At 37.6% G+C, this 144179-nt stretch overlaps 1 protein-coding gene across 3 annotated transcripts; it reads right to left on the bottom strand.

Moving 5' to 3' along the window:
• Positions 1–26048: 26048 nt before the first annotated feature.
• LOC134535320 (uncharacterized) lies at positions 26049–119940 on the bottom strand. Of its 3 annotated transcripts, none has more exons than XM_063374390.1 (8): positions 119559–119940; positions 88386–88618; positions 74253–75212; positions 62462–62533; positions 61788–61873; positions 41091–41508; positions 33815–34002; positions 26049–27769 (listed from the first exon to the last, which is right to left on the bottom strand). In XM_063374390.1, exons 1-8 carry the CDS (start codon positions 119617–119619, stop codon positions 27580–27582), a joined length of 2208 nt encoding a protein of 735 aa, XP_063230460.1. In that variant the 5' UTR covers positions 119620–119940; the 3' UTR covers positions 26049–27579. The 3 variants fall into 3 exon arrangements, 2 of the variants coding, with proteins under 2 accessions (XP_063230460.1, XP_063230468.1); XR_010075609.1 differs by lacking the exon at positions 26049–27769 and adding an exon at positions 38973–39070 and having other exon boundaries at positions 33915–34002; positions 119559–119938; XM_063374398.1 differs by lacking the exons at positions 26049–27769; positions 33815–34002 and adding an exon at positions 37998–39070 and having other exon boundaries at positions 119559–119938.
• Between the last annotated feature and the right edge of the window lie 24239 nt (positions 119941–144179).

Genomic DNA, 144179 nt, shown 5'->3' with positions numbered 1-144179 from the left:
ATGTTCATAATTGAAGTCAAACCTTCCCCCATCCCACAATTTGGACACAAAAAACTTTTTTTGTTGTACAGAAGTTTAACGCAAATTCTTCAACATATTAAACAATATTCACCTTTATATGTAAGCTTTACGATTCTTCTTAGCAAGTTCCATTCAAGTTACTTCTATCATTAGCATTTATACGGCCACGACTGATTTAGCTAAACAGTTGACTTCAAATTCAGAACAGACACCAACTCCACGGTCTAATACCTCCATGGCGGTACATACGTGAGGGGGAGACAGAACGCAACCAGACAAGCTCAACTCACCGTGCAAAGCGTGTTCGGAACTCGAACCGGAGAAGAGCTAGAGGTCGCTTGCCAGCACGCGACGTGAACGTGCAGTTGTCACCTGCGCCGTGGATCTCCGGCGAGGCGGATGCGCGCGTAGAGCAAGCACGGGCTTGCGGACACGAGGGACGCACGGAGACTGAACCAAGGTTTCACAACAGGACGCGTGTTGGCTGCCGCAATTCAAAGCAGCTGTGTGGTTGGAAGTTGTTGAATAATATATTCTTTTTTCCCTTAAATTTTACAGTGGTGTCATTCCGTTCCTTTCCGTCAGTCTTGTTTCTCATCATTCCAAAGCTCAGCATGTACCGCCCTCTAGTTGAGTACCGAGCATACACTTTATGGTGATTCGTGCTTGTATATTTGTGTTCCATCACCCCCTAACATAAGTCCTACGCTGTTATTTGTTGCCAGTTCGGTGGCCACTACGTAAAGGCAATTTTTTTTGTTGATAATTTTTGACTATGAATTAGTTTCCTGACTTTTACAAATACGATATAAGATGTTTTCCAGTACATCTACAAGTTTCCTGCTATTTAACATAAAACAATCATGTGTTTATAGTTACAATCTTTATTTTTAAACAGGGCCAATCACTGAAGTCCAATTTTTCTATTTTTTTTTTCTACAGGTAAGTAATGCCTAATTTTCCAGATCGTTTCTCATTAAAATCCAGGATTAGCGAAATACTAAAATTCCCATTCGTCAGGTATAACGTTTAGTGCTACACTGGTTGGTGTATGTACAGCGGTATCGTCTCTAAGGGCAAGGCTGTGTGATGTCACGCAGTCTTCCCGTCATGCCGTAACTATGACTTTTATCAACAAGTGGTGGTCCTTACATTTCATGTCGTAAAAATTAAAACAAAGATAATGCATATTACTGTGGTGTTTTAAAGATTTAGCAACATAAATTTTGTATCTAAACATTATTTTGAAAAACAACCGATTTCAGTCACTTCCGCTCTACTATAATACAGCTTATATTTTACAGAAACGAACAGCAAGATAATAACTTCCATGCCGACCTCAACAATTTTACTAAATGCCAATAAGACGTCTTTAGTCATATTGAACCGGTTTTTAAAATCGCGTGTGTTCTGAGAAAAAAGTCTGATTACGAATAGCATTTAAGAGCCATAACACTAGCTCACACTAGTTTCGTTTCATTTTAAACATTAATTTTTGGGACAGTGAAAAGGCAAAAACCTGTAATTTTTTTATGACGTTCTTAGATATGAAACGTTTGGTGGACAGTATTGCAAGTGGTATAGGGACGTTTATGGAGCATTTAACTTCACTACTCCATGATAAAATTACAACGGCGCCTTACTGTCGAGAATACTGCACGCCAGTTCGGTGGCTAGCACGTAAAGGCAAATTTTGTTAATTTGGGAGTATCGAAATCGCGGCATTTGCCATGCCCAGCTTTTGAAATGGAGAAGACGAACTTCCAGCAAGTGACCGTGACGTGATTTGCAAAAAAAAAAAAAAATGTTTTGACTATGAATTACGGTCCTGACTTGTACAAATACAAGAATATAAGACAGGGTGCGCAGCACATCTCGTAAGGAAACATGGCGGGCGGTACTCACTCATCATCTGCTCCGTGCCCAAGTAGCCCAGCTAAGCCCAGGTAAGCCCGCGCGCGGCGAGGTGTCTCGACGACTGCGTTGCCGCACTTGAACCCCCCTTACAGGCGCGCGAGTCCGTCCCCGCTGTGTCAATGGGAGACCCTGCCCGCTTGCTTGCGTCCGTCCGTCCCTCCACGCCTCCAATTACAGGCGATTTAACAATCACTCGCGGCCCGGGCAGGGCTCTTCACTCGGAGCTGTCAGTCGTCCAGCCCGCGGGGCCTGTCGGGTACCCTTCTCCCCCCCACCCCCCCTCCGCTAAACGGCCGGGCCACTACTTCATTTCACCTTACAGACAACATTTATAAACATGCCAGCCATGTGTGCCCGATCCGGCAACACCTCAGGAACCGTCCAAATTTTCTCAAATGTTAGATAGAGATTTTTGGTAAGCTGCTCTGCCAATGACCTCTTAATTTCAGTCAAAATGTGTTTTTTTTTTTAAATTAGGTACTTACCTAAGAAGTTCTTCAGAAGCCTAAATACTAAATTCCTCGTTTCTAACTTTAAAAATGACGTACTTTCCATACAAACTTTCGTCCCTTATTTTACCTTTTACCCCCTTAGGGGATGAAATTGCAAAAAAAAAATAAAAAATAAAAAAAAAACAAAAAAAAAACGCTGATACAACTTACTTATTTATAAACAGAAGCCCTAACACCTTGTATGTCTAACTTCAAATATGACGAACTTCCATAAAAAATTCTATACTCTATTTAACCACCTTAGGGGATAAATTTTAAGACTTTCTTAGTAGGTACTCGTCTGCGTTACATATGTAACTCTTGTGCAAAATCTCATTGTTCTAGACACCCCCCTCCCCCCCTCTCCCGGTTTAAACTGTGCATTATCTGTCTGTCAGTCAGTGTTAGAGATTTATATGTTCGGAATATACAGGCTGGGTCAGAACTCGATTGACAGACTTCAGCTGCACGTTCATCAAGGAAAAATAACTTCAAAACAAATATGTACCTATATGATTTATGGTCTAAAGTGCATCCCAAAGCTGGTACACATCTTTGAAGTTGGAGTCTACCGATTCTTTTTTACTATTGCAAATCATAAAGTATTTAAAATGGAACGAAACACTTATGTGTCTGGGTAATGTTTGATTAAGCAACTACAACCACCATTTGGTGTCGTAAAATGATTTCATTGAAATAGAATTATCCTCCGCATCATTTCTTAACTTTTTCACATGAATAATTTTACAACAGTGACAAAGTTTGCAGTGGTTGTAGGTCTTTGCCTAATCAAACATTATGTAGATACTTTAATGTTCCATCTTAAATGTTCTTTCTATTATTTGCAACAAAAAAAAGTTGTTCGTTTCCAAATCCAAAGGCATAGTAGTACCAGCCTTGGGAATCACTTTAGACCAAGAGTCGTTTTAACGTCCTAACTTATTTTTTTCTTGATAAACCTGTGGTCGAATTCTGACTCAGAACTGCATGTATTAAAAAACATCGCATATCTTCAAACTGCCTATACTTGGAAGACTGGCCGAAGTCAGTTTAGTTGCTGCCCGATTAACGGCTCTATAAGCCCATGCCATTGATTCTTTTAAAACTGTTAGATGCTGCTGTTAAGGAGATCCAAGAATGTTTTAAACACTGCAATGGGCACATATTGGGCACATAATTGGGCCCGGAAGAGACAGCCCCCACTTCACTTCCCCCCATAACCCTTCCAGCGGCCTGCCCCGAATGTTCTAGTGAACACTCGTCCCTGACCATGTCTCAGTTCATGAGCGCCGAGTCGGTACCGAGAGGTTCGAAACAAGCGCAGCTCCAGAGGAGACACGAGGGGTGATAGCCCCTCCCGAGCCCAAATTTATTTTATTTTATTTTGTATGGCATCTTTATGTTAGCTGAAATACTTTAATTCACGTGTTCACCTCTTTATCATTAAAAGTTGTTCGAAACTGTAAAATATTTGAGATTAAACTAGTGCATTATATGTGTTGTTGATTCCGCGAAAGAAAGGTCTAAAAACGTAAGGTATTGGATTTATCCGATTCCTCATTCAGCACTAACATAACGATTTCTAACAAACGCTTTTGTGATTCGCTCAGAGTATTCCTTTTCAGGCATGATTGTGATCCTCTCCTGCACTTCTAAAATAAACCTTTCTGTGTGTAAACTATACTCCGCCATCACTCGAAGAAACAGCTGTATCGCGGGAAGTAACTTGGTGACGCCGACCGCCAATGCTCCTCTGTCGCATAGACCGCTATGCCTCATCAACGTCTCGCAAAAGCGTGTGCACCGAACGCGCCCGTGCGCGCAGCAAAGTGCAGTTCGTGCGACGAGGCGAACGCCATACAACGAGTGCTACACCGGCGCAAGGATCCGGCCGGGTGTGGCATATCCTTCCGCCGCACTACAACAAATTGTTATAATTATGTTTTTCCACAGGATTTTATTAAACATTATTTTTTATTAATTAATAATTAAGTCTTTGCAAAATCATGTTTCAATGTGCGATTTGTCCCGAACCTGGCCGGTTCAGTTTCCCGCGAAATTCACACGTTTCCGCGGGAGGGCTGGCGGGGGAGGGGGGTCGCGCGCGGCGACACCGCTAGTGTCCTTCGAGAGCTCAACCAGGCCGGCAGCCTGCGCGCAACGCGGAACCTTCAACCTTTGCATTCACCGACATGTAGTTTTCCATAGTGTAATTTCTTTTCTACCTTTTGTACAGTTCCGCGGTCGGCCTAAATTTACCATGAGGTACTTAACTTAATTCAATCAGTGCTCCGAGATGAGTGTTTACGTCATACGTAAGTACTGTGGGGAGAGTATGTGTTTTTACGTCGGCGCTTCACGCCCAACCTAGCCTACAGGCTACTTAGTTTTGGCCCGCACGGGGCAGCCAGCAGGCGACACGTGCCATCCAACTTAATAACGATTCAGTCCCTGGGACACACCTAGACACCACGTAGAGTCGCCGGAGACACGGGCCTACGTGTTGCTAGCCCAGTTTATCAAGTGTAATGTGTTAGCGGAATAGTTGTTCGCCTAAGTGTAATTCGTCATGTCAGGGCTTATGTATCACCGTCGTACTGCAGTGCGCCACCAAACTTAATAACGATTCAGTCCCTGGGACACACCTAGTCACCACGTAGAGTCGCCGGAGACACGGGCCTACGTGTTGCTAGCCCAGTTTATCCAGAGCTAGGTATTAGTGTAGTGTATTGTGCTTCAAAATATCGTGTGCCATGTCAGAGTGTCTTTTGTAACTTTCGCGTCACGTATACGAGTCTGCCCCTCACGCGCATAAGAATCGTGAGCCGCCACTGAGGAAGTGAGCTGCGCGTGTGACTAGTCGCGTCGGGCAAACCGTTACGGCCAGAACGGGCAGCACCATGTATTGGGCTGTGCTGTATTAAATTCACCAACTATCTGAAGAGGTTTTGTGTTATTATTCAGGCGTCCCGAGTGGCCTCAACAGCTCGGGGGGCCCTACTGCGTTGACCCCTACCTCTAGCCACAAGGCCGAACCTTCCCTGAGATCACGAACTGAACAAAATCACGTCTAAATACTCAGAGGTAGCGGGGACGGCGTCAAATTGGCGCCCGACTAGTGTGGCTTTAATTTTCTAAAAATTAATTTCCAAATTTTGTTTCAAATTTTTCAAATTTTTTCTCAAATTTTTCAAATTTTATACTTCAAATTAGTGTACCAGTAAGGGCTCGCGTAGGAAGTCGGGAATCGCGCGGAAACGGACGCGACGCGCAGACAGCCAAAGGAGCGGGCACCTGGCGATAGGCGCGCGTCAAGTTACACGCCAGACGCGCATCAAGTTACGCGTCAGGCGAGATAACGGCTGTGGGAGCGGAAGTCCGCGCGCCTCGCACACGGATCAGGTGGCGCAGCTGCGCAGCTGCTACGCGCCGAACAGGAGCACGAACATGAGCCGTGACGGAGCGGTAAAGATAGACATGGAAGGGGTATGCCACGCATGCCTTCTGCCAGGGTTGCCAATAAATCATGCCGCGGCAGGGGTTTTCGCCACCTGTACCTGCGACACAGATAGGAAGCACAAAACAGACTTTGACGACAGAAAATCAGGGCCGACGTCTACAATTCAGTGCGGCGCGAGGGGATGTCATCGGCGGCCCGATGAGGTGGCGTTCTGCCACCAGTGCGGCACCGTGAGGCACCGCTCGTGCACCGAGGCCCGGGAGTTCCTTAACTTCCGGAATGGGCTATTCATGTGCCGCGCGTGCGAGCTCGCGCTGGACAGACCGTCAGCGACGCCGGCGGCCCCTGTCGCACCGCGCCCCGGCGGCACCCTCAAGCTGCCGGAGTTCGGAGGGCAGGAGCACGAGGACCCCGCAAAGTTCCTGCGGACATGCCGAGACAGGCTGGCACGATACGCGGTGCCTACAGATGAGTGGACGGAGAAGGCGTGCGATCAGCTGAGGGGGTGTGCCCTTGACTGGTGGACCACAGCCGGAGAATACGGCATGGAGTGGGGTGACTTCGCCAACGGACTGGAGGAGCGTTTCAACGACGCCCGTGCCCGGGCCCGGTGTCAACAGTCACTGTTCTGCCGGCCTCAGGAGGCGGGGGAGAGCGCGGAGGCCTTCATCAGGTCTAAGGCGCGGCTCCACCGACGGCTGGCGGAAGGGGAGGACGACAGCAGCATGCTAGGGGTAGTCGTCCAGCTGATGCTGCCCGAACTGCGGCCATTCCTTAGGGCCGCCACCGACAAGGGACTGGAGACGTTCGTGCGGTAGGCGAACGAGGTGGAGCGCGACGTGCAAGCTGTCCGTCGCAGCCGCGAGCCGCCCACCCGACGGCCAGGTGCGTCGCCACCGATGTTGGCGGCCCCCGAGGTCTCCAGGGCTCTGGTACCGTACGTGGAGCCAGTGCCGAGGCAACAGGGGGAGCAGCCGTCCCGACGTACCGCACCCAGGGAGAACACCGGGGCACCAAACCAGGGGGCTCCGCGCTGCAAGTACTGCCGTGAGGAGCGGTACCACTGGCACGACGTCTGTCCCACGCGGGCAGCTGTCTGGCAAGCCCGTGGGGCGGGCGGCCTTACGTCGGGAAACGCCCGCTAGGGGGTAGTGCCATGGCTGGCCACTGTCCCTGGAACCCTAGCCCGGCCTCCACTGTCACCCCGGCGCGCCCCGTCAGGACGGACGGGCGCGGCGCACTCGACTCGTCAGCGGCCTGCACCGGGTCGTCGGCGAGCCGCACCGGACACCAGGTGGCCCCGGCGACACCGGCAGCACCTGCGGTGTCCGCTGACACACCGGCACGCCCCGTCAGGACGGACGGGCGCGGCGCACCCGACTCGTCAGCGGCCTGCACCGGGTCGTCGGCGAGCCGCACCGGACACCAGGTGGCCCCGGCGACACCGGCAGCACCTGCGGTGTCCGCTGACACACCGGCACGCCCCGTCAGGACGGACGGGCGCGGCGCACCCGACTCGTCAGCGGCCTGCACCGGGTCGTCGGCGAGCCGCACCGGACACCAGGTGGCCCCGGCGACACCGGCAGCACCTGAGGTGTCCGCTGACACACCGGCACGCCCCGTCAGGACGGACGGGCGCGGCGCACCCGACTCGTCAGCGGCCTGCACCAGGTCGTCGGCGAGCCGCACCGGACACCAGGTGGCCCCGGCGACACCGGCAGCACCTGCGGTGTCCGCTGACACACCGGCACGCCCCGTCAGGACGGACGGGCGCGGCGCACCCGACTCGTCAGCGGCCTGCACCGGGTCGTCGGCGAGCCGCACCGGACACCAGGTGGCCCCGGCGACACCGGCAGCACCTGCGGTGTCCGCTGACACACCGGCACGCCCCGTCAGGACGGACGGGCGCGGCGCACCCGACTCGTCAGCGGCCTGCACCGGGTCGTCGGCGAGCCGCACCGGACACCAGGTGGCCCCGGCGACACCGGCAGCACCTGCGGTGTCCGCTGATACACCGGCATGCCCCGTCAGGACGGACGGGCGCGGCGCACCCGACTCGTCAGCGGCCTGCACCGGGTCGTCGGCGAGCAGTACCGGACACCAGGTGACCCCGGCGACACCGGCAGCACCTGCGGACCGCCTGACGGCAGCGGCAGCGCCCCGGGAGCAGTGTGGTGAGTCGTTCCAATTAGGGCAGTTGGGACCTGGGGCGGGGCATTTACTCCGGATTCCCGTCAGGATGGATGGACAGCCGGTGCATGCTCTTGTCGACACGGCCGCCAGCCACACGTATGTGTCGGCTCAATGCTCGAGCGTACGGGACATTGTCTCAGATGTGGAGGAGGTACAGTTAGCGACGCAGGGGGCGACAGCGCGTATTGTTGGCCGCTCGAACATCACCCTCTCCATCAGGGACCATGTTAGTCACACAACAGCACTAGTAGTAGAGGGACTACGGGAGATGCTGATCCTAGGTCTGCCTTGGCTGGCGCAGGAGGACGCCACTGTGGAAGTCAGGGAGGGGAGGTTGCACGTTGGCCACCACGAGCGGCGCACAGTTTACAGCCTGGGCTATCGGCCACCCGCCGAGCAGGGGACACCCATCACGCTCGCGGACTTGAGGAACGGTGTGCCCGCTGCCCATGTAGAGCTCATAAACAATGTCTTGTCTCAACAGCCACAGGTGTTTGCGGCCACAGATATGCTCCGCCGTACCACAACCACGGAACACACCATCCCCACCCGACCTCACCAACCCCAGTTCGTAAAACCATACGGGTTCGGACCCACTGAAAGGCACGTCATCCAGACCCAGATCACGGAAATGTTACGCGATGGAGTCATCGAACCCAGTGAGTCGCCATACAACTGCCAGATTGTCATGGCGAACAAGAAAGATGGCTCCATGCGTTTTTGTGTGAATTTCAAACCAGTCAATTCAGTAACCATACCCGCCCCACCACCGCTCATCAACATAACAGACGCTTTGGCGGGGCTGGGCGACGCCCGCATCTTCACGTCCCTGGACCTCAAGTCCGGGTACTGGCAGGTGCCGGTACGTCCAGAGGACCGCCCGAAGACCGCGTTCACTGCCCCTGACGGCCGGCGTTTCCAGTTCTGTGCCATGCCGTTCGGGCTGATGGACGCCCCCGCGACCTTCCAGGCCATGATGGTGCGTGTGTTAGACGGGTACGCGGGCGAGTTCGCCGCCGCGTACCTGGATGACGTCATCATCTGGTCACGGTCGTGGGAGGACCACGCCCGGCACCTCGGCCTGGTCCTTGAGCGGCTGGCCAGACACGGCCTCACGTGTGCCCCCCAGAAATGCCACGTGGGCGCGGCTGAACTGGAGTACCTAGGGCACATGGTGGACGCGGAGGGTTGCCGCCCTCTGCCAAAGCACCTGAACCTTATTGAGTCCAAACCCGCCCCTCGAACCCGCAAGCAGCTGCAGAAGTTGATGGGCCTTCTCAACTGGCTGCGCTCGTTCATTCCGCATTTTGCCAGCGTCACCGCCCCGATGACGGACTTGCTGTCACCTAAGCTCCGGTTTCAGTGGACCAGCGAAGCGGACGCCGCCCTGGATGCGGTGAAACGGCAGTTCCGCGAGTGCCACCAGCTCGCCCGTCTGCAGCCTGACCTTCCCCTGTTCCTTCAGACAGACGCCAGTCAGGAGGGGATGGGGGCCGTCCTATACCAGGTGGGGGACAAAGGCGTGCGCCGGGTGGTGGAGTACGCCAGCGCCAAGTTCGGCCAGCCCGAACGGCGGTACCATGTGAACGAGCAGGAGTGCATGGCCGTCGTTTGGGCTATGCGCCGCTACCGCCACCACCTGGAGGGCCGCCGGTTCACGCTGCGGACGGACAGCCAGTGTCTCCGCTGGCTGGACTCCGCCCAGGGCCGCAAGTCGAAGTTCACGAGGTGGGCGTTGATGCTCCAGAACTTCGACTTCGCGGTCGAGCACGTCCCTGGACGGGACAACCAGTTCGCCGACGAGTTGTCGCGCCATCCCGACCCACACAACACGTTTCAGGATGACCAGGACTGGGAGGGGCTGTTGCCGCCAGGGGGAGTCGCGCCGCCGGTCACTCCAGGGGAGGCGCCCGCAACTTTATTCCACATCCCAAGGGCCCCCGATTATCCCGCCGTCTTGCCTGTGGAGACCCTGAGCGGATTAGTGGAATTCGTGAAACAGGCCCAGCGGACAGACGACCCCACACAGGCCGAGGTGCGGTCATGTGGGGAGCAGGTTCACCCCTACCACAGGTGCGTGGACGGGGTGTTGGAGACCCGGGTACCAGGGGACATGGACGCCTGGCGCCTTCATGTGCCGCTCGGTGCCCGCGAGCAGGTCATGGGCTTCCACCACACGCACGAGCTGGCGGGACACCCAGGTGCGCACCAAACCCAGTTAGACATCCGTAAGACCTTCCATTGGCCGGGGGTGACGCGGGACGTACGGGACCTGGTGCGGCGCTGCCAGCAGTGCCAGCAGAGGAAGACGAGGCGGTCTGACGGGGTGGAGCAGCAGCGCCCCCGACGGCCCCGCGACCCGTTTCACACCCTGGCCCTGGACATAATGGGGCCCTACCCGCGGACCACCCGGGGAAGGAGGTTCTTGGTCGTCATCACAGACATTTTCACCCGGTGGGTCGAGGCCTTCCCGGTGTCCAACGTGCGCGCCGGAACCATAGCCGCCCTGCTGGACCACGAGATATTCCCGCGGTATGGTTTCGCGCGCGTGCTGTTGACGGACAACGGCTGTCAGTTCAGCGGGAGGCGCTGGAGAGCTGACTGTCGCCGTTGGGGTCTCGACCACCACACCACCCCCATTTACCATCCCCAGGCCAACCCCACTGAGAGGCGGAACCAGGAGGTCAAGGCGCAGCTGCGGCTGAGGTTGGGGGACGACCACTCCAAATGGGACGTCCACCTGCCGAAGCTGTTGTATTGCCTCCGGCGCCGCACCAACGCTGTCACCGGTCATTCCCCTGCCGAGCTTCTGTACGGGAAGAACTTGGCTTTGCCCGGGGAAAGCAGGGTGGCCGATGTTGCCATGGGCACGGTGGCGCGCCCCAATCATGAGGAGGGGAGGGAGCATGCCAGACAACGGCAGGCCCAATTCCTGGCGGCCCACACGCCCATGACTAGTCACCCCCCACCCCCCATCCAGCCAGGTCAGCTGGTATATGTCAGGCAGCACCTCTTGTCGTCCGGGGCGCGTAACTTTTGTGCGGGGTTGGCGCCTCGATGGTCGGAGCCGCGGGAGGTCCTGTGGAGGACGGGCCCCTCATCCTATGCGGTCCGGACGCCAAGGGGACGGCCCGCTAAAGTGCACCGGGACGACCTGCGCGTAGTCGCGCACGGGGTCAGAGTTGGCCCAACGACCCCCTCTTCACCATCCCCCACACTCCAGGAAGCCACAGATACGCCGCGGGAAGGAGCAGCACCTGAACCCACCACCCGGGGGGACATGCACACGGGCGACACAGACGTGGGTAGCCCTGATCAGGCACATGAGTGCAACCAACCCGACCTCCGGGACACCCCGAGCAGGTCCCCGGTGCCGCTGGCCACAGTTCCGCACGTCCCCGAGGAGGTGGGGAATCCGTTGGTCTGGTTTCCTGACGAGGAGGGGGAGGAGGTCTGTGAGGAGGAGGACGTCGAGCCACTGTGGCCGCTGGACCTCAGCCTGGCGGACGCCACGTTCCGGGTATCCGTGGACGAGCCCGAGGAGGGGGAGGAGGAGCCGGACAGTAGGGATAGGCGCCCCACCCGCAGACGTCGGGCCCCGGTCAGGACGTACTGCGCGGACGACAGCGAGCCGGTAGAGTTCGCTCCTGTCCCCGCCGTGGAGGCGAGCTGCCCGACCACCCAACCGGACACGAGGGGACCTACCACACTCTGCACAGTGGAGACCCCTACCAGCACAGTCCCCACCACACGACCACAGAGGGCCCGCCGACCCCCGGCCTACCTGGCGGATTACGAGTGGTCCAGGTCCCCGTCGAGCTACTCCACCCGGGCGCGGCCCGTAAGGGGCGATCCAGGTGTGCCAACACTCGTGGCCGGACCCCTATCATTCCCCCCGCCCACGTCATCCATTCCACCACCCTGCCACACCCCGACCACACTGACCCCCCCACCCACTTGTCACCATATTGAGCTAGAAGAGGCGCACGTCGCTGCCCAGTCCCAGGGGGGGAAAGGACACGGGTCAGGGCGTAACCCCTTATCATTCATTGAGTGGGAGAGGTATTCAGGGCAGAATGTTTACATCACAACACACCACCACTCCGCCGCGTAGTGTAGGGCTCGCAGTGCGGCGAACGTCAGTGAAGTGCTCAGCGTGTGAAGCGAGGCGTTGATGCACATAGCGGTCTCAGAGAAGGGGGGGCATTTGACGCCGACCGCCAATGCTCCTCTGTCGCATAGACCGCTATGCCTCATCAACGTCTCGCAAAAGCGTGTGCACCGAACGCGCCCGTGCGCGCAGCAAAGTGCAGTTCGTGCGACGAGGCGAACGCCATACAACGAGTGCTACACCGGCGCAAGGATCCGGCCGGGTGTGGCATATCCTTCCGCCGCACTACAACAAATTGTTATAATTATGTTTTTCCACAGGATTTTATTAAACATTATTTTTTATTAATTAATAATTAAGTCTTTGCAAAATCATGTTTCAATGTGCGATTTGTCCCGAACCTGGCCGGTTCAGTTTCCCGCGAAATTCACACGTTTCCGCGGGAGGGCTGGCGGGGGAGGGGGGTCGCGCGCGGCGACACCGCTAGTGTCCTTCGAGAGCTCAACCAGGCCGGCAGCCTGCGCGCAACGCGGAACCTTCAACCTTTGCATTCACCGACATGTAGTTTTCCATAGTGTAATTTCTTTTCTACCTTTTGTACAGTTCCGCGGTCGGCCTAAATTTACCATGAGGTACTTAACTTAATTCAATCAGTGCTCCGAGATGAGTGTTTACGTCATACGTAAGTACTGTGGGGAGAGTATGTGTTTTTACGTCGGCGCTTCACGCCCAACCTAGCCTACAGGCTACTTAGTTTTGGCCCGCACGGGGCAGCCAGCAGGCGACACGTGCCATCCAACTTAATAACGATTCAGTCCCTGGGACACACCTAGACACCACGTAGAGTCGCCGGAGACACGGGCCTACGTGTTGCTAGCCCAGTTTATCAAGTGTAATGTGTTAGCGGAATAGTTGTTCGCCTAAGTGTAATTCGTCATGTCAGGGCTTATGTATCACCGTCGTACTGCAGTGCGCCACCAAACTTAATAACGATTCAGTCCCTGGGACACACCTAGTCACCACGTAGAGTCGCCGGAGACACGGGCCTACGTGTTGCTAGCCCAGTTTATCCAGAGCTAGGTATTAGTGTAGTGTATTGTGCTTCAAAATATCGTGTGCCATGTCAGAGTGTCTTTTGTAACTTTCGCGTCACGTATACGAGTCTGCCCCTCACGCGCATAAGAATCGTGAGCCGCCACTGAGGAAGTGAGCTGCGCGTGTGACTAGTCGCGTCGGGCAAACCGTTACGGCCAGAACGGGCAGCACCATGTATTGGGCTGTGCTGTATTAAATTCACCAACTATCTGAAGAGGTTTTGTGTTATTATTCAGGCGTCCCGAGTGGCCTCAACAGCTCGGGGGGCCCTACTGCGTTGACCCCTACCTCTAGCCACAAGGCCGAACCTTCCCTGAGATCACGAACTGAACAAAATCACGTCTAAATACTCAGAGGTAGCGGGGACGGCGTCATTGGTTATAAACGCGCCAGAGCGTATGACCCCTGGCCTCTGCTGGCGTGAATGCGCCACTCAGTATGAATAGTTATGTTTGTTTCATGTTACCACAGTAAGGCGCTTTCCCATTGGCGCGCTCACGAGAAGTCTTCTTGGAGCCGCCTCTGGTTTGGAACTCAAAACAATCTTGAAATGTTTCAATGTCTTTGCATAATCATGCCTCGTAATTTTTTTTTTCCATGTGGCACGACATCGTAATTCTGGAATACCGGAGAAGGAATTGGCAATGACATACGAAGAGGAACCATCGATTTTGGGAAACCCTGAAATAGTGGGATCAGAATGGTTGGTCCAGGACTAGGAACACATGCCCTCCCACATGCAAGTTGTACTGATTCATCACTACTGTGGCACGGCCCCACCGTTGGTCGACAATTCTTCTGTGAGCATGTGCGCGCCTGTGCCTACGCCTAGCTATTACAACTGTGTTTGACACAGCTAACACGTAACAGTTACTTATATTTGAGTAATTACAGATGATATTACGGTGTAGTGTATGTTAAGGGTAAAGTACCTATATTAACTGGCTGGCAAAGTATGGTGGTTGGCTGTATTCGTGTATGGTTAGTACCAAAACTAATAATATCAAATAATTAAATCAATATCAGAATATTACTATACATTATTTATATTTAATTTTTAGCACATAGGTAGGTACAACACTTGAAATGAAGACTCATGATCTGAAGAAGTTTGCATAGAAAGATTATGTTCAGATACCCTAACGTCGTACCAGCTTAGAAATAAGCTACCAAATACAGAGAACTCAGGCCAAGTTTTGATACTACACCATCATTACTGAATTCTCAATGGTTAAAACTACCGGTAATAGCTCTATTTGTAGTAGATCATGTTCTTCGGCCACTCAAGACTTCTGGGTAGATCGGTGGATGGTCGCAGGAACTTGTAGAAAGGGACGCTGTAAGAGAGTTCTAATCGACTACGACTGCCGTAGGCTATGATTCAGTGACTGGATCGGCGATACAAAATGGTCCTGAAAACGTGGTACAAGGAAAGTTCTCACCACGAGATGACAGGAATCAGATGTAGAAGTCATGAAACGCCTCGTATGTCATGGTAAGGCGTATACCCTGTATTCTGAGGTAGATGAACACAGAATTCTCCTATCTGAATACTCTGCTAACACTGTAGTAGGCCTATTTAACTATCGTGGTTGCCACTAACTTCTTGTTTCCATTGCGGGCACCAGGTTTTTGGCGACACATCGCAAGGAAACACATCCAACTACGTAAGGATGGAAAGTCACAACTAAAGATTTCTGAAACTCCAGGAACACCACGAACAACAGTAGCTAGTATTACCCAGAAATATAAAACTAGTTCGTCTGCAATTATTAAACCATGAAGCATTCAACCAAGGAAGCTAACACCATGAGAAGAAAAAATAATTGTGCGATGGTGCAGCAAAACCCTAATGTTTTTGGTACTGCACTTTGATCTGATGGTATGGGGAAGAACATTCAACAGTCTAAGATGGGCGCTGTACATACCGAGATGGACTAGTGGGATGCAAATGCTGTAAGAAACCCTTTATAAGGAAAAAAAAAAATTTAAAACAGTACGCTATAAGTCACTGCAATTTTGGAGGCTGGTGTCATTTACTGATAAATGCAAATTCTTTTTATCTGATTCATCGGGCAAACAAAGAACATGGAAAAAGAACAACAAGCTCCAGTGAAAGATCCTGCAGACTATAGTCAAGTAGGTATAGGGATGTATGTCAGCAGCTGGATCAGGTAGTTATCATCAATAAGATGGAGCATCTAAATATATTAAAGCAGTATCTGAGGCATACCTACAGAATGACAGTAGAAGAATAATTTTGTAACCACCAGTATATTGTCCTATATCTTAACTCCAGACAATCTTACTGAACATCTGAATTCATCAGCCATTCTAGCACTTTTGTTTCTAGTGTTCCTTTTTTTAACATTGCAAATTGTTGTGCAGAAGATAATCTGTCACATGGAAACTTTGTACCAGCAATTAAGATTATACTTAATTTACTCTCTGGCTGCTATCACATGTGAGGAAGGTAGGGCACATCCAATGTGTTGGTTTCAATTAGGAGGGTTCAGGTGATGTGAGGTCAACTGACTGATGGAAGTTAGTGATGGACACGTCACGTTATTCCTCCCCACCTTCAATATTTTTCTCTGCAGATCCTAATGTTCTTACTCATGGCATATCTGCACATGTTATCACCTTCAACCTTCAGCTAGACAAAAACAAAAACCTTGAATGGAGCAAATATGGTTGAGGGAATAATTTGTGTCAAGAAAACACACACCATCAGCAAAACCCACATATGAAAATAGAATCACAAACCCACTTAAAATTGAACATGTATCACATCGTGGTAGGCAAATATAAACTACTAATATCACGGCCACAAAGACCTGAAAATTGAAAGCTAAATTATCAAACACGTTAATGATTATGCCAGCCACTGTTAGTTCAAACAGATCTGTATTCTTTCTATAGGCAAATTACCTGGAATATCACACTGTTAGAATGATAAAACACTACAATTACTACTGGGTACATGAATGTTGAAGAATAAAATCTGTAGGTTTAAAAATTAGTTACTAGCAATCTTGTATTGCCTGCCCCAACATCTCTTATTGTCAAATTTATTTTTAATTATCACATCAGATTTCTTTCACTCAAGTTTCCTTAAGATGTTTCAGCAAAACCATGTTGTATATAGTATGGATGAGGATATTTGGTGACTCAGGTTGGCAACATAGACCGATGCGTCACTCAGTCAGTCGAGCATCAGCCGCCGCCATGTCCGCGTGGTCTATACATAACAGTTGGCGACGAGGTTAAAACGGATAACAATTTCGTGTACAATATGGCCTTAATCGGAGCCATCGGAGAGTTCGCGCCCGAGAAAGAATCGTGGAATTCTTATCGCGAACGGTTACAGTTTTATTTTATCGCGAACACTATCACGGAGGATGAGGCCAAGCGGGCAGTGTTTTATACCGTGTGCGGCGCCGATTTGTACGGGCTGGTGACGTCGCTAGTATCACCAAAGTCGACCGCGTCGGTTTCCTTGATGGACGTCTTCACCATATTAAATAATCACTTTCACCCGAAGCCTAGTGAAATTGTGGAAACTTTTAAGTTTTTGAAGCGCGATCAGAAAGATGGGGAGACGATCGCCGTGTACATAGCAGAGCTTCGAAGGCTGAGTACACACTGCAATTTCTCGGACCTCGACCGAATGCTTCGTGACCGGCTCGTTTGCGGCGTAAGGGATAAATCAGTGCAACAGGCTCTCCTCGTTAAAGAGAAACTAACCTTGAAAGAAGCAGTGGATATTGCGATGGCAACAGAGGCGACTGGACAGAACATGGCGGACTTGAGAGACAGTACAATAGTGGAAGAGAGTGTACACAAAGTGAACAATGGCGTGTCAAGATATTCAAAACCGGCGGGTTCGGTTAAGTCGAACACTATATCACTGGGAAGACAAAGGGAAGCGATAAGGAAGGGAAGAGACAACGAGAACCAGCTATGTTGGCGCTGTAATGGGCAGCACGCAGCAGACACGTGCCGACATTGGAACACTGTATGCCGGTTCTGTAAAAAGAGGGGACACATTGAGCGGGCTTGTATCACAAAAAAAAAGCATGAGGGAGTTTCGAAAACAAACGACCTAGCGCAACGAGAAGTGGCACAGGAAGTACAGCATTTTGAAGAGGATTGTTCGGAAGGTGCTGCCACGCAATATACGCTGTACAATATGCGGGAACAACAGCCCAGGAAACCGTGGTGTGTGGAAGTGTTGCTGGATGGGAAATCAGCGATGATGGAAGTTGACACGGGGGCAGGTCGATCGATTATCAGCGGGAGAACTTACAAGGCCCTGTGGCCTCAGGAACCTCCACTGACAAGGAAGGACATGTTATTACGCACCTGGTCCAGCGAATATCTACAGGTGATGGGGGTTATGGAAGTTGCTGTACAACTGAAGGGGCGTGAGTCAGCGGTACTCCTAGAGTTGGTAGTGGTGGAAGGACAAGGGCCGAATTTGCTGGGACGAGATTGGTTTGCACCTCTGGGAATTAAGTTAGTGGGGGTGAACAAGGTTAGGGAAGACTTGGCAGCAGGGATTGTTAGGGAGTTTCCGGATGTGTTTAAGGCAGATAAGCTGGGAAAATATGTAGGACCACAAGTGACAATAACAGTTCCACCAGAATGTGACCCTGTGTTTAAAAAGAGCCGGCCAATACCATTTGCTTTGAGAGACAAGGTGAGCCAGGAAATAGATAGGTTAGTGCAGCGTGGAGTGTATGAACCAGTGGACTTTTCGGGTTGGGCGACTCCAGTCATACCCATTTTGAAGAAAGACGGGTCCATTCGGCTTTGCGGGAACTATAAGGGCACTGTAAACAGCGTGTGTGACACTAGTGTGTACCCATTGCCCACTGTCAGTGAAGCACTAGCAGTACTAGAGGGAGGACAGCTGTTCTCAAAACTGGATCTGGAGGAAGCATATTTGCAGGTAACTGTAGATGAGGGCACAGCAAAATTGCTTACGGTAAATACCATGAAGGGGTTGTTCAAGGTTAAGAGATTACCATTTGGCATAAGTAGTGGTCCAGCGATATTCCAGCGGTTGATGGACACCTTGCTTGCTGGCATACCTGGTACAGTAGTATTACTTGATGATATATTAATATCCGGAGGAGGTGACAATGAGCACTGGAGTCGTGTCCGTGAAGTCCTGGGATGGTTGCAAAGTGCAGGGCTTAGGTTAAAGAGTGAAAAATGTGTTTGGGGGGTGGATTCAGTTGTTTTCCTGGGACACAGAATTGACAAGATGGGTATCCATCCACTTTCAAGTAAGGTTGAAGCAGTTCACGATGCGCCAGAACCTAGTAACAAAAAAGAGCTCCAGGCATTTTTGGGTCTCTTGAATTTTTATGAGAGATTTCTTTGTCACAAAGCAGATGTATTAGAGCCTCTTCACAGACTGCTGGATGCCAACACTCCATGGTGCTGGACAGATGCACACGCAAGGGCGTTTGAAGAGGCCAAGCAGCTTTTACGATCGGAGCAAGTCTTGATACACTATGACCTAAACAAACCCTTAGTTTTAACATGTGATGCATCTGAGTATGGGGTAGGGGCGGTGCTGGCCCATGATCTGGGTAATGGGACGGAAGCTCCAATCGCATTTGGGTCTAGGACACTACAAAAGAGCAAACGAAACTACGCGCAGGTGGACAAAGAGGCCTTGGCTGTCATTTTTGGGGTGTCCAAATTTAAACAATATTTGATCGGAAGACAGTTCAAGATTGTGACTGACCATAAGCCACTCTTGCGCCTTCTCCATCCCAAGCAGCCCGTTCCAGATACCATTTCACCGCGATTGTTGAGATGGAGTTTGATGTTAGGAATGTATGATTTTGAACTAGAATTCAGACCAGGGACCCAAATACAGCATGCTGATGCCCTTAGCAGATTGCCTCTGCAGTCACCTGCATTCCCAGTTCCAGGTCCCAGTGAAATTCTCATGCTGGAAGAAGCGGGGGAAGTGTTTGTCGATCCACAGACAATAGCAAGAGAGACTGGGAAGGATCATTTACTGTGCAAGGTGTTGACATATACACAAAATGGATGGCCAGATCAAGTGACAGAGGAGATGCAGCCCTATGTTCGACGGAAGCTGGAACTGTCTGTTCACAAGGAGTGTTTGTTGTGGGGATCCAGGGTAGTAATCCCACCACAGTTACGGACAGAGGTGATGAGCATGCTTCATGCAAACCATGATGGGGTGGTGCATATGAAAGCGTTGGCAAGGAGTTACTTTTGGTGGCCAAAACTAGATGCTGCAATTGAACAGGTTGTGAAGGAATGCAAAAGTTGTCAGCAGTGTCAAAATAATCCACCTAAGGTTAAAGCAGTAGCCTGGCCCACAGCTGACAAACCATGGTCTCGATTGCACATAGATTTTGCGGGACCATTTCAAGGAGCTAATTTTCTCATTGTAGTCGATGCGTATTCCAAGTGGCCAGAGGTCAGGCAAGTGGGAAGTATGACTGCAACAGCCGTAATTCAAGAATTACGAGACATATTCAGTTATCATGGACTGCCAGACACTGTGGTGGCAGATAATGGGACAGCCTTCCGATCCCAAGAGATGGCACAGTTTTTAAAAAATAATGGCATTGACATGGTTTTCGCACCACCCTATCATCCTTCGAGTAATGGGTTGGCGGAGAGGACGGTGCAAACTTTCAAGGTGAAACTCCGTAAACTGGTATTGGGTGACTGGCGAACTCGAATAGCACGGACGCTGTTGGCATGGCGCACTACGCCAAGACAAGGGGAAAATAACACTTGGAAAACTCCCGCGGAGTTGTTGATGGGGCGATCATTACAGACAGCTTTGACAAAACTCCATCCAGCAACAGGTACAGTTCAGAGAAGTCAGGCGGACAATACGGTAGCAACGCGGGTTCGACACTTCAGAGAAGGTGAGGCAGTGTGGCTGCGGAATTATAGAAGAGTCCCAAAGTGGATACCAGGCTGGATCTCTGGGGTAGAAGGGTTGCTGATATATGGGGTCAACGATGAGCAAGGAGGCTTACACAGGAGGCACGTCGATCAGTTACGTCGAAGAAGTAGCCAGCCAGACAGGGGACAGTGTCCTGGGGAGGCAGTGTCCTGTAGGGAGCAGACGTTTTTGCAGCGGACACACCAGTTTGCATCCGGAGTTCGCCCCAGCAGTGAAGGTACGCAGCAGCCAGCAGCGGCGGCCATAACAGCAGCAGAACCAACTGGCGAACGGGGTCGGACGACTGCAGATGAGTCCACAGCGGCAGCAGGGACACCCGTAAAATCAGCTTCCGAGATGCCTGGATATGGAAACAGCCCGGGGATCTCCCAAGGATCTCCTCCATTCAGGGGTTTTCCTTCCAGTTCTGTACTAGGCCGTACTCAGGACAGGTCCTCGAGGAGACATCGAGTGCCACCAAGAAAGTTAGATGATTACGTGACAAATTAAATGGGGGGAAGTGTTGTATATAGTATGGATGAGGATATTTGGTGACTCAGGTTGGCAACATAGACCGATGCGTCACTCAGTCAGTCGAGCATCAGCCGCCGCCATGTCCGCGTGGTCTATACATAACAACCATCCTTCAGAGAAGGGTAGGGTAATACCAACACTTTCAAGTTAAATTTAACTGGAAAAGTTAGCTTACACCTCAAACCTGCATCCACATCCATTACTTAATATTTAACACAGCATTAAACATTGTGGAAAAAAAAAACAATACATCATTAGAGACATGCAGTTTTGGGGTTTATTTTATAGCAAAATTCGTTGTTATTTACACTTAAAAGTGGTGTTATTTTTTAAATAGTTTTAGCACTATAAATTTAAAAAATTAAGCTAAGCATACCTTGAAATTTTGGACACATTCTTGCATTGTACAGTTGCACTAGCAGCAGTAATTTACAATCTAATTTACACATCACTTTCTACATACAGTAATTGAAAATATTTTAGTACTTAAACCAGCAAGAATAAAAATGAAGTCTCTAAAATAGTGACATAAACGCATGGGACAAAATCCTCAAACTTTAGCTCTCGAAAGCAAAAATAGCCATGATACACTAATTAGCCTCACTTAAATTTGTCCTGCGGTCTGTTAGGACTGTTATAGAGGACAAAAATTGTTCACAGTCAATGTTTGCAGAAGACATCCAGATGGCTTCAAGGCAGCTGGAAGCAAACAATGGTTGTGACAGCTTTACTACATTCAATGACTTCACTACGTCCACTGAATTGTCTGTTTCCATTTGTTTTGTAACAATGTCCTGAAGCTGACCAAAACCAGGTGTTAATTCGTCAGTGCTTATGGAGAAGAGACTGTGGACAGTTTTCAGTTTCTGCACCATTTCTGGGTTTAATTTAGCAACAAACTTTCCTGACCAAAAATTTCAATTGCTTCAAATCTCTTTCTACTTGGGTCAGTTGTCATGAGAGAGTTCAGTTTGGAAAGGGCTTGTGTTGCTGTTCTTGTGATGGACACTTTAGCTCCAGCAGCTTTAGCAGGGGGCATGTTAGACAAGGCTCTACTGGTTGCCTCAAAATAAATGCCACGAGTGATGTTTTCACATTTTTTTTTTATATCTTGCAGGTCTCCATATAGTGAATGGGCAGTTGGATACAAGGAACTTCAAGTTTCTTTATTAGCTCTACAAGGCTTTTGGCATGCTCTTTCAGAAAGACAGCTTGACAAAGAATGAGAGAAATGTCATTTTCTGTGAGTGGACACAGAAACTCAACCCCTGAATTTTGTGTTGCCTTTAGTTCATCAGTTTTGCAGAAATCAACAATGTCATGTATGTAGTCTGCTACATAAAAAATGCTGTTGAACCAGGAATTCCATCTAGTGACAACAGGAAGTGGGAACAATGGACGTTTCTCTCCATGCTTTTCTTCAAGAAAGTTAGCATACAAGTGCCTTCTTTTCCTGGTGTTGTTGAACACATTTTTTATTTTGCTCATAGCATTGTTCAACTCAGGCAACTCTTTCACCCAGACATTGCCAACAAGGTTTAACTTATGTGCCCAGCACTGCACATGCGTTAACTGGTCTCCAAGGATTACTTCAGGAGTACTAACAGCCTTGGTCATAACGAGCAGCATCGGTTACTACTGAGAGCACATCACCATACTGTACATCAGACCTGCCAACATTCAAATTTAAAAAATCGTGAGGTCCTCGATAAAAATTTTCAGGCCCATAAATACAGGTTAAATATAAAAAACAACAAATGAGAATCTTTAAATTTAAGTGATATACCTGTACACATGTTACATGGTCTCTGCTTCCAAATTTATTTCAACAATTTATAAGTTGTAGATTTAATTTAGTTGAACATAATTTAGTGCTGTCGTGTAGTGATCATGCAGGGCCGCAACTAAAAAAAGATGTAAAATAAAATTCTGCTCGTGTAACACTATTATCACTGTTCACAGCAAAATTAATTTTTTTATTGGAAGCAATACACTTCACGTGTTAGTTGTGTATTTTTGTAGCGACATGTTTCACAATGTCTCCTCCTCTTCCACTATGCAAGATAGAAAAATCATCACGGCACACGCTACAAAACGCAAAATTGCTTCCTTTACGTGACTCGAGTATTGATGGAAACTCGTTACTGTAAGCTTTCGTAAAACTTGTTTTGTAACTTTTACAAACAAAATCTTGGGGCCCCGAAAAATCGTGAGGAAACACTATTTTGGCGTGAGGGCATGAGACGGACCTTAAAATCGTGAGCCTCACACCAAAATCGTGAGAGTTGGCAGGTCTGTGTACATTGTACATTTTGAGTGAATCTAAAATTGTCCTCACAGTTTTTGTGGCACTAGCAGCTTCAAGAAAGTGAACTCCTGCAACAAATATTTCGGGTTTATCCTGTTGAAGATTCAGAATTCTAAATAAAACAACAAATACACACCTAACAATTTTATCTTTTGTTTCGTTGCCAACTACAAAGTATGTCAATTTTTTTGTCCTTTTAATGCAGTTTTGGAATCTTCAATTCTGCATTTGGCTATGTCGCCAACATATTTCTCACGGACTGTTCTCGCAAGTGGCAGGTCTCCAGCACCTTCGATGTATTTGTTCAGCCATGCCCTGATATCAGGATCATCAAGCTTTCAAGGGGTATATTTGCCTTTATAAAGGACTCTGTTGTTTCCTTTATAAATTCCAACTTTTTGTCTTTTTTTACATTATTTTTTGCTGTCTGAAATGCTGAATATATTGACTGGCGTTCAGTCGTACTAGATGAGCCTTGCAATGAAGAGACACGCTTCCTGTGTTTTTCACTGCCTACATGTTTTTCACATGAATCTTTCCTATTCCAAGAGACGGTGACATTGCAGTGACGACAAAAAAGTGTGGTTGAATCACTAGCAAAAAGTCAGTGTTGAGAAAATTCAGAGGCTCGCTGTTTTGCAGTTACCGGCACTTTAGGCATTTTAATAGGCCTAATGTTTTAGCGGAAGTTTAAATTGTACACCTTTAATTTGTTTCACAGACATTGAAAACTATCTGTAACAAAATTCAACCCGTTAAACTTTAACTTGCACACAACAGAATGTTACGAATTGTCACCGTGTTTGCATTTTAAATTTGGTATTTGGTTAATAAACATGGACACAATGAACAAACAACGCTTCGAGAAACAACCTGCTGTAAACTCCGTGATAATCAACTGTCCAGGCGAGCCGAATATCAAAATATATCGAACATACACACGACTGCTTGCTCGCGAGCGCGATCACACCATTTTGTTCAAGATCGATACTATATGTGCCATCAAACGACTTATTTCCGCAACGGAAAACTTGTGTACTGTGTATTGTTCGTCAACTTGCTATACACTGTGTGAGTAGTTAGCTTTGGTTTTTTTGTTGTTGTTACACGTTTGTTACTGTATTTACAAATTGAATTGCCGTGTTCGAATAAGAAAAATGTTCTGACTGTTCGCGCTATAATTCAAGGATTGCGCGTTATTATCCAAAATGTGAGCAATTCGCATTTATCTTAAAAATGTACTCAAATTCGCGTAAAAATTTGTTTTATCGCAATTGCAAAATATGCATGTCTCTATACATCATACACGATAACAATTATTCATTCCAACCAGATGCACAGCTTGAATTTTGTTTTCCAAAAGATAAAACACAATAATAAAGTATTTTGTTGTAATAGAAGTTTATATAGCTCATAAAAGCTTAAAGAAAATGGATGTAAATTTAATAATTGACTTTAAACCACTTTGTTGCTGATTCAGTCTTCTGCTAACAGTCATGCTCTGATCATATTTTTCGGCCAAGCCATATCTATGTTACCACTGCGACTACATTACATAGTCGCAAAGGAAAATTATTTTAAGTTGGACTATGATTAACTTAACTTAGGGGCTTCGAAAGTGCAATGATCAGAACTTTAATAACTTCTTCATAAGGTGCTAGAATGAAAACTATAGCAATACATAGTTTATTAAAATTTTCTCTAGAATGCAAATATTCTTGTGAAACCAGAAAAAAATTATTCAGATAGTTTTATTCAAATTACACATCAACATAACCTTTTAATTACCAAAAATTCTTGACCAGCGATAACCCCAAAGTCTCACTGACTATTACATTTTCCTTACCCCTTCACTTGCAGGCTTAGTCAGTGTCACATCGGTTGCTCTTGAAACAGCAGTGAGCTTTGATTCACACCAACCCTCCCCAACTAGTAAACGTTGACTCAACTAGTGTACCCATGAATTCATTTTTCTCTCTGTTAAAAGACAAATGTGTTGTTAAATCAAGAGAAGACACATCGAAATCAGTCAATTCCGTTCTTTCACCCTCAATCATTGTGTGCAAGAGCTGTGCAGTCAGGCAGCTGTAAGTATCAGTTTCCTCGTCAATTTCTGTGATTATATTCATTGAAATTATTGTACATGTGATCCCAGACAGTACATAAAATACAATGGCGTAGGATGACCTTTTGTGCGACTTATGTCTCTAATAAAATTAATTTTCACAATTTCTTATTTAATATTACATGTCAATAAGTAACCGACACTACTTTGCTTTCAAATCTGAAAACAAATTTTTAAGAGAATTATTGTTAGTAAGAATGCCATTTTGAAAACGTAGTCTGGATTTGCAATTAGCAGCTGGAATTGTTTGTACCACTTAGTCAACTTGTTTCAAAACTACGTATTTTGTTCATCTTCGTGCACTCCATAAGCACATATTCCTCTCTCTTTATTGTAGAGATGATTTGAATTAAATATGTCAAACCAATTATAGTAGTGATTGAGACATCCGTACAATTTAGCATTGTACCTACATAAAGCACTCACGATTATGCACCAACAATAGCAAAGGTTCGCGTGAGACATAAATGAAATGGTTAACGCTTGGAAAAAGAGCATTAGTTACAACCAAAACATAATAAGGAAGAGCGTGGAGGGGCAAAACCTGCTCTTCTTTCCACCATGGATGGGACAGGCCATAGGCGGGTATTTTTTTTACTGGTTCAGGTAAATTGGTACCCGATCCAGTAGATGTCCGATGATAACGGATCCAGTTTTCTGGATTGCAATCACTAGACACATGATTCAGTAAACAAACAACCAAACACAGCATTTATACATTGTACAATATGATTAACAATTATGTACTATTAATTTCCTGGCCACAAGTAAAAGTACATAAATTGTATGTACAAATTTAAGCCATTACATAAAGAGTCCAGGTAAAATAACTAACAACAAATTAACTGAAGTTGGGAGCTGCTATATTTCAGTAAAGATTATATTTTCAAACATGAACTCATTACATCACACAGAACGTTTGTTCATCTTCAAAGGTAAGTCTTACAAGCAATTAGCACTTCCAGATGTAAATATATTAATTATTCCTTCGAAAAATCCACTTAATTATATAAAAAGAGAATAAAAATACAATTCCAACTAAATTTCAATTAAATAATGCAGACAATTTTTCTTGCACTATTTTGCAGTCTAATTAAGTTTACAGTAAATGCTAATAATCTTGTATAACAAATACAATCATGCTGGAATTCTCTGTAACTCAGCATTACATGAAATGACAACCATAACAGAAGTGTTGAATTTTGTTCAGCAAATGACTGAAAATACTCAACAAAGTTACTTTGGAATAAGCATTATAACAACATGGTTCCACACAAATTTGTCAAGGAATTTCAATGGCATGAATTCGGGAAAATGTGTAATGTAAAATGTTTGCAAGCAGGGCCTACACTATAAAATTATCTAATAATTTACATTACTTCTATACCAAAGAAAGACCACCAATTTAATGTACATTGCATTCACAATCAGTTAATGCTTTAGACTCAGCACATGAAACAATTACAAGGAAACATTTATAGCAAAACATTAAAAATGTAAAGTAAGAAAACTGAAAACAGTATGTGTCTTTTTTAAAAATAAATATTCAAGATGTTTGGCTAAGAATGTTTCAAAGCAACTTTTTCACCTGTTGAGTTAGAAAAGTCAGACTTATTGTAAATGCACTTGCTTTACCGGCAATTCAGTCTGCAATAGTTCAGTGCCGCAGATTGAGGCTTATATACTGATTGAAAACCAGATCTACATAGAAAATCACATAGCAATAATCACATAAATTCTTGTACTTGAAAAAAACTAATGGTATTTCCCAACTCTAAAAGGAACTTTTAATTTTAAATAGGTAAGTAATAAATTCAGCTCCATTAAAGTAATATTTGGTCAGTACCTTATGTGGATTGGAAAAATCATGAAGCATGGAAAAACCTAATCCAAAAAACTTTAAAATAAGACTTACACATAAATAAATACTTATATACAGAAAATTTATACACTCTTAAATACAAACATCAGAGTACAAAAAAATGAAGAAACTAAAAATGTGTGTCAAGTGCCAAAGCGTTGTATTTATATAAATGCTGATAACTACAGCAACGAGATCTAAAAAATACGAAACCAAATCACAAAGAAACAGATACTGTGTACGTGTTCATTGAAAATGCATTTTTTTTCCTGTCACTTCTTAACTAAAGAGATGAGTGTTAAGTTTTTCGCGATTACACTGCACGACGGGATGAAGTAATGTAACAATCACTCGGCAAAGTCTTGATTAGAGCAGGCTCAAACGCACAGGGCCAGTCCAGTCTTTGCGATGGAAACAACAGTCACAGAGGAACGATATCGTCTCACAGTCCGTAGTGCTGGGGCCAGCCGAAGCCCCACGACCCGTGGCTGGTCGCCCAGCAGGCCGGATCCTAGCTGGTGCGTTGTCGCTTGGGCGCGCCGCCCCCGTCGTCACCGCCCCCTCCTGCCGACGGCGTGATGCTGTTGAAGATGTACTTCATCTGGCTCATGTACTGCATCACATCACGCACTTGTATCAGGGGCAGAACCTCGCTCGCGGACTGACACTTGCCCGCATCTTGCAGCACCTGCATCTGCTGCCTGCAACACACACACACACACCCACACTCGAATCACAACCAGGCAGAACAAGGATACTGGCCAGGGCCTAGTGTAAGGAACCAGCCCAGCATTAGCCTCTAGTGTTTTCAAGACACCATCACCACAATTCAAACCCACGTCCTCTCATCAATGTAAATCTGGTGGCCTACTACAGCACAACCTCAATCCACCACACTCCTACCAGCAACTGTGGGCAGCAAAGTACAGAGTGCAGGTATGGCCGTTAAGTGAGGCAGCCTGTGTTGCCTGACACAGGCAGAGTCTGCAGACCGCCAGGCAGCAGTCAAAGAATAGCCAACAATCGCCCCAACTCCTTTCCCTGTGCACGTCTGCAATATTTCAGTGCCAGCCTGGGAGCAAGTCAAGGAGATTAGGCATCATGTGGCTCTCTCTACAGAGAAGACTGATCTCAAAAACATTTTTGTCATTTTCAATGTGTTATGACCTACCGGACTCCAGGAGAACATTATACACATGGCCTCCTGGCCCTATAATACCCAGACTAAGACTAACACATATTTCATAAGTTGTACTAATTTCTTCAATTAGGTATTAAGAGTAGAAGAAATTTAGAATCAAATATTTTTTTTATTAAGACTTCCATTCCAAAGGACCCACATACATAATTTCAATTTATTTACCTCTTCACTTTACACGTAGTGCAAACAAGCAAATATCGCAAGATGTGTCCTCGGTGATGCCTTACCATCCTCCTTGTGTGGTGCCACTGATGCTACTGCTGAGGTGAGTCATGGCAGTTTCGTAATTTGTTGTTTCTTTGTATGGTATGAGGTGGATATACCATTAACGTAAATGTAAACATTATTTAACTTCTGTTTTCCAAATTATAGTTTTGACTCTCCACATTACATGTTAACTGCTTACTCCTTTTCTTTTGCCAAGACCAGGTTACCTTTTCCCTTGTAACCATATTCAGCTCTCGTTTTTATCAATATTTTTGAATGTGTTACTTTGTGTTTGTAACACTATAGCACAATTTTTGAATTCCTTGCTATTTTTTTTTTTTAGAAAGTTGATGATATTTGCTAGTTCTAGTCAATTGTTTATGTAATTTTTCTCATGCTGTTGTATCATAACTACGTGAATAAAACTGTAGAGTTTTTGTGGTTTATGATAGCTAATGTCGTTAATAATTTTCTTCATTTCACAGGGTTTATACTTCTCTGCTACCATGCTACCAGAGCACGGGCCCCTCTGCACTGTATTTACCAATATTTTGAATTTTTGCCACAATATTTTAATAGTCAGAATTGATATTAAAACTTTAATAAAAACATTTATTACAAAAGCTGTGGGGAACAAAGTACTGAGAATAATGACACAATTCCTTTTACATGGGTATCTACCAAAATTGAATTAATTAAAGGATTAGGATTTCACATCTCATCTACACTGATTGAAACTTAAGAGGAGATGAGATCAGAATGAAGCATTGACAATGAATGGATGAAGGAGGAAACATGATACTAAATGAAAACTCACCAGATCATGACAATTTCCACCATATGTCCCACATAAAATTCTGCTTCGTTTCTAATTCAAGCACCCCCTCCCCACCCCCCTTACAGCCTAAATTAGCATACATTAACAGTTCTTCATCCAGAATCACGAAGTAACTTGTTTTACCATAATTAATTTGTATGCAGGAACTAGGTATTAACCTAATTAAAATGTCATGTATTAGCTCCTCATTATACTTAACATGCAGAAATTCCAGCAACATATGTAAGCAATTAGCACCAACGAGGTAAAATATTATAGTGAAACAAAATTCATCCATGTATTGACCATTTTTTTGAGCATTAAAGGTATTTCCACTTTCATAAAAAAAAATAACTGTTTTAAACAAATGTAGATACTGGAAATTTTTTGTTGTCTTGAAATGTCAATAGTGAAACTTTGTAACTTGAAAAAAAAAAAATTAATAAAAGTGTTTCTTATGATTTGCTTTATGGTGAATAATCCACTTGGAAGTTATTTACAACTGTTTGTTTATTTGAGTAGTTATATTTGTATGTGTGCTTTCATATTTTTTATTTTATTTGTAAATGCATGATTACATAATTTTCTTTAGTATTTATATTATTGCAATGGTTCTTTATTTGAAAACGAGCGTGAAAAATACTCTGGATTTAGACGACGCACTGTTTTCATGTACCATAATTGGCTGGTTTTTTCTGTGTAATGTTGTTATTGGGTGGAGGTTTACATCACATGAAGCACCCTTTGTCCTTCCTCAGGAGGAAGGTGTTCAGGTCATGTGTCGTGTTGTGCAGTAGCTCATAAATGATATATTGTGGTGAATGGAGAATTCTGCGGCTGTGGTCCGGGCTATGCCAAACCTTAAACCTTTTTGAACTTTTAATTATAATTCATTGACCACAGTCATCGGTAATAGCCCAAAACAATGCTCAAGTAACTTTGTCTTTATTACGAGGACTAAGTCCATCTGCTTGTAACGTGAGTTGCAAGCAACCACAGGTTTACTTGTGTACAGTCATTTTTATTTGCCTATGAAAAGTAAATTTATGTTTTAGAGTAAAGCTATTCATAAAAACAAAAACCCATTCATGCAAAGTACGTTTATTTTAAAGTAGAGTATGCAAAAGCACGCCAAACTATTTAAATTAATGCGTATTGCAACAAAAACCTTTCTTCAACTTTAAATAGAAAAACATAATCTGTGACCCAAATGCAAGCCTGAACTAACGCATAACTATCGTCGCAGTACACACTTACCATGAGAAAGAGTGCGGGCCATTAAATGTAGTTAACTCGGCAGTCGACAGACAAGCGCGCGTTGCATGCAATTGGCGAGATATCAATATTCAACTACTTGTGCGTGCTCAATACGGGAAGCAACATAACCAAACATGAATGATGCCAACGAGCACTGGCTACATTTTTATAAGCAGTACACCGCGGCGACGCAGACGAACAGATAAAAGGTTAAAACGTTTAAAACATCTTCAAAGAAAATTTACACATCAGACCAATTCGTATTTCCGTTAATTAAATAAATGGTCATGTCCGAATAAATATTAGATTTATACTTTAAAATACATTTTATATGGAAAAAATACAGACACAAAGTGCTCGGAATCTAATAGCGGGACCAAAAACATCATGTGACGTTAACGCGAGAGGTTTTTCAATCCAAATTTTGACACCCTAAAATATTGGTGCAATGATTATGCGCATGCGATGATTATGCAATAAAACAGGGTATTCATGTAATTACAGTATTTACCAATGAATAATTTTACACCTTGGTCCTACTTCTCATGCACAGTCTGAAACTGTCTACAACATAACATTTAGCAGGAATGAAAAATCTAAAATAAAAAAGTCCCACTTTATTATCAACATATGAATCTAATCTGCATATTTGATAGAAAAAAAAACTGTAAATAAAATCAGTGGCTATATTATTGAATGAAATAATTTGTTTTGTATAGAAATCAATGTCAGAGATGAGTTTTTAAAAAAAATAAAACTCTTCTCTCCCTTTCATCAAAACTTTCCACTTCTAGTTTACTATACATAAAAAATTAAGTTTTAGAAAGTATGTCTTACGTTCAATTAATGTGATGTTCCCAAAAAGTTGTGAAAGGTCATTATTCAGTTTTTACAATTAAATGTTTCTTCAAGATTTTCTACCATTTTTGTTGCAAAACATCACAAGGAAAACAATTTTTATGGACTGCTAAATTGAACTTTCTCCCTTAATTGCTGTCAATTAACTCCATATGCTTCCCCACAATTAACTGTTTTGCAATGTACCTTTTCACCCCCATGTTACAATAGGCTAGTATTAAAACTAGTTCATCATAACTGTCACCACAGTGTGTAGCACATGCCATGGAGGTAGGAACAAGCACAAATGATTGCTTCACTCGAAAAAAACTAAATACATACACACTAGTGCTAAAACAAGGCTGTAGAGGTTAGGATCTAGGTTTGTATGTATGATCTTGGATTGTGTATATTAATCAACTGGCATGTTTTTTTGTTGGTGTCCATGATGATTACCTTCTTCATTACACCAACAACAAACATAACTAAAAAATAAGCAATTACTTACTTATAAAATAAAAACAAGTTTAAAATTTAATTAGGTTTTCTGTGTTTTATATTTAAATCAGTTTTCCACAAAAACATGTATTTTTCATGGATCTGACCTGATTTCACATCAATTCACAAATAGTTCCAGTACAATTCCACTTGGAAAAATTAGTCAAACACTAAATTTAAAGAACCTTCATAGTTCCCAGAAACAGAATCATTTTGAAGGATCATTATTCTATTGGAAGTTGGGCCGATTTTGACCAATCCCTTCTACTTCCTCACCACTAATCCATAAATTGATGAAGTCTGTTCAACATTTTCTAGCTACTAAAAAAAATTTTTTTTAATGTGCAAATGTCTTATGAGAAAAATTATACTCTATACTGCAAGTGCATGCAAAAACTTTCTAAACACTTGATGCCACGCATGTTTTAACAAGTGTACGCCAGTCCATTTTCAGTGGCTTCCTGCTGTAAAAACAGCTGCATTATGTAAATGTTAACGTATCATTTAAGGTTCATTACCCAGTCCTCACGGCCTTATACACATGTGACTTAGTAGTAAGGGTGGGTGTTGAGATGTAGGTCACGATGTTATGGGAAAGTTCTTTATTAGACCGCAAGTACTATAACGTGCCCAGCTGGCGGCTAGCCACAACAGAAAGTATATCAGCTTTTGTTATTGTAGAGCAGAGAACCAAAAAACTCTTCAAATTATGTGGTGCATATTTCAGATCATGTTATTTTATGTACCATGCATGTGATAATTACACAAAAGCACTAGTAAATAACAAAGCTGCACTAACAGATAAAATAAGGCACTATTGTAACTACCAACCCTCGTGTGTACGTGTGCTAATTAGCATACAATTAAAAAAAAATAGAATTTTTTTTTGGAATAAAGTTTATACTTCTGTTAAAGAAATACAAATAAAATCTTGGGAAAAAATTAAATAAAAAAGGGATAAAAATTGTTTTTCAATATTGTATGCACTACTTTACAAAATAATACGTACTAGTTTCCTATACGCACAGTTCAGCATAAATTAACAAGCATAGGCATATCTCTCCCATTGTGAAGACACCTTCAAGAGTGCGGGCCGGCTTGCACTTCCAAATCTTAACTGTGAAATAGGACTGAAAAAATTAAATCCCTCTAGCAAAAGAGCAGATTTTCACCCGTCTACTACAAGACAGGAACTGCCAACGCTCTGATTTGTGCTTACGACCAAAACAGCGCAGCACCATTCTTTAGAAAAGTCAGCTTTGTCAAGTTGTAGCATTTTTTGATGTGTAAACACTCTTAGTTCTTGGTACATGGCATTTAGTAGGAGTAATTTTGTGAAGGGAACGGAAGTTGATTGGAACGGAAATGTGTGGAAGTCTCAGAAATATCTAAAAGGTGACGTACATAGTGTATTAAAGGATACTTGTACTATTATAAAGTTTATTTTAGCACACCAATACACTAAGTACATCCATCTAAGTTGGCAAAAGTAAATATATATGGATGCATGTTGCCACACGTGGGTCCATCATCTTGATAACTTCGGCTAGTAGCTATAGCAGTTTCTTTATACATGCGCATTGGACTTACAACCTGTTCTGTTCTGGAATGAATGCTTATGTCATTGTATTTCTGGTGCATATTAAAATTTCACACTCAACATGCCTTATGAAGTATAACCTCAAAAATAGAGGCAATGATTTTTTTTTGTTTGCATGTGCGCACATGTGTGTGTGTACACATACACCAGTAACTGTTATATTTACAAATTCCATAATGATTCACAGGTATTTACATCACCTTAAAGATGTCAGATTCTCCAGTAAAAATAACGGCTTAAATCTTCTAAAAATATTTAAGGTAAAATCTCTCTGATCAGTGATACTAACACAAAATTTTTAAAACTTCTCACACAAAAAAAATTCTTACCGATTTCCACGATAAAGGTCCACTCCCAAAACATTTTGCAGGATATCCCGACAAGTTGTGGGAGGTACATTGGGGAAGAAATGGCCTGTGAAGTCTGGTAGAGTCATGAGCAGCTGGTCTGAATAGATGAATGGTTTCTGGTTGATGCAAGGCACTAGTTCGTTCTCCGCTACTAATGCCTTCTGGACCTGTTAGGATAATAACACTTAGTTACATAACATAAACCACACTAACTAGGCACTGAATTAGGACCACCAGCTCGTATGTTTGTAGTTGCAATCCAAGAAGCCATCACATGCTGATAAAGCAGGCAGAATAAGATAAATTTAATACATACACATAACCAAATTTAAGAGACTGAAAGTTGGTGTGTTTGTTGTAAAGTATTTTTTTTAATGACGTGGAACAAAACAAGACTGGAAAAAAAAAAGTGTTTTGCAACAGTGCAATGAAAAATCTTACTGTTCAACTAGACAGCTTGCACTATATGTATGTTGAAGATATTGGAAACTCCATGTGTGTTTTAATTTTTTTTTGTTTCTGTGGAAAATTTGAGGATCGCAACCTTGTCCACAAGGAGTAAGATGATTATGTATTTTTTTTTTGTTAATATTGCCATTACTTTAGTAGTAATCACCAATATTTGTGGGAGTTTTGCAATGTTCTTTCTATTTTGCTATAATTTTTTTGTAAATAGATATTTTCTTAATTTATGTTTTTATATCAATAAAAAATGGCAAATTTTAGGAAAAATATTAGGAATTGATACTTTTGTAACATTTATATTTTTCAAACAAATTAAAATTGTTTGTTACACAGATGTGCAAATCTGAAACAAACTGTTGTTGCAAGAGGCACACAGCACAATTAGTATTGCATACCAACCACAACAGCAATTTAAATGTTGTGCTTGGAGACCATATATTAACACAGACATTTCACTCGTATCTTCTAGCTCTGATCTGCATGGTTAAACCACAGATCCAGTTTCACAGTGCTGAATACAAAAAGCACTGGCAACAGCACTGAAAACCACCAAATTACAAAGGGTTACAGTTTCAAGTATGTTTCCCAAATCTCATTTTTTTATTAAATCAATACTAGATGATATTTAGAACATTTAGACCATTAAATGTAAAACTCTGAAGACAATTTTTCGACAGAAACAAGGATGTACGAGTCATGCAAGCCTCCAATGCAAATAATTAGACTTTATATTAAATATTAATTTATGAAACATTGTTATTTAATACATTATGTGTATAAACTGTTAGCCAACTATGCAAATAAAGTCTTTGCATAAGCCAAAATTATTAAATAATCAGAATAAAACTTAGGCTAACAATGGTGCCCAAGACATGTTCTAAATTATAACACAGTAACAAAACACTAATATCTTAACATTATTACTTTTCACATTTTAAATAATATCCAAATGTACCTAGAAGCACTTATTTACCAAAAAAAATAAACATAAACATGATTGTGATTCAGCAGTGTTTTGTTACATCTGCCAAAAATGTTTACCTTGTATAAGAAAATTAAATTTTTGCTAAAATATTTATATTTTAACATACAGGCTTGTTAAAGTTACTTGTTATTCTGCAGATATGAATGAAGACTGTGAATAATAAAAAGGCTGACACACTGTTCCCAAGCATAATATTCACACTTCACTCACTCAATACATCCCATTTTGCAGTGTACCCAAATAAAGACATTTTCTATGGTTTACATATCATCCTAGAAGGGCAGATATATGTATTAATTAACAAAAACATCATTAGAAACATTATATTTCCTATGTGATGTGTTTAACATTGTTTAGTAATAAATAAGTAATATGTACTTTAAAAGAGGTATAATTAAAATTATACGTAAAAAGTGCAATACTTCATAACCAGCATCAAAAAACTTGGCCACAGAATTCGGCATAGGCCTAATAGCCTACATATGCGCAAAAAAAAATCCTAATTTTGACCTTGTGACTAATGCACAATTTAAACATTTTTTTAAAATGAAAAACTGAATTGTAACCCGTAGGAGTATATAGTTTTAAATAACACCATCCGAGTTCAAATATAAGTTCAAAATCGCAAAAACATTAGCTTCAATTAGCATAACTACCATGCCAGAGAAATTTTTTTACTGTTTAGCAATAGTAAAAGTTTAAATTTCAACAGGTATAAAAGTTACAGCAGAAATGAAAAAGTATCTATTAAAAACATCAAAATCAGTTAAAAGCAACCCTATGGATAACTAAAATGTGTATTGACTAGGTACATAATTTATCATTTGTGACAAGGCAAGTTTTTAAGCTTTTTCAGTGTTTTTAGGCAAACATGTGCATTTTTCACTTTTTAAAAATACTGTGAATCCACTCCCTACTCTCAGAATATTGCAAAATTTATGTTTAAAAATGAATTGCATACAGGTTGATCAATATATTCAAGAAACAAAATTCTAGGTTTTTGTCCAGGGGTTTTCTCTTATCCAAAAGATTTTTCCAGGTTTTAAATAAAAGCATTAAAAAACTTTTTGTAGTCTATGCAGATACAAAGTGCAAATTTGAACATACTCGGCACTCCGAGGACTTCATCTTTGTATTTTAACTGATGATCATCCTGGTTTCTATAGTAATCCGGTTGCCAGAGTTCGGTCTCTAACGCAAAGACTTCATCCTACCACAAGGTGGCTCCGGACGTCGTATTTTAACAGTTTTATCTTTTATAAATTATTTGTAGAGACGTGGCGCAGTGGCATGCAATAAATCTTGGCTCTGTGACATGCAATAAATCTCAGTACAGAATATCTTATGTTCTTTCTGCATCATCCACGTGTGCACGAGTTACTGTATGACCGGCGTGTGGGACGCCAATAACAGCCCACTTCATTAAAATCTAATAGCTTGCCTGACTCTAGAGCAGATCAGGTTGGGTAATTGTGGTATGGGGGATTCGAGTCACACTTCCACACGGATGACATTGCGCCCAGAGAACAGTGTCTCCACATCAGGTCCCTGTCCCTTAAAATATGGTAGTGCCTGCCCATTAATTGTTTTAGCTCTGAAATTAAATATTTCAATATCATCAACCAGAAATAGTATTCTTCAATACAAAAATACGAAAATGTAAGCAGCCAGATGCTGAAAAGTTACTCATCTGATAGTTTAGTAGATTTTTTTTTTAATGTTTGTTACATGCCCACCAACAGTTAGAAAACTTTTAAGGTGGGCACAACATATAAACAGATACAAAGAATAGTAAACATTGCAGATAGGCCAATCTGCTATCAGGAAGGCACTATTTGCAGGCAGACACCAACAGCAGGGAAAGCACTACAACAGGCAGACACAACCAGCAAGTAGGCACCTCACACAATCACGCACTACATACCTGCAGGGACTACAACAGACAGAATAAACTCTATGCTGAGTTTTTTTATATTACCAGCTACTGTTCGAGTGAGAAGAGCTGCTTCTGTATGTACAGTCCTATTGAACTGTTATTCTTGTTTTATGTACTTTATTTATTATAATTTTTTTTTTAGATATTTAAGATTTTTGTGACTTCTCAACAATTGCAATTAAGTGACATATTGTAACCAGCAATTTTACAGAAAATCAACCTGATATATTATTGCTGATGTTCATTAGTCTTTAGGTACAACTTGGCCTTTGCAGGTAGTGAGGACTTGGACTGAAATTAAATTAAAGAAATGGAAGGAAAAAAATTACCTTTGGCACAGCCTACAGTCATAGGTAGATTTTGAAGTATCTATTTATGTATTCTGGAAATATTTTGGAAACATCTATAAACTTCTGGAACATTTTAAGAACTTAATGTACAAAACATATTTATTTTCTCCAATATTACAAAATGGTGATTAAATATTTGCCCATTTTCCATGCAGCAAAAATATTACAAATATGTTTAACTCAATGTATCCATCATTCAATAGTTTCCTGCACTGCACTGAAAAGCTTAGAACGAATTCTATATATATGTCAACTAAGATAACAATTTAATTTTTTTGACCTTTAAAAACCATTTTTCATCCCTTGCACTAATCACAGGTCATATAAAAATCTTCTTTAAACCAATGTTTAAGATAATATTAAATTAGTTTAAAATAAATTCAAATAAAATCGATACTAAGAAAGTTTAGAATTTTTATAAATTTCAACCCATGTTTTTACAATAAATATTCGCGTTTCATCAAAAACTGTATCAGCCAAATTTTAAGTTGAAGTTTAGGATTTTTACAATAAATAATAATGGATATTATAGTATATCTATTTTAAAAAAATTATTTTTTTTTTACTTTCAAACCTTGTTATTTCCAACCATTGGATATATGAATTTTTTAAATTCAACCCCTGTTTATTCCACCACATAGTTATGGTAAGTCATATAATAAATTATTTCAGACAAAAGTTGTAGATAATAATTCAAGTTTTTATAATAAATCAGAACAAATTTGATAGTGTACATTGGTACGGAAATTATGATTTTTTTTTTTATTCTTCTACCCTTATTTTTTCAAACCCCTGCAGTAAAGGCTCAACCTTTGCAGAAATGGTTTGTCTTATCAAAATTTGTATGAGACAAAAGTTTTTGATACAAATTATAAGATTTACAAATGCATGCCTTTAGTAATAATGCTAAGCCAAGAAAACTTAAGGTTGTACAAGCAAAATGTAAATTTATGGAGGTGTTAAATGATAAAAACCTAAATTTAGAACAGAAATATTATTTTATTGCTATTCTTGAATAATTAATAATGATGAACATGTGAATAATTACAGATTGACAAACTGGTTAAACCTAAAATCAGAACAGATCAATTTATATAAACAACAACAATCATGTCATATGAACAGCAATTCCTAAAGTGTCTCCAGAAACACAAGAAATTATCATATACATGGCCACAATTCCTGGGATACAGAAACATACCAATAGAATTGCCAGAAATAATGTTCATAGGTTTACCACATAACCCTATAGAAACAGTATTAATGGCAACAAACATGATACTAAAACTAGAAACATGGGAAAAACTTATTGAAGAACATGCATCTAAACATAAACTTAGTTTTGATAACTGCTACAAAGATGAAGTTTCTAAGATCTTTCAACAAATCTAATTGGAGTACCTCTGAAATCAGGAAGTGTGAATTAGCTGATCAGTGGATCCTTCAGTCCAGAAAACCTCCTAATCTGCTGTTAACTTTCTTCGTTTGCGTGGTTTCACCTATGTATAACCATGCAAGTATATTGCACCCACAAAATATAACTTAGTAAACAGGAAAATAAAGAATAAATCATAGAAAAGGTTTTTAAAAATTAAATATGCTCAAATAAACAAATAAATGAAATATAAATAATTTTAATATAAAGTAATAAAATAATACAAAGAAAATATTAAAATAACATTCCAAGTGATACGTTTTTTCCCCAATTCTGTGCAATAGTACAGCATCTGTACTGTTTGCTACATGTGTTGCCACTACAGTAAAATTTCTTTACTGTCCCCCTTGTGTACATACAACTTAAAACCACAGAAAGCGTATTTATATTTTTATATATATATATATATATATTTAAAAAAAACAGAATTTTCGAGTTCACAATTTGTGCGCTGTAGGTTAGTAAAAATATTAATGAAAAATATCACAAATTTATCACATATGTTTTATTCAGAAATTAATAGTTTAACATTTTTACTCATTTAGGACTGTAACATAAGGTATGCTGTTTGTTAATGGTTAGGTATCAAAAAAGTCAGCTAACAAAAAAGATAATTCCGTTTCTAATATGAGCTTGTGACATAGCATAACTTCTGCCATCTGCTAATAATATTTTAACTAATTTGCGTAATATTTTTTGTTCATAATTAATTCGTAATCATGTTCCTTTTATTATGCATTAGCACTTAAATATTTGAATGATTTTGCTAAAATAAGTATTAATTAATCGTTAATTTTGGTTAGGTTTTACATACAGTTTTGGGTATTTTTAAAATTATTTTATTGTTCCATAACTTTGTTTTGGACTGTTAACACACGTGTCACTTGTGTTTGGACAAACTTAAAAGATACAGAAAGTTTGAAAAGAAAGGAAGACAGCAATGGGACACTGCACCCTGAAGTATTTTTTTATTGTATCTAAAAAATGTGTCGCTGGAAAACCCATCATGTAGGCGCATCACTGCGCAGAAATAGTGTGTGCTCCCTGGATTTGTCTCTAACTTTGTAAAGGAAGGTAACGGCGTGGTGCAAGGCTCGATTGTCGCCATGTGAGGTCACGTCATCTGCAACTCTTGAAATTCTGATGAAAACTCCATTTGACAATTCAATGCCAGCTGGTTAGAACCAGGCTGTGTTTAAACTGTTATTTTTTTTTGTATTTTCAGACTATATTTTCCTAAGAGTTTATCAAACATTTTGCATTTTATTAATGTAGTGCTTGCATAAAAGTTAAAAAAATTACTTAAATTACATGTTTGCTACCTAACCGTAGAAGATAACTATATCCAACTATGTATTATCACAATAAATTGGGCTCCTGAATTTGAGATATTCAACCTTTAGTTTCTCGTAAAATTTATAAACTGCAGCCATCGTAAGCAGTAAAAATATCACATTAGTTCAGTGTTTACAATCATATACTGCAATAAAAATTAGCATATTTTATTTTTAGCTGTTCAAAAGGGGAAAAAAAAAAAATTCTAATTTTAAACACAAAATACATTCCAGCTAACCTGAGCATTTTGCATTCCACTACTGTTAACAAATGCACAAAAACCCAAACAAGTTATAGCCTGTCTGACAACTGTTCTAAACTATATCAAAAACGGACAGTTTCATATTGTACAGACATCTTGACTGAAAATAAAAAAACTTAGCACGTATCCGAGTGTTCAGATTAGCGACATGTACTGTATGTAGTCATGTTTCTTCTTAAATGGGAAAAAGTATATTTAATGTTATCTATTGTTCTCTATTTAAAATCTTTTAACATAGTTTTATATATAACAAAATATATGTTATAAGGTAGATATAATGGTTGTAATGATTTTTTTAATAATCTAAAGAATATCAAAATATCCGAAAGAGTAATTTACGTAAAATTTAGAAGATCAAAGTACAGTCTATCATTCATTTTTCTGATGGTAATGGTGTGTACCATACGCAAGGCTTAGAGGATGATATTAAGCAACTGAGCTGCAGAAAGACTAGTTAGTTATTAACAGCTGAAGACACATGCAGTACCTTGTACGGAATGTGGGTGCCTGACGTCGGAGCCTCTGCTATCTGGATGAGCTGTTTCTGACCACCATCGTTGGCGTTGGCGTTGCCCCCTCCACTGCTCCTGCCCCCGGACCGGTGGGGCGACTGCGGCGGGGAGGACAGGTCTATGACATCCGCGCCATAGCCCGAGGAGTAGCGCGCCGTGCCGTTCAGCACCGGCAGGAGGGGCGGGGGGTACTTGGAGGCAACGGAGGCAGGCGAGGGATTGCTCGGAGGGGTGTGCCTCTGCTGGGCCATGGGCGAGTAGTGTGGGGAGTGCTGCGGGTAGCTCGCAGGGGGCGGCATTTGGTGTGAGGTGGCAGCACTGGTGAGGGTACCCATCATGTGCATGCTGCCGGGCTGCATGCCAGTCGCAGCTGTGGTGTACGTGTGTGCATTCCTGTCAACATCATCAACCGCTGCCTTCAATGACTGTGCTTCTACATTCCTTCATAGTAAGTATTTTGTAACAAAAAAAAACATTAATTTAATCTTTAAGCAACTCATTATAGAATATTTGTGGGATAAAATTATGACAGAACCACATTAGTGTGTTCTCACATATCTGCAATAATATTTCTCTAAATTTTCCCTGACCAAAATTTCAAATTTACCTGTCTCATTTTTTAAAAATAATTTACTAAGTTGAATTTTTCTGGATAAAATAAAATAAAGAAATCTCAGCCTCCACCATCTCCATGGCTGGCCTAGTTCTCTTTCTCTCTCCAATTTCTTTATTTGAAACAGAACTTTGCATGCATCATTTTATAGTATGTATAACTAACTATACACTAAAAATCTTATCTGAAATTCTAAATTCTAATATTCTTATCTGCCTGAGTGATGCATTCCCCTCTCAAATTATTATAACTATGAGATTTCCATGGCTTTTCAAGGATTTCAAGTAAAATCCATATCTTATCTGACAAATTACAACTTTCCTGACTTTTCATGATTTTCCAGAATGTGAATACCCTGCACATTACATGTCTTAGAAGGTCTTACTTTAAATGTCTTCGCAGCAATTTAAATGAACCATATACTAAAAAAATTAAGATAGATATTTATATTAAAAAAAATTAAAAATGAATAATTTACAGTTTTTAGAGTCTAAGCACAAGTTATAGTTTTTGCTGTATTAAATCTTAAATTGGTCAAGCTTTGTTAAATAAATAATTTTACAACACCACTTGTAAAAACAGTCAAGAAAAAATCAAATTCATACAGAATATATTTAATACTAGTGCCCTAATATTAAAAGAAAAATAATTGTAGCATAATTAGTCAATCTGCAGAACACTCTCCATCTCTACAATTTCCTGCAAGTGCAAAACCCATGACAAAATATATATTCCAAACAAAGTTGTACCTTACTAAGCCACAACTGATTTTTTTTTAAAATTCCAACTGAAATATGATAATACATGGTCACCCTCTTTTCAACTGTGCATTGATATAACCATTCCTCTTGAATCACACAGCATGACAGGGTATGTATGTACTATAAGTAATAAACAGATGTGATTAGAAATGTGCATTGAAATAAACAAGAGAAAAAATGAAACACTATCATAGCATACGCACATACATGTAGACTAGACATGCACAAAAATTCAAAATTATAAATAGTTTGAACATTAGGTCAGAACTAACCACATTAGAAAACCAATAATTACCTTCAAAAATAAATTTCTAAAGTACAATGATTTTAAAAAACTTCACTTATTTGGAATAGCTGCTTGTGAAAATTATGCAGACATTTTCTATATTTTTTATTTATAACAATATAAACACATAATTTTATCAATATGAAAAAAAGTATAAATATGCACAATATTTACTATTTATTAATCATGATATAAATATTTTGTCAGCAAAATTATAAAATAAGAATGAAATATTAGCAGTTGATAATAAGAAAATGTCTTCTACTTCTAGGTTTAATCAGCCATGTTAAATTCATTCTCACAAGCACTGGATGTTCATAGATATATCCAAATCTCCCTCTTTGCTACCCTGGCTCATTTAATTAAGGATTGAAAAGTGTGTAGTACTTTTATAACATTACAACAAAAAACTAATGTTTTATAATGTTCTTTAAATGTGGCTAAAATTATTTAAAAGAAAAGTCTTTTATCATAATTTTAATTTATGTACTAAGGTATTACATGTATTTCAAAATTGTAATTTTTGCTTTGGTAAATTTAAACCTTAATATTTTTTGTGTACACAGTCCTCGAGGTGAGGTCTATGTGATTGCCAAAGCTTTTTGTTTAATTAAATATACAGTCAATGAATAATTAATATATTTACATTATTTCTTCAGCTGTACAATAGTAACTATACAATAACTGTAACAAATTAATATGAAATAAATTAAACATTGATAAAAAAACAATATTGCACCAAGCTAAAATTATATAAAAAATTGTATATAGCAAATATGGATACATTATTTTAATTACTAACATGTCCAGCATTAAAAAATAAAAATATCATATGAAATTTTAAAAACAAAATTATCGTCAACAAAAATGGTAAGGGGTTGGGGGGGGGGGGGGGGGGGGGATGGCACTGTACAAATAGTCACATTGATGTTTTAAAACAATTTAACTTGAATGCATATATATAAAAATAATATATATATTAATATATACTTTTTTGTTGTTTGCTGTTCATTCACCTAAAAGTGTTCCTCCCCTAATATCTGTTTCAAAAAGATATTTTTGGACTCATTGTTAGAATTGAAAACCACTGAATAAATCAACAACCAACTACGGACTTCAACTCTGTCATAGGAAAATGATGTTAGTCTGTAACACTTTTATTTTTTTCTACTAGGTTGATGTTTATCCATTTAAAAATTATTAGGAGCATTTTATCACATTTCATTAAGTTTTAGGATCGTCTTTAACACCAAAATGTGCAGAATCTTGCAATGTAAACATAAAATTATGTTTCTGTGTTCATGTTCTAAATGTAAATGAGTTTTCTGCCCTTTAGTACCTGCTTTTACTGTAGTAATTTAGAACCAAGAGCTCAATTTCATCATGTGATGTGGAATATTCACATTCACTAATGTTATACTTTTTGGTGTGGAATAGTCACTGTGAGTGGTAAAAATCTTCAACACAGACACATACTTTATACTTAAAGGAGACCTTTTATCGATAATAAAACTTTTCCATCATTATTGTTTGAATGTTTTCTTTCACGAAATTAACTCTTTGAAGCATGGTGGTCAGTGGTGGTGACCACATAAATTTTGGTCATACAAGCATGGTGGTTAGCAGCGATAACCACTTGAACTTATTTCTGCCTGCTCCGAATGCACGGTGGTATCCGCCGCTAACCACCTTTACTAGTTCCGTGAAATGCCGCTAGATCGCATGCAAATGCACTTCTGAGCCTCGCGAGGTTACTGTTCAGTTCTTCGTGGTTTCGAATATTAGTGACGATATATTTTGTTACGCTGTGTTTAGATACAAGTTATTGTGGTAATAGTGTTACAATTGTTCAGTATAAAACAATTGTACTAGTAAATAGTCTTTATAAAGCTATTTTATTAATTTACATGCAATCTTGATTGACTAATTTATATTTTATAACTTATTTTTTGGTGGTTAGCAACAGTGACCACCGTGCCAATGATACAGTAAGTCAGCCCATATATACATTTTACAGTATTTCTTTTCGCACTGTTCTATAATGCGTCCAAAGAGAAAAAGTTCTAGAAGGAGAAAACAATGTTATGTAGAAATACCTTCAAATTCAGAAAGTGATATAAGTAATGATGATTCTGACGCAGATCCATCCTTTAGTATAGAAAAAGAAAAGACATTTCAAATATCAGCGTCATCGTCATCCTCGGACATTAGTTCAGATAATGATTCATATGATATTCCTGCAGCAGTGAAAACTAGTAATCAAACTCTTACAGCGCAACAATCAAATGCAAAAAGTTTTGATCATGTTTCTGCTAGCACATCTATGCCATGTTCTAGTAAATCTTGGTCGAGAAAGTCTTCTGTAGTAACTCCACCTGTTTGGGATCAAGCTGAGAGGAATTTTGATACGCTTCCTAATTTTACAGAGAGGCAAGGACCCTCAGATAAGATATTACATCTCCCAGAACACGACCCCGTAACAATATTTTCACAATTTATTGATAGTGAATTATATGAACATATTGCATTTCAAACTAACTTATATGCCACACAGGCAGGGAAAACTTTCAAACCAACAAATTCCGATGAAATAAGGGCTTTTATTGGAATAAATATATACACGGGCATGAAAGTTTTACCTAGTTACCGCGATTACTGTTCGTCAAAACCAGACTTTCATGACTACTATATTTCAGATGTCATGACAGTAAACAGGTTTGGCTGGCTACTAAGCCATGTACATTTCAATGACAACACAGTGCAACCAAAGTTTGGTCAGCAAGATTATGATCGGCTGTTCAAAATTAGGCCCATCCTAAACTCTATCCAAAAGGCTTTTTCAGAAAACTACCATGCTCATCAAAAACTCGTGGTTGACGAAGCAATGGTGAAGTTTAAGGGTAGATCAACCTTGAAACAGTATATGAGGGATAAACCTATAAAAAGAGGTTTCAAGATATGGATGTTATGTGATTCATCTGGATACAACCTCAGATTCCAAGTGTACACTGGCAAAAGTGTGAATCAAGTTGAACATGGCTTAGCAGCTCGTGTAGTTCTTGAGCTTTGTGAAGATTTTGGTGGCAAGGGCCACCATCTGTACATCGATAATTATTTCAGCAGTTTTGACTTGATGGTCTCACTAAAAGAAAGTCAAATATTTTGTTGTGGTACTGTAAATCAATCACGAAAAAATTTGCCATCCTTGAAAGAAGATAAAGAGTTGAAGAGAGGGGACTTTGACTGGAAACAAACTGAAAAGGGCATTATAATGTTTAGGTGGAAGGATAAAAGGGTAGTAAATTTGATTTCTAATTACCATGATCCGAACAATGTGACTGTTGTACAACGAAAGGAAAGGGATGGATCTGTCTCAGAGGTGCATTGTCCACAAATCTTGAAAGACTACAACCATAATATGAATTACGTTGACAACTTTGACCATCTCAAGAATGATTATCAGGTAGATAGAAAAAGTAAAAAATGGTATATGAGGCTTTTTTTTCACTTTGTTGATGCAGCTATCACCAATGCGTTTATCATTCACAAACAAACCTGCCAAGAAAAGCTGAGTAACAAGAATTTTCGAAGGTCACTATATGACTCGCTGATTTTGAAATCAACTATATGCTCACCAAAAGATAGGGGACAGAAGCGTATCATCGAGATAAAGGGCCACAAACCGACAGTCGACAAGTGTATACGACTACAGAGTGCCGACCATCAACCACAGCGTTCATCATCTAAACGATGTGCAAAGTGCAGCACGAAGAAGCATCCAGTAAGGACAATTTGGATGTGCAATACCTGCAAGGTTACATTGTGTTTGAGGAAAGACAAAAATTGCTTCCAAGACTTTCACAAAAATTAGTGCTGATGTAAGCTCAACATGCAGTGTACGTTTTTCAGGTCAATTTTATGTGCCTACCCAGATGTAGCTGCTTCACTTTCCAGTTTAGAACACCACGTCCTAATACATATACATGTTTATTTTTAAAATACTGTGAAGTAAATGTTATGTAGGTAATGTAAAGTACTTGACAGATCTCATTCTATGTTACAAAGGGCAGGTGTATTATTTTTAAGTTAAGTAATTTTTTAAATTTTTGTTTAGCACAACAATTATTTAATTCCAGCTAATCTATGTGTTGCACATATATGTTTTACAAATTCTAATGAATTATAAGTTTATAAATACATAACTGATAAAACTGTGCACAAATTGGTTTATTTGGGCGTAAGTGGTTACCATTGATAACCACCATGACAAAGTCCCCTAATGCACGGTGGTTATCTACAATAACCACAATATTTTATTAAAAATAGTGTGAAATAAAACACCAAAATTTTTTTTTATGTATTTGTAATTGATATAACTGTGAATAAGTGCTCAAATTTTCAGAAAGGGAAAAAAGTTTTTGCAAAAAATATTCTGTGCATAGGTAGTCAATAAAATTAGGTTTTAGGTATGCTGCAAAGAGTTAACATGCCCACTGCAGCTTAACTACACAATTACAATGACAATACAAAACTAGGGTGTTACAAATTATATTGAAAAGATACATTTTACAAACGAAATGTTTTGTTCTAGATTATACAGATTTGTTTATTTCTTTAATCTAATACTATCAAACGAGCAATTCTTGGGTGCCCCCACCCCCCCACGCACGCTCACACACACACACACACACACACACACACAGAGAGAGAGAGAGAGAGAGAGAGAGAGAGAGAGAGAGAGAGAGAGAGAGAGAGAGAGAGAGAGAGAGAGAGAGAGAGAGAGAGTGTGTGAGAAGATATACACTGCTCTAAATTTTTGGATGAGTATTTGTACTTTGATAATGTTTAGCTATTCAAGTTTATCTATATATGTGTTTTCCATAAAAACCATGATTTTTAACAAAAAATTTTTTTTTTCTAAACTTGCTTCATAGCTCAGTAGCACCATATGTTGTTAGCTTTTAAATTAGCTACTCAAATCAAAATGTTTTTAAATTAGACACTCAACAACAGATGGCACTCACATCCAATAGCAATACAATTTTATTATGTTATTGTGTTAAGCACTCAACATGTTGTGTTAGCTAAATGATTCTTCGGTTATCGAGCACTCAAATTTACAACAGAATTCCTGAATACTGACACCATTTCAGAATTACCACCACACAAATTGAAATTTTAAAAAAAACACACACATACATTAATAATGCTGTTGCGTAATTTGGATGAATCAGGTGATCTATGTAACGGTGGAAGACTCATTATGACAATAATATAATAAAGGCACAAATCATTAATGTTGAACAATTCGGCAAAGAAGTACACATACCTAGAAGCACACTGGACTCATCAAAAGATCAACTGGGATGTACCATGCAGACACACCAATTTCCAGTAAGATCCGCATTTGCCATGACAGTACACAAATCTCTAGGCCAAACTTCTAAATTTGTTGGAGTGGGCTTAAGATCAGTTATTATGCATAGCATGTTGTATATGGTATTTTCTTGAGTAAAGTAAACAAGTAAATTAAAAGTACTCCTCTCAACTAAAAATATTCGACATACCCGCAACATAGTATGGAAGGAAGTATTCGGTTAAGTTCAAAAACTTATTATAAATGATAACTGTGAAGTTAAAATGAATAAAAACCACAATAATGATGATTATTTAAAATTCAGTGTAGAGCTATGAGCATTAGTGATTTTTTTATTTAACAAACGCAGTTCTTATGTAGGTAGGTATGAAGTATAGCGAGGATTACAAAATATTCTTTATAAATTCTTTATAAATATTCTATAATATATGTTGTCTATATACATATATATATAGGTATATGTATATATATAGGTATATGTATATATATATATATATATGTATATATATATGTATATATATATGTATATATATATATAATCTTATATTCAGTGACTGGAACAAATAAGAGTTATAGGTACACTACTTATTCTGATCACTACATAAAACATTAAACTTTAAAATGCCTGTATAAATAAATACATACAATAACTAAGATTTTTTTTATAAATATCAAAAAACATACATCGTACCTAGGTAACAGTTCTAATGATTCGGATGAAAATTTATATTTAGTTAAAGTTATTAAATTGCTTAGAAACATAAAATCTATCATCATTTTATAAAAATATATATAGTATTAAACATTCTGACTTATTGCTACAGAAATTGGGTAAATATTTTATGTGACAATTAAATACTTACAATTAATAATTCATAAAAAAAACTTGTATTTTTTCCTTAAAAAACAATAATTCATCTTTAAAATCTCTTTGCATTGAAATAAACATTTTATTATACACCTATCCCTCACTTAGCACGTCTTCAATTTGCACGGATTCATTGAGCGTGATGTTAATTTTACTGGCCCAGTCTTGAATAGCACGTCTGTAAATTTCAGTTAGCGCGAAATCTCCACAGGCAAAAAATAAAGTTGGCACAACGCTACGAAGTCTGTTTCAACTTTTTAAAACAATAGATGTGCCGTGGGATACAGTCAGCCAAACAAGGGGGGAAGAGATGCGCGCGCAGGTCTATCTATGATATCGGCTGTTGTACAAACATCAGCTATGCTAAATTAAATTGCTGCTATGATGTGTAAAGGACCAAATGTTTTTACGTCCGTGCGTATGCCGCCGCGCTGTAACGTTGTCGCCTGGCCACAGACCAAGCAGTGAACTCAGTCTAGCCAGTGACAAGGAATTCACACAAACAAAAGCAACTTCTGCCCATTCAGCTGCCAGTAACTGTACGTGCTTGATCACTCATAATGCATCATGTTCAAGTATTTGAGACAAAACTAGAAGTATTATGGCGCGCAGATTGACATGAAGGCCACGCTTATGTTGATCGCACTTTAGTTTTTAGCAAGTCAACTGTGCGCACAATTTTCTTTTAAAGACATTTTTATATAGATGTTATAACCTTTATATGTTAGTCTGCGTCGCCGCGGTTTACCGTTTATAAAAATGTAGCCAGCGCTAGTTGGCATCATTTGTGTTTGGCTATGTTGCTTTTCGTATAGAGCACCCATACATAGTCAAATATCGATATTGATATATCTCCGATTGCATGAACGCACGCTCTCTGTCTTGTGCCGAGTTTACTACATTTGATAGGCCGCAAAATTTTGTGGTGTGTGCTACCAGTTATGCATTAGTTCAGGCTTGCATTTGGGTCACAGATTTTGTTTTTCAATTTAAAGTAAGGTTTTTGTTGCATGACTTATTAAATTTAATTGTTTGGCGTGCTTTTTTATACTTGTTTGGCGTGCTTTTTTATACCTACTCTACTTTTTAAACAAACGTACTTTCCATGAATGGGTTATGTTTTTATGAATAACTTTACCTAACAACATTTTTTTCCCTATAAAAATCGCCCCCATTCTTTTGAAACTTGATATTATAAATAATTGTGCGACGATTATGCGATAAGACACGGTAAGCATTATAATTTTTGAAAAAATAAAATTTGATTATCCAGACAGTAATACCGATTTCACTGTCAGTAAAGGATGATTTGGAAAGGTACGCGACGTGAGTTTCAGGTCACGCCCGGGCGGGCAAGTCAGCCAGCCGACTGACGATAAAGTACATAACAACGTATCTCCCGTTACGCGGTGTTGTATTTGTCGTACAAAGTGTGATGGGAGGCATATAAAGATTAATGGTGTGACATATTTATCGTTGAGTGATATTCTACGCATTTATATTACGTAAAGTATATTTTCCTACACAATTTTGGAACACATTAATTGAATTGGCCTTGCTATTTATGGAAACTAATGCTTCAGAATAAGTAATTTAGAATAACATGAACATTTTTAGGAACAAATTAGCCGTGTTAAGTGAGGGATAGGTGTAGTTGGTTAAAAATGGGTACAATAGTTAAACACGTATTGTATGTGCCTAGCAAAGATGCAAGCTCTTACTATGTCAATTTAAAGTAGATTTTAATATTTTTAAGGATATTTTAATATTTTGTTCAATAAGAGACTAACCAAAATCAATATCTCTTGAAACAGCAAATAAATAAATAAGTAAATAAATATTTGTACAAATGGCTGATACATCTACAAATTTGTTCAATTCACAAGCCAGTAACCAAAAAAAAAAGGGGGGGGGGAAATTTGTATTAGCTAGAAAACCCTTGAATATAATACAGTTCCTAACAAAAGTTTTTAAGACCACACGCTTATTAACATAAAATTACCCTAGTTTTCAATTTATTTACATACCACATTGTTTACATAATAGGGCTTGGGCATGAAATTTTTTTCTAAGTAAGTGCTATCAACATTTTAGCGTTACAAAATAATAATGTTAGTGATATAGGAGATACAGTTCAGTTCTAATAAGAATTTAAAAATCACAACCTAACATTTTCTATTACTAGAAAGATTATTTAAACTGTTAACATACTTCCCAACATGGTTGTTTGCTAAATATGTGTGTGCCATGATTTGCCACTAGCACTTCCTAGAAGGCATGAGGTAAAGTAGCCCTGAAAGCTTCTAGCCTTAACTCGCCAGAGCTAGAACGGCGTAAAATAAATGTTGACTGAACACATGGGCATCGTCCGAGAAAAATATGCAATGATAAATACGAAATGAAGGAAGCGAAAAGCTATTAGGAAATAGCTATTAAGGAAAGAGCAAAATATTGTTTGTTGATTTGTCACATTAATTTGCTGCATTGTATTTAATGCTGCACAAGTGTGATTGCTAATGTGCGCAACCAGAAATAAAATTTCCCGTAAAAGAAAACAGCACTACTTCGAATCTATGACCACACAAACCAAACAGCATTACTTCAAGGGGCGGGTGTATATGCATGACATGAAAAATGTTAAATTTATATTATTGAGTGAAAGAAGGTATATTTTTTTACATTAGCTTTAAGAATAATTGAATCAACAATAAATTGGACTAAGTGTATGACAAAGTTGTATCTTGGGCCCTAAATAGTTTTAAAAAATTTGGTGTACAAGAAATTTCCTATAGTGTAGACCATTCCATGGGGGAAAAAAAAAATATTAATTGGTATGTTTTACAACTATAATTCTTTGCCTAACAAACAAACAAATTTTTTTTTAAGATTATTTTACATGTAGGTAGTTAATCTATCCTATTGAACTGTCAAAATGTTTTACAGTTTAAACATACGTAAACCCAACAACCATTCATTTTAAGTGCAGGTAATATAATTATTTAATTATCGAAGTGCTGCATTTACAGCTTAATAAGAGTTATTTATCACAACTCAAAATCAAAATTATTAAAATTTTTTTTGGCATAATTCATGACCATAGACCACCGGTGTGAATTTTATGGAGTTTTAGCAACCAAAACGTAATCATCAGGGTGATATTTTTTTGAACATGTCTTAAAACATTACAAGAGATTACAAATTTACGTGAAACCTGCAGTGAGATGCGAATTGTTTAACATTTTAGTGTGCCAACTTCCAACAAATTTTCATTCCAAACTTGGAAAATTAACATTAACATAAATCTATTAATTTTTTCAGAAGCAATGCATAGAAAAAGCATCTTAGATTTGTAAGACATGACACGCACAAAAAAAAAATTACTTTAATCGTTGAGAACGCCATGTTTTTTAATACTTTTCCATAGCAAACCATCTATTGCTCATTGAAGAGACCAGCATTTTTTTCTGTGTTTGTGTGTTACTGTAGTCTATGGCCATGGCTTACAAATAAACAAACATTGGTTCCATAATGAAAACAAGCTTGTAAAATGGTGTGCCAAAAATGTTCTGTATAGTGATAGTATAGCATTTTGTCGTCAATAAGATATTGTAGCATTCTGTAGTCAATAAACATGTTTATAGCAATTATTTGTGGTTATAATATTTAGATGATTTTCTATCATTTCTAACAATAATGTTGCCATGAAGATTGTTTTATATCAATACTACAATAGCCTGGCTTGAAAGACTCTTGATAGTTTTTATTTTTTTTCAAGAGTTTAAAATTAAAAAAGTACAAATTTTCATATTTTTCCTGTGGGTTACAGACAGATCTACCTACTGTCAAAATTTCAAGTTTCTAGCTCATCTGGAAGTGGGTTAAATTTTGTATAGATGAGCGAGTGAGTTTCACATCGGGCAGTATATACATAGGTATTTAGATATACACAAACACAATAAAAATCATGCATTACGAGTGATAATAAGAATTTAATTAAAGAAAAGATAGTACAATATTACAACTTCAAAATAAATAGTTACACTTAAGCACCCATAATTTAGCAAAGCGCAACTCCTGAATATTGCGAGGCATCAGCACGCGTCCACTACTCTGCACAGCTATCCAAGAATGAGAAGTGCCACAGTGCATAGCACTGAGTCACCCATGCACATGTCTGTAATAACTACTGTTGTTACATACCTTAAATCGGAAACTCATACACAAATTTCAGCCACATGCAGCATTATTAAACAGTCTGTTTTGTATGATGCATAAGTTGGAAAGTTAATGACCCATCACCGCAACAAGAATCAAAATGCAAGTCACAACAACACCTACAGTGTAGAATTAACAGCAAGAATTTTTGGCGAGCAAGAAATGTTTACCTTGCATAGTTGCAAAACACAATCCAAAATTCCACTAACATTCAACCAAACCACTCACCAATCATCCTTCCCATATGTTGGGTAACTACGAGAGACAACACAATTAACTGTAATGAGATTAGAAACGTTGTCTACCACAGGCCTAGCAACAAAGTTGTGAAGAACACACACCACACCTGTATTGACTAGAAAATGTTAAGTCACAAAATATTAACATCATGGGATAATTTTGCCATACTAACCCTCCTTATAGAAGGGGATGACAGATATTGAAACAGTAAATGCTTGATGCTTTTTGCAAGGCACACAATTAAGGGTAATTTTTATAACACATCAAACAAAATAAGACCATGTTTAGACCACATTTATAAAGTATTATCAGAAGACACATTTACACCAGATCCTTCACATAAAACAAAATATAGGACAATGATTTAAGAAATACACATATATAGGTAACTATTTTTCAGGGTAATTTCTTTTCAAAAAATGAAAACTGCAGCCAAAAATTTTTTTTCTAAGAACTCACATGTAATGAGACACATGATTAGGAAGTCCAGGGAAAGGATGAAGACACTACACAAAAACTGCACATTTGTAAAAATAAGTTGAAAAGATACAAATAAATTACCAAGAATACACAAGAATATAAAACTTAAGCAGAACACAATAATGCAAACAAGGGGTCAAAGAGAGAGAGAGATAAAGAAGTTATCATAAGAGGAAATAAATGCAACGGCAGAATTAAAAGAGAGAATGAGATAATCTAAGTTTCCTACGTAAAAACCTAAAAACTAAGAAAATATTTACCATTTACATTCCGGAACTAATTCAATTTCCATTATGGTACCTTTCCCACTCTTCTACAAACCAATGCACTTTAGTATTTAAACCTTCAGTGTTGCTTCCTTTGATTCTATGACTTTAAGTTTTAATTAAATGTCACTTTTTTAATGAACAGAATATGTAAATATGTTTTAAAAAATTTGTCATATACCAAAATTTCTACCTAAATTTAAAAAAAAAAAAAAAAAAAAACTTTACAGTAAATAGGTACAGATCAATTAATTTTTCCTTATGATTATATTGATTTATTATGTGTAAAACTGTTAATTCTGTGCACACTAATCCGATACATCAGTGGATCCCTTAAAGTTTTTGATTGTGACCCTAAATAGTATCGTTTACCAGCTCCATGAAACATGGTTTGTAATATTCCTATACCCAAGAACTGGGCTGCAACCCTTCGTGTCCCTGCGACTCAAATTTGGTTAACAGAAGCACTGCTCTTCGTCATGCTGTTTGAACCAACCAAAATATAACTAGTATCATTAAAAAGTATAGTTTATATAATAAAACATAAACAAAAAAAAGAGCATAGTCTACATAAAGAAACTTGACACAATGATCCACAGATTTATTTAATTCACAAAAATCAAATCCATAAACATATTTTCTTACAATAGTCAACAAAAAAATAGGTACATGCTTTTGGTTCCAAAGTTTTGGTACACACTCAGAAAATTTCCAAGGATATTTTTCTTTCTGCATTTCAGTTACATTCAAACATCTTAAAGAATGAGGTCTGCAACCTAACCAAACAATTTAAACTATAGGATGTCCGAAAAGTCTTTCCCTGATTACACAAATTTATAACTTCAGCTAGACGTACGATAAAAATATGAAAGTGGTGTCAAAATGTTAGGTCATAACTCAAGTTTTTTTTTTGTTTTATAAGTTCGCAGTAGGTGTGCAATGTCTAAGGTGTAGTACCCAGGAAGCCGGACATGATTACCAATCAGAAGAAAGCGCAGTTTGTCCTGTGGTACCACGAGACACGATCACCAATAACAGTGCAGAGAAACTTCCAGACCACATATGGAAAGATTCCCCCTGATGTCAAGAGCATTAAGACGTGGTATCGGTTGCTGACCTTCCGAAGTCTGGTCGACCATCAACCTCAGCTGAAAGGGTAGAAGCTGTGAGTCATTTCTGCGAAGTCTGAAGAAATCTGTGCAAAGGGCCTCACGTGAATTACAGATGCCAAAAAGCTCTCTCCACATTATCTTACAAAAACGTTTAATGTTTCGTGCATACAAAGTGCAAATCGTTCAGGCTCTGTTGCCCAATGACAGTACACGTCGATATGAATTTGCGGTCGAAATGTTATCACATATGGAGGACGATAATGGCTATCTCCAACGAATTGCCTTTTCTGACGAGGCGACCTTTTTTGTCAGTGGAGTAGTGAATCGCCATAACGTTCGCATTTGGGGTTCACAGCCCCCTGGCGAGGTGATGGAGTGTACCAGAGGAAGTCCAAAAGTGAATGGTTGGTGTGTGCTATTGCATGACAAGAGTTATCGGGCCATTCTTCTTCGCTGAGGCAACGCACCACCTCATTAGGGTTTGGAGGTCTGTGCCTATCTTGATATAACCTTTCCTGGATGATGTCTCTCGTTATGGAACAACGGTTTGGCCTCCACGCTCTCCTGACATAACCCCATTAGACTTCTTTTTATGGGATTATGTCAAGGACGAGGTCTACCGAACACAAGTACCAGATATTACAACCCTTCGACAACGGATAACCAGAGCAATTGCATCAATCCCTCCAATGATGTTGGCTTATGTGTGGACGGAAATTGAATATCAACTAGATATGCTACGTGCTACCAAAGGTGCTCATGTGGAAGTGTATTGTTACGAACGTGAGCAAGGCCGGGACACGTGCAGGTGCAGAGCTGGCTGGCGACTGCCGCAATATGATATGCACCGCGCGCGCCTGGAAAATAACAAGGATTGTCCTTTCTCCCCTCCTTCCCACCTCTCCCCGCGCGGCGCCCTGCCTTTGACACGTAACTGACACCGGACAGCTGCGGGGTTACGCGAGCCGCCGACACGTGTTTAGAGAGATTTCTGCCATCGGGTCGGCGCGGGATGACGCGACTGGCCCCGGCCGCGCTCACGAGTTCTCGAAATTGCGGCTGACAGATAAAACGAGAACGGCGGCCTCGAGAGAGTCAGTCAGTTCAGAGTGTTCAGTCGGGAGGTCTCCCGCAGCGGAGTTTCAGGGCGATAGTGCCGCGGGTGCGGCAGAGTGGCGAAGTCCTTGGACGAAGGTTCCAGGGCAGGGAGTGAGAGTGAGTTCAGAGAGAGAGTGGAGTCAGGAGTTTTCCCGCGGCGGAGTTTCCGGGAGATAGAGCGGCAAAGTCCCTGGACGAAGGTTCCAGGGCGAAGAGTTCTGTTCCGGGCGATATTGTCGCAGGCGCGGTGGAGTTCCAAGCGAAGTTCCGAGCGAGGTGTCGAGTGGGATCTCAGCGAAGGGGATGTGCGAAGGCGGCGGCGGAGTGCGGCGACGGAGGACCACGAGGGGTGCTGCGGCGAGAGTTGCGCCAGAGGTGCGGCCCAGCGAGGTGTGCGGTGTGTAAAAACAAGTGACTGAGGAAGCAACATTTTGACGTGAAGTCTAATAAATCGATGAACGTCAGCTGCATGCACGAAAAAGTGTCCCGTAATGCACATTGTCCCACTACGATGTGTCCCGTTACGCTTATTGTATGCTTGTGCCGCATCTCTCTTCCACTAGATTGGAAAACCATCGATTTGACTTTTCAATTATGTTTTCGTCGTTTTAATAATTAATATTATGTAATTTAATGATCGTCCACCGATTTTCAGCACAATCGGTACTGTTATTTAAAAGTAATGTTGAATTTTCAAATACGTTTTTGTACGAACAATGGTGTTTTACAGTTACACATAATAATTCAAATTACACTCGGGATCTTTTGCACAATGTTTTAAAAAAATATTGTAACACATTATAAATAAGTTTGGTGTATTTGGGATGTGTATTTGTTATAAAATTGTATTATAAAAACGAAATAATATTATTCCCCTATGGTGCTGTCATCTACGGTGACGGACGCGAACCGAACAGATTGCACAATCTATCCGCTTCCGCGGCAACCAGGCACTCGATAATACGTATTTTCCTTTGTTTATCGCGAGGGGCGTTATTATTAATGAATTATAAATAAAATTTCGTGCCCGGGGCCACAATTGAATATTATTTTGAGCACTGGGAGACATAAAAACGTAAAATATTCTCGACGAACTTTAATCTCGGCCCCAGATTTTTTTACACTTACAGTTAAGTATTGCATTTGTGCCTGTGTGTTATGGACAGGCGTGAAGAAAGGGACGAAACACTGTTGAACCTAGCTCGAGTGAGGAGTGTGAACTGCTGAACTTGACAGACATTGAGTGACTTGAGAATAAACATTTTTAAGTGTCAGTATTTTGTGATTGGACATTTTTTAAGTACAATTATTTATTATTAAGGTAAATAGTAATTAATAAAACTGTAATAAAACCTGATTGGGCAATCCCTTACGAACCTAATTTTCTCCCCACATTATAAATCGTAACAATACCATATATTAATATATTCTTTAAATAGATGTCTGTTAAATTACCCTTTATAATACATACATTACTTGCTACTCCAGTTCTTTTCAGTTCAGTTCAGTTCAGTTCAGTTCAGTTCAGTTCAGTTCAGTTCAGTTCAGTTCAGTCCAGTTCAGTTCAGTTCAGTTCAGTTCAGTTCAGTACAGTACAGTACAGTACAGTACAGTAATTTTGACATATCAAAATGCTGATAACAAACCCCCAAATAACAATAAAATTAAAATCTTGTGATAAGTAAGTGATAAGGATGGGTTGGTCCCGGTTCTTGGTTCCGCCAGTTCTCAGCAGATCTGGCGGTACTACGGAAAGCATAAACGCTGTGGTATATTGCCAGAGACCAACACACGCCGTGAATTACAAAATATTGCAGCGCCACAGGATTCAGTACAGTGCTGCTCCAGCATCTGCATACCTGCCAACCTTTCCGATTTTTCCGGAAGTCTTCCGAATTATAACTGCTCTTTACGATTTTCTGAAATTGTCTGAATTCTTCGTATTTTTGTAATTAAAATAGCTTCGCAGTAAAAAAAAAAGTTGGTGTCTTCCAAATCGATTCAACATTCATGTCGATCGATGTATCGTGTGTTGTGCTCATGCCTATCGATTGTTTTTTTTTTTTCTCGTTTACACAGTTCTACAGAGAGTACGTCGTCACTTGTTCGTTCGATGGTTAGTTAAGACGGGTGATTTTGATTTATAATTTACGAGCTGCTATTACGTATTAAAATTTGAATTTCAAATACATTTATACTGGCAAAAAAAAGCTGTGGTCAACGAGTGCAACGTGAAACAACTGTTTACGAATTTGTTTACTTTGTTACGGGCTATTGCCAATGCCTCGTTTAGACGTTTGTGACAGGTTATGAAGCACAAACTGTCTGCATTATGTTTTCAAAGATGAGTAAGAAAAAACAATATTATTACCAGACATTCCGTGATACGTATAGTGCAGAGTTTTCATGCATTTTAAATTCTGACAAAGTTGTAAGATATGCAGATGCGACATCAACATATTGCATGGCGGTAAAAGTGACATCAGCGTGCACATCAAAAGTGCGAAGCATTTATCCAACGTGAAATGCCAAGAAGATAATCACAAACTTTCAAGGTTCTTTGTTAAATCTGGGGGTGCAGATCTAGACATTACGCGAGCTGAGTGTTTATTTACTTCGTTTTTGATAGAGCATAACATTCCTCTAGCGGCCGCAGATCATGCAGGTGCGCTTGTCAAAAAAATGTTCACAGACTCGGAAATTGCCAAGAAATATGGATGTGGGCGTACCAAAACTTCTGCTATTATGAAAGAGATGGCTTCGGATGCAAAATCCGGAGTAGTGCAGCACTTAAAAAGTGGGCCGTTTTCAGTCGCAACTGATGGTAGCAACGATACTAGTTTTAAGTTGTATCCCATTGTAGTTACGTTTTATGATGAAGCACAGTATAAAATTGTAAATGTTGTTCTTTCCATTCCTGTTCTGGAAGGTGTGCATTGCATTTTGCTCAGACAATGCAGCCCTTTCAATATTGAAGACAAGAAAATCAAATTTGTGTTATGAACAAAATTTTAGTTCTGAGTTCTTAAAGAGAGCAAAGAAGGCAACAGTTGCTTTTTTAAAGCCACAGTGCTCCAGTGCTCCAAATTAGCTAAGCATTTATTTATTTTTTTTTCTCTTATAATCCACATTGTTTGACTATGTTATATTAATTTTCTGGCAAAATTCTTATCGGAAGCCAAGATAGATTCTGTGAGTTGTATTCTTGTGTGAAATATTGTGCAGATCTTCAAGTATCACAGTGAACAGGTAACAACACACAAATATTTTTTAATATAGCTATAGCTTATTTGATAGTGGGTGATTTGTGTAATTTAGTTGTATTTTAGCAGTACAAGTGTGCATTGTAGCCATATAGGTAATTTTTTTGTCAAAATCGGTAATTTTATTTGTGTTAATAATCTTCCTAATTCAGATTTTCATAGGTTGGCAGGTATGCATCTGTGACACGAGATGCAACTATGCTACTTTGGGGCTAAGTAACTTGTTTAGGTCTAAATTATGGTACAGTAGGTCGCTGTTGATTTATTTATTAGGGTATACTGTATCTTTGGTGAGACTTGTAATTGTTTGAAGGTTAACCTGAAACTGATAACCCAGAACCGATTTTTAAAACCGGAACCAAACTGACAACTGGGGGGAAAAAAAAAAGTAGAACCGACACATCACTAGTAGGTGAACAAAATCATCATTCACAAAATTTTAAGGCTGTTGCTTGGTAATTGGACAGATTTCATCTAATATAGTTGGGCTTCCTTCTAAAACACTTCTAAAAATTTTTGTTCGTTTACCTGCAATGCTTGAACCATTTCTGAACATAGCTAGGCTATAATCAAAGCACGCCATAGAAGATACAAGTGTACTGCTCACATCAATTAATCAAAATCGCCAAGTACCTGTCTCAATGTACATCACAGTAATATCAGTGCCTATCGATTAGTTGAAATTGTGGGAGACGTGATAAGGTCTATTGTGGTTTGTTAAATGCTGTCTTGTCTATCGTTTTGGCGACATGACAAGAGTTAAAAATTACAGGAGAAAACAAACATGTTTACTTAAACAAATAGAATAATGCTATTTTAACAGCATGGGAGAAAGTGTGTATGGTAATTCCAGAAATGTTTTTGATTTCTCCGACTTTTCCATTACTTTTTTCCATGGAATTCCCTGAAAATTCCAGGTTTTCCCTTACTGTAGCAACCCTGGCTACCTTTTCAGACCTGTTTTCCCCAATTGTAACAATATATTTCACATTATTTTTGACCAGATTTAAGGTTTCCTGGCAGATAAAGTTCTGTCCAAGATGTTCTTTAAGAATCTGAAGTGTTTCTGGAACTGGAAACATGGTTAACCGTGAAACTACATTAAAACTGTCAAGAATGTAATTTTTGTCCACCGACATGTTTTGTACAGTTTCTATGTTATATTCAGAAGAAACGGGGTAATTAGTTTTCCGAGATATCTGGCCAAGAAATGGAGGAAATTTGAGAGCTTATTGCGCTGTCACAAAGTTGGAGTGCAATGTCTGCCTTGTGGATTTTCGCAAGTCCTTGAATGACGGTGTTCTGCCGTCTTTGATAATCAGCAGTTTCTTGACTTCCTCTGGAAGGGATGATTCACTACTTAGTTTCTGGTCAAACATTGTGTGAAATCTTTTGTTGCATTGTTTCAATCTGATTGGTTTACCGTTGGTTCCCACTAATATCCTAATCACGGTCTATCTTTAAAAGCTTTCTTTTTTCCTCTAGTCATGTTGAGAGGAAGCTTGTCCTCTTGTAATGTTATGTCTCAGATAGAATTTCTACTGCAGCCGCAAAAGGAAGATGGTAAATAAATGGCTGCCTCAACACCAAAGATAACATTCTCTGTTGGTTTGGTGTTGCAGGCCTAATGCTTAGTTTTATAAAGCAATTTTTGCTGATTATCATTAAGTGGCAAAACAAATCTTCCTTGCACTGCAGTAATGTTTTTACAGAAATTATCACTTACATATCATTCTCAATACTTCACACTTTTTTTTCTAATTTTGCTCAAATAAAAAAATTAGCCAACTTACTGAACTACGTATTACTTTATTGCATGGCATGTGCTAACAAAACCATGCAAAAAAAATTTGAAACACGTTCCACGCCACACACACGATAAGTCCAAGAGCTTGCAGCAATTATGATCTAACTACGACACCTTAAAGGTTCTACAAAAACTTCTCATGCAAGCTGCATGAAGTGTGGTCAAAATAGTTTATGATTAAATTACTAAAATCCACTGTATTATATTAACAAACCTCAAGTCCAAAAACTACATTCTCAACAGCACACTGCCACAACCAAATTAAATAAAAATCACGGTTACTTACCCAATGCCAGGCGCTCCTGATACCCTAACTAGGGGTGGAGGTTGTGCCGTCATGTGTGAGGGCTGAGATGCCATAGTCATTGTCACCTGCAAACACCTTAATGTTAACTCAACAATAATACAACCCTTGAAAAATGGGATTAAAAAATATAAAAGGAGGAAAATATACAAGGTCTGCCTACCTGGCACAAAACTATGCTGCAGTGTGTTCAAATGCATGTTTATACAAGAAACTACTAAACTCATTCACAATACGATGTTGCACGAAAATATAAAAATTTTCATACTACACAACTTACTACATTCAAGACATTTGACGTTTGATAAACATTTGAAGACATTCAACATGGTCAAAATGGCAATGTTCCATCTGGGACTCAGCAATAAATTCATACTGTTCCCATTTCAAGTCTCGTAGAATGATGAAAAACTGCATTTCGCTCACTGCCTTGCACATAGGCAACTGGGCTCCAAATGTGCATGTCAATGTCATTGTCATCGCTGCCTTGTTTCTGGCCGATAAAAAAAAAAAGAAAATTAGAAAAACACCGGGTAGGTGGACCCATCAAGTTTCTTCCATCAACAAACTCTTAAGGTTATAAGTTTCTGATGAATAATGCCAAGTGTAATATGTTTTCTTTTATTGTCATCAGCTACTAAAGACAGTGAACTCACCTGAGGATAAAACTGATGCGAGCCACCCCTTGCTCTGCCTATACTCCTTGTGGTACTCGTGGTGGTGTTCAGCTGCAACAACCAACATTTAACATTAAGCAGTTGCCACGATCGTTCACATACTACATTCATAGGGCGGCCCCAGACATGTTCGGAGCCCACATTAATCCTGGAGGTACTGTCATTTCAAAACTTACTATATACAAAAAGGTGGTGTTAAAAACCTCACCTTAAACTTGAAAACTGTGCAAGAGTTCTGGTGGCCAGCAAAGCTAAATTTCACATGTTCACTTGCACAAACTCTACTTTACCTTCTCAGTGTCTTGAATCAATATCTTATAATGACCAAACATATATGAACATATAATGCTATTTTGTACAACTCTATGGGAGTTACTTTTTTTGGCACAATATGTAATTTGATACAATATTTCTGAATTTACTGTTGTGATATTAATGGTTATTTCAATCCAACTCTTGTAAAGGAGAAGTCTCCACCCTACCCTAATATGCAATTAAATAGTTATCCTAAATAGAGATATAACCACAAAAATGTGAAAACTGTGTTTTTATTGGAATAATGTGATCTATAGGTAACAGGTTACAATGCAATTAATGTACAAAGCCATAATTCCTACATAAGATTTTTTTTGTGTTTGTTGAAAGTTGGCATACCAGTTAAAAACAATAACCAGTTTATATATATATATATATATATATAATGTGAATATTTGTGTTAGATCCATATTCAGGGTAACAATTCAATTTTAGAATATCAATAACCTGGATTTAATTAGAATACACTAGAGTCCCGTTATAGCGAGGTATCACGGTTCCGGGTTTGATCCTCGCTATAACCGTGTCCTCGCTATAACCGAATTGGACAAATTTTGGCCCCCAAAAAATAAAAATTAACCGAAAATAGAATAAAAATTGTGTTTAAACCTGTATAATTGGAAAATAACAGGTTATAATAACGAAATCTTAATTTCTGTGAGCAGATGTGTGAATTCTCTTTAAAACGATACCCCATAAGTACGGATGCGATCACAGATTGCGTCAAAATAACCAGAATACCCTACCACGCCACGTAAGTATAGCATCTCAGCCCGCGGCCGACGCAGCATTGTCCTGCTATCTATCGTCGACGCGGGCTGTCTGCTGGCGGCCATGTTGGTTCGGGATGTTGCTAACAGGTGGTGCGACGATTTAATTCCTTACAAAAAAAGCAGGAGTGCGGCTGCGGCAACGCACGTACGCCTCAAACGTAATAGTTGCTGGAAAACTGTACTTTTTTCATTTAAAGAAACCTGACAACTTTTTTAGAAAATAAATTTGGGATTAAACTCAAACCATCACCACCCCTTTCCCGGACAGATACCCCAACAACTGACCGAAACAAAAGTTACAAGAAAACTGCCCTAGCGATTCGGAAATAAATACGGTAGTGCCTACTAGAGGTGTAAAAGTAACGAAAAAATGTGTACCCTTATGTATTCGTTACTATAACAATTAGTACTCGTTACTATCGTTACGTTACTCGTTACTTCTGATACCGCATAACATGCTATGTTATGTTGCAGCCACGAATCCAGTCGTATTGCGTACGCGTACAGTATGACGTCGTGTAAATAATAATAAATAGAATATAAACAATTAACAATATTTGATAATTAATAGTTTTTGTTAACCAAGAAACAATTAAATCTCATTAGAGCGGCTTTTTCATATTATCTCTTTTAAGATGATAACCAAAAAAAACGTGAAAATACGCGATTATAAAAACAAAATCATACATATTTCTAATTTGTAAAAAATACTTTCTTACGTTGTTTCTGTTCCAATCTCAAACTTTGTCTACACACGGCACAGATAACTAACGGAAGTTTGATAAAAGAAAGAAAGGATGGGATTCAATTTTTAAAGCCACGCACTTAGGTGGCGACTGCACGGCTGAAGAATGTGACAGGCGTCAACGGCAAGATGTCTAGTGGCGAGCGAGAGGGGTGGAGATAAAGCAGACAAATAACAAAAGCGCACTTCAAGCGATCACGCCGTAAATTCCTCAAAAATACCTAGTTATAGCCGTGTTCTCGCTATTACCGTGCTCGCTATAACGAGATTCTACTGTATTTAAAGTTCACACAAAGGTAAGAAAACTCAAAGAAATGATTCTATTATCTGATATGATCTTGAAAAAATTATGGTTTAAGGCTAAGATCCATAGTTTTGCAGCCACCAGGGAAATTATTTATCCCATGAATATCTTTGTAGGTAAACAAACGTAATAGACATAGTTTTGTAAAGAAAGCTTTGAATTTTTAAAATATGATAGAAAAAAATTATAAAAAAATTATTTTTTATAAAATTGTGATTAAGAAAATTTTAAAACTAAATATTAAGTATTTATAAAAACTGTACAAGGATTTTGCTTTGCGCACAATGCAAATGAAGTATCCTGAACATTTCTAAGTTTATTAAATGTTTACATACCATACAAAGCATCTAAGGCATTTGACACGATTAATCAAGATATAATGTTGAGTAAAAATAATTATATTTAACTGGGAATAGTATAAAAATACACAAATTATTACACTATAGTATTATCTTAATGACATGAAGTGTATAGTACCCATTCTGCTCAGCCTGAATTATTAGGTCCACATTGTCAATTCTGATATCCAAACAACTATCGGGGTTGCCAAGGAAGCATTGTCCTGTCCTATTAATAAATATGTGAATGCCGCGGAATAATCAATAAAAATAAGTATCTCATTAGCTTTGCGGATGATTCCAACATAATTCTTAAAAAAAAAATCTCAAATGTAAGAAATTTTTGTTTCAGAGAAATGTTTTAGATACTATTTAGAAGATTTACAATCCATTTTATCAGATTTGGTAGTGAATTTAGTAAGGTAGTTTAGAAATATTCTGTTTTTTAGTCACTGTTTTTTTTTTCAATCCCTTACAGTTTTTTTGGTCGTATATGATTTTATTTCAGACGAAAGTGGTAGATAATATTTACTAAGTTTGCTGTATTTTATATTTTATATGGCAAGAATATTATAATTTTTGTTTGTATTCAATCCCAATCGTTTGAACTCCTAAAAACATTGGTTAGACTGATCAAAAATTGTTTAATAAACAGTTTTTAGATAACATCTAATGTTTACAAACTATTTAAACTGATTTGATGGTGTGCCTACTAAGGAAGTTAAGAAATTTTTTTGTCCTCTAAGACATTTTTATTTAACCTTGCAGTTATTTTGACAAAAGGTTTTGGTATAAATGTAACGAGATATATAATAACTAGAGACATGCAAAAGGCATGTTTAGTTTGTGATGAAAAGTGGTGTTATTTTACCTTAAAATCGGTGTTATTTTTACCCAAAAGTGGGTTTATAATAATTTTTTATTTTTACGATTTCAAGTTTAAGAAATATGAAGAGAACATTATAATATAATTGCACCACCAATTGAAACATTATAAATTAAAATTACACAAATATAGGTTAAAAAGACACAAGTTTAAGAACTCAGATTCTAAATTAAGTCAACTCAATAATTTCAGAACCAAAGTACTTTGACACAACATTTATCTTTCAAATGAAAAAAATAGCCAATGTGGCCAAATTTTCTTGTTTCAAATTAGTTCTCTTGTCAGTGAGAACTTTATTGTATTGTGACAAGAAGGGTTCCGAATCAACGTTCGCACACTACATCCACACTGCTTTCAGGCACTTGTCAGAAAATTCAGGTTGTGAAAGTTTTACAACTTGAAGTGCCTTCACTAAATCCACACTGCTTTCCTTCATTTGTTTCTCATCTATCTGTTTTATGTTTTAACTCTCCAATACCGATGATCAGCTCCTGGTGGTCCATTTCTTTCAGAGTAGAAACTTTACACAACTTAGCAAGCAAAATAGGGCTCATGTCTGTGATCAAAATATTTTTTGGATCAAAGACAGTCAGTGTTTCAAAGTCAAGTCTGCTTGGATCTGTAGCCATCAAGCTGGTAAGCTTCACCAGAGATTTTGTAGCCACTTACACTACACTTCTTTTCACAGCAGCTGCTTTCGTGGTGTTCATGTGGTTCAAAACTTGTTTTGTTTCGTCAAAAAAAATGCACTGCTTCATGTTTTCAAAGTTGCACTGCACCTTGGTAAGCTCACCATGCAAATTATGAGCGTTTGGGTAGCTCCAGCCTTCTAGCCTCATTCTTAAATCAACAAGACACTTTCCACGATCTTTCACAACAACCGCAAGGCACTGAATCACACTTATTTCACTGTCACTTAAAGAGGACAAGAACAGGACAGCATTATTTGGGTAGCCTTCACTTCATATGACTTGCAAAACTCCACAACCAAATGAAAGTAGTCAGGTAGAAAACACTTTCACACCAGGAATTCCATCTTTTAACTACAGGCATTGGAAACAACTGGCAGTTTTCACCTGTATTCTCTCTGAGGAACTGAGAATACAAGTGTTTCCTCTTCCTCGTGTTCAGAAACGCATTATTTGTTTTGAAAACTATTTCATTAAGATCTTTCAACTCCTGAGCCCAAATGTTGCCTAAAAGACTTAGCTTGTGTGCCCAACATTGCACATGTTGAAGGTCTTTCCCAACTACCAATTTTAAGCCAACACACTTTGTCATATATCTAGCTGAATCAGTAGCTATGCTTTTAACATCTTCATATTTCACTTTTCACCAACAAGAAGTTCAGGACTAGAATCTGTCTAAATCCTAAAAAGCACAACAAACACGCACCTCCCCATTTTGTCTGCTGTCTCGTTGCAAAGAATGTCAATCTTCTTTCCTAGTAACTTTGCCTTGACCTCTTCAAGATGTGAACTAGCAAGCTCAGGAACATATTTTTCTCTAAAGTTTCTTGAGTGTGGTAAATTGCCCGCTCCTTCAATATATGTATCCGTCCAACTTCGAATGTTGGGATCATAAAGTTTTTCCAGTGGTATATTTTGCTTTAACAAAAGCTTCCACCGTGTCTTTCGCCATTTCGTTTGCTGAATCTTTTTTTATCTTTTTTGCAGTTTCTAAACACAACTTTAGTCGCTTTGAAGCAACTTCAGTGTTTGCAGAAATTACTTTTGGGTCACAAAATCACCTTCTAGTTAACATAAAGACAGGTCAATGGTGACCTGTCAAAAATTTGTTGCAAAATGCTTGTAAACATTTCAAGCAATCTCTTTTGAAGAGAGGATTATAATCTACCACTTTTCTTATAGCCTTGTCGTGTGTCATATCGTAAATCCACTTTTTTTTAACATCAATCAAATTTTCACTTACGTTGTAATTAATTTTTACAACATTCGAGGCTTTCTCTAAAACTCTTTTTTTAACGATCCTGCTCATTACATTTGAGACTATTAATAAAAGATCTCCAAACAAAAAAAAAGCTATAGGATGGTCATCTTGAAAAGCAGTTAAAAAAGGTTCAATTTCTGAAGCCAGTACTTTAAAAAATGCTAATTTAGGTCCTAACAATTTATCTTTCAGACAATTCTTCATTATCTGATAACTGGCAGAAACTGTTTACTACCCCCCCCCCCCCCCCCCCCTTTTCTAATAGCATCTTGTAAATGTTTCGAAATCCCTTGGACCCTGTTGGCAACTTCAATATTTTGAAGCCAACAAACTGCAAAAAAATTTTTGTCAATTTTGTGGACCCAGAAAAAAGAAACAGTCACTTTGACGAGCAGGAACATTTTTAAAAACTTTATATATGGGCCTCAAAAATTCAAATGTTCCAATCTGTCGACTTAATGGCTAACTTAAATAAACGTGTACACTATGCAACCCACGTGTACGAATAGCCAAAACAACAGGATCATCTGGATCATGATGTTCTTTTTTAAAATCTCAAAAGAACTGAAGATTTACTTAGGGTCATCATTTGCTATGTGTATTATATGCTTCAAATTAAAGGATGAAAGCTCCTTTCTAAATGCTGCCAATAAATCTGCAATTGTAATATGATGTAGTAGAAAATGTAGTAAAAGTGAGGACATCCATATACCAGCTAACTTAATCTTTTTCTTTGCTCCGGTACCGAAAGACAAAATCCAGTTGCTGAGTTTGGATTACTTCATCAAGACACTCGTCAAAGGATACAGCAAAACAATAACTTCTGGAACATCATTTCTAACATGAAGTTGAAAGTAGCGACCCAAACCAGAGACAAATGTGTATGCCATTCTAACCCTTCCAAGTGCAAGTCCTTTTGCAATTTAGCTATCTGGAAACATAGCTGCAAAAATTTCAGTTGTCTTCCTTGCAGCAGAGATTGATATATCAACAGAAACAGTTTATAAACACCACAGTATTTCTGCTTTTGTTATATTTTCTTTTAAGAAATTTTCCAATTCACATTTATGAGACTCCAGCATAGGCTGTGATTCTTCTCCTTATTACCACTCACCACCTCCGGCTAGCTCAAAAAGGTGATGAGTGAACATACAGGTTGGTAGCAGGTCACCAAGTAATTCATATGCAATGTTTGATGTATTATCTTTTGTTTTTCATTTACTTAAAATCGAAATATCTTCCGCACAACAGAACACCAAAAAAAAAAAATAACTTACATCCAGAAAAGATAAAACATGAAGACTCTTATTACAAATTACATTACATTGCCTGGATAAGATCCGGGCAGCGATGGCTGGACAAAATCCTTTGCCGCCTTGCTGTGGGCTTTGCCTACAACTACAGTAAAAAAAAAAAAGAAAGCTCTAATTTATCATAAATTTCCAAAAAATAGTTATTAGGGGTCGCCCGGACCGTAGCCCCAAAGTTTGTACTTTAACAAAGGAACATTACTATGTTATTCGGGCCATCGTCCGACAACGACCTCTTGTCACAGTGCTCGGACAATGACTAACTTTACAGCCTTCCTTCCCATTAAGCGGACAGTGTCCTGGGCTCACTGATGTAATTCTCAGCCAATCACAGCGCATGGCAACAGAAACTTCCACGAAATTCTTACTTCTGTTCCCACGATGCAACAATTTTGTCACTCTCTCACAATCTCGTGACAGTGAGTCAAACGCCTAGCGTGTGAAACAAAGCCTTGGTCGTGGAAACAACGAAGGAGAAATATGTCAGCATGCCTTCCCACATAAATAAGACATCAAAAAAAAATTACTTTAAAAATAAACTTATGAATTATAAAAATAAAAACATTAAACCCGGTGAAATACATTCACAATACAGTAGAGCTTCATTATAAAGAACATGAAGGGACCAAAATTATGGCAATTTGTTATAATGAAGTTCTTTAAACAGAAATCACAATGATTGCCTGATTTGGGTTTTTTAACATAACTCGATCTTGTTAAATTAACAAAGTAGAAAATCTAATACCAATATGAGTGGTACAAGCATCAATTACTTTAACAGCTATACTTTGGGATCAAGATACATACTACATACATACATACATACTAGTACGTATATGTACTATACAGAAATATGTCAGTTGTTTGCCAAAACAGTAAGCCTACCTTTGGAATCAAGACAGCTGTTTGCAAAAATGCTGTAATAAATCAAAAATATAAAATTTAAAAGTTAGGAAAAAATTTTTAGATTTTTAAATTGTTGAGAAAAAATCCTTCATCTACTGCTTTTAACATTTCAAGTTCCATTTTCACATCAATCGCCTTTCGTTTCCTAGAAGACATGTTCAGAAGTAGTGTTTTTTAAACTATAAAAACAAATGGACCCAACACATGTAAAAATAAGTTATACTCGTAGTATAGCCACGTTTCTCAAACAATAAACAAGGAAACGACCAGAGATGTGCATGTAGCAATACTGTACGATGTAGAACTTCGCATCGGTTAAACACGTCGTGCAAGCATAGAACAAAGAGTAATGTCAGCAACACCACAATGCAGTGCTTTAGTCGCTACACCAGTTTTGTGCATTAATTTCAACACTAGTCTATTGCAGTCATCTATGGCGCGTATCAAAATAAATAAGATGGCAGTGTGTGGGTGAATGGCGACGATTTTATCTGTTTGTCGTTTACCGTGCCAGGCAGAAAAGTGTTTGTTCAAATGAATATTTACAGAATATTTTAAAAATTTGAGCTGAAAAATTCGTACTAGTGAAATTTTTTTACGTTAGGTTACATGGACGTCTGACAGGACCAAAGGCATAGTTCGTAGTAATGAATTGTTCGCTCTAATGAAGTTCTTTAAAATTGTGTTTTACTGTAACTTCTAAAAGGAAAAACTTTACATTATTTGATAATCTAACCTGAAATAAGACAAAAATTAATAACAAATTATTATAACTGGATCAAATGGGGAAGGCTGTAATCAGGGTTGTTATATCGTTTAGTAAAAGCAGGTTCATTCACTGCAGACTCTTTTACCACTACTTTTGATACTTCAGGTACAGTTTCTTTTTGAAAGTCCTGCTCTGACATCATTACTTTGTTTAATTGTCATGAATACTCCAAAATTATATGATATATCCTATCCATATTTTGGTGGAACATGCTGCTGTCCTTTCGTATGACTAATAAGAACTTGTATACCAATGTTGCTAAGAAGCATAGTATTTTTTACAAAATTTACAGAAGATAGAAATCCTATCTGTAGCACATGGTGTCACCCATGATAATTCAGAATCAGTCAACAATTGTGAGTTGAAAGATATTTTTCATACTTTGAACAAGATATGGTGTGAGATATGGTGTTACAAATAAATAAATAAATACATACACCTGCAAACCAAAGCACAAACTATGAGACAAAACACTACGGTAACATATTATTCCTGGGCTACACACACAGTTAATGATGGAAAAAACTATCTCTTCCTGGTAAAACAAAATTGACCTACACTAAGGCAGTGCTCCAAATGGCATATTTTGCAAACAAGATGGTGATGTGACCTTTTTAGCGACAAAAGCCATGATGTATTTTATTGATCTACAATTTGTTTATAAGCTTTTTCGAAGCAGGCAAAATGCAAATCACTAAAGGTAAAAATCGGTGCATCTTTATTTATAAACATCAGGTAGACAATGGTATCATATTTTATTTATAGGTATATATTTTCTGCATTTATTAATTAAACCATTTATCTCACGCATTAATACAAACATTTACATACCTGGTTCTCACATTTGTTGTTGCCATATTAATTTACTTGTATTGCACAATGAAAACAAGGCACTGCTGTGGAACATCTGGAGACAAATGACAGTCTCATCGTTCCAAATGAAAATCAACAAAATGCAAACGGTAAATTGCTAAATGATGAAATGGATTTTGAGTGGAACATGGCCTAAGCAAACAATAATCTGAACAAATAAGTTTTGATTTTCATTAGTCTATTAGACAGGTTTACCAGGAGGAAATTTTACTTTGATTTTAGTCTACATTTATTGACAACAGTTCTAAGCTAAGTGTTTATTTAATCTCGTTAACCCCAACATCAAATACTATGTTAATCTTCACAATACATAAATTATAAAATACAAAATTATTTAAAGTTCTAGATGATTGCAGAATCTATGTATGATGAAAGTAAAAATACAAACAGTAGTTTTTAACTTACCAAAACTACAAAATAATAAATAATTCAAGCGTGCAGTGGAGTTATAAGAATTATTCTCTCTAATGCCCACATTGATTAGTCGAAATAGCCAAAGTATTGGTCACAATGTACATCACAGCTTCATGCTATTCCAAGATCAGACCCTAATGTTTGCGACGTGACAGAATTTAAAATTACAGGAGAAACAAAAACATTTTCTTAAACAACTTGAAAAATTTATTTTAACAACATGTGGGAAAGTGTATTGGTTCATAGTATATATACTAAATTCCAGATATCTTTTTGATTTCCACTTTCCCATTACTTTTCCAGGGTAATTGGAATTTCCCGACTTCTCTTGGTTTTCCCTGAATTAGCAACACGGATTCTAATCATAATTTTCCTTGTAAGTCCTAATATTTTAGAGTTTACAAAACTGAAGGGAAAAAAGTTTTGCATTTTTTTAAATATATCTGGCACTGCTTAGTTGGTTTCAGTTAACTTCAGAGATGAAAAAAATGTGACATGTTCACACATATCTTAGCACATGAACAGGTAAGAAAAAGGTGTACAGAAGTGAGATTCACAAAACATTTTCATAAGCAGTTAAATTTTTCGGACAAATATAAACTGGGATTATAACACTAAAGAACTAAGTAGTAAAACTTGTCCAGATGAGACCTTAACTTTCCTGACAAGAGTGCCCATATCAGCAAATACAAGATGTCCTCAAGCAACACAATATCAAACTAAAACAGCATCACAGCAAGTGTACTTAAACTCAATATTGTTCAATTTTACCATTGCAAATAATATACACTTTTATCAAGTGATGAAAAATACAAAGCTAAGATAAGGAACTAATTCTCTACTTTCACCAAACCATAAGCTTAAAATTTAATACACCACCTTAAATTTAAAAAAATAACAACCAAGGGTATATAAACCACCAAATTTTGTAAACGCAAGATAAAAAATACAAAATGTGCTAGTAAATACCACTAATTCCTCACTTAGCACATCTTCAAATTGCATGAATTCATTTAGCTCTATGTTAATTTTACTGCACTAGTCTTGAATAGCACGTCTGTAAATTTCCATTAGCACAAAATCGCTACTGGCAAAAAAAAAAAACCAGGCATGACGCCACAGTCTGATTTAATTCAGTAAAAAAACATATGTACCGTTGCATACAGTTAACTATGCGAAGGAGGAAGAGATGCACGTGCAGGTATTTCTACGCTATCGACTGATGTACAAACATCAGCTATAGCAAGTTCAGTTACAGTTATTGAGTGTACAGAACTAAATGTTTATACTTCTGCGCGTAAGCTGCTGGGCCGTACAGTTATTGCCCGGCTACAGACCGGGCCGTGATGAACTTCAGTCTAGCTAGTGGCAGGGAACTCGCACAACACAAAGCAACGTCTGTCCATTAATCTGCCGGTAACTGTACATGCGCAAGCACCTGTAGTTGGAATCATTTTTGAATCATGGCTTCCAAGTGAGAGCTTGATGCATCATGTTCAAGTATTTGGAACAAAATCAGAAATGCAGAATGTTACGAAGGCCACACTTACGTTAGTCGCACTTTAGTTTTAAGCAAGTCACCTGTGCACACAATTGAACAAAACAAGGACTCTGTCAAATGTTTATATAAGTCTGATGCTGTTGGTTGTACTAGCAGGAACATATTTGACAGACATGAACAGATGATTCACATTGAAAATGTTAAATGAATGTTGCAATGGTCCAATGAAAAAAAAATCACGGGTTTTGACAGGATTGGTATAAACCAAGCAATGATATGCGAAAAAGCACTATAACATTTCAAAAATTAAAATGTAAAGTGGAAAGGTACGTGATGTGAGTTGAAGGTCACCCTGGGTGGGCAAGCAAAACAGCTGACTGACGATAAATACATAACCACCTATCTTCCATTACGCGGTGTTGTATTTTGTCATACAAAGTATTCTATTGTAGGCTTATAAAGATAAATTGTGTGACATATTTATGATGTAAATTCTGTGACACAATTATGATTAAGTGCTATTCTACGCATTTATATTACATAAAGAAATTTTCCTTACACATTTTGGAACACATTAAGTAAATTAAGCCTTGCTATTTATGGAGAATAATGCTTCAGAATATGCGATTTCAAATAACACAAACGTATTAGTGGTGCTAAGTGAGGGACAGAACAGACGTACTCACACTATGCATAGATATAGGAGTGTGCTGAGTCCTGATGACCGGCCCGGCTGGCTGCGTCACCATGCTCGGCTGGTACGTGGGCTGCCCGCCGACCAGGCCGGACCAGCCGTTGCACACCGGCTGGGCGGTCGACACCTGGGGCGGCGCCGCCGGTCGCACCTGCGTCGCGGTCGGTGCCATCTTGGCCGGAGGAGGCTGCTTGGTCCACATGCCCCCGGTGCCGTTGTTAGAGCTGCCCTTCGTGGCGAGCAACATCTGAGACTCCACCATCTTGCTGGGCCAGTAGTCCTCGAACAACGTGTTCGTAGGGAAGTAGCCCCGGATGTCGTTCAAGCTTATCACAGAACACGTCTCGTGCGCAAACAGTTCACTACGGATGCCTTGAACCTTACAGCAAAACTTCAGGTAAGACAGGTCCCACCCTTCCAGCTTTTCCGCCTTCAGTTTTAAACTATCCGTTTCACCTTCGAAATAGAAAAGTGGAACGTATTTTAAACCTTCTCTCACCGTGTACGGCACGACCGACTCGCCGTTTATTCGGATGAAGCCGCACTTGTCTTTGGGATTGCTCGAACTAAGTACAAGTTTGTTGTAACACACGTCCAGGAAGTGATAAAACTCCCTTGCGTCTTGAAGTCTCACTACTAGATCGTGCGTGGTGAATGCCTCGCGACCAAAGTGTCCATCACAATGTTTTTGGTTGATTTCGTTGAATAACTTGGCTTCAGAATCTGTTATGTAGTAACTCGGTATGCAAGTACATTCGTACACTTCCGCATTTAAATAACACAGGTACCTATTAAGTAGTTTATTTTCAACCATTCGCACAGCACAATACTTTTCACCAGCCCGTAAGATGTAAGGTATGTGGCATTTGCCAAGCGTTACCCAACCAAACCTCCCCCACAAAGACTCTTCGTCAAGCAACGGCTTCTTGACTGCATCTGTAGCATTCTTTTCCTAGCAACACAGAAACAGAAACAATAAATCCAAAAACTCCAAACAAAACACATAAAATTAAGTTTTTATTGAAAAGTATTGTTATATTCAACCATGTTTTCACAGCTGAAAGATATAGATCATAAGAAACATTATTCATCAATTTGTTGCTTAGCTTAAGCAATTTCAGATATTTCCTAAACAAAAATTTATTTACTTTAATAAAGAAGTAAAAAATTGTTTTTGTCTTTTTTTCTTGTAATGAATCACCTGTCTGGTGTTAACAATGTTTGTAAACATGCTGTATTTGATTTATAAAATATCAATAGTATAAAAAAAAAGGTCAATTTTCAAAATTAAATTGAACAAACAAATTAACTGAAAAAAGTCTACTTTTGTGTCATTAACAATAATATCAAGAACAATCCTAAGAAGTTCTGGCATTATGTGAAAATAATGAAGAACAACATTCATTAGAAGTGAAAGGTATTGTTTCAAGTGATCCAAACATATTATCAAATGCTTTTGCTAAGTACTTCTCAAGTGTTTATGTGTCAACAACATGCACTTATCATGCTCCTTCTACTTCATTTTGTGACACTATTGCTGTTCCTACCATCTCAGAAAGCTTAGTCCTTTAGGGCAGTAAAGCCTTAAAAATTTCCGTGTCTACTGGTCCTGATGGTATACCAAAATTTATAACAAAAGGGTGTTCTCACCTATTAGTACCTACTCTAACACATGAGTTTACTCAAGTCTTTCCAAATGAATGGAAAATTGCAAAAGTTATTCCAATTCATAAAAGTGGTTCTAAATTAAATGTCTCCCAACTACAGACATATCGCTCTTCTAAATGGTTCTTTCAAATATTTTCAAGAAAACACAACTACAAAATTAATTACATTCTTCAATCCTATTTATAACAAAGTCACACACAGGGGTCAGGTTGATTACTGTTATTTTGATTTAGCCAACTCCATTAATATTAAGCAAATTATCTAATTTTGGTTTCTGTGATAATTTTGCTAATTGGTTTTCCAGTTACCTCAAAAACAGAAGATTTTTTTATCTCTATTAATAACAGTAACTCCACACATTTTGAAGCTAGTTCCGTCGATCACCTACAGGGTGGTACATTATCATCTTTACTGTTTAATATATTAATTGAAGACATTACTCAAGTTAAGGGTGGTACATTATCATCTTTACTGTTTAATATATTCATTGAAGACATTGCTCAAGTTATTTCGCATTCTCCCGGTGTATTGTTTGCAGATGACTTAAAAATTTGTAGAAAAATCACCACTTTAAATGAATGTCTATTATTTCAATCTGACAGTATAGCAATTAATTTTTTTTGCAAGTCAAATCTATTTGGTCTTAACAGTGACAAAACTAAAATAATATCCTTTACCAGGAAATAACTTCCAATAAAATATGATAAATTAGAAAATACCTTAATTCCAAAAACTACAACATTAAAAAATTTTGGAATTCTTATAGATTTAAAATTATTTTATAATGTAGATTATTTAACTTCTAGTTCCAGAAGAACACTTGTCCTTATTCACACACCACTAATTAAGCTACAATTCTGATTCCATTTTATCTTTTTTCTTAGTACTTAGGTCAAAACTTGAATATATTTCAGTAATATGGAACATTATTAATTCTTCTGACAATGATAAAATTGAACATATTCAAAATAAATGTATCAATCTTATTGCTCAAAAAAATTCCTTCCTCCTAATTTAACTTTCCTCATTGACGGGCGAGCCTATCTTGATTTTCTCATTATCACAAACTGTTGTTATAAAGGTCATTGTAAATATGTATTGAATAACACTTGTACTAAGAGTTCCTCAATTTTTTTTAGTCATAAAACACCTACTTTATGTACACTTTATAGGAAAAATATTATGTTTACACTAATCAATAACTATAATAGATTATATCAACTTAGAAATACAACTACTAATTAGCTAGTACAGTGGAACCTGGATAATTCGAACTTCTTTAATTCAAAATCTTCTTTAATTCGAATTTTCCTCTTGGTCCCTAGCATTTTGTATCTAAACAATGCTAAAAATCGTGGATAATTCGAATTTTATTTTGGATAATTTGAATTTTTGGTGCGTCTAATTTAGTGAATAAATTATAAACTACGGCTCAAAAAATTGTAAATTTATCAGGAAATACGTTTTACAAACAATACTCGGCAGAAGTTAAGCGTTTGACCAAATGCACGGTAGCTTGTAGTGTGATGACTCACCCTTCCCCTCCCGCACACTTGTGCCGAGTGCCGACCGCCTGCGCGTAGCAACAACACGCAGCAGTAGTGTCTCCAAGGTCACCCCTCCCCACACTCACCCCTCTCCACTCCGTACTGTACAACTGTGCATCGTTCTGTGTATCGTCTGTTTTGTAACATACAGTGTACTGTAGCTTATTTAAAATTGTCTTTTGATGTGTGATTACGTGTAGTTTTTACGTACAGTGTCGTTTAGTGAGTGAACTGTGAGAGTAGCAACCATGGCGTCGACCTCGTCTACAAAATCCCGTGCTTATAAAACTTTGACTCTAGCTGAAAAAGTAGCGGCGATTAGGGAAGTGGACAAAGGCGTGAAAAAGAAATTGGAAATCGCGAAGGACTTTGGGATTCCACCCAACACTCTATCCACTTTCTTGAAGAATAGAGATAAAATTCTCAGCAGTGCAGAGGAATTTGATAAAGACCGAAAACGACTACGAGAACCAGATAACCCAGACGTCGACAATTGTGTTCTTAAGTGGTTCAAGCAAGCCAGAGACAAAAAAATTCCGTTGAGTGGTCCCCTAATAAGGGTAAAGGCCGAGCAATTCGCTAAAGAATTGGGCAAACAAAATTTCAAAGCTAGCACTGGATGGCTGGATGGTTTCAAAGAACGTAATAAAATTACGTTCAAAGCAGTCTGTGGCGAAAGTGGGGCAGTGAACCAGCAAGAAGCCGGCCAGTGGAAGCGAGATTTAGAAGAGATGATCCAAGATAGAGACCCAAACAATATTTTCAATGTTGATGAGACTGGCCTTTTTTTTAAATGCACACCGGACAAAACATTGGCATTTAAAAGCGAAAAATGTCATGGTGGAAAACTAAGCAAAGAAAGAGTGACGCTTTTAGTCGGAGCAAACATGGACGGCTCAGAAAAGCTGCCCTTGTTGATTGGAAAATCGGCTAATCCCCGTTGTTTTAAGAATGTCAAGTCGAAACCGGTGGATTACGTTAACAGCTCAAACGCTTGGATGACAGGCGACCTGTTTTCAAAGTGGCTAATAAAGTTGGACAAGAAGTTTATTAAAGAAAAGCGTCAGGTGGTCCTCTTCATCGACAACTGTACTGCGCATAACACCATACCAGTGTTGAAATGTGTTAAAGTGGTTTTTTTCCCAGCCAATATGACATCTGTTGTCCAGCCAATGGACCAAGGGATAATAAAAAATTTGAAACATTTCTACAGAACCTTGCTGGTAGAAAACATACTGTCCGGAGATGGAAACGCCCTGAAAATAAAGCTCGATATTCTGCAAGCTTCCAGAATGTGTAAGCAAGCGTGGGACAGAGTGAAGCCAGAAACAATCAAAAACTGTTTTAAAAAGGCAGGTTTTGTTAAAACCGAGGACGAAACTGTGGAAGCCACTGAAGCGGAAGCCATTCCAGCAGCAGTCGACGGCTGGGAGAATGTGGGAGCCGACCCGACCATCTCGTACGAAGACTTTCTCAATGTCGATGAAGATGTTGCGGTGTGCGGTGACGTCACTGACACCGAAATCATCGCAGAGGTGCTCGGCAGTGAGAAGCAAGATGATGACGGGGAAGGTTCGGAAGAAGAGATCGCTGGAGTAGAAGAAGAACCGGTGCCGAGTGCAGCTGACGCCATGAATCACATAAAAGAACTTAGACTTTTTTTGAGAGCCGAATTAATGTAAGTGATTCATACTTCATCTCTTTGAATAAGTTAGAATCTTTTGTAATGGCCGAGAGCCTTAATTCGAGAAAACAGGCCAAAATATCATCTTTTTTTCAAAAACAATAGGTTGTTTTTATGTTTCAGTTCAATAGTTTTAAGGTCATTTTAATATGTATGCATCATTTAGGCATTAATCGATGTATTTATTCAAAAAATGTCAACCAATAAAGAGTTTTAATAGAAAATATGATTTTTTATTGTTTTGGCCCTATTTATATTACGAACTTCCTTAATTCGAATTTTTGGATAATTCGAAGTTTTTGACTGGTCCCTTGAGGTTCGAATTATCCAAGTTCTACTGTATACGTAGATACTCCCATAATTAGTGTACTCTCAGTTGGTATCATTTACTCTCCATGTGTTATAAAATCTAAAAATATATTTTATTCTCCATCAAATTTTTAAGTTTTTGAATTTATGAATCTTTATAAGTTTAATTTAATGAATATTTATTTGTGCCAGTGCCCATTGTTTATTGTGTCCTTTGTATAATGTACATAAAGGGGTCTCCCTAGTAAACATTTTTAGCACGCTGGGCTACTGGCCACGTGCTGCGGCTAGTGGATGGATGGAGCGAAATATTTGAGCTTCTTGGAGGGAAGGGGAAGAAGCAAGGGGAGAGTTGGAGGCGAAGGCTCTTTTGTCATTGTTTCTGTTCAAGTCCAGTTGCTGCGTGATCTGCGAACAAGGTCACGGCAAGGCGGGGGACTGCCTACCGCTACATACACCAACAGGATCAAATTCTCGTATCACCTTGCTTGCTTGTTGAGTGTTTATTAATTTGAAAAATGATATATTGATGAATTGCAAAACACCTTAATTCATGTTTAAAAGTGTTTTTTTTTAATTCACATAGTACACAATTTAAGAGATTTAAATTCATTACAAAAAATGTAATCAAAAATCAATGAATAGATGGGGTTTCGAAACATCAATGGCTATTTAATAAAGTTTATTAAATCACAAAATTTCTCCAACATTTTTAGTTTCGAAATAAGATTTAAGTTCTGAATGGTTTTTCACGTAAATTTATAAAAACATTCCGAACCACGACGAAAAATCACGTCTTACTAATAGATTGTTTTCTAAAACTGGGAATGATAAGATGAAAATATTAAATATTATTACTTGCATACTTAAAAAAATTAAAATTGCAATAACTAAACCAGAAACAAATTTTTAACGTACTTCCTGAAGAAAAAGTGCAAACCAAACTCACTTCCCAATTCCGTAAAGATCAAAATAATGCCGGCAAGAAAATGTGTGCACCAATAACACATTGTCAACTTTGTATTCTAGGTCTCAGATCGTGTTCATTTACACAATATACTTTACAGACACTGCATATTACTATTTTCTGGCACTTTTTACATGTTTACCATTTGATTTTTCAGAATAAGTATTTTTTTAAAAGACTTTAATGATGCACAATATGATAAATAGTTTAACATAAACAAACTGGGATCCCGTTATGAGATTTTATTGAGACATGTTATGTGCTGTATTGATTTTTTAGGTGTTGCAACAACGGACTATAGAAGGAGTCAGACTTCAGGCTTATTCAGTCACATTTGAGTCCACCAGAGTTCACATATGATCGAAGGAGTTCGGGTGGTATGGAAGAACTCCGTGTGCACTAACTGTTGTGCGAAAGGTGTCAGTAAATGAATAGCTGGAAATAATTTTAAGCGTAAGTACATTATTTGGTGAAGTTTTTAGGCTGTCAAAGAAGATACAAAAGACGGCTGCATTGATGTTTCATGACAACTACTTTTTTGTCTGAAAAAAAATATATATCTCCAGCAACACCCTTAAAATATACCACTGCTATTGCTGGATTTTCTATATAAATTATCAATTTTTTTTTTCGTCACTGTCACTAGCTGGTCTTGTATCATACAAAAAATGGTATGTTTTATGAATTTATTACGGCATTCAGCTCAGTGTTCAAAAGTCATACATTGGACCAAAAAAATAAAACTAGATGTGCAAAATGAAACCGTTTCATGGCTAAGAATGATGGAAATACAAGTCCAAAAAGACAAACCAGGTATTTTGCAGTTTAAGTACATGCATGACAAGGAAGTGCCCTACTATGAACTAAACATTCAAAAAAAAAAAAAAAAAACTAAATGGAGCAAGCACCCACTTAGATATGCCCCGCAAATCTTCCATGACTTCTACCTAAACCTAATGCCAATTGAGAACGTGGAAGAAGAGGACAGCGATGGAATAGTCCTGGAGGATTTCATTTTCGAGGCATATGAATATTAAGATGATAGGAGATAGAAAACATTAAATAATTAGTACAATACATTAAATAATAGTACAATAGGATAGTATATTATGAGGCTGTGTAATAGAACTGTTCAATATAAGACTGTGCATAAAGAGTCTATGTTTTGTTTCTTTATTTAATAAAAATATTTATTAAAACTATTTATGTCTAATTTGTTTCAATTATCCACATACATTTTTGATTAGAATGGTATTTGTTTTTATTACATTGCATCCAGTATAATTATCCAGCCAAAGTAAACTAAGGTGCTACTTTAAACGGCTCATATCCAAACAAAGTGAACTAAGTAATGGTACACCACTTTAATAAATTTTAAAAAATTACAATTGTTATTATTTTAATCATACTTCTTTGTATTTGAATAGTATTAGAGACAAAATAAAATATATTATGATTAAAAAGTGTTATAAGTAAACATAACCCAATTTTACAACAATCAAACTTTAAATTCAATTTTCTCAAAATATGGAGTTAGGCGCTTGGGTCACTTTGGTGTTACACCGACCATATCTCCCTTAATTTTTCTTCAAAATTAATGATTCAAACATAATTTAAAAGCTTATGTTCCCTGCTGACAAAATATATCCAAATACACTAGAACCTCGATAATCCGAGCTGGATGGGACCGGGGCCAACTCGGATTATCAGAACCTCGGATTATTGGAAATACGAATAAAAACACGCAAAATCAATTTCTAATACATATGTCGATGTTTTAATAAAAAGGAAATACAAACATATTGAAAGGCAGAATATAAATATATACATAATTATTATTTTTTAAATAATCTATTATTGTTTTTTGTTTTTTTAATGCTCCTCGCTTCTCAGCTGCTCGTGTGCTCCACTTTTTAAAAAACATTACGTCATTTGGCGTGACGTCATCTTGCTGCTCCACGTATTCGAGTGCCTTTTCTAAGCGTAGAAACCCATCTGCATGGCTAATTTTTTTGTTGCTTTCTTCTTCCTCTTGTTCGTCTTTTTCGGTGTCCTCATCCCGGTTGTTGACCATTTCAATAATATTCTCATCCGTCAATACTTCAATTTCATCACTGTCTAACCACTTCTTAACCTCTTCAGCACTGGATTCCATTTCGCAGCCAGGGATTGCCACCATTAAATTCAATAGAGTCATATTATCACAGTCATCTTCAACTGTTTCTTCTTCTTCAATTTGTGAAACTCTCGGTTTTATAAGTTTTGACCAGGATTTCTGTATAGTTTCCTGTTTAATTTCTGACCACGCATCAACTAACCAATAGATAACGTCTTTTATATTAACTGTTTTTAGCATATCTACTAATGAAATTTCTTCTTCTTGCAAAATATATGTCAGAAGCATGCGTCTGTACTTTTTCTTTATTGTCGCAATGACGCCTTGGTCCATAGGTTGAATGAGGCTAGTCACATTTGGGGGCAGGAAAACAGTTTTAATTTCATCACTTGAAAGCTCTTCTACGTTTGGATGGAATGGAGCGTTGTCAATAACCAACAGTGCCTTTCTCGGTAATTGTCCTTCTTTTAAAAAAGTTTCTACTGAAGGAACAAATTCCTCGAAGAACCAATTTTTAAAAATTGTCGTATTCATCCACGACTTCTTTTGATTTTTATATGAGACGGGTAGTGCGTTCATATTTACATTTTTAAAAGCTCTAGGTTTTTTTGACTTTCCTATCACCAAGGGACGAAGCTTATGTGTCCCAGAGGCATTGGAACATGGCAGAACAGTAATTCGTTCCTTGCTCTTTTTATGCCCAGGAGCGGAAATCTCGTCTTTGGATGCTAGACTCTTGTCAGGTAGCATTTTAAAATTTAACCCAGTTTCGTCACAGTTATATAATTGATCATGTGTGTAGTCCCCTTCTTCGATCATGCTTTGAAATTTTTGAACGTAGTTTTCAGCACCAGCAGCATCAGCTGAAAGCTTTTCTCCTGTGATGTGCAATTGCCGCACACCGTATCTTTTTTCCATTTATCCAGCCATCCTTTACTGGCATTAAAATTGCTTTCACCTTCTTTTAATTTATTACGAAAATACTGCGCTTTTTGTTGTAATATAGGCCCAGAAAGAGGGACACCTTTTTGCCGCTGTGCTAAAAACCATGAAAACAAAGCTTCACTTGTTTTTTCGTACTCACTTTTTTTCATACGAGATATGGATGTTGTAGCCTGAGAAAGATTTTTTTGAGTTTGCCATAACTCCAATTTCTCTCTGTTGCGCCTCCAGTCACCCACAGTAACAGCACTCACTCCTAAATCACGCGCAATTGTTTTTAGCGGCTCACCTTTATCAACCCGCATCAGCGCTTCTAATTTATCACTTAATGATATTTCAGTATGTTTTCTTTTACTCATACTGGTTCGTAATAGAACTGGGACGTAACTACATAGATGTGCTCACGGCGAAGAACTTATGGGAACTAAAAATTGCCCTCTGGAGGGAACGCGGGGAAGTGACGAGGGGGCGGAGGATCCAGGCCGACGGAGAAAAGGGGTTTCCCCCAATGTTCTAAAAATAGATTCTTGCGACTTCTGACAGGGGTGGGCCGCTACCTGCTATGTACAGTCACTTACCCAACTCACCCCATCGGGCCTTCCTCCTCAACGTAGCCCTGGCCGTCCCTACATGTATGTATGTTTGCAAAATTCGTATTTTTTTCTTTCTCATAACCCCCGAAACTGACTCTGATTATTGGGAACTCTGATTATCGAGACCCTAGTGTAGTTTAAAATGAATGTTTTCGTTAAAAAGTTTGATTAAAATTTTTTTTTACAAAAAGCTAATTTTCATTAGGAATGCCATCTGTATTAACATGACAGCTGTTAGATTGTTTACATTCTATACACAAGTGTAATCTATCATGCAAATCAATCAAATTAAATCAATGTAAAGTATTATAAATTATAAACTGTAATTTATAAACCAATGTAAATAAATAAACCTAACTAACTTAATTAAATCAACCTAATAAATCAGGTCAGTACTCCTAACTTCAATAACATTGATGCTGAACAAAATATCTGCATAGATTATTTATTTATTTATCACTTGTGACGCCTACAATATGACTGATATTTATTAATTAGGTACTTCTCTTCAAAATAAAATATCTTTCATTAATAAATACTTGCTTTTACTTATTTAAACTATATTATAATACTATTTTATGTTTTATCATGATACTGTGCAAAATATTTGCACGGGTCAGCTTGCAAGGTTATGTTAATATAAACAATTTTTTACAAAATAAATATATTATGACAGTGTTCTGTATTAAGCAACAGATTCAAATATATTTCTATATGCTGTTAACGACTTACGTGACTTGCCCTCACCATTTTCTTAACACGTTTGAATAAATATTTCATATATTTTCAGATCATATACAGTAATTGGTGAGTTTTTTTGATATCATGTAAATACAGTTTTTTTTATTCCTTTTGAGAAGTAATTTTTTGGGTTTGCCACATGTTTTATGATCATAATTTGCATTGCTTCATGCTTTTTAAGTATTTTTGATGATTTGCTTGCTAAAGGTGCATAAGCCACTCAAAAGTTCCTGTTTGATTATTTGTAATGTTAAAGTTTTATGAGTGTTCACATAATTTTCTTTTGTAACTATCTGCTGTGGTTCATTTGTTGAAAGCTGGCTGATGCAATAGTTTACTGGTCACATATGAATTAGAGAGGGAGAGGAGTTTCTTGTAAGTGTGGGAAAGACTCATTGATCTAGTCGAAATGCAGTTTCCATGCGCCAGTATTTACTGATATATTTTCTGTGTACTTTGTGAATAGTTAAAAATTACATCACGTAAGTACCCTTTTTTCTCTTAGAGAACAAAGGATGGCCATGGAATCAAGACAGCATCTGTGCGAGGTACCAATAGGTCAAGTGTCAGGCAGTGGCTCAGAATTAACATGATGTGGTGGAGAGACAATTTTGTGGCTGTGGTCAGGGCTACACTGAACTTAAAACATTTTTGGATATTGAATTAGGCTACATGTGAATTATTGTTTTTTTTTTTATTTCAAGTGATTTTAGAATTAGTTTGTTTAATAAAAACTTTGTTACTACAAAGTGCACAAATTATGGTCCCTTTAAGTTTGTATTAAAGAGGTTTAACTGTAATTTCCTACAAATGAAAAATTTTCATTGCATCTCTTTAAAATAGAATGTTGATAATTAAATTTTTCTGCAATAAGCTAAATTTTTACTTATCTTAAAACACATGTTTTCTGATTCTTCCAAAATTACACAAACTGTATTTTTAAAGAGTGCAACTGATCAAACTTGCAAATAAGTTACGAAATTAAATACACTAATCAAACACGCTAACAGTTTAAATCATGATGTAAAAAATATAATTTCAGACATTTACGAATAGACAGCTTACATTTCAGTTTAACCTCTCTATTGAATAGTAAATATGATTGGCATTAACCATATACAAACATGCTTCCATCGCATACCGCCATGTTGTTTAATCACCGATGGACTCGACATAGTTGAAGGCATCCTGCAGGTGAGGCAACAGCGATCAAAATTCAACCACTCAACTTAAGCAGTTAATTTGATACAACAAAACTACATTTATAATGAATAGCTTGCCGGCATTCTCATGATAAAATGAACATCAATGGTGACCAATTGAAAATGTACACATCAATCTCATCCATTACTAGCTATGTTGGGATCTTGCACTTTCAATTCATTATGCTAGAGATACAATAGCACAATGGCTTAACATGAAGGATGTGATGTGTAAGCAATATATTGCGTTAATGTGAACACACGTTTTCACTCATTACGACAAAGATAAATAAGAAATGTTTTTTAAGTGATAACGTCTTATAAATCGATGAACGCCGGCTGCACGCACGAAAAAGCATGACTCATTGTCACGTTCCGCCTGAGCCGAGTGTGCAAGCGAGAGCGCGGAACAAGAGAGAGAGAGGCATGATTGGCCTACCTAAGCGTTCGGCTTGTGACGCACCTATCTCTCTTCCACTCCATCGGCCAATGCATCCGAGTAGAAGAGAGACAGCGGCAGCACACAACCTACACGTGAACTGTTTTGTCAACTGTTTATAAAGTGAAGTGAAAAGGTAATGTGGTTTCTATTGTTTATTACAACAACAATTGCGACAAAAAAGGTAATTAATTCTTGCATTTTAAAAATTATATTAGCGATATTTGTTCTTTGATTATTAAAAAAAAGTAGCATCGGTCGGAGAGTGCAGTAATAATAGGTTATGTAACAATTTTGACTAAAAAATTATTATCTCATATAAACGATTGTATAAAATGTCAACTGCTTTTATTTAGTATTCAATGAAAAATAAGTGATCTTGCGTAGCTATTAATGTAAGATTAAAAATTAATGTTTAACCTCACACGTCATAACAATGTGTCTAAAATGACAAGTTGAACCGGCCAACCACCGTGCGAGAAAATCTTCTATAATATCAAAGGGATCGTCCATTAATCACGTGAGGCTCGAAAGGGGAGGGGGGGGGGGGGGGTTGTCAGGAAAAATCACGAAATATCACAAGGGGGGAGGGGGGGGGGGTGTAGAGAGATATCACGTGTATTTATTTTTTCGCGCGATTTCTACTAAACCGAAAAGGGCCGCGTGACCTTGACTCGCCTTAGCCAGGCAACAATATCCCCGCCCGCCGCAACATGAACCACCCGGCTCGGCTTGCCAGTCGCCAGTAAGACTTTGATTTTGGCGCCGAATACATGCGTATATCACATATAAGCCTTTCCTTTATTATTTTTATGCCAGTGAGAATAAACATGCAACCTTAATGTGTGTCTGGACATTTTTATCACTGTGCTTAATTTTCCAGAATTAAATTAGATTATACCTATATTTAAAGATAATATTCTGAAATTTTTAAAAATATTTTGTACCAAAAAAAATACACGTGTTTTATTGGGGGGGGGGGGGGGTAAGTCTGAAACCTCACCACAAATCACTAGGGGGGAGGGGGGGTTAAAAATTTGCTAAAAAAAATCACGTGATTAATGGACGACCCCAAACAGGTTAAGGCGGGCTTTTTAAAAGCAGCAATATAAAAAATTTGATTTATTTGTCCAATTTCGTCATTTCAAATTAACAATTTATTGACATTGATTTGATTTCAGTTTACATATTTCTATAACTAATTGTTCGTAATTATGTTCAAAAAAATTATTTAAATTAAATTTGCAAAAACTGTAAATAATATTTGAAAATTAGAAAGTATGCAATTTTTCATCAATGTTTTCTTATAACGTTATTACGTAAAATTATCGTCCGTAAACCGACTTTACAGACAACCCCCTTTTTTTGTCATTATATATGTACCACACATACGAACGCCATCAATTCTTACAGGTTTTGTCAAGCGGCAGGTTTGTGAGAAATATGTTAAGTACACAATACTCAGTTGGAATAATTCACAATGTGTGAACATAATTCGGAGCTTTCACCGATAAATTTAGTAAATTATACCTTGGCGATACACGAATAATAATTATATTACCAATCCTCCATTCAACCACCTTTCAAAAACAAGGTTCTGATGCTCATTACAGTAACGTTGTGCCCACGACGCGATGGGAATAGAAAATATTTCTAATCAACAAGTCTATTGAGGTTGCAGGTGTGTTCAACATGAACGGTTAGAAAAAAAATGAGCACCCAATGCAGCATGTTTATGACGCTATTGTGATTCCAGCATCATTTTTATATCATTGCAATTTTTACACATGTTTTACATCGTCACTGCAGTTTTAAATTTTGTTATTTTTTTGCACTGGATATATTCGACATGTTACATCTGTTGGTCAAAGGTGGAGCAAATACTACTGAACAACTGGATGAAGACCAGGAACATACCTGCTGCTTGCCGACCGTGACAACGGCGCCCCCGCCCGTGCGTGTCAGGTAACTCATTATCCCGGGCTGGCCGGGCTGCACCATGTTGGGCGCCACCTGCGCCGTCTGTCTGGCCGCCGCCGCTGCCGCCACGGCCATCTTGGCGTTGTTTGCTTCCACCAGTTTGGCCGCCATCTCTCGAATTTCCGCTTCATCAGGGGGCTCCTGCTTGACCGCAAGTGTGCCGGGAGAACCTGAAAGTAACGTCGGTAATCTCCTACAGCTGCTCCATGCTTCAACATTTTATAGAGCTCTGCTGACGATCTGCTTTCAGTATCCTTCCACCACGTGCCAAAAATAGCATTGGCCCAGGGTCCAGACACCAGGGAGGCCTGGCTGAGTTATGAGATTACTTTTCATAACTGAGTGTACCTTGATGGTAGGACAAAAATTACAAATCTATTGCTGACAGAATTTATTGGAAACCTTTATACAATCACATTTACAGTAATAGCCGGTAACATTTACAAACTTTAGATTTTTTTTTTTTTTCATGGGTTTTGAAAATTTGGACATGAAGTAATTGACAGAGGTTCCATGGTTTCTCTCGACAGCCTGCTGAGTCTAGTGACCTTTAAGCATGAGCCGAGCCAGGCAAAACCATTAATAATGTTCCTACAAAATAGCGTTGTAAATAAATGAAAATAAACCAATTTTACCTTTTCTCAAAGTGCTGCCAACTTAACTGGATGCATATCAAAGTGTACAAACCTTATTTCATTCCCAGTTTACAAGCATTTTTTTTCAACCATTCATTTCAACATTATTCTGATAATCCTGAATGGACTGTAATGTTTCTGTAAACTAAAGGATTTTACAGTACCTAAAGAGTGTATGTTTTATTTTTTGTTCTTTTTAAATTGTATATTTAAACATGTTTTGGTTTTATATCACATGACCAATTCTAACGAACCATACAGGCATGGAAACCAAAACCAGAAGGTTCCTGATCCTCAAGGATGTGTTCTAACACTTTACTGCTACACCATCTCGCTGTTTTCTTTATTTCATTTTGGGTATTTATAAATTTCTCCAGTCAGTCACCAGGCTAATTATTGAATGACAACAATTAGTTCCAAGAAACAAGCATTCCTAGAACTATTAGTCTACATATTTTTATGAAGTTAGAAATAAAACACTACCATATGTTGTAAATGGAGATATTGTGACTATTTGCTGAAGAAAACTGCTACTTATTACAGGGAGCAAGTACAAGTGAAGAGCTCTAGCTAGTTTTTTTTTTTTAGAACTAATTATGGTAATTTTGAAGGCAAACCTCTTTTCTGTAAAAAGTTATTTAAAAATTCCAATATGTATTTTTTTACTTACTGATTATTTTTCCAAACATTCTCTAAGAGGGATTATAATACTTAAAGTAGTTTACAGTTTTAATGAGAGCCTATATGTTAAAAATATGGTGATATCGTGAGAATGTTAAAAATAAAAATATGGTGATATGAGAATGATCAGTTAAATTAGGTTAGATATATTTTGAATACTGTTATGAACATGAGAGACAAGACCACGATGCACGCCAGGTTCGGAGCACGCTGGCGGACACACACAGCCACTGATATCACACGCTGTCCATTGACGTAAGGCATGCCACGCAAGCCTGGCCAGATTACAAGAGTCCTCGCTACCTATACCCCTCCGCTCCCTGCGCACCATCCCGCCTCGGCTATTGTCCCCTTTAGCGGCCTGGGAATTCCAGGCTTACAGAGGCCACCGCTAGAGTGGCGTGCATAAGCATCGCTGTTCTGGGTTTATCGGGCACCGGGTCGGCCCGGGATGACGCGACATGTCACAGCCGTTCTCGTCCCTTTGACGAGGACGTCACGGGTATATAAGCGATGACATGGGAGTTCCGAGGGTTCTGAGAGTAGTGGACAGTGTCTCCCCTTCTTGGAGTGATACTGGCGATACCCGTGCAATCGAGATGAAGAGTCCAAATGGCCCTTGGTGAGCGAACCGGACCCATCGGGAGGAGAACCTGCAAGTGAAGGCCTGGCAAGCCAGTCGGGTGCGACGAGCAATAGTTCAGGACTGTGCTGCGCAGCGTGGGCGAGTGTGAGAAGGAAATGGACAAAGGCAGACAGAAGAGCGAGACACTGTCGAGCCAAGCTCCAGTGGATAGTGTTAATGTTTCAATAATCAGTGTAAGACTAATTGTTGTGGACAGAAATCTTGAGTGCAGTAATTAAATTTTTTGTGTAAACATTAGTAATAAATAAAACACTAATTAATTGGGCTATCTCCTATGAAACCAGTTTTTTTCCCCACAATTCACTTGTAACAATGGTAACAATGGTTAGTTAATGTTACTTTAAAATTGTTTGAATGGTTGGTTAGAAATTAATAATTTAAAATAGATGTACTTATCACAACCAATCATTGTTATTATTTTACGGCACTATTTTTAAACAGGTAGCCTGACCTAACCATACACACAATTAAACTTAAGTATTATTACTGTGGCTACCTAATCTACTAACCATATACATACCTTCTCCATATTTTGAATGTAGGTAGCCTAACTTAACCAACCATTCTCACAATTATACTTTATTTTTAAATATACCTAAACTAACCACTTGTTAACAACGTTAAATACTGGAAAACTTCTGTAAGTATTACAACACCTTTTAGAAAATAATTTTAAAACATGCAAGAAAGTAAAAACAAGAAATTTGGAATTATTTGTATTTTTCAGAAAAGAGGTTTCAGCAACCAATTACATGTGCTAAATATGTTCCTGTTTAAAGCTTCTTGTTCTAGATCCTCAACTGCATAATTCAACCATGTTCGTGAGCTATCTAACTCTCTCTCCTTCCTTATACTTGCTCTCAACTTGTCAATGTCACTCAGCAAACAATTCCTTCTCATTACAAGTTACTTCCACTTCACTTTCCTTTGTATAATCACTTAAAACATGTTCCTTTGCTATACCTTGACACTCATCAGGATGACCTCTGCATTGGGCTAAGTATTGGTTTGACTTACCTGTGATTTTGTCTTTGGTTTATTCTGACATTTAATGTTCGACTGTTGTTTTTGTAATGGCATCCATTTGTAGGATTGCACAATGAGGATTTGTGATATACGTATATTTTTTTTTGGTGTCAAGAATATTAAGAATAACTTTGATATGAAGGATAATAATTATTTTTATGTAGATGATAATTGTTCAGATCTATTAAGAATTGTTATTAATTACTTTGGTTAAATTTCATGGACAGCCTTAAAATACTTATTTCCTTGAGATACTTAATTATTAATTTGAGGGTTAACTCTAGTTCATAATAATTAATTTTGATATTTGATAATTGTCAGTAATTGTTTTGTTTAAAGCAGTATAGATTATAATTTTACAGGACATCATTTTAAACAAAAGTTTTTAATATGGTATGAATTTCAACTTTGTTTACTAAATTTTGAACATTGTATTTGAATTTTTTGGGTAATTTTATATTCTATTGGATATTGCTAGTGTAATATTTTGAGAATAGTCTGGAAGGAACAGAAGGAAGAGCGGACAGGCGCAACACTCTGGCGCCAGAAAGTTATTTTTCACTTTGTAAAAGTTTTCTGTACATTACAGCTTTATTAGTTTACATTGCAATTTAGGTTAAGGTTGACATACTACTTACAAACTTACTTTAACCACAGTTAATAAATTTTTCTAGGTTTTTATTTCCAATAAATAGGTGTTACGGATGTTACACATATCGTAGTTACGAGCGTATGACTGATTTATCACTTGCCAATAAGATACTATTTGTCATTTGATAAACACAAGCATGATTCTGGAATAATCTACCGAAACCCAGAATTCAGTTAGAGCCTAACTAATTAAAATGATGTACCAGGTTAAGCATATATTTTATAAATGGGGGCTCATAAATCCTTTATGGGACAATCCATATCAAATCAACCAATAAATAAATAAAAATTAATGTCAAGGTTTCAGATTTTAATAAATTTTTTTATGCATGTTGTACTACCTATCACAAGCATGATATAAAATTTAAATTTTTTTGGTATGTTGGTTTTTGAGTTATGAATTTTTGAAATTCCAAAAGTATTGTAAATTATGCAGCACTAGGAAATCTTTAAACTGTTATAGTTAGAGAACCGTTAAACTTAGAATACTGAAATTTGTGGCATTTTGTTTAGTTTTGTATGGCATTTCATAAAATATATAACACAACATGGTTACATAAAGCCGTTATTTCGTCAAAAATTTCAAAAACATTTTTTTTATAAAACTCAAAAATGGAATTTTCAATTGTTTTGAAAAAAATATATATTTTTCATACCTTTATTGACTACCTATATACCAAATTTCAATATGGTATTCCAATGGTATCTTAACAAAATTATTTTTTTGTTTATATCAGGTTGCACATTAATAACTGAAGAAAACATTGAATGACAGTTAGGATGATAAATAATTTACGTGGAATTTTTACAATTTGTTTTGTATTAAATGGTCCCTTTTAATAATTGTTATATTCAACTTAAACTTGAAGTGGGAAATTTTTCATGCGGTGAGGGATTTTTTGATAGTCTGAAGGAAATACTTCCTTGAAGCCTGGCATCACTGCCTGTTCTGCCATATTGTGTTTTGGGAGAGACAAAAGGGTTTATGGAGGTTTACCAAGTGCTTACATAACTCATCTTTTATGAAGCTTTGAAGCTTTAGACTAAGATTTTTGTAGTGATTTTTTTAATGGTGATTGTTTTTTGGGTGAACAATATTGATATTTTTGTTGAGTGAACAATATTGAGAGGTTATGTGTATTTAATACTTGAGTATAGTTAATTGTGCTCATTCATCATAGTAAGAAATGATCATTGGAGTATACCATGGATAAAAAGTGGTCAAAATACTGTTGTAATCCTTTAAAAAAGAATGGACATTGGATTTCCAAAGACTTGAGAAATGTTACTTTATGGATGACTTCCTTAGGTTATGGTATTGAAGATGGTATGAAAATTTGTACTTCCTGCCGCTTACAGTTAGGTAAGGAAAAACATAGTGTCTCTAATGCAACTGAAAGCAATGAATTAGGCATTGTTGAAGATGACACTGAAAAACAAAGTTGTAGTCAAGGTGAAACTGAATCATACATGGACGTTGAAACAGGTCTAAATTATTTAAATGCATCTTTAACCTCTATTGGAGAGTCACCTGTTTCACAAAGTAAATGTAAAAGTCAAAAAAGATACCGCAAAGAAAAGAGTGAAAAAATAAAACGAAAGATTGATGAAACTTTTTTTAAAAATGTGGGAAATGTTAAGGAATGAATTGCGAAGGATCTCAAACAGAAATTATAGATCAGCTGAAAGAAAAATTTACAACTGCAAGTAAAAGTGAAAGATTACAAATTTTAACAATTTTACCCAAAAGTTGGTCTTGTGCCAAAATTGAAAGTGAGTTTGGTGTAAGCAATTACACTGCACGAAAAGCAAAACAACTATTAGAAGTGAAAGGGGTTTTGTCTACACCAGATCCAAAACCTGGGAAAGTCTTGTCACGAGAAACAGCAACACAAGTAAAGGAATTCTATTGCAGTGATGATGTTAGTAGGCAAATGCCTGGTTTGAAAGATTATGTCTCAATGGGAAAAGATGCTAATGGAAAACCTATTCACGTTCAAAAAAGGTTAATATTATCAAACTTGAGAGAAGTGCATTGCCTATTTAAGTCCAAACTCCCCGAGTTAAAAATTGGTTTCTCCAAATTTGCAGAACTGAGACCCAAGAACTGTGTAATAGCTGGTGCTAGTGGCACACATTGTGTGTGTGTTTGCACTGCGCACCAAAACGTAAAATTAAAGATTGTGGGTGGAAACTTGCATAAAATTACACTACCTGGGTTGGAAAATTCACTGAAGACGTATCAAGAATATCTGTCACAAATAATGTGCAACCCACCAAGTCAACTGTGCTTCCTTGATGAATGTGATTACTGTCCAACAATTGATGATTTTAAAGAAGCATTAATGGGTTGTCTCGAGGAAGATATGATTGAGAACATTAGTTATAAAAAATGGGTAACTGTTGATCGTTGTTCTTTTGAAACGTTACGTAAACCAACCGATGAATTTGTTGACGAATTTTGTATCCAGTTAGTACACCTGAAGAAACATGACTTCATTGCAAAACAGCAATCACAATTTTTTGCTGAGAAGAAATCTTCATTGAGAGAAAATGAAGCTGTGATAACATGCGACTTCGCAGAAAACTATTCGTTTGTTCTGCAAGATGAAGCTCAAGGGTTCCATTGGAACAACTCCATGGCTACTGTCCATCCATTTGTGGTGTACTACAAGAATACAGACACTGAAACAGAAAAACAAGTTCTTCTTCATAAAAGTTTTGTATTTATTTCAGATTGTTTAGCCCATAACACAGTCCTTGTTCATGTCTTTCAAAAAAAACTTATTGGCTTCTTGAAAAGTTTTCTGCCCAATTTAACAAAGTTGTACTATTTCTCTGATGGCTCAGCTGCACAATATAAAAACAGAAAGAACTTTTCAAATCTGTGTCACCATGGTGAAGATTTTGATGGACTCAAAGCTGAATGGCATTATTACGCAACCTCTCATGGCAAAGGAGTGTGTGATGGAGTAGCAGGTACAGTTAAGAGACTTGCAGCCAAGGCCAGTCTTCAAAATCCAACAGACAACCACATATTGACACCATTTCAACTTTTTCAGTGGGGAATAAGAAACATACCCTCAGTGACTTTTTTCTATGTGGCAAAAGAGGAGTATGTTGAAGAAGAAAAATTGCTGAAAATTTGATTTGAAGAATCAACAGCTGTAGTAGGAACTCAAAAATTCCATGCATATATTCCTCTTACAACAGATACACTTGAGGCAAAAATCTATTCATATTCTGACAAATCTGAAGTGCACAAAGTTCAAATTAGTCCTGTTGTTGAAGATGTACCATTTGAAGAGAGAGTAGGTTTTGTTGCATGCACCTATGATAAACAATGGTGGATGGCATGTGTTCTTTCAAAAAATGAAGTTGAAGAAGAAGTTACTGTTTCTTTTCTTCATCCAAGTGGTCCTTCGTTTTCATTTATGTACCCAAGGAGAGCAGACATTTTGACGGTACCGAAAAACTATATTATTTGTAAAATTAATCCAATAACAGCCACAGGTAGAACTTACAGTGTACCTCAACAGGAGATGACTACAGCTTCACAAATTCTGTCCAAAAAGATAAATCTCTTATACTAATAATTCAAGAACAGTAACCAAAGTATTGTCTAAGTGATGATGATGATGATGATGACTATAACTGACTGAAGGCCATCGGTCAGGAACTCCAACCACTGAGCCAAGAAGTCTGACTATGTGACAAGACAAATTTTGTGAGATGTAACCATATATTATTTAAGTTTATTAGTAAAGTAATTATTTATTTATAATTTAAGTGATTTTCTTTGTTACAAAAGTTTACATACATTGACACAGACAAAAATATTTTTTAGTAAGATAGCATTGGAATACCATGTTCAAATTTGGTATATAGGTAGTCAATAAAAGTATGAATAAAATAAATTTTTTTCAAAAAAATTGAAAATTCCGTTTTTGAGTTTCATAAAAACTTTTTTTTCAAACTTTTGAAGTAAAAAAAGATTTAATGTAACCATGTTGAGTTATATATTTTATGAAATGCCATACAAAACTAAACAAAATGCCACAAATTTCAGTATTCTAAGTTTAACAGTTCTCTAACTAGAACAGTTTAAAGATTTCCTTGTGCTGCAGAATTTACAATTTTTTTGGAATTTCATAAATTCATAACTCAAAAACAAACATTCCAAAAAAATTACAATTTCGCAATAGTCATCTACTTAGGTAATACTAACACTGTGCCTAAAATAAAGGAAATGCTAAGACGTAATTTTTTTTCCATTGGTTGAATTGACATGGATTGTCCCTTATTAGAATGTTAAACCAGACTTGTATGAGTTTAGTTTGTACTCCGTTTAATTTATAACAGTAAAAAAATATTAATGAAAGCCCTTTATCATTTTTGCAGGATCATGGCACCAACATCATTGGCAAGTAGAGTTGCTAAATTTCAGGAGAAATTAAAGGCTGAAAATCCTGAAAAGTGAAAAAAGAGCTACTTAATAAATACAGAGACAGAAATCGTGTTGCTAGGCAACAAGAAAAGGAAAAATGTGCCAAAAATGAAAAATTGCTAAAGAAAAAGAAGGGAAATGACCCGAAACAGGATAAAAAAAATGGCGCAAAGAGCAAGCCTCTGAAAAAAAAAAAATCAATTGAGCCACAACAGTAATGTTACTGATAGCGATTATTGGTTCCTATGCATCCACAAGTATTCTTCGAAAATCAGTCTTTAAAGCAAAAAAGAAATCTTCCACATAGTCCTCAAAAGAAGAGAGCAGTTGTCCGGGAGCTTGTAAAGGAAACTTATAATAGTTCTTCAGAACTTTATACTGTGACAAAACTGTCAAAAACTCGTTTACTTCCTAAAGATATTGCTGAAAAAGTGATAGATTTTCTAGAAACAGATGAAATTAGTTGGCAAGCGCCATCAAAAAGGAACTACGCATCAATGAAGGATAAAAATACTGGCCAGAAGACTCAAAAGCAAAAGTGCTTTTTAGTCATGACCATTTCAGAAGCCCATAAACTTTTTATGGATAAACACCAGATTGAGATATCTCTGTCAAAGTTTCATGAGTTACGACCAAAGTATATAATTCCTGTAGGTAATAGGATAATACACCTCATAACGTGTGTGTATGTATGCAACATGCTAACTTTAAATTTTTGAGTGATGCTATTTCTCCTAAGTGTGATATTTTGGGGTCTTCTGTGACCCATAAAACATTGCTAGAAGAAATGTGCTGTGATATAGGAAGTGCATGTTGTATGTCGAATAACTGTGAAACATGTTATCGTGATATAAAAGTTCTTTTAAAAACTGACTGTGATCTTCTTAGCAAGTGAAATAGATGGAATGTAAAAAGTGTGATGGTTGGTTACACGTAAACGAGAACACTGGATCTCTTGAACTAGTAAGAAAAATTAACTTGGTTCTTCCTAGCTTCAAAAGTCACACGTTTGTGAAGAAAAAACAAGCCAAATTTTTTGAAGAAAGAAAAATGAACTTGAAGAAGGGTAAAGCAGTGATTCAGGTAGATTATGTTGAGAACTATAGTTCAGTAAATAATCCTCACACCACTTAAAATACAAAGTTAGAAACCTCAATCATAACTGGTTTCTCATAGTTATTTAAGTATTTCATAATAGAATTAATATCTCATTTAAGACTTTTAAAAATTAAAGGTAAAAACAAACCAAAATGTAACATCCGTAACATACAGAATGGCTGTTAACCAAATACACAGAAGAGATTCAGGCAATCCATTTCGGAGGTTTGCGTCAACAGATAAGTCTGTACACAGTTGTAACTTACACGAAAGAGGAGGCATCAGAAGAAATAAAGACTACATGCTATTGTTCTATGTCACAAAATTGTTGTTGAAAGTACGATGTCACTTATTACTTAAAGTAAATTTAATTGTTGTCAAAGAACTAAAGAAGCTCTAGTTTTACATTAAAACAAAGAATATAGCTAACATAAAAATAATACTCTAATTGTAAGTTGAGTACAATGTTTAATAAAAGTAAATTTTAATAATTGTGTAATGACATTAAATCTTTCCTCTGATCATAAAGTATCTACCCTGCCTTATGTATTTACCCTGGCTTTATAAAAAATAACTAAAAATGTATAAATTGACTTGCCCTTCTGTAAATGTAAAAGGGATTAAAGTCATAATATCCGTTTTAAATTTTTAAAAAAATCCAAATTTTATCCTTGGCCGCACCCCCTATGTACTTTGGACAGCCTATCGTAGAATTACTAGTATATTTCTCAGAAAAGTTTAATTCAGAAAATTTTGAAAAAATTAAAAATGACAGATTGTAAAAGTTTGTCATTATGTTTGACATTATGTCGTTCAGCCAACCTGATATTTGCTGTGACTTACTTTAATCATTTTCAAATGCGTTATGGGACAGTACTTTGAAAATGTTTGAAACAAGTTTTAAGATACTTAAAGGGTACTGATAACTTAACTTTAAGATTTACAAAGTCTAATCAGTAAAACAGCCTTCTCTAATGCGATTTTGCTAATAATGTAATGGATAGAAAAAGTATGATTTATTATTAAATTAAATTGTAATCTTGTATATTGGAAATCAAAGAAGCTATAAGTAGTGACATTGTCTAGCACTGAAAGTGAATGTTTCTCTGTCTGTGTGCAGAACAGTGTGTTTATATTTAAAGCAATTGATAGCGAGTTTAGACATACAACTGGCTGGTCCTATATTGGTTTGTGAAGACAACCAATCATGTATTAGAATGGCTTAAATGCTTGAAACCAAGTAAGGTAGTTGTACCCATAGCTGACAGTGATCCAAAGGCTGACAGGCTACCCTTTAAATCTATACAATAAGCTCCAAAGTCATGATACGACACTTATCTAAAATCACCCTGGTAGTGTAATCTATGGTCTATCTACAGCTATGATCAGTTTTTTGAAAGCACCCAATGGAAAGAAAATGGCTGCCGAATACCAACAGTGTGCAGCATCATTCTTCATTTAGCTGAATTCTGCTAAGTGGCTTAGTAGCATGTATGTCAGGTTTAGGGGTATGTCAGGTAAACAGCCTATAAATGTTCTTTAATACCCATAGAAAATTCATATGATTAGCAATTATTGTCCAACATTTCATTTTAAAACTTATATTTTGATAAAATATATACTAAATACCTTTTTTCTTCAATTATTGTTGCAGAAAGATTGTTGATTTTCTACTCATCAGTATGCCTTTGCCCAAGGAGAAGAAGATTCTTAAGTAGTATACTCCACAGCAAATGAGAGATGCCATTATTGATGTTCAAAGACGAACACCTGTTTCTACAGCAGCTAGAGCTTTTCAAGTACCAAGAATCACTTAGCTTTATAAAACAAATGGCAAATATCCTCAGGAATGCAAAATGGGCCCTGCAACTAATTTGACACAAGCAGAATAAAACTTACTTGTTCAGTGGATGTTTCATTTAGCGAAGACAGGATTCCCATGTACCAAAGTTCAATTGCTAGATAGTGTAAAGATTCTCATGAAAGAATTTAAACGACCTAACAATTTTAGTAATAATCATCCAGGTTGCAAATGGTATCACAGTTTTTTGAAACGCCACCCTGAGGTTGCAGAAAGAATTTCACAAAACTTAACTTCTGTTAGAAAAACTTTAACGGAAAAAAAACATAAGGGACTGGTTTTCAAAAGTATGGTCTTTTCTTGTTTCTGAAAATAAAACAGACATAATCAAGGATCCAACAAAAGTATTTAATGCTGATGAGACAGCATTTTTCTTATGTCCAAAGAGCAACAAAGTGCTTGTACGATGTGGAGACCGATCTATAGTTTTGTTAATAACGATGAAAAAGAGTGTTTGACAACATTAATTACGGGTAATGCTGACGGAAAATTAGCATCCCAATGGTCATTTACTCCTATCAACGTATTCCTTCTAGCATCGCTAGAGGTATTGGTCGGTCTGATTCCGGGTGGATGAGTGGTGAAACTTTTTATGAATATGTGAGTAACATATTTCATCCCTGGCTTCTTGAAAATGGTATAATTCTTCCTGTGTTGCTCTTTGTTGATGGTCACTCTTCATTTTTAACAATGAGTTTAAGTAATTTTTGTTCTGAGAATGAAATTGTGCTTGTTGCTTTATATCCTAATGTGACCAACATTCTGCAGCCAATGGTTGTAGCTGTATTTCATCCTCTCAAAATAGGTTCGAAAAAAGGTGTGCAACAATGGAGACTGGATCACAATGGTCAAAAATTAAAACGAGAAGATTTTGCTCCTCTCCTCAGCAAAGTAATAACAGAATCTGTCTCAGTAAAACCGTTCAGAATGGTTTCAAAGCGTGTGGATTGTATCAATTTGATCCTGAAGCAGAGGATTACGTAAGAGTTATAAGACACAAATCAAATTCACAAAATATTGAAGATCAGGCTACAGCCCATAAGCCAAGTGCTGAAATGCTATAAAAACACTTAACTTTCATTGAGGACAAAATTGGACCATGCAAATTGGCATTATTCAATGAAACAGGGACAATTTGGTCAGGTGACATTGAAGATAAGAATCTATTTCAGTTCTGGCTCTCAGTGAAGATTGAAGTAGATGGTGCGCAGATAGCAGCAGATCCCCAAATTGCAGACATGTGTTTACACCAAGCTGAGGAAAATACATCAGATGTACCCACTGCAATACACCAGTCTGATGAACAGTCAAATAGAAACAGTCAACTGAAGCTAGCACATCACAACTACCAGATGAACTGTTAAACCAAAACAAGAATGAAACACCAGATAAAATTAAATGCACACCATTGAAGCCAATTGCAAAACCACTGCAAGCAAGCAATGAAGCATGTATTTCAGCAGCACTAAGTGTACCTTCACCTTTTAAAAGAGCGCTGTTTTGGCCGGACATGCCAAAGTCAACAAAACCAAGGCGAACAAAAGAAAAAATTCCATCTGTTGCCACTTCAGAACACTGGAGAAACTATCATGAGAAAAAGCAAGAACAGAAAGCATTGAAAGAAAGAGAAAATGAAGAAAGAAAACATAAGAGAGAAGAGAAAAATAAATTAAAAGTGTCACAGAAAAGGCAGAAACAGATCATTTTTGAGTCTAGTGAGTCTTCAGAATAATCCATTGATGATCCCCTAGAAACTGGAACTGGTGATGAGTTAGGTGATCAGCCAACAAAAACTGCACTGAAAACCAATGACTACGTTATTGTTCGATATGAAGGAGAATACTTCCCAGGTATTATACTGGATACGACACCAATAGCAGCACATGTCAGAGTTATGAAAATGGGTGGACCAAATGGTTGGAAGTGGCCGGACAAGGAAGATAAACTGTGGTATGATCTGGATAATGTGGTTGAACACATCAAACTGCCAGTGCCGAGCAACAGCAAAGATGTATATATTTGCACAGAAATGTCAAGACACAGAATGTCTGTGTAAACAGTAAAATCATTTTTAAGGCTATGTTTAATGTATTAATTATTCATATTTGGTCAGAATAGTTTTCAATCAAGTGTGAAGACTTGCTTTATGATATTTTAAAATATGAAAGCTGTCTCAATAATCTTGTGGCAGTGGACTTGACAAGTCTGTCATTGGTACATTTGTGTGTCAGTCTATGGAGCATATTTGAATTTGCCATGTCAGCTATTGGAACATAAGGTAACATGTAAAGGAGATCATAAGATAAAAACTTTGGTGATAGTAATGTTTGTGATAATTTTTCCTGCTATAAAAACCACCTTTACCTATGTAAATAAAACAGATATTTACATAAAATATTTTCAGCAATTTCAAATTTTAAAAATTTGACAAAACATGTCTAATACTGTCAGCTACTGGTACAACTACCTTAACATAAACATATTTTGTCTTTGGTTTATTCTGACATTTAATGTATTCTTAGTGTTTTATTGTCAGTTACCAAGTGTTAAATATTAAATAAACTAAATATAACACACTAATTTGTTCCTAATTTTATTTTACTAATTTCAGCGTAATATGTGATATTTGTTTTCACAAATAAAATTTTAAAACTGTACTTAAAAACACTTACATAGTCAAGTGTAAATAAATGACCAAGAGGCCTAAACATCTCGACCAAGTAGTGAAACAACTGCTGTTTTGTGGCTACTTTCAAAGCTCTATTTAAACATGTAGGCTACAGTTTACTTATAACTAAAACATAATATTTACTTAAAGAGTGCAACAGTTTTTTACAGGTGGATATGTGCTCGCAGTTTTGGTGCAACTTGATTTGAGTCACATTTTTTGACAACTTTACGGTGACAAGATATATACAAAATAAAAATATCTGTGCTGCAAACAAGATATCTGTAATATAATGATTTCTCAACCATCTGTTTTGTCATTGTTTTTAGGGCCCATTCTTTTGCAGGTTAAAGTAGAATACAGTTCATTAAATTAAAAGTTGTTTACTCATTGTTTATAATATTTTTTTTAATGTTTCCATGCCACAAGTACCACAGGTGCATTTGTATGATTTTGCTTTTAAAAAAAAAAGTCATTATTTCTAGCATTCTTAAACTGGGTTTGTAAGAAATACAAGAAACAAAAAAGTTCATTAATAACATTTAATAATAGATGTTTGCAAACTACGCAAGATGCAAAAATGCAATGAAAGCACCTGCCAACTTTCAGGGTTTTGACTTGCGTTTCCGCCGCACGTATTTGAAGTGAAGGGTTCCAAAAACTTTTATGACTAACCTGACTAAAAGGCCATGAAAATTGATTTTTATTATATACATCATGTTTGTTTTAACTTGTGAAAAATTTCACACAACAAAAGAAAATAACACATTTAAAAAAATTTATTAATTATGAGTATATTTTCACAATTAAGTTATAGGGTTGGTGATGTTTTGCTATTTTTATGCTATATAAATAACCATGATTTTCTTGCAATGGTTGGGAGTTGCATTCCTTGTGTTGTTTATAATACCGGCCTTACTTTGAAGTTATCAATTTTTAGCTTTGGAGACCATATTGCAAAATATTTTTCAGCATAGTATAGTAATTAATATCACGAGATGACCATGAAACAATGGTGAGGGTTGCCAAAACAATCTTTTTGTTAAAAAATGAAAATTTATAAAGTATCTAACTTTAAAAAAAATTGCATTTTATTCATAGAACAGTAAAACATACTCAAAATTAATATCCACACACTAAACTGCTACACTATGTTACAAATAACTTCAGAAAAAAGTGATTATAGGTTGTTACGTTGCCTGCACAGGTCCGCAACAATGGTTATCTAAAGAAAATAAAAACACTAATAATAATAGTTAGATTTGCAACTTTTTTATCTTCCTTTCTATGTGATTCACTTTAATGCCGAAATTGTACTATAAAAACCAATTCATCAAAAAATAAAAATGTTTACAGCAAAAATGACGAAATCAAAAACCTATATGGTAAGTAAAGTAACAAAATTATAACCACAAATGCTGTAAAATTTTATTTAGTTGGAAAATTTACCTTCTGCAAAAGCCGCTCTCTCTAAATTTACCTTGAAACAATTTTCGCCCCACAAATTTAAGACTTCATAGCCCTCCCACTTTAAATTTTTGGAATCCAGAGGTGATTAAACAATGCTGTTTTGTGAGATATTCATGCAATATTAGCAGTATCCAAAAATACAAATTTTCAGTTTTTTTTCTGGATAAGCCACTACTTTCAACATTCATCACCATTCAGAAGCATGTCATGTGACAATGAGTCACATGACAGCATTATTTACACAAATATCAAAACTGTTTAACATATCACACTTTGCTCTAGTAATGATGTGGTTTAAGAAACTAATGTTCTTAAAGCACGACTTTTCAGTGATGTAATAAAATTTCGAAAATACATTTTTCAAACACTATAAATGTTCCAATAGTTCCCTTACAACAGGATTTCTATAACCTTACTGGTTTCTGAGAAATCACTGTTAATAGGTTACATTACAATACCTGTGCACTGACGCAGCCAGCACAATTTTTACGTTTCTCGTATGGTGTATGGGTAAATCCATATCAAATATCCCAATTTTAATTTTTCAGGTTGCTTGACCATTTTAAAAAAAAAAAGTTGGTTTACGGACAATAATTTTACGTGATAATGTCCTTTATAAACAGTTGACAAAACAGTTCACATGTAGGTTGTGTGCTGCCGTCTCTTTTCTACTCGGACGCATCGGCCGATGGAGTGGAAGAGAGATAGATGCATCACAAGCCGAACGCTTAGGCCGATCGTGCCTCTCGATCGCTTGTTCCACGCTCTCGCTTGCACGCTCAGCTCAGGCGAAACGTGACAAGGAGTTATGCTTTTTCGTGCGTGCAGCCGGCGTTCATAGATTTATAAGATGTTATCACGTCAAAATAGTTTTTTGTGTGTGGCTTCACTGGCATATAATAAGTTCAAAAAAACAATAATAAAATTTTATCATACTTGGTTTATTAATCGTTGCTAGATTTACATGATAGGATGCGGCAGTTTTGACGTTTGCAAGCCTTGGGGAGAACTCCAATAAATTTTTATTGGCTGCTTCCAGAATTATGAATTGAATAGCACTGTACTGAGCGTGCTCTGAAATAACTTTATTTGTAGTAAAAATATTTTTTTTTTTAATTTAGGATATTTGGGTACAAATATGTATAGTCAAAACTTGGGTCAAAAATACGAGATTGAGTGGTGTGTAGTGAAGGGAAGGCTTCAAGTCTCAGAGTTGAAATTCACACAGGGATATCAGTAGTATTTGTATACCAAAAATGAAACCTGAGAAATATTTCCTCTTGTCACTATGAGCTCGTCAACTTCTCACTTTTTGCATTTTTTACAAATTTTACAACTAAATATCTCTGGTGGGTAAACTGATAAAAATTTGGAATTATTCTAGATTAAGTAGCTACTATATGATAGTAAACTCCTGTAAAAATTTGGACTTTGAGATTTATCTGTGAGTGCATAAAAATAACAAGATTAAATGTGGTAATTATGCACATTAAATAACTATAACATGCTTGCATACAGATACACTATGTTTCATATGACATATTTACAATACATGTACTTTAAAATCTTAAGTGTTTAAAACTTGCCAAAGATTAGCATGCATGACTGTTAAGCAACACAGCAATTTCATCACAAAGAATGTTAGAAATGTTGTGTGTACGTCCCGTGATTGTTGTAAATTCCTGTGGTGTAAGTTTCCTCAGAATTCTGTTAAATGGCACCCAGGTAGAATCATTTACACGTTTCTTGAATGATGTACTGGGTCCAGCTGGATGGTAAATTTTTACATGGATATCCATGTTATCTTTAAAAGATTTGCGCAATGGGAGTGCATGACTTGATGTAAGTTTTTGGACGTACGCCATTGCTAAGAACTTTTTCTGTTGAAGAAAAACTAATAAATAAAATAAATAAATATACCCAAAAAACACACAAAATTAAGCAAACAATTGCTGTTGTCAACAAGGATATGAACACCACAAAATATTCCTGTTTCGGAATATTTTGTGGTGTTCATATCCTTGTTGACAACAGCAATTGTTTGCTTAATTTTGTGTTTTTTTTTGTCTTTTTTGGGTATATTTATTTATTTTGTTTATTAGTTTTTCTTCAACAGAAAAAGTTCTTAGCAATGGCGTACGTCCAAAAACTTACATCAAGTCATGGATATCCATATTTTCATTGATGTCATCAACTTCAGCCAACCACCATCGTATATACATGCAACTATATCTGTTATGTCCACATTCAAGGGAGTTGTTTTGCTGACTTGAAAGTCTTCAAAATTGTCTGCATTTTGAGTAACATAACACCTTACAGTGCTCTCATTTACAGGCACAAACCTATGGAAGCTTCTTATTCCAGTAACTCGCTTGCAGTTTTCATATCTCTGTTCCAGCATTGTGGTATGATTGTAGATCTCTGTGCTTGTCACATATATGTAAGAAATACCACAGTTATTTGAGTGCTGCAATACTGAAACATTTCTTAAGGAGTAAGTATCTCATTATTTGCTGTTCTTTGAAGACTTGCTCATGAAACTTGTCATTTTATAGTGCCACCAACTCCATCACAGGCATTCTTACCGTGTGAAGAACCAAAAAAGTTCCATTCACATTGCAGGTCAAAATCTTTTTTTTTTAATGATTGCAGACATTCATTAAATTCTTTTTGTTCTTGTATTGGCTGGAAGCCCCATCAGAAAATACAGAATTTTGTTGATTGCAGGTTTAGTTTCAGTAATATGTTTTAAAAGATGTAAATGTAGATTTACACTCCCTTCTTGGTTCCTTACCATTAAGAGAAATATTAGATGCATTATTTGTACACAATTGTTACAAAAATACAATTAATTGTAACTATTTTCTTCACAACACTGGAATTAGAATAACTACTTTCAATAGTCGTAATCAATCTTTAATTTGTACGTTAAGTAAAACAAATGATCTATTAAACAGAATAACTAAAAATTACAATAAATATGCAAGGTTATTTCCTGAATTAGATAGCAAAATAAAATTTAAAAAAATACAACTATTCCTAACTTAATTTTTTTTCTTTCTTGTCGTTAATAATCATATTGTTTCAAGTTAGTTTTTTTTTGTGTTATTCTTATTTTCTACATTATAAAATTTACAAATAAATTATTTACTAATTGTTAAATGTTGCATGTTGTGTGTATCGTTTTGTTTTGTTGTCTTGTTTTGTTCTGTCTGTATGTATCTGTGTTGTTTGTATCGTGCCTACCACCCAAGGCCATAAGCTGTAGGTAGGCATGCAACAAATATTAAATAAATAAATAAATCTTGAAATGTGTGAACTGCCAATGTGTTATGTTCCAAACTGTCACTGATAATGCAAACACTTTTGTGTTGAATATTTTCTCCGTTCTTGTAGTAATAGACAAATGGATGTAGAGTGGCCTGGGTTTTTGCCCAATGAGCAGATTGGATTTCATCTTGAATTACAAACGAGTAATTTTCAGCAAAATCAGCTAAGACCAGGCACTCGTATTCAGTGAAATTCATCTTTCTTTCTTTCAAGAACTGAGATTGAGTTTTGCTAATATAATGATGTTTTTTCAAAGAAACTAACTTTCCTGACAGATCTTCCATGAATTCATCTCTTGGCTTCACAGTTGTGACCATTTCTGCTTTATCAACAGTAACCCACTGTTTGTAGACAATATTGTCAAGCAAAGAATCAGTTTCTTTAAGCTCAGCAAACAACTCTAGGAAAACTTCTTTTCCTGGGCATTGTTGGCATTCACCCATCATACACGAGTGGTTCTTTGAATCACACACTATCATATTGAGCAATTCTTTGTAGTCTACATTCAGTCGGGCTACATCAACTATTAGTTTAACATTTTGATGGTAAAGACACAAACATACTGTGTGTGTGTACCTGACGAACCTGCTAAAATGCACCACTTTGGTCTAAGCTCACTAAATTTAGACCTACCTATCTTAAATTCTGGATAATCATTCTTAAACTGTAGATAAAGTTCATTTAGGTTGTTCAAAAAGAGTCTTTTTTTGTTTGTGAACTTTTTCTCCATTGATTTTCACAGCTACAAAATCTTTTTTTCCAGAACAAATAGGTACAACTATTTTCATCATCTTCATAAAACCTTTCGTCTTTTGCAATGCCATCAATAATTCCAACACCTTTCTTTTTTCCTAGGTGAGGTAAAATTCTTTGTTTTTTCATTAACTTTCTAGTTGTTTTCACAATACTCTCTGTAAGTTAAAATTTGTTCATTATTTTCTCGCAAGATCAGGAGGTAGGAAGAAGACTGATGATTTTTACTGTGTCTTCTTTGTTAGCTGTAAGAGTTTTAGCTTTCAAATTTTCATTTAACTCATTATATTCAGATGATGAAGATACTTGACAACTGTCATCTTGAATAACTGTATCATTTTCTACAAAACATAATCTCAACTTCTTCTTTACTTCTTCTGATACGCTCTGTGCTTTTGAACAGATTGCTAGATTCATTTTGTCAGAACTAAGTTTTCTGATCTTAGGAAGTACTTGGCAAAAGTTACAAAATATTGAAAGCAGAGTCTAGTTTCTCTACAACTTCTGTGATGTTAAAAAATTCATCGCCCTCTTCTTCATCATTTGCATTTTGTTTGGTAACAAATATCTTACTGTAGCATGTAGGGCACCGAGATTTTCCAGGCACAAGACATAACCTCAAATTTACATCTTGAAAAATATGCTTCAACTTAATTTCCCTGAGTTCTTTTGATATCACCTTCTTGTGAACTTGCATCGGGTCACAACAAACACGACCGAAAATATGAATATATTTTGCACAGAAACTTGATCTCATGATATTTAAAACTGTCAAAATATCCTTATTCACTCTCAACTGCAACAGATTTTTATCTTCCTCACTGAACTCACTTATCAATTTCATTTTCATAGGCACATTACCATAAATATTCTTGTGACATTGTTCTGAAATATTGAACAGATACCCTCAATACTGATCTGTAAACTGTAAACAATAACAATAAGACAAAATATCCAAAGATAACACGATGACTAATTAATGTGCAGTGCTCCTTGTAGTACAGATTAATAGTGCATTATAATTGTAATATTCAAAAGGTGCTGAAAATATGAATTTTAATTATTTATGTGAAATTGGTTAGGAAAATTGATGTTTTTAATGGGTATGTTGTGGGTAGTATGAGTATTAAAGGCAAAATGTCAAACATTAAAATATTTTTTTCTTTGCTCACAGTGCAGTCTCAAAGTCCAAATTTGTACAGAAGTTTACTATCAAATAGGACTTCAATCTAGCATAATCCCAAATTTTTATTAGTTTGCCCACCAGAGATATTTAGGTTTAAAATTTGTAAAAAATACAAAATGTGAGAAGTTGACGAGCTCATAGAAACAAAAGGAAATATTTCTCAGGTTTCATTTTGGTATACAAAAACTACTGGTAGAGAGAAATTCCCTGTGTAAATTTCAACTCTGAGACTTGAAGCCTTCCTTTAACTACACACCACTGAATCTTGTATTTTTGACCCAAATTTTGACTATATTTGTACCCAACTTTCGTAAATAAAATAAAAAATTTACTACAAATAAAGATACTTCAGAGCATGCTCAGTACAGTGCTATTTAATTCATAATTCTGGAAGCAGCCAATAAAAATTTATTGGAGTTCCCCCAAAGGCTTGCTAACGTCAAAACTGCTGCACCCAATCTTGTAGGTAAATCTAGCAACCATTAATAAACATAGCATGATTTTTTTATGTTATTAGGGTTTTGAACTTATTACATGCTAGGGATGTCACAAACACAAAATTATCTTTTTCTGAAATGGTCAAGAAACCTGTGCTGGGATACTTGATATTGATTGACCTGTATATGATTTGGAGAATTTTAGTTAAATTGTAAAAATGGTTGATTAAATTAGGTTAGCCACATTAAAAATACTTCAAAACAATGTGGACAGTTGGTTTGGTTAGTATAGCTACATAAAAAATACTGTTAAATCATGTGAATGGTTGGTTAGGTCTTGATAGCTATATCTTATATTGATAATTCCTAAGCAACCACTGAAAATATATTTCACAGTATTTTTAATGTAGCTATACTAACCCAACCTACCGGGTAAAATGTTTTAAGTATTTTTATGTAGCTAACCTAACGTAATTGACCATTCACACAATTTTTAATTTTCCACTCCCATTGGAGTTGTTTGTTACTATGTCACTCAAAATACTACTTTCAATGCAAATGTAAAAAAAAAAAAAAAAAATTCCATAATGATTGCAAAACAATTGTCATATTAACAACTTTGATTATCAAAATAATACTTCTCTTTATTAAATTTCTACAGACCCAAAAGGAACAGTATAAAATGGCCATGGCCGTTTTAATGCACATGCATTGTAATTGTAAGCTATAAACTGTGATTTCTAAGAAAACAGTAGGAATTCAGAAAATCTATTTTTAGGGTAAATACAGGAATGTCTCTAGTGTTCAAAAAAAATATTTTCAGAATTTTATTATTCCTTCACATAAAAGCTGCACTGTAAGAATGTTACCAAAAATAAACGCTGTAAATAGCCTATTACATCCCGAACACATGAGTTTTAAGTGAAACGAATCATTTTTGTAAAACTGAATAGTAATTGACATGTAATACATATTTATTTTTATAAGTATAAAAAAATGTATAATATTTAAAAAAGTTTTATTCTCATTTTTAAGTTATACATGTAAAATAAAAATATTTTTGAATTCGGAGTTATATTGCTATTCTAATTTCTTACTGCTATTTGTTTTCCATAAATATTATATTGGGAGTAGTTAACGGAACGTGATAACATAACAATATTTATGACATTATCAACATGGCATCGCTTAAGTTATTACTACCCCTACATTTTACAGAACAAGGGAAGAAATAAGGGAGTTTTAAGCAAAGGAAAATTGGAATGCTTGTTTTGCAAAAAATACATTTCTTAACAAAATTACCAATAACAAAACAGTATCATATTAAATAATTGAGTTTTACCTATTCTATAATCACACCAGGTTCAGTATATTTTGTGATAATACCACTTCTTTGTATTTAATATTAATTTTATTTCATTTTCTATTTATATGTCTCAGGTATTGTAAAGGATACTAGACCCCTAGATACCTTAGGTAAGTGCACCAGTGGTCGTCAAGGTACAAATAACGCATAAACCATAGATTTGTTAAACTGTTTACGTAAATTTTAAAGTTGAATATTCTGTGAATAATTTCAAGCCTTCCTTAACCCGTATACACGTCAGAGGTGAAATTTGGTTGGGTAGTTTCGGAACTACAAACTTTTTAAAAAGTAATGTTTTTGTACCAGTAGTCTTCACTACCGAAACTGTGTTGATCCAATGTTCATCATGCATACGCACCAGAAGTCATCACTTTTTATAAAATTAATATGATATCTTAACAATTGTGTTATTCTATCAGTAATTCAAAGGAAGCATTGACAAAGTAAATAATAATGAATCATAAAATAAAGTGTACAAACTGTATAAATACAAATATTTTAAAGCACATCACCAATAACTGCTCATATCACAGATACGTGTAACAAATTTCATAGAATAGAGCCAAATCATAGAAAAGAAAGTACTTTAGTTTTGATATCCTTTTCGACTTCAAGAGTTGCAAGTTACAATGTTTAAATTCTGTAATAATTTCAATTTATAAATAGGGTAAATGACAAAAAAAAAAAAGATTTCCATAAGAATACACAAGCTTATTTTATTTTGCGACCAATTCGTGCAGACTTAGCATGTAGAAGTCAGAATAAGCATCAAAATATATAAAATACATTTCAAATTGACGATATCACAATTAATATAATACGTAACCATTAACTGAAATGTTGAATTTAAAAAGGAAAGTCATTCCACAATGAAACACACATTACTTAGTGGAAATATGTTGATAAGTACTACAAATGAAACAATAAATTTGCTAAGTGAAATATCCAAATACACATTCTCATGAACAGCAGAAATATAATATACAAAAACAAACTGGAATAAGATGAATGTGAAAAGTTTATAAACTACAAATGACATAAAAATATATACATTTATATGTGAAATTATTCTGGCAAAAACTTTTTAAAAAATTGGTAAGAGAAATTTTTTAATTTCACACTCCACAAAAATTAGCAACTAGTATTCTTACTGTTCAAAGACATCAAATGGGCCTTTAAAATGTATCGCACTCTGGCAACAGCAACATTCATTGAAGGCATTGGAAGAATCCCTTCTACCTGACTCCTAGTTACAAAAGAAATATCTTCGTCTTTGGTGGTGAAAACCTTTTTAGTTTTGTCCACACATCGCATCCCCAAAAGTTTCAAGTCTTCCCCTTATGCTTCTTGAATGATGCAAACATACCGGTACTTGGTGGTTGCACGTTTACCTCCCAAAAATGTCACAAGTGCAAAACTTCCAGGAAGAGCATGATCTTCAGACATACTTTCGAGTTCCACAACATCTTCCTTTTCACATTCGTCGTTCCATTCATCTGATGACTCTAAAGGCACTGGATTATCATCTTCTGATGATGTATCATCTTGGGTGAATTTTGCCAGAAACTTGGCTTTCAGTTGTTCTTTTTCAACTTTTTTCTTGTTCCTTTCCATTTTCCGTTTAGCCTTTTTTTGTTCCTCTTCTTGCTTTTTTTTTTTCTTTCTGGGAAAAATATTATTGATATTCTTTCGAGCTTACAGCAGCTGGCACTTTTTCCTTAGGAGTTCTTATGCATTTTTTGAGGTTTTGAGGTCCGGGCCAAAACAAAGCTCTCTTGAAAGGTGATGGGATAATTTTTCCAGATGGAGTTCTGCAAATGACTTTTTGAGTACAGGAAGCTAGTGAAATTTCCATAACACTTCCAGTATTAGTAGATGGTTTTTCTGTTGTAGAAGGCACACATGGATTATTAAGTTGCAGAACTGGAAGGACTGCACTTCCACTTGTAGAAGGTAAGGCACAGGATACTGAAGGTAAGGCACTGGACACTGAAGGCAAGGCACTGGACACTGAAGGCAAGGCACTGGACACTGAAGGCAAGGCACTGGACACTGAAGGCAAGGCACTGGACACTGAAGGCAAGGCACTGGACACTGAAGGCAAGGCACTGGACACTGAAGGCAAGGCACTGGACACTGAAGGCAAGGCACTGGACACTGAAGGCAAGGCACTGGACACTGAAGGCAAGGCACTGGACACTGAAGGCAAGGCACTGGACACTGAAGGCAAGGCACTGGACACTGAAGGCAAGGCACTGGACACTGAAGGCAAGGCACTGGACACTGAAGGCAAGGCACTGGACACTGAAGGCAAGGCACTGGACACTGAAGGCAAGGCACTGGACACTGAAGGCAAGGCACTGGACACTGAAGGCAAGGCACTGGACACTGAAGACAAGGCACTGGACACTGAAGACAAGGCACTGGACACTGAAGGCAAGGCACTGGACACTGAAGGCAAGGCACTGGACACTGAAGGCAAGGCACTGGACACTGGAGGTGAGGCACTGGACATTGTAGGCAAGGCATCAGTTACTGAAGGTAAGGCATCAGATGTGGTAGGTAAAACATGTAGTGGTGCTATCAGCTGAACTTGTGGAGCAGAATCTGATGAGGAAGTTGCAGACGTGGCACCAATACCAGGTTGTGTGGTCTCGAAATTTTTTACATATTTCCAAAACTCGAAGAGAGATGCGTCTCTTATATCTCCATTCCAAACATCTCCAGCAATGATGAATAGGTTTAGCTTTTCCTCACCTAAAAATGTATCCAATTTGTGAGATGCCAGTGGTGTCAAATGGAACTTGCACAGATGTTGGGCTCATTTCTCCTGGTACAGTGGAGGATTTTGCAACAATTTTGGTTGCATCAACTGCTGATGGATCCCATGGGTGTAATCCACATTTGCGGAATGCATTTTGAAGATGTTCAGGACGAACTGAATCAGTGATTGCTGTGTCCAGTATTTTCACGAAATCCTTCTTTTTCAAAGTTGTGTCTTTACCATCTTAAACTTGCTGCAATCTCCATTCATGTACTGGCTTTTTCCATCCATTCTTGAGTTGTCTGAAGACCCCAACATCTATTGGCTGAAGCATGTGGGTGGCATTGGGTAACAAAGCAACAAGTATAATCCCATTTTCATCACAGAATTGACTTGTGTGCAATGTTAAGTGCGATGCATGCCCATCAACAAACAGAAGCACAGGAAGAAGAATGTTCATCTCAACCAGCCAAGGATGGAAGATATTTGCCAAAAACTCATAAAATACCTCCTCTGTCATCCATCATTTTCCTATGCCCCACTGTGCTGGCATGGATACAACAATGTCTTGAGGTAGACGCTCGTATTTAAAGCAAACCAGTGGGGGACATAATCTCCCAGCAGCATTACCTGTTACCAGCACTGTCAGGCACTCCTTTTCATCTGAGTTCGCCTTCTGGTACACACTTTTGTCACCTCTACATGCAAGAACTTTGCTGCCTTTCGGGTTAAGAAACACAGCAGTCTCGTCTATATTGAAGATCCTCTCTGGGTTGGACAGAACTGCATCTAACTCATTGTCCTTCAAATATTTGCTTACCTCTTCAAACCAAGATGCCACTCTTTCTTGTCTAACTGCTGCACGGCTGGCAGTCAAATTCTGAGGTGTCATTAAAGTGTCGGGTTTCTCCGTAGAAATGACTAGCATTTTCGCCCTGGACGACCATTTTTAAATGGAATTCCCTGTTCACTTCTTTTGTCAAATGCTGAACACTATTCTGAAACCTTCTATTGTAATAGGAAAACCGGTCTCCCATACCATAACTGCCCATTTCAACCAACATACTTTCTTCTTCTTTTGATAAGGCAAGAATTTGGACCCATTTTCCTACCAGCTGGAGTTTTTCCTTTCACTTTATCCGAAAGCATGTTCCTTGGTACACCATTCCTCTCAGCTGCTTTCTTTATGCTCAAGCCAGCATTAACATCAGCAATAGCTGCTGTCATAGCAGATTCTTCATAAGCAAGAATTTGTTTCAACATTTTTGCTGAAAAATAAAGACATAATTATTTTATTGCATATTATGATGAAATAAAATTAAGTAAAAGTTAATTTTATACTAAGCAATTTATTATTTGTTTGCATGAAATCCTTCAGACCAATACCTATTAGAAATAAAACTTTGGCCCAACAATCACACTTAAATATTAGCTGTATTTTAATATTTAACTTCACTAAATTGTCAGGCCAAAAATATATTTTCGTTCACCCTAATATTTGGATATCTTTTATTTATTGCAAATTTCAAAGAGAGAATGCAAGAACGAAAATGGGAATTTCTTTCTTCCAGTTGTTGTAGTCGTTAATTGCAAGTTCCAGAAGTCGTCATGTAGTGAACCAAAGCTCGTCATGGGTGACGACTATTGGACCTGATACTCGTATTACATTTTTGCTTGGATTAGACAATGTGTAGTCTTTAAATACATTTAACTTTGTCATATGAAGATATAGTTAATAATACTTAATATTCACCAGTGCTCGTCACTTCGACGAACACTGGTAAATCTTCATAATCTGCGACCCAGTCGTCGTCACCCACAGTATAACAAACCTTGAATGACAATTTTTATAAAACGACACTTTAAACCTTTCATTAAATGTTCTTAGAATGCCAAACTCACAAAATTGTAATAAAACATTAAGTAAATAATATACATGATTTTAAATACACTTACCTCCTTTCCTAAATGCATTAAGTAATTTGTCTCGCAGCACAGAAACTACACATTCGCTGGAATATTTCCCGCCTAAATGTATAGATAGGTGTGTTCCGAAATTGATTGGGTGCGTTCATGACAACAACGTCTGTGTGTTCATGACAACAACGTCTGAAGAAATTGTCATAGAGTTGAGGCAGTAGAATATTAATTATATTTCTTAATATCTATATAAATAAATAAAAGTGACGTGCACTGGAGCAGTGACGAGAACTGGTGCATTTACCTTATTATAGTATAGAACACAATACCAATAATATATTACATGTCATAATGTAATATTATTTCCTTGAGGAGTATTTTTTGTGCAAAACAAGCATATAGATAATCCTCTTTCAGAATGCCTGATTCCCACAATAATACGTAAGAAAAACAAGTCATAATTACTTCAGGACAGTCTTGTTGACAGCTTTATCAATATCTCTAATCATATCACAATTTTCAATATTGTTCAATATTCTTGAATAATCACTTAAAATGGAAAACAAATAGACATTAACATACAGACATTAAAGTTCCTGTCTTTTTGAAAACTGTCATGGCTACACTATATTCCTAAGGCTTTCTGGAGAACAACAGAATTAAGTTGCAGCAAGTATCAAGAAAACAGTAGGGTTGCGGTGATGACAGAATCTGGGCAATCGCTCACGTGGAAAACAGTCTCAGCTATGCTATTAAAGCACAACACTTATTTTTATCACTATATTTACATTAAAGGTTATAATATACAATAATTATACACCAACAGTTAGTCCAAAAATACAATTTTTACATGTCGCTACCCTAACCTAATTTTTACTTAAAATGGTTACTACAGGGGGCCCACTAATTCAAATGCAATGCACTTACATGGAATGATTATCAAACATGTTAGAAAGTTATTAAATGCAGTTTGGAAATTTAAAAAAAACTGTGGAAACTGGTAGTTTTCAACAATTACGAGGTATGTACATTAAGGGGCCCGCCTCGTCAGGGGTGTATGTGTGTTAGTGAGGCGGGATGATAAGCGCAACGCTCGCTGGTGCTTCCAGCGCGGTATCGCCTCTAAGCGAAAGTCTCTGAACTGGCGTGCATTCGTCTCGTCGTCACAGGATAAATGTGAAATTTGAGCGGTGACCGTAACATTATATGGCGGAGAAATGAAGATAAAGGTATTATGCAAGCCCCTTAAGTGCTTTCAAGAATCTGTACTGATTGTTTTATGCCTAAAAATTACTCTGAAAACACGCGTTTTAGGCATTTTAACGCTTCTAAAAATACAGTTTAAAAACTTAATCCGAAATTAAAAGTACTTTTCGGTCCTCAGCGAACTCTTACATGCTATTCGTAAATAGGCCCCACTCGGATATCTTAAGTAGTTTTGAAATTGCGTTGTTTTTCCTGAAGCTCTGCACACCGTATGTGTGCCCAGGTAGGCGGGCCCCTTAAGCTTTAAAATCCCCAATAACTTCCATTTAAAACTCCACAAAAGATTTTGGATTTTTTTTTTAAGTTCCGGTCTAAAATTTTATTGACAGCAGGGTCATAAGACATAACACACAAAAAAGGGATTTTTTAGATGTAATTAACCATGACCAATTATAGGCAACCATCCCAGTATTATTCAGGAGTAATTTTGGGAAACCACGGAAAACCCAAAATTGGGATGGCCAGACCATGATTCAAACTCAGAACCTCTTAAGAGCCAAGTGTCTAAACCCATTGCAACATTTACGATTCACAGAAATTCTACACAAAACAACACCTATGTCGTAAGCACTTCATGTTGACTAGGTAGGTACATTGTTGACCTACCAAAAGCTTATTTCAATCAAAATAAGCCCATTTGTGCTTCTTTAACTTATGTAATTTTATTTACTAATATGGGTTTTGGAATAAACATTTTGTTATTCAATGTTGTAAGACAGTTTTTTAAAAGTATATTTTAGTGCATTAATGTTTTAGAGTATCACTTTAAATTGTAGCATATTTTGGACATGTAATCTGAGAATATGTAAATGACAGGTTCCAAAACCTCTACTTACATATTATTTGGCTCAATTCTATTTGGTGTTAACGGCCAAATGCGGAAGCTTATTATGTGTGGAAAAGAATGACGCTATGGAAGTTGGCCAATACTAATAAATTGAATGGTGGAATGAAGGAAAATATATATTAATTAGTGTTGGCAACCGCAAAAGACAAAATAGAACCATAGAGAGAAAAAAGTTGAATGATAGTGTGAGTTTTGGAGTGATAGTAGCGGTCGGTTATACGAGGAGTGAATTAATAAGTTGAATTGAATATTAATATAAATTTAATAAATAAGTACACAATAAGCATTAAGTAGGTAATAAGAAATTTATTGAATATGTGGGGTAATGAGTGTAGTAGTCACGAGAGAAGAGGAAACTCATGTTAATTTATATTGAAATAATATAACAGTACAGTGTACAGAGATAATGTGTGGTTGTGATTGTAGTACCTACCTAGTGACCAAGGAAGTGACAATTTGTGTTTCATGATAACAAATAAATTACAAGAATGGCAAAATAGTGTAAATTAATAATCTACAAGAGAAATAGTGTCAGAAAATGATTATTACCTTAATGCTGAGAAAGGGTAGTGGTTTTTTATGGCTTTTAAATGTTTGTGAGTTGTAATTTTTTGTGAATTTCTTTTGATGCGTTAGGTGAGAGGTGTTATGTGTTTAATTTTCTTTGGTTAGGTAAATCAAAAAAGTCATTAGGTAAAGTAAAAATGACTCATTTTCCTGTAAGTTTGTAGTGCAATCGGTTGAAGCGATAATCACAAAGTGAAAGGTTTGGTGAACATAGATTGGCTAGTAAAAAGTTTTCACATATTTTATTTTAGTAAATTATAGGGAGGATATTATAAAGGAGAATAAAATTCTACAAGGTCTAGTTTGTTTTTATTATAGCAGTATTTCATTTGTATAAATTAAGAATTTTAGTGATTCAAAATAGCAGTCCATCTGGTCTAGTCTCTTTGCGATCAAGGATTTAAATTACTAAAAATAAAATTCTAGAAAACATTTTGATCGGTATCCGTAGTAGAAAACAGTCCCACCAGGTCTATACTATTTTGTGATACCGCAGTATCACAAAATAGACTAGAGTGGTGAGATTATAGTCTAGTTTACAATACCGAAAAAGTATAATAGGGAAAAAATTAAATACACGGAAAAAAAAAAATTTTTATTGTCCCCTGCCCAAAAACCCCACATTCCTGCTAAAGAAGGGGTGGTAATGATGTATGTGATGACATCTTGGTGACGTATTAAGAATTTTTTTGTATCGTAAAATACAATAATCCACATTGTTTTCCTGTAAATGTATTGATCTACTTTAGTGTAATTAGATTTTAGCATGTTTTGAAAATGTAAACTGTTAAGTAATATGTAAATGACATGTCCCACAACCTTAAGGTTTCAACCAAAAACAAGGCTCAATGGAATGTAAATAAAATAAATAATTGGACCTGAAAAAACTTCTAAATAAATTTGCAATTACATATATAGGCAACCTTTCAACAGCAACAAAGTCTATTTTTTTATTTTTAAAAAAGTATAATTCTAATATCATGAGACCTGCCTACCACTTAAAAAAACAACTTATCAATAAGAATGTGTCATAAACTACATATGTTATTTTCAAACAAAATTTTTCAATTTTTGAATTTTGAAGTCCTAATAAAAATTATGTTGAACATGTCTCAGGTACACAACCATTCTTCATTGTTAAATATGTACATAAAAATGTGAGCCTATATGGTGATGTTATAATTAAGTCTTATACTATGAAAATTGTATTATTCAACTCAATGATCATAAAATGTGTATTTAAGGCTGATAGGCACTTGATGCCTCTCAGAAAAACACCAGCTGTTGACGAATTACCGTGGTGCGTTATTTAACCTAACAATCATTTTGTATACAGCAATGAAGCTAAGTAACGAAAATAACCAATAAGGTTAAATTCGTCAAAAAAAAAAGTAAATAAAAACACGTGTCATAATAACCGTCGATAAATAATTTCATACAGCGCTTTCTACTAGGCAGTATCGAATTTCTTTAAATTCTTGGACCACCTACCTGTGTGTGTTTTTGTTGCATTAGTGTTACCCGATAAGGCGGCAACCGAGGGTAACGCCATTATACTTCACGTAGCGAGAGCCATATAATAGCTTAACTTGTAACCGCCTGAAATTTACGCACAATTCACACGAAAATATGTATCACACTACATTTCATTTACTAAGAACACCTACACTTAAGTTAGAATGCCACAGTAAAGTTCCACTGAAGTCAGTTTTTTTTATACGCGTCAAACATTTCTTCACTTCGGTTTGAAAGCTGAAGGGAAATGCTCCTCGTAGCCTCGCATACAGGGTCCCCATTTTCTCAAAACCCGTTTTTCTTCACCTGTGACTCATATTCACCAAATGGCAGTTACTACGACCTATCCACCAATCACAGCTTGCCATGTGGGTACAACAAAAAGACAACATAGTCAACCTATGACGTCACGCTATTTAACTGACACCCCGTGCGAGGCTACACCTAAATTCCCAAGGTCTTCCATGATATACCAAAGGTCGCATTTTCCACTGCAGTTTTCCAGCCCATCTAAAACTTTTACAGCGCCAGTTTACTAAGAATTTTCCGTCCATGCGATAATTATTAAAAAGATAAGATAATGTACTGGTGACTGAAATAATACATTTGAGTGTATGTAACAAAAGAGTAGCAAGTAAAATATTCAAACTGTCTTTGCACAAATTTGTGATTTTTCTAGAACATAGGTCTGTTAAAGATAACTTGATACAACACCAAGGCTGTCATATTTTACACTTAATAATATAGGTACTGACATTATAAATATAAACTATACAATGTACTGTCAAACATAACCTTTAATGTGTATTAAAATTTCAGTCTGCATAATGGTGAGAAACATAATTTTTTGTTTAAAAAAAAGTTATTTTACAACACTGCATTTAATTTCAGCAAAACGGTTTTTATTTTTTATATTTTGATTGGTAGTTAATTTTTTTTTTCTGAGCCAAAAGATCTAACAAATATTTTAATTGTCCATACAAAATCTAAACTTAAATGCAGTTGATCTTAAATAACTCTATTATTATATTATTTGACTATGAATACTACCCATCTACATCCGCGCTGGACCGGGACTACTTTCTTGGCACTTGATATCTTGGTTAGACTTTACCTGTGCGGACCAGAACGGCTGAGCCGATAGCACCAGCGTGAACGATCGCTTGACGTTGGGAGAAGAAGTGCGTAAGTACCCTTACTTTTCCTCTGTTTTAAGTTAACCATTCTCAAAATAAACCGTTATTACATTATCTTATCGCATCAAATGCCTAAAATACATGCGTGTATTACATATTTCAGTCACAACATTAATGCATTTATTTGCATATTCTGTTTGTTGCGTCTAAATGTACAGAAATACTTCTGAATAGAATGTAAGCGTACTAAAATATTTTATGAAAATATGGCCAAGACTTAATTCATACCTTTATTATGTAGACACTGTGCAGTTATATCTTAAGAGGTGTAGTTTATGTATTTGAAAAATGTTGAGTGTTTCTTAATCTTGTATTTTTAATTTTTGTAAATAGTAATGCATATGTGTATATGTAAATTATGTGATTATTGACTTATTCTATGTGCCATAGTGTTCGACTCCAAGTGGGATCCACAAAACAAAATTAATAAAGAAATAAAAATACTTATAACTGACGGCCTTTCACATAGGTCGGGTGACGGCATAACAGGCCTACGATGAGATGAAATTTAAAATTTTAGATTTTTGCTTCATTTAAATTTTAATCAATATGGATAATGAGAGTGCTTAAAATATTTAAGTGTTACGTATGTTAACACCAGGTAGCAGTTAAAATTATTTTTAGTATTAAATTGAATAAATAAAATATTATTTCTCAGAAAACTTGAATAACACAATTGCGGGTGAAAAAAAAAAATATTTTTGCTTTATCTCAACAGATATTGTTAACATAACACAACATAATGATTTTTAAAAAATAATATGTTCAAATGCACTGCTACACACAGCTTCGTTTTAGACTGTCTATTGTCATTTGACCCACTTATGGTACGTAGTTTGACTGAAGAAAACTTGGAAATATTATAGCCTCGCACTAGATCGATATATTATTTTTATATATATATATATATATATATATATATATATATATATATATATATATATGCGATCTACAGTTTTAACAAAAACATTAACCATCAGAACGAAATCTACATACCAAAGAGCAAGAGTCGTGTAAGTGCTATGAAACGAAACTATTTGAAGGTTACAATGTTGCAACGTGTAGTTCATGTTAACCGTTGCCATGTTTACTGTTTGTGCAAATGGGAACTCCAAATCTTAGTTTACGTGGGGTATTTCGCGTTGTTTCTGCATAGTGCATAATATAACTTTAATGTTACTTATGTATGTGTTATAGTATTCTTACCCATGTTCTATTTGTTACTGATATTAAAGTGCAGTGTATTTTTTGTTACTTTTATTTGCTTTAATATAATTCAAGCTTCAAATGTGTCTCACTGCAACAAATGGAGTTGTTAATGTCGCTGCTCGATTTATAACCCCGTGCAGTGGCCAAGCGGGTTGAAGCGCTGGGCTAGGAGCGAATAACGCAATGATATGGATACAGGTCGTGGGTTCGACTTCTCACGGGGTTACAATATGTTATCTTCCTGCTACTGTACTGTAAAGCCTGCCAGTTGGATAGTAAGTGACGTTAAGTAAGTCTCCTAAACAAAACAAAAACAATGCTTGTTTCTGATAGCCCTCAGTAGTAAATGCGAATGACTCCAGACTTGTGAAAGTGACGTTCGTGACGTGTTCGAGAAGACATTGGCATTCAGAGAATAATACAGAGTTCGAATCTTCCACATGGTTACATTTAAATTACTTTTTTTGACGTGACGTCTAATAAATCAATAAACGCCGGCTGCACGCACGAAAAGTGTCCCGTTACTCGCATTGTCCCGTTACGCTGTGTCCCGTTACGCTCATTGTACGCTTGCGCCGCATCTATCTCTCTTCCACTCGATTGGAACAACCATCGATTTTACTTTTTCGAGGCACATTAAACTTGAAACACTCCCATTCGTTTCCTACTTTTCCTATCATCGTCCTATCCTCAACAGAATAACACAGATTGGAAGAAGTTAAATAGCAAACATGTATAAAAGTTATAGTTAAAATAATCTCTTCGTTAAAGTAATAAACATATTTTAATTAATGAGTGCAAATAAAAGTAAATTTATCAATTAAATTCTATATTTCATTTCACTCCTGCTTTGTATCCATACAAAATAGTGATAATTAAATAAAAATTATTCAATTTTATTCATAAAAGTATACAATCATTTCATCAATGTTTTGTTATGACGTTGTCAAGTTAAACTATCGTCGGTAACCAGACAACAATTTTTTTTTTAATTTTATGTACTCTCGATCTATTTAAAATTGTATTAAAAGTGTTTTTTTTGTAACATTATTATTTTTTTCTTATGGACTGAATGACACATCGGCACGTAATATGCGATGACGTCTTACACAATGAAAGTTGATATACCAATCTTGTTACATAATTGTTGCGACGAAGAATCGAACCGGAGTCCCTTGGAACTAGAACGCAAAACCAACTAGATTTTATTGGGACATCAGTCGGAATTAAGCGTCAACATACTTGACTCTGAGTTTCGAGATAGTGAGTGGTCACGTTAATCGATACTATAGTGTCAGTACAGTGACGCTCAAGATATCGCGGGGAGGCTATATTATCTGCTAGCCTCGCGTGGCGCTCGGAGGGTCCCGAGAATATCACGAGGCCTTGGTGTGGAGTGGGGAGTAGAGGGGGCTTGCCATAGTTGCCAGATTTATAGAGGGGCTTTCAAGGACAATACATAGTTGCAACTACGTCTAACATCGGAAGTTCTTATCACTAGATTATTTCAACACGAGTTTTACAAATCACGTTTCACAACGAAACTTATTTTGTATAATTTATAGTTATATTTCGTGTGTTTAACACTTCTTCTTGGAGTAAGCATCGTTATCATTATATTTCGTAGATCGTAAACTCAATGCTAGCCTTTTAATTTACACAACATTGCACGAAAACTGTTTTTATATCGGCAGCATCACGAAACCTAAGCATCAGTCGACTATTGAAATGAGTGGTTCTCGGTTAATTAGAATGGTTCTGGTTTCAACTAGGTACTATTTATAGCACATTCTGTGGTATCATGTATATTAGTGTATAACCGATTCTATTAATTTTTAAATTATGGCGAAACATTAATTACATAATGTAAACGACTCTAAAATTTTATAAGAATGAATTCTTTGTGTCTCGTGATGTTTGAATTTATGTAAACAAGCAGTTTCCCAATCCGACGAATGCCTACTTACGTTATGTTCAACTCAAAGCATCAAAATATCCAGACTTCCTTTGTTATCTTTAGTTCATTGATGACTTTAAATATGCGCACAAGTTATTAATAAAACCTATACCATCAATAAAGACGATCAATTCATAAATAAACAAATAAACATAGTTTCAATACCAGTATCATTTATGTAAACATAAGTGCTAAAAATTGCGTACAAAATATGGCATTTACAGAGTTCTCGAAGTGCAATCCAGAATGAGTAAAATATGTGAGTCTGTGACTATTTTTATAAAATATTGTTTAAAGTTATATCTAAGCTACAAAGTCGAAGTGAAGTTCTGTGTTTAAACTAATTAACAGTTATTCAGCGTCACAACCAGAACCTCCGAGGATAAAGTGAGTTCTGAGTCCTAATTTTGTCATGCCTGAGAAGGACGTAGCCAGGTTTTTGTGTGGGGAAGGTAGGATGTATATATTTAATACTTTACTTTGCACTATTTTCGAAGTGCAACTAAATCTATACCCATAGTTACCATAGCCATGAGACACGATCCACACGTCTCTATACTGGCATTCATCCAAATGTTTTATCAGGATTTTTGCAGGCACGAGAAGCAGGCTCTGAAACGAACTGGACCAGGCGACAGGGCAATCAAAAAACCAAGTTAATTTCAAACAGGCTGAAAAAAAAATATTTGGAGCACCTATTTACTATGATCATTCGTGGCTTTCCTACTGCATGAATCTGTGTTTGAATGTGTGACTTAATGTAGTACTACTTATCTTGATTTTTGACGATGCGTGATTTTTTAAGTGTTCATTACTTTCCAGCACGTGTCTGCTTATGCTTGATTTTTAGTTACCTGTAAATTAGCTTTTTGGTTAAATTTTATGATGGTTACCCTTAGCTCTAAACATTTTAGTTACAGCTTAATTCTGCTTTTTATCGAGTTACCTCTATTTTAAGCTTATTTCTTTAAACCTCAATGCATAATATAATAGCAGAGCAGATATTTAATTAAATGTAAGAGAAAGTGTATCGCCTTAACTTCGCCACCAATAAATACGATAGTAAATAAATCAATATTTCTCGGAATTTCTTAGTGGGAAGGGGGGCGCAGGATATATTAACGGTGTAGCCATCTAGAAACAAAAAAAAAAGTGTGCTTTGAAAAAGGGGGGGGGGGGGGGTATTTTTCGGAACTCAACTTCTTTAATGGGGAGGAGAAATTCTAAGGTTGTAGTTCTTATGAATTCTTACAGTACAGATGACGCACTATCTCTATTTTGTAATTAGTGTCTTTCAAAGTGTTTAAAAGACCAACAACCTACCTGTAAAAAAATGTTCAGATGCCCCCCTTCCTGTCTATCTTCCTTAGTACACCTTTGGAATGTATCACAATACATTCCTCCCCTTCCCAACCCCCGGTTCCGTCACTGATGCACAATATTAAAGCTGGATGCACTATTGAAAAAATAATAATAATAATAAAGTAACAGTAGGTCGTGTGCACAAGATTTGACCGCCATGTTTTCGAATCTATTGATTCACAATAACGCATAGGACGGTCGTGAGCATGGGAGAAAGGTAGTGTGCAATAGGAGGGAACAGAATACATTTTATTTTTGTTACGGACGCATGGTGCAACAGACAATGAGAGTAGAATAGGCTGCAATATTGATGGGACTAGAGAAATGTTTATAACTATCAGTTTTATTGTGGCAAGAAATAGTCGAGATTACAATGCTCAGGTGTATGACTTGATGTAAGCTTTTGGACATACGCCATTGCTAAGCACATGTGTGTCTGTAGAAGAAAACTACAAAAACCAAAACCAAAAACAAAAAAACAAAAGACAAAACTCACAGACATACATGTGCTTAGCAATGGCGTATGTCCAAAAGCTTACATCAAGTCATGCACTCCCATTGCACAAATCTTTCAAAGATAATATGTAATTCCTGCTTTAGAAATTAATTATTGCTATTACATATAGGCTAATAAAAAAAGTCTCTAGCAAATAATGTAAATAACAAATAAAAAAAAATGGTTGTCTGTAAAGTCGGTTTACGGACGATAGTTTAACGTGACGTCATAACAAAACATTGATGAAATGATTGATCCAGAACAAAATGAAATATCATATTCGGCCTGAGACTGAGCCGTAATAGGTTTTTGCAACCAAACCATTTAGGCATTAAAAATATTATATTCTTTGAGGAAGAAATTTTTTTAAAAGTTTTCTATCTTTTGTATGATAATCTACCTCTGCATACTTTTATGAATAAAATTGAATCATTTTTATTGAATTATCACTATTTTGTATGGCTACAAAGAAGGAGTGAAATGAAATATACAATTTAATTAATAAATTTACTTTTATTTGCATTTATTAATTCAAATATATTTATTAATTTTGAAGTGTCGTGCGCGCCGTATTTATTTTTACAAGTACAAAAAAAAATTCAGCCGCCGGGATATAATCCATCAACCTAGTGGTAGTCAGCGATGCTAACCGCACAGCCACGAGGCCATATTGGAAACAATGGTTTCAGATGTTATAAATAATATTCCACGCACGATATTTGTTTGAATTTCTTTTAACTAGCATACTCTCTGTTGGACTCGAAATATTTACATGCTCTTGGACTCATAACTATAATACGGTGTGTGATTTAGTTGATCAAATAATAACTCATGACAAATAATTACCAATGTCAAACTAAAGCGTGAAAAGTATCATACCAGCAATAAATATTTAGTTACACAGCTAAAACAATACTCATACAATACTGTTTAAATATACTGATTTACACTAGTAATTAAAATAATACCTACTTGTAATAACGCCATTTCCTTGCGAATATACTCCTGTGGCGCGGTGCACAATAACCTCGAACCCCGCTATGTTATCGTCTGCCCCAAGCCGTGTGTGGCGACATGCGCAGGCGTGATCCAACCAGCGCGACCCGCCTATCCCTGCAGCATGGCGGGGTGAATCCTGAGCAGTACGCCGCCACGTGCCGGCCGAGTTCTCTGTACCGTCCGCAACATACCAGAGAGATGCCACGCATGCGTAAACAGGACACATCCATAGTGGGACATCCGTAGTGGGACAATTTTTCGTGCGTGCAGCCAGCGTTCATCGATTTATTAGACGTCACGTCAAAATGCCCTTGCAGTTAATAAAATAAACATTAGTAAGTTTAAGAAAGAATTTAGGCTTTAATCTCCAACCCAGACGCTCGTAGTGCGTTGGGGCCGAGATTAAAATTCGTCGAGAATATTTTACGTTTTTATGTCTTCCAGTGCTCAAAATAATATGCAATTGTGGCCCCGGGCACGAAATTTTATTTATAATTCATTAATAATAACGCCCCTCACGATAAACAAAGGAAAATATGTATTAACGAGTGCCTGGTTGTCGCGGAAGCGGCTAGATAGCGCGATTCGTTCGGTTCGCGTCCGTCACCGTAGATGACAGCACCGTAGGGGAATAATATTATTTCGTTTTTATAATACGATTTTATAAAAAATACGCATCCCAAATACAGCAAACTTATTTATAATGTGTTACAATATTTTTTAAAACATTGTGCAAAGATCCCGGGTGTAATTTGAATTATTATGTGTAACTGTAAAACACCATTGTTCGTACAAAGACGTATTTGAAAATTCAACATTACTTTTAAATAACCGTACCGATTGAGCTGAAAATCGGTGGACGATCGTTAAATTACATAATATTAATAATTCAAACGACGAAAACATGATTGAAAAGTCAAATTGATGGTTGTTCTAATCGAGTGGAAGAGAGATGCGGCGCAAGCGTACAGTGAGCGTAACGGGACACATCGTAGTGGGACAATGTGCGTTACGGGACACTTTTTCGTGCGTGCAGCCGGCGTTCATCGATTTATTAGATGTCACGTAAAAAATTTTCGTGGGTAGAATGATAAAACTAAAAAATTTACATAACCCAATTTTATTTATATGTTGAAAAACTGTGTTCACTAATTGCTAGTCATGTGTCGTGGGATAATCATTTGGTATTTAGTAAAGTTATCTACTAACTCTATCAACAGATGTCAGATACATCGCGAAATTTAATTGGCTGGAATCGACAGTAAGGTTTCAATTCTGAACCGATTTCGCACAGGTCGTGTGCACAGTCGTGTGCATGGCCTGCTATGCACTCGTTTTATGTTATTGAGCCTACGTGCGCTTGTGCGTCGTTCGCTCGCATGGCTACGCTTCCGATCAATTTCTGCCCGAGGCCGCGTTCCAAATCAATCAAGAGCTTAGGCAGAATTTAATTAGGGATGATTTAAAAATGGTTACGTGGCCCGATTATGTTGACAAAATTGGTGACGTATTTTCTCAGTATGCGTTGTCATCTTCGAAATATACATTTACGAAATACAAAATCACAGCAATTTTAGTTTTATCTCAAACGAGTGCTAAGTACACAAAGAAATTAAACTATTAGTGAAACAGTAGCTAGAAGAACAAACGATTGATCTAGGAACTACATGTATTCTAGTGGTCTTAGGTATAATTATTGTTTTGCATTTATACTGAACTCGTGTACTTTCTGACCACCAGAGCAAGATGCAAACAATTGACAGCGAAGCGTTCCTACTAGAAGCCTACAACTCGAAATTAAAATTACAAAAGTGCCAAACGAACTGAAACAACGTCTTTCCCACCGTCTTTCTCACCTGTGGGGTGAAACTGGAGTTTTTTTTTCTTTTCTGAATTTGATTTTAAAAATTTACTTCTTCGCAGGATATGGAAAAGTGGAAAATGAATGGCACGCGCTCCATAAAAGTTTTACAGCTTCATTTTAGGTCTTAAAGTATGACCAAGCATACATGATTTTTTTTTTTTACTTTTCTAAAAAAATATGAAATATAACGAAATAAACACAGCTGCGTGGTAGACTCGATTGCTGAGAAAGAAAGAGAAGCATATGCTAGGTAAACAGCGAGACACAGAGGCGTATATACAGTCACGAGGAAGGACGGTGTAATGGCACAGCTGCGCACGCCCTGAAACGGCCACCGACAGAGCTCGGCCGCAGTGTTGCCAAGCCTCTCCGCGGCGGAGCGTACAAAGAAAGTCGGCAGCAGCGCGCCGCACGGGAGACATCGTAGACTGACTACAAATGGTGGTAGACCGCGCGCTCAAGCCTCGAAATGGACATCTTAAGGGACCTCCCTAGTAGCATCAAAAGTTAGTGAACACTAAATTGTTTGGAACATGATAGCACGTTATTTATCGATACTACTAATCTGAAAATCTTTCTCCCACGAAAACAAACTAAAACAACTGTGCGTATAGTGTTAAAATTTTAATTTTATCTATCAAAATATAAAATAAAAATATCATCAAATTTCCAAAGTTGGGTCAATTTTGTAATGTTTGGGAGAATGAAATAAAGAATGCAAAATTATAGGCAAAAGGGTAAATGTTTTCTGAAGAAATCGATGTATTAAAAATCTATAGTCATCGCTTTAAATTCAGAGATTTATTTTCCGCTGTTTCTGAAAATATAAGTAGTTTTCCACCCATCTCGTGCTGCAGCTCGGTGAAGCCAGCCCGGAGCCCAGAGCTCAGGGAGTGTGACGAGAGAACCCCGAGAACAGGGCAGGCATTACGACTGAAACAGCTTACACTGGGATTCAAACCCGTTTTTACCAAATCTAACTCATTTATTTCCTCTCACTTCTTTACGCATCGCATTGCCCTCAGCAGCGCGTGGGTTTGAGTCCTCCCGCGATCCCGCCAAAGAAACAAATTTTAACAACACCTTAGAAGTAATCCAGTATCATATTTTTCACAGACATCCACACGTAAACTCAATAATTTTACAACAAGAGATAGTGGGCGGCATTCCGCGGCCTGGAACAATTCGCGGGCCCTTGGTTCGATGCTCGGCTCTGGCACACGGACCACGAGGCCCCCAATGGCTATGACGACAATACAGTTTGAGGCATACTGTGGCGCAGTGTTGTCTGATTAAGCAAACAGTCTGTGGAGACAGGTTGTGGTGTGCGTTAGTGGGCAGGAAGATAACGGCAACGAAAACTATAATATCCTTGTGACTGAAATCAATTCTCAATGATGACTTTCAGTATGCCTATCCACAGTACCAAGCGCTTGTTGAAGGAACCAGTTTGTAACTATACTGCTCACTAACATCACGTTGCATTCATCGTGGCCTGCCGCGCGCATGATGCCAAAGGAAGAACACTGCTGACACGCGCACAAACCAACACAACTCGAATGGGTTTCCACAGCATTGCGTGCGTGCACATTTGTACCTATTATGAACATGAAAAAAAAAAATTAATATATTTATGAGTTTGTAATAAAATACTTGATAATCCAGCCATGATTTCGCAAGTCTTTTTCTCGTGTATTTTCATAAAAAATAATGTTACAAACTTATTTTTAACATATTTAATTATGGACAATATATAATTTATTAAAAAAATTATTAACCATTTTTGAGTTAGCTGTATAAACAGTTGCATTGTTCACTAAAGATCATGTATACTTTCAAAGACATATTCCGACAACTCGATTAAGTAATAAAAGACAGGAAATATATTTGTTTAACAGCAAAGTATGCAATGAAGTTGGAAATTTTATTTACTAAATTGGATTCATTCGAAAACCAAAATGAAACAATACTGCCATTACATCATAACATGCTATGAATAACCTTGCAAATAATTTTAATTAAATACATTAATTTGCGTTCAACTTATTGGTTTTTTAATAATTCATCTACTAATAATAATTCATGTTTATTTTCTGTATGGTACATTACTTCCGATTAAAGGGCCTGTATAAGTTAAACACTTTTGTAACCAAGTTTCTCGTCTGTTGCTTAAGCTGCAAGCCGAAGAGGTATGAAATAAATGATTTTACACTCTTGACATAAATAAAGTTAAATATTTATGAGTTAAAACAAAATACAAGTATTTTGGGTAACCTAGAAATTTGTCCCGAGCTCGACGTCCCGATGCCGATGGAAGATCAGCAGCTAGGATAGCTCAGTACGACGACCAGACCGTTTACGAAATGTTGACGGATTATTAGGAACATCAACAACTTTTTCAGATACTTTGGCCCCTCTTCAAAATTCATTTTAAATTTGCTACCATTAATACCTGGACGTGACTTATCTTCCGTGTTCTACCAAGCGAAACAAACTCTAAATTTATAGATAACCGAGGTATAATATTGTTACGAACACAGACAGGACCGCGACACGTGCAAGGTACGGAGCTAGCTGGCGGCCCTGCACGGCTACTAGCGTCACGCACCGTGTCACATGCGGTCCACTGACGGAAGGCATGCCAAACCATTGGCGTCACGCACCGTGTCACATGCCGTCCACTGACGTAAGACATGCCACGCTTGTCTGGCTGGATTGCAAGGGTCGTCGCTACCCCCCCCCCCCCTCCCTACCCCCTCCGCTCCGCGCGGATAGTTCATCCTCGGCACTGTAATCTATTGCAAGCGACCTTGGGAATTCCGCGGGCCGCCGCGTGGAGTGGCGTGGATGGGCGCCGCCTTTTTGGACTGTTCGGGCTTCGGGTCGGCTCGGGATGACGCGACTCGTCACGGCCGCTCTGGTCAGTTCTGTAAAGACGACCCTCTTGTATAAAAGAGCGACACCGGCCTTCGTGGGAGTTCCGGGCGAGTTCCGAGAGTGAAGGGAAGTGCGACATCGGCGAAGAGGGTGGGAGACAAGAGTGGCGCGACGCGGAGCGTCAGGATCAAGAGAGTGGGACCGAGTGGAGCGAGACTGTGTGTGTGTACAGGCGCGGGGTAAGGAGCGAACAAAATTAACCAAGTGCACATACTTGCGAGTAATTAATTGGCCAATCCTTTCAGGGTCTGCTTTCCCGCACGTAACAATACGTTACTGGTCCTAATACCTACATTGTCAGTTCAAATAGGTTCAAGTCCTTGCACATTACCTGTTTACACGACGTTTACGCGAAAAAATTCACAATTGAAACATTGTGTGGTAATTTTAGCCATCATGAAATTTCTAAATGAAAATAAACCATGTTAACAGTGATAGTAAATATTTTAATTATGATTTTCCCACTACAGCTATACAGCTGCCTGCAAACACTAATTTCATCTCAATAAATCTCTTTAGGTTATGATAAGGTAAGCAACAATTTTAGTAAACAATATTTATGGAACCTAAAAACATTTTGATAGTAATTTTTACATATAATTATCACGAATGACTTAATAAAATAATTATGACCAGACAAATTTGTATCTTGATAAATTCCTACCACCATATGATAGATAATGTTTCCGTGGCCCACGGGATGTACTTGTAGGGGCGCGCACATGTGCTCACCGCCGGCTCCTTGATTTGCAGCGGGGGCTGCATTTGCTGCGCAAACGTCTCCAGGTTGTACATTTGCTGCGCCGTCCACACGTAGACTCTGGCCCTATTGCTGTCCTCCAGACAGGGCGAGAGGCGGGCCGTGCGCAGTCCTGTATCACCCACGAGTTGCGTGCCTAGGTCCGCCGGGAGACCACTCGTACAGTGCAGTTCCGCGGCGAAAAACGAGCCCTTGTAGCTAGTGGAGATTCCGCTCTCGTAGCGATCTTCAAAACTGATCCTCTTAGGCATGGTTCTGTAGACTGAGGGACAGGTCCGCTCACTTCAGAAGCTAGGGCAGGAATGATTCCCAAATTACCGAAAACATGGCACCCGACTCTGCTCTCCTTGGCTGTTGCGCGATGCATCTGTTTGCTGAACCTCCGCATCTCCGAGTCCGTTTATAAACGCACTGGTGGATACCTGCTGGTGGAACTCTGTTGGTGTTTCTGGGTAGGCGATGTGCAAGAGTCGCTCGATGTCGGCTTCGAAGTCTTGGAGGGTTTCCGAAGATCTCTGTTGACGTGTCTTCAGGGCTGTTCTGTACACCTCGCCCATGTGTCGGTCGCCATACCTCAGCTCAAGGGCCTCTACTAATACCCCATATTCTTTCTGGTCTGTAACTGGTATGGTCTGCAGCAGCTCTAGTGGAGATCCTCGCAGGGCCAAGACGAGTGCCATAGCCTTTTCTTCTACGCCCCAACCATTTACTTCTGCAGCTGCCTCTAACTGTATTCTGTACACTGTCCACTAAGACTGACCATCGAGTGACCGCTGGAAGTGCCCTCCACCTTAAAATCCTCTGAGTTACTCTTCCGTTTTCCAGCAGCTGTAGCTTCCTTGATCATCCGACGGAATTCCTCGGTTACAGCTTCTGCATGCCTTTCGGTTGCTTATTCAAGTTGAATTAACTGTTGTTCCTGTCGAGCAAGTTGCTGTTCTTGTTGTACGAGTTGTTGTTCTTGTTGTGCAAGGTGCTGCTTCGAACTATGCACTTTGCCTTCCAAATGGATGCTGGTTTCATCGATCTTCTTAATTTATTCTTGGTTCTTCTTGATGTCCTCTATCTCGGTCTTCATAGCATTCTTCACCTCTTCTTGGCAGTTCTTAATTTCACTATTCATATCTTCTTGGTTTTCTTTATTTCATTCTTTCCTTCTGCCCCTCCTTCATTTACTGTATTTTTTATTCATTTCGTCCAAGAAAGCCATTGTGTTTTTTAGTTCGTCGGCCGCCATCTTTAGTGTCCACATACACTACCAGTCTATCACTACTGGCCTATGAACTACACTGTAATTTCCCCTATGTGCTAACCTAAACCCTAACTAAAAACTCACACTAACTTCTACTACTACGACTACAACACTCAAAAAATACAGTTCGTAACTCAATTCTCGAATAGGCGTAACTAAATTTTTAATAATGTTTTATTTTATATAAAAAAAATGTATTCAAATCTATTAATTAGGGTTATCACACACCTGAAACCAAAATGTTACAAGTATAAAGTGTGGAGAAAACTGGGTTCGTAGTCAAATTAATTGGTTCAGTTTGATTTATTACTAGTGTCTACACAATAAATTTAATTAATTCACTCAAGATCTCTGTCCACAACAATTGGTCTTACACTAGTCACTGAAACATTAACACTTTCCAATGGAGCTAGGCTCGACAGTGGCTCGCTCTTCTGTCCACCTCTTATCTGTCCACTTCTTCGCACTCTCACCCACACCGCGCTGCAGTACAGTCCCCAATTATCGCTCGTCGCACCCGACTGGCTCGCCAGGCCTTCATTCGTAGGTATCGTTTCCCAATATATCTGGTTCGCTCGCACCAAGGGCCACTTGCTTTCTTCAGCTCTCTCTGATCGCACAGTTATCGCCAGTATCACTCCCCGAGAGGGAGACTCTCCGTTGCTCCGCTCTTCGCTCGGAACTATTGGGAAGGCCGGCGTCGCTGCTTTTATAGTCTTGGTAGACTTTCGGGAACCGACTTGGGGGGGGGGGGGGGGGGTTGGGGTTGGAAGTGTCGGGCCGACCCGACGCCGACGCCAGAAAAGTCCAGAAAGGCTGTGTTAATTGCGCCACTTCGAACGGCGGCCTCGGGAAAACCGCAGAATTCCCAGGCCGCTAAAAGGGTAATTGACAATGGCCTAGAATGGAATGGTGATAAGGGAGCGGAAAGGGGGGGGGGGGGGTAGCGAGGACCCTTGTAATCCGGCCAAGCGTCAGAGGATGGCGCGTGACTCAGTGACAGTGCGGAGCCGCCAGCCAGCTCCAAACATTGAGCGCTCGCGGTCCTGTCTGCGTTCGTAACAATAAAATAAATTATTTTATCTGAATAAAGACTACCATGTTGTTAAAATATTGTATTAATAAATCGATGAACGCCCGCTGCACGCACGAAAGTGTCTCGTTACGCACATTGTCCCGTTTCTCTGTGTCCCGTTTCTCTGTGTCCCGTTACGCTCATTTTATATTGCTCTTTGCTAACCTGAACCTCCTAGCATTGCGACCGAGTCCGTGGCCTAGTTCTGTTTTCATGCATTTCAATGTAACATTTTCATTGCTCTTTGCTAACCCGTTCCTCCTAGCATTGCTGCAGAGTCCGTGGCGCAAATATCTCTCTTCCACTCGATTGGAACAACCATCGATTTGACTTTTTCGAGGCACATTAAACTTGAAACACCCCCATTCGTTTCCTACTTTTCCTATCATCGTCCTATCCTTAACAGAATAACACAGATTGGAAGAAGTTAAATAGCAAACATGTATAAACGTTGTACGTAGTTAAAATAATCTCTTCGTTAAAGTAATAAACTTATTTGAATAAAAGAGTGCAAATAAAAGTAAATTTATCAATTAAATTGTAGATTTCATTTAACTCCTTTTTGTATCCATACAAAATAGTGATAATTCAATAAAAATGATTAAATTTTATTTATAAAAGTATGCAATCATTTCATCAATGTTTTGTTATGACGTCACGTTAAACTATCGTCCGTAAACCGACGTTACAGACAAACAATTTTTTTTATTATGATAGTCACACACTGATGTGCATATTATGAAACTAAAATTTGTGTGTAATGAATATTATAATAATTTTCAGTTTAAAATAATACAATTCTGACACTGCCTATGATTATGAATATGCACTAAGGCATGTTTCACTAAGTATATTAATATTATGGTTACCACTGACAAAGCAAATTATCTTATTGCATTAATTATTTAAATTATTTTGTAAAGTTAATTTTTCTATTACATAATTTGTGAGTGATTTTGGAGTTCATATATATATATAATGGCATATTCTTTAAATTACTATATCCAGTCGGTATGGTCAGTTCAGAGAGCATAAAAGAACAACTGAACCTCTAATTCAAACAATATTCCTAATGTTGCAGTTTAGTAGTTTATAATTTACTTTAGTGAACATGATAAATTATTACAAATAAATTAATACATCTATATAGTACTGACATTATTACTCTTTGAGTTGGATGATATTAATTTTCTAGGTTGAATACAAAAGGTTTCACTATGAGAAAGAATATTCTAATACACAATATGGCTATGAGTACATACCACATATAAGTAAGACACATATTTCCACTTCTTAGCTTATCCTATATAATCAACTGAACTAATATTCCTAAGTCATATTTAAATTGATCTTGCTTGATACTCTATTTAGTTATATGGCACAGTACACTTAAGAGTACTATCAAGTCATGAGTTGACTATTATTTACACAAAAATTAAAATCATATCTTGCTTGAGCGAAAGAAAAGCAGGAAATGGCCCTGAATACTCCTCATTGTAACAAAAAAAGTTCCTGGTGAGCTATATATGCACTTGCCAAAAACCAAAGATTGTGAACTATACAAATGTCACTACATTCGACTTGTTTTAATATCACTTTCCTAGAATAATTTCTCACTTAAAAATTGTATTTTTTTTACTATAAAATTGGCCAAAATAAGTTTCTTGTTGGTTAAACAATATTAAGAGCTTCAATTATTTAACATAGAGAATTTGAAATTGCAGCCATAGACCAATGACTACACTAACTTAACACATCATAAATGCAAAGAGAAGCATTCTTACACTGAAACAAATATAAAATAAATAATGTTACTGAGCAAAGACAAATAATGTAATGACAATGCTTTTGTAAGGCTTGTAACCTTACAACGAGATTCTGCAAATATGTTGAAAGTGTTGATTGAGGCATTCCTACAAAGAGCAACTAGAATTTAAAAAAAATTATGGTAAAATACTTCTCAGCCAATTCCATTTTTTCCTAAATACAGATCGGAACTTATATTATGTTCAAACCAAAGCTTAAAGCTGAAACATTTGCCCACCCTATTATCTGATTCAGAATGAAGTGAATATGTTATTCACCAAGATTACATTTCCATCAGCAAAATTCATGAGGAATTTTACTTACAAGAAAAAATTTTACTGAGCATTCAACCAACTTTGCGATCAGTAGCGGATCCAGAGGGGGGGCTAAGGGGCTCAAGCCCTCTCAAAAAACATCTGGGTCCACTGTTGTTTTAGAGTTTGCCTTGATAAAGCCTAGCCTCAGCTGGGTCAAGCCCCTCCCAAACAAAAATCCTGGATCCGCCACTGTTTGCGATGATGAAATTTCTGTATTGTTGTTTCAATGGTTCCCCTCCAGTTTCACACAAATGAAGAACTCAAAACTCATTATCTGTCAAAATCCAAGACCATCTACCAGATTCTGCCACCCAATAAAATTTTCCTTTGCAAAACGTTCATCCAAGAACTAAACTAGTAGAATTGAGAATAAAACAAATGTGCTTGCATCAAAACAAGTTTCCTTAGGAAATTTCCTAAGAAATAATACATGTTAGCTCACGGTTCAAGTAGTGCCAAAGTAGGATGCTTAAGATGCTTTCAAAAAAAATATATATATATATAGTGCTCGAAATATAACCATATTTTTTTTCTTACAAGACGTAGTTCACTCTCTAAGGTAAAGAATAAAAGTTGTTTGGAGAAAATCAACCCAGTACTTTCGTTGCCAGCTCACTTGCGACTGAACGCTAGCCGCGCCCACTACGCATTATAGTGTTCGCTGCCGCGCGGTGCTGTCATAGCGGCAGACGCGTGGTGAACGTTGGCGCCAGCCCGTCAGAGCGGGCTTTACGGTGGTATAGTTATTATTAGTCTCGAGTGTATTGTTTGGCCGTAGTGGGCGTTTCAAAAGTATCCTATTTTAGTGTCGCCAAGATTCTGTCATTGAAACCCCCGGCCCAGTACGAAACATAGACGTTTATCGAATTCACGTCCAAAGAAATTTGCTTTTAAAAAAATACGTACTCAGAAAAAAATTTGGCATTGGACGGTCGAATTTCTGAACCGACTGATCATCACTGCTATCATTATCACTATGGCCTGAATTTATTTTTACTTCGATAACCACAAGTCAAAATTCACTTCTATTTTGTTAAAGTGGCCGAGATATTAACAATTAAAACATAAAAAGCGCGTTAATTCCCCTTTCAGCCCTACTGCTTACAAACAAAATACTGTACAACAAATCAACACTTGTAACTTTTTATTCTATTTTGAAGCAGTGGAGGACGGGGAGAGGGGAGGATGGGATGTATATGTATATACCCCTCCCCGAAGTTATAAAATATCAGTGAAGACAGTAATGTTGGTTGATGCAAGGTGATCTGTTACAATGCCTAGAATTTCAACTGTGTGAGAAGCCACATCGCCTACGGCTACTACTGTACGCCCAGATGTCAGTGTGAAATGTTTTTTTTACACGAATTTAAATTAATTATTTTCTATATTTTTCTGACCCCCCTCCCCTCAAAAAATTCCTGTGTCCGCCCCTGTTTGGAAGGTTATAAAAATAAACCTACTAGTAATAAAACAGCAATACATAATTGACTAAAAAAACACTTTTTTATATGATATAAATTATAGTTTGGTCGAAGCTCGAAGGGTGGGGGAGAAGGGGGGGGGGGGGAAATTGCACCAATTTTGTCCCCCCCCCCTCCCCCAATCCGTACCCACGCTTGATTCGTAACGAATGAATTCTCAGGCCAGTAGCTGGTAAACTTGCTAACTGTAACTAAGGCCGAAGCTATCGAGTACAGCATTGCAACGTTGGTAGTTTCTGTGATCGGGCGAATACCGTCTTGTTTTTCCACATGTATAGGGGACCGCTCGATAGGCGGCGTTGCCATCAGTGGCGTAGCCAGGATTTGTGTATAGGGGGTGTTAAGAAGCATGCCCCCCCCCCCCCCCCCCGTATTAAAGCGGAGGGTCCGGTGGTCCTCCCCCGGGAAAATTTGGATTTTAAGGTGTAAAATAGTGCTATTTTTGCAGTTTTTGGTTCTTAAATTTAAATATTGTAATGGTAAAAATTTTACTAATTTTAATATGAAATTTGTTTGAGTGATGAATAAGAAATTAATTAAAGATTTGGTGCTAAGGGAGGGGGGGTTGAACCCCATAACCCCCCCTCCCTGGCTACGCCCCTGGTTGCCATACATATTTAACATTCCGGCCACCGCCCTGCCCTGACATCGACGAGTGAGTAGCGCTGATGGGGTTCTGACTGGCGCCAGTCGCCGGAAGACAGCAGCTGCCCCGCGTGCCCTGCGAGCCTGCCTTGAGCGAGCGGGCGCCATGCAGCAGGCGCCCCCAGACACGTCCCGTGGCGCGCGAGGCGGAGCCCGGTCAGCAGAAACCACACATCAGGGATGTATCCAGATGGAGCATAAGGTCCGATTCCTGGGCGAGGGTACTACCCGCACCAATGTAGCGGCCGTTTGTTCACAAATTTATCAGCTGTATCTGTATTGGAGGTTAAATTGGAGAAAAATATGAACACATAGCATTAAATTTGTATTATGAAGATTCGTTTTGTACCTTTAACACACACATATATATGTAAACCTATTAACCAGCAATATTTGATCTAATTTTCTTCCGAATAGCTTAACTACTGTCGTTAATAAAAGTACGATAGAACAGCTGATACAAATATAAACAAATATCCGCCATATTGAAACATGAAAAATCAGAAGAAAAAAGTCTTAACGTTTGACGGGGCTAATGCTCTATCTGTATCGTCTAATACTCTAATATCTGTCAGGAACCAACAATAAGAGGATCCGGGCTGTCAAAACGGCGGTGAGAGCGGAGCTCAAACTGCTGGTTTGAAGTCCCTGGTACACGGCTGTGGCATGAACAAGCCACGGATTGGCGCCACTCAGTGTCGCTACTCGGTGGCCCGTTAATGCTGTAACTAACGCTATTCTATTCTTTGGAAATCGGCGAACTGTGCGGTATTTATGAGCTACCTAATAACATAAAAGTCGTTAAATTTTCGAAAGTAAATGTTGGCAACCTAGATTTTATTTGTGGTCGTTCATTGTTTGGAATATTCGCAATTTATATGTTTAAGATTATCTATTTTGGGATATGGCATAACCAAATTAGTTATATTTTGTTTCAAAAATTAAAAACTGTACATTTGCAAAGTATAAGAGTAGGTAATTATAGTATGTATGGGGACAGGGACTGGGGGGTGGGGATTCGGGGATTCGAGGCAGCCATCTTGGATTACGTCACTTCCGGCGGCCATATTGGATTACGTCACTTCCGGCGGCCATCTTGGATTACGTCACTTCCGGTGGTCATCTTGGATTATGTCACTTCCTGCGGCCATCTTGGATTTGACCTTGACCTTTGACCCCTGTGGCCATTTTGTTTTCATCCGCCATTTTGTTTTCTAGATCATTCTGCCATTTTGAGTTTCGTCTACCATCTTGGAATTTTTTATTTATTATTCGATTTTAATGAAAAAAATAACATTTATAAAAAATTAAATAATCAAAATTTTAAAATAAAATTTAAAAAATATATTATTTAATAAAATTTTAATTAAAAAACCTGCACATCGAACACCCCACTCCTCTACATTATGAATACACCATCTAGCACCCCACTCCTCTGTTACAATGACATCATCATCGAACACCGCACTCATCCCCGTTACAATTTTTAGTTACACCGCATGCTTTAAAATAATTTATTATCAAAATAAAAAAAATATATACCATCGTTGTCTGCCGGAGGCAGCCATCTTATATAGTGGAGACCACCATCTTGATTTCATATGATGGTATCATCAAGTGTTTTAAAGTACGCTAGTGTATGTAAGGCCGAGTTCCTATCCCGTACCAGCATTATTATGACCCTTATAGACAAAAACCACAAAATCCACAGTAATTTTGCTGTTGTAACCACCAAATTTTCTTAAAGTCTTATCATTTATAGGTTTTAACTAAAATATATGTTATCAATACTATCGTTGTGGATGTGATAGTTAAAGTAATGATAATTTAAAAAAATCATTTATTACTCCATCTTAGCGGACCAGAAATTTTTCAGTCGTCTGCAGTATTTATGACAACCCTTCCCCCCACCCTCCTCCCTGACAGTCATGTCCAAGCGCGCGCTTCCCCGTGACGTACAACTTCTGACGGGCCTACCCCCAACGCCCCTACCCACCCCGACCCTAATAGCCCGGACCTGTCGCCACACGATCCTAGCCTCTAAATATCATTTTAAGCACCTTCGTTGAGCATCCTGGCCTCTGGTAACTAGTGAAAAGTTTCAAACACTACATAAATAAATACATTTTTTTTTATTTTAGACTTGCATTTATTAAACATAAAATAATTACATCACATTACATTAAAACATCAGTATTTTTTATCCAACTGTTTTCAGATTTATCAAATCCTAACCACTTTACAAACAGCCTATCATCTTTTCGTCTCAACACTTTCTCTACCAAATAATCATTCGGGTACTTGGTTGGTTGAATTTCTTCCTCGTAGAATCCACCGCGTATCGTCGAACCTCGTAAATCTTCCAAGTAGTAACATCTCGGACGGTAATTACCTATTTTAACAACACGGAATATTTCTGTAGACCAGTTAGGTGTATACCCTTTTTCAAAAGTATGTTTATATTTTGAAATGCGTACAAATTCTCCAACTTGTGCTTTAGGTTTTTTTACCTCTAGTTTATTTATGTTAGAATAAACGGTTTTAAGGAGCGAGTCATCTTGTACATTAACAGGCGCCATACCGATTGTTCGATGTTTTCTGTTGTTATAGTCATTTAATAATGTCGGTAACATATCAATCCACTTAAAAATTCCTTTCGCAGTGAACTCCCTTCACATGGCTTCCTTTAAGGTACGATTAAAACGCTCGATCACTCCACCTTTTATCTCGGTGAACGTAGAATAATGGTTTATTGCATGTTTTTTCATAAGAGCCTGGAATTTACTATTATAGAACTCTTTTCCATTATCAGTCTGTAAGTTATTAGGTGTTGAACTTAATTTAAAAACATGTTCCATGGCTAACATTACATCATTCGATTTTTTACTTTTAACAGGCTCTGCCCACGCTCGTTTTGAATAGACGTCTATAACAGTAAGCAGATACTTGTACCCGCCATTCACTTTAGAATAAGGAATCATTTCAACCAAATCTGCCTGAAATAAGTCTAAAAGTCCTAATATCAGAACACTTCGTCTAGGAAAAGTACGTCTCGCCGGCTTATGTAGCTCTTTTGTAATAGCTCGTCGACTCATTTCGAGATGTATCCGTTTTCCTGCAGTTCTTCAAGTATGGATATTATTTCGTTTTGGTGTGAAGTATTCCCTGCTTCTTTAGAAGCAAGCAGCAAGAGAAGCCGATCAACAAGTTCATTCGGATCACTCCAAAATATGCATGACAGTCTTTTATTATCAAATAATTTACTAACTAAACCGGATCCTGTTGAAACACCTACTTCAGGGAACAGTTTAGATATAATTTCATACTTTATATGATTATCGTCTTTAAACAAGTTAGTTTTCGAACAGTTGTTTTTGTAATGAGCACTTGTAGTTTTTAACATTAGCTTATATTGTTCTAAATCTGTATTTGTATATCGCTGAGGATCTCTAAGAAACAGCAAATTATAGAGTTCAGGTGCCCCAGTCGTGGTAAATCCGCCTACTTGTATGACATCACCAGGTAAAAAATGTACTTCCAATTTACCCATGTACCACTTTGTGCTACGTTTAAAAACACCATAAATAGGATCTCCTTTGCGTGACGAGTATGAAGACAAGTAAGTAGAAGCAATAGTTTCTGGCTCAATTTCTGAGGAACGCAATTTTTTATGCTGTAGTAAATATGAAATCGGTACATCTTCTTCGTTTACATGTATGATACGTCGCTTTCTACGGTAAGATTTAGCAGGATTCTTTTCTTTCGCTTCAGAAGAAACATTTTCAGTTTTAACAAGTGTAGGAGAAACATTTTCATGTTTTAAATTATCTAGACGCGAAGTAATCGGTTCGAATATTCTTTCATTAACAATATCACACCCTAACTTTTCCTTCTTCGCGAGTAAGTATTTATCACGAATACTTTTGATTATGTCATGCAGCTCTTTCGCTGATTCAGACATGTTAATAAAATGACGGTTAACTCCATCATCGCGTATTTATATACCTTTATGAAACCTGCTTTCTCCCCTTTTGCGGTAAAGTTTTATGATCTTGTAAAGGTTTAATAAATATATGTTCTTCTAATCTATCCATACGAGCATTCGTTTCGGTCAGGAACTGTTTATGTAAATTAGTAAAACTTTTTTCAACTACCAGTTTAATTCCCTCACTTTGTTTTAGTAAAGATTCGCGTATGTGTTCACAATGCCTAAATAATTCATCATCATGACTCAGAGCCAAAATTTTCTCATTCACATCATCCAACACAATTGCTAGTTTGCTGTTAAGAATTTCATCAAACACATTTTTTATGTTAGTAAATAAACGTTCAAAATTTTCATTTTGTTTTTCACTTACAGAGTCCACAACTAGTTTCAGACTTTGCAATGTATGCGAGTTTATTTCCTGCACATACTGCTTTGTTCTAGCATCTGTAGAATGTGTAGGTTGTCCTAAATTACGTAAAATTTTTCCATTTACCGACAAGTTCCCATCACGCATTTCTGTAATATTGCTTTTTTCACGCGTACGTTTCAAGGCACTATGCCCGAACTTACTTATGGAGTCAGTCATCTCTAACGATATACTGATCCAACTGCCTTCTGAAACGTCCATTATATAGCGGAAAATCTTTAAATATCGAGATGAAACCGAACCTATCGTTCCAACACACGGAACACATTTGTTTAAACTCGTTAAATGTCATATCGCTCGAAATATGGTCTTCGTACGCATGTTTAAGATTTAGGTCATCCATTTTGAATAAAATAATGACATTTGCATTATCACGTACAAGATGTTTCGGTATTCTCGAGTATATTTGACATAAGTATATGCAATCCACGTATGAGTGTCGACCCATCGAAAAATATCTTTGAATACTACCCTGTTTTTCGTTAGCGACGTCATCGAAAATAATTGTAGAATTATGTTTAGCTTCTTCTGGAGGTATGACTGCATCATTATCACTATAGGGATAGTACCCCATACCATCAATACATTTTAGTATGTATTCAAGTCGTACATATTTAGGCTGTTGTAAGGATTTCGAGTAAATGTATATGTTTTCAAAACGTAAACCATTCGGATGCTCGAGCAAGCTCATGAGCACACACGTTTTCCCACACCCAGATGGCCCTGCAATGATACATCTTACAGTATTCGGTAGTAAGCTTCCGTGTCTACATTCTAGAGAAATATATTTTTTGTCCACTTCTGATATTTTGACTGGTAAAGTTAA

Source organism: Bacillus rossius, chromosome 1 (genome assembly GCF_032445375.1).
Source record: "Bacillus rossius redtenbacheri isolate Brsri chromosome 1, Brsri_v3, whole genome shotgun sequence".
Lineage (NCBI taxonomy): Eukaryota > Metazoa > Arthropoda > Insecta > Phasmatodea > Bacillidae > Bacillus > Bacillus rossius.
The sequence above is the reverse complement of the archived record's forward strand: the minus strand, read 5'-3'. Positions and strand labels throughout refer to the sequence as shown.

What these genes read in the sequence shown, in the direction of transcription:
- LOC134535320 (XM_063374390.1), bottom strand. Translation starts at nt 119,619, where the DNA reads ATGGCGTTACCCTCGGTTGCCGCCTTATCGGGTAACACTAATGCAACA. An exon ending in CTCCTATATCTATGCATAGT is followed by an intron (nt 62,534 to 74,252) that starts GTGAGTACGTCT and finishes TGGTTGTTGCAG; the next exon opens with CTGAACACCACCACGAGTAC. An exon ending in TCAGGAGCGCCTGGCATTGG is followed by an intron (nt 41,509 to 61,787) that starts GTAAGTAACCGT and finishes TGATGTTGACAG; the next exon opens with GAATGCACACACGTACACCA.